The sequence below is a fragment of the Procambarus clarkii genome, chromosome 43, assembly GCF_040958095.1.
Source record: "Procambarus clarkii isolate CNS0578487 chromosome 43, FALCON_Pclarkii_2.0, whole genome shotgun sequence".
Lineage (NCBI taxonomy): Eukaryota > Metazoa > Arthropoda > Malacostraca > Decapoda > Cambaridae > Procambarus > Procambarus clarkii.
This window is the reverse complement of record NC_091192.1, coordinates 13,299,511-13,405,525: the sequence shown is the minus strand read 5'-3', so window position 1 is coordinate 13,405,525 and position 106,015 is coordinate 13,299,511. Positions and strand designations below refer to the sequence as shown.

Sequence of the window (106,015 nt, the reverse complement as noted above, 5' to 3'; positions counted from 1 at the left end):
GTCACTGAAATACCTAAGTATTTTAATTCCTTAGCAGTAATTAGGTACCTGGGAGTTAGACAACTGCTACGGGCTGCTTCCTGGGGGTGTGTAACAAAAAGGAGGCCTGGTCGAGGACCGGGCCGCGGGGACGCTAAGCCCCGAAATCACCTCAAGATAACGTCAATCAGTAGAATGATACCAATGTTAATATACAAAGTGGAGTCAGTTCACCGACCATGAGTCTCAGGAATCTCTACTCACAAGTGAACAAGGCAGAGATGTACACGACATTAACAGTTCGTCATAGTTCAAGGTCAGCTCAGTGGTGCGTGTAATGAACGAGTGCGATCAGACCAAAACAAAATATTCTGTTGTTGAAGCATCTGAACTGTAGGCTCGCGAGGCGTGGGGGACGAGAGAGCATATACAGTCAGGAAAGGTTGTCCAGGGCCACTTACGCATGCCAGTGGATTAATCTTCATCAATCTCTTCATCAATTTGCAGTCTCCGTGGTGTAGTGGTAAGACACTCGCCTGGCGTTCCGCGAACGCTATGTCATGGGTTCGTATCCTGGCCGGGGAGGATTTACTGGGCGCAATTCCTTAACTGTAGCCTCTGTTTAACGCAACAGTAAAATGTGTACTTGGATGAAAAAACGATTCTTCGCGGCAGGGGATCGTATTCCAGGGACCATAGGATTAAGGACTTGCCCGAAACGCTACGCGTACTAGTGGCTGTACAAGAATGTAACAACTCTTGTATATATCTCAAAAATCAGTCTATCAACCCAGGTAGCTAATCTGTCCTTCGATGGAAGTAAAGAGAGGACATGGCCAAGAACTACAAACACGCAGCAATAAGCTTGGTTAAGGCATGGCCCAAATTCAATGGCCATCTCTGTTAGCTCTGCCACACGTAACTGCAAGTCTCACCAACCGGGATGTAATGGATGCGTGGGCCTGCGGGCTCCTTCAAGCAACAGTCATTTAGATTCAGCTATCACAAGACAAGCCTGGCTCCAGGCTAGTGTTGGGGTGTAAACAACTATCAGATCACACCCTTAAATCTGATTTACAAGCGGCAAATGCAGCTTGTAAATCAGAGACAAAAAAAAGTTATATACAATGGAATTAAATCATATGTATACAAATTATATGTTAACTAAAGATATTAATTTGGAAGGGTACGATTTATATAGGGTAGCTCGCTTCTTAGCAACACACGCTACTGCAACATGCAACATTTACTACGACAACATCCCACTTAACTGGCCCACAAGCCATCTCATTCTAAATCACCCAAGGAAGCAATCAGTTTAACCCAAGCTTCACAAAGAAAGAAAGAAAAACAGAGATGAGAGAGGGAGGGGAGAGAGAGAAAAAAAATGTTTCCACCTAACTCAACATGTTTTTTTTTATCTATAATTCGTAAAACGTGTCCGCAGCACTCATGTGTGAAGCCAAACTCAGGTACAATAGAAATATCAATTAAATTTCTTGTGCTAGGTTAGATTATTCTTGCGCGGGCCCTTAGCCTCGTGGTGGCTTGCTGTGTTACTCACTGCCCAAGGAATAATGAGTAAGTGTTTGACTCATAGGATAAAACCTTACTGAAAGCAACCTGTGGTTTTTTTACGACTTCTGCGTTGTTAAATCTTAGTGAAAATATGACGATTTGTAATTTGCACTGTTGGATAGGCTAATGTTCCAGGGGTATGTCTGCCATTCACCACACAATACTAACGTTCAGTACGATGCTTCATTCAAAACGTAGCCCAGCCGTCGTAGCTGAGCTACGACGGCTGGGCTACGTTTGCCACATGTAAGTCTCACCAACCGAGATGTGACTTACAGCTTGCAGTTACATGTGGCAGAGATGGCCGTCGTAGCTCAGCTACGACGGCTTTAATTTTTTAAAATTTTGCCCGGGGGCGAGTTTATTGAGCAGCGCCACTCATCTTGTGAGTGGACACACCGCCATAGCAGCATGTACAACACTCCCCAATAGGAAGAAAACCCGCTGGGTTGTTCATCCTGTCACTTGTACCCAGACACAGCTGGGACTTGCTTAACTATCTCAAGTGAACAGCTCCTCAAACAAGAAGATTAACATCTGTCAACCCTTAAAAGCTTACGTTATCTTGCGAGTGCAAAATGAGGGAATCTTTTAAGAACAGTATCAATATTTGACAAATAATGTTTTCCTAACTCAAACAATGTGGGGTTCATTATTCTACACATATTTCTAATGTCTCTCAGGTGTTCACATTCACGTAAATAGTGGTCAAGGCGGTGTCCGTCACTCTCATCACAAATTCTGCAACTTCACTGATCAACTGTTGTTTCCATTCCGTATCTCCATGGATATTTGTATCCAAGACGGATTCTCGTTATTACTGATTCTCTCCCGCGTCCTCCTCTTCTTCGTCCATAATCATTGGGACTGCCAGTTGCCATATTGTACCAGCGTACAGATTCACTGGTTTGTGCTTCTATCCTCCTTTCCTCAGTTACCTTGTCACGGTGATGTTGCCTGACAATACCTCTAATTTGTAGTCGAGTCTTGGGTATGAAGTATTCAATATGGTCTCCTTCAGCGCCTTCAGCAGCCAGCACATCTGCTCGTTCATTCCCACATATTCCAACATAGGAGGGGATCCACAGAAACTTTACGACTCTTCCCTGATTGGTAAGTACTCTCACAGCTCTCTTAATTTCAGCGACTATTGCAAGATTTTCTGCCCGATTTTTACTTAGGCTTTGCAGTGCTGCTTTTGAATCAGTGCAAATCACTGCACCATTAGTGTTCCGTTCAAGAAACCTTAACGCCATAACAATGGCAGTTAGCTCTGCTTGCGTTGAAGAGGCATAGTTCTCAATACGCGCTTTTTCTTCATTTCTGCGTTGGAAAGAATTATCATTGATTACACTGTATGCTGCACCAGCCCTGCCATTGACAGGATTAGATGACCCGTCAGTGTAGATTTGATCTTGTTCATCTCCGGCTTCTTTATAAATTTCCTTGAGATACTTGTGCCTCATTTCTTGTGGTAACATGTTGGATTTTTTCGTTGCCATTTCATTGATGATGATCTTGCATGAGTCATCCTCCCAGGGAGGTAACCTCTCTACAGGCTCACGGGATTGCTCAAGCAGGTGAAGTTCTTCGAGGTAGCAGACTGATCTGTGATGCCATTTTTTGCTTCACCTGTTTCCCCCTGAAAGTAGCACAGAACTCAGTTTTTTCTTAGCAATATCATTGTAATGGGGATCTTGGCTATCCTAATTGCAAGCTTAGCATTCAGTCCTTAATTCTGCTTTTAACACTGGAGAGGGACAACTCCTCTCATAGATTAGACGTTTTGGCAATTCTTGGAACTCCAAGAATGATTGTCATGGCTTCATTTTGAATGCTTTCAAGCCTTTTCATATCGCTTTGGGAGTAGGTGCACAGAACTGGTGCGGCATAGTCTATGACGGAGCGCACATAGGCTGTGTACATCATTTTAAGCACGGCAATAGAGGCCCCATGCCCATTCCAGGTCATAGCTTTCAGTGCCCTGAGTCGACTTTTGCATGTTCCTACGAGTTGATTGAGCTCCTCTTTCTTCCCCTTGTTAGAGCCGACAGTGACGCCAAGGTACCGATAGTGGTCAACCCATTCAAGTGTTACACCATTAATTTGCAGTTCTTCAATTGCTCCCAGCTTGTGATGGGAGTATGCCTTCGTCTTGTTTGTGGAGAGAGTGAAACCGAGCTCAATACATTTCCTTCCAAGGAGTTCAATGGACTGTTTAATTTTTCCCCAAGGTGGGAGCTTGTATTAGGACATCATCTGCATATCCCACTTGTTGTGTTCCTTCCGGAAAAATCAATGTTTGCAATGGCGTTCATAAGTACATTGAATAGTGTAGGGCGTAAGACCCCTCCTTGGGGGGATCCCGAGTTCCATATTCATTGTTCTGGAGACTGTTCCGTTGAAGCAAACCTTGGCTTTCCTCCCTGTGAGGTAGTCTTCAACCCATTTCATAAGTCTCCCCTTGACACCCATGCATGCAAGCTCGTCCAGGATCGCAATCCCCTGCGCTTTGTCGAAGGCTCCTTTGATGTCAACAAATACAGAGTACCTACCTGTGTCATTAGCCAAGTAATTAACTATACAGTTTGCTGTACTCCGTCCTTTAACAAATCCACTGACTCCCTCCCCTAACCTGCCTATTTTGTGCAGCAGTTGGTTTAGGATGATTCTTTCAAGCATCTTGCAAGTGCATGACACGAGCCTGATAGGCTTCTGATTACTCTTTCATAGGTGAGGGCGGCGGAAGTGAAGGGTTGGAAAGCAAGACATCTGAAAGTTTATTTCGGGCACATGGGTATCCAAGCCGGAAGTGATGCTTGTGCACCTCTGTTCTTTTCATTTCAAACAAAATTAAATATCTGAGAAATGATACGGTGATTCCATATAACTTTGTCTAGTGGATGGTTCCGAACACACAATGAAACTGAGGTGCCACCTAAATCAGCTACAAACCCACTATTGGTACGAAGGGAAAACTTACTGATCCCAGACAACGAGGCTGACACGAGTCAGTCTTTAATAATTTTACTATCATGGTATAATTATAGTATATTACGTCTGTTTGAAGCTTATGGATTCTTAAATTCAACAACTTCAAAGTTACCAGCCCTATAGCCTAGGGCCCTAGACTACCTTGATTTCAATTAGGCGTCAAATATACCTTAACAGACCCCTTCGCTGATGAGGATGTGACCATGTAAAGCCAGCACTGTGAGTGGCCAACTTTTCCATTAGTCCATTACATACTAATTTATACCCCAAAATACTTAAATGTGAAATATTATGAAATTTCGGACAACCCTTTCACAAATACTTATGAAATGTAAAAACATTTCAGCCTTAATGACAGCTAAAATCACGAAGGAAAAACAATGTTTCATATTTGATTTAAGCTAACTTCCGTAGTATAGTCACGTTTTAGCCTCCTTATGTCGTAGACGCCCAACTGTTTCAAATTATCGCGCATATCCCAGCAGGTCTCCAAATATCCTGCTTGTCGTAGACACTCGCTTAACTGTTTCAAATTATCCTGCACACTAAGTGAGCACCTCACCCTTTCTCAGGACCTAACCTAGCTCAAAAAAACTTCGAATCCAGCTCTTAGGCAAGGGAACTACACACAAGAGAATCACATTAATAGCATCAATAGCATACCTCCAAGTACTACCTTTCCCTCAATTGTCTATCCGCGCCCCTTGAAATAATGTGAAATATGATGTCAGTGTAGATATCAGTTTAAATCTTATAGCCAACGGGAAAAAAAAAGAATCAAGAACATAAAAGTGCAGAGAAAATCAAGTCCCAACAACCACGTGCCAAAATTATATATTATATTAATATATATATATATATATATATATATATATGTATATGTATGTTAGCCTTACCACAGCTGGTTGTCCAGCAGAGAGAGAGCCCCGTTACCTAATGCCCCGCAACTCTGATGAGCCTGTCGGTCGCCCAGATGGGATCACAGTGAACCCCTGGAAGAATGGTAGACCGTTGGTGTGGGACTACACTTGCGTTTTAACTTTAGCCAACACCTGTGTTGACTTCAGTGCTACACAAGCAGGAGGAGCTGCCAATCACCGGGAAGCAGCCAAGTCACGTAAATACAGAGACCTTGAGCTCCACTACAATTTTGTCCCCATTGCCTCAGGCACTTGGTGCCTGGGGTAAAAGTGGTGCTAGTTTTTTTAAGGAGTTGGGGTCCAAGCTAACTGAAACAACTAGAGACACTAAAGCTGCCAGTTTTCTCTTTCAGCGCCTTAGTGTGGCGATCCAGAGAGGAAATGCTCACTGCATCCATGGTTCCTGCCCGCCATCTGAGAAACTGGAGGAGCTCTACAACTTGTGACAATTAGTAAGTACCTTGCATGTAACCAATGTTGTATCCCTTTTTGTGTAATGAAATTTTCAAATAAAGTTATATATATATTATTATATATATATATATATATATATATATATATATATATATATATATATATATGCATATTATATATATATATATAACTGAAAACTCGCACCCCAGAAGTGACTCGAACCCATACTGCCAGGAGCAATGCAACTGGTATGTATAGGGACGCCTTAATCCGCTTGACCATCACGACCGGACAAAAGGAAGTGATAGCCGAAGCTATTTGAACCACTTCCCCGCCGGCACTCGGATGGTAATCTTGGGCATAGCATTTTATCAAATCACCTCATTCTTTGGGGCACACGTGAGGAACACAAATGCGAACAAGCCTGAATGGTCCCCAGGACTATATGCAACTGAAAACTCACACCCCAGAAGTGACTCGAACACATACTGCCAGGAGCAACGCAACTGGTATGTACAGGGACGCCTTAATCTGCTTGACCATCACGACCGGACAAAAGAAAGTGATAGCCGAAGCTATTTGAACTACTTCCCCGCCGGCACTCGGATGGTAATCTTGGGCATAGCATTTAATCAAATCACCTCATTCTTTGGGGCACACGTGAGGAACACAAATGCGAACAAGCCTGAATGGTCCCCAGGACTATATGCAACTGAAAACTCACACCCCAGAAGTGACTCGAACCCATACTGCCAGGAGCAACGCGTCATTAATTAAGGCGTCCCTGTACATACCAGTTGCGTTGCTCCTGGCAGTATGGGTTCGAGTCACTTCTGGGGTGTGAGTTTTCAGTTGCGTATAGTCCTGGGGACCATTCAGGCTTGTTCGCATATTATATATATATATATATATATATATATATATATTAGTATATTTTGGTAGCAGTCTTTCCTGTAGACATATATTATTAAATATGACCTCTGAAGAGACAACCAACACAACACCTATACCCCCTATTAGACTATTTTACAGGAACTTCTTTTCCACAGCTCATAAAACGGAGGAAAGGGTCCTGAAAGATATTGTTAATAGAAACGTTATCCCTACAGACAAAAATCAGAGGATACAACTGACGATTTACTATAAAACCAGAAAAACGGCCAGCCTACTCATGAGAAACTCTCCAGACACAAAACTGAACGCTTTAAAAGAGACTAACGTCGTCTATGCCTTCAAATGCCCTCTTGGGGACTGTAAGCTCCAAAAAACCCAGTATATAGGCAAGACAACAACATCTCTTTCTAGGCGTTTAACGATGCATAAGCAACAGGGCTCCATTAAGGAACATATAATCTCTTCCCACAACCAAACCATCGCCAGAGAAATCCTAGTAAACAACACAGAAATCATCGATAGATACAGCGATAGCAGGCGGCTTGACGTTTGCGAGGCATTACACATCAAGAAGTCAACACCAGCAATCAACAGCCAATTAATACACAACTATATTCTACCCACCTCAAGACTCCGCTCCAATATAGAAGCATCAAGAAATATGGACCAATAGGCTTTCTACAATCACTTCTATTCAATACCCACTGTTTCATGTTCTGGCTTGTGTTGATGAAATTAATACCTTATTAAATACCACCTCACCCCATCCACCTCACTCAAATGTAGATATAAACAAAATCGGAGATGTTCTATTCTATTCAGTAAGTTCTATTCAGTTGTGTATGTGTTAACTAAAGTCTTTGAAAATGTAATAAGTTTTACGAAACGCGCTCAAGTGTCGCGTCAGACTAGAAATAAAAATGAATTTTGGAGAATTGATTTTTGAATTACCTCCAACAGTGAAAAGAAATGTACGAAAGATTGAGAAAATTCGTGTTAGAATCATTAATCTTACTTTTCCGGTCATATTTAATAATATATGTCTACAGGAAAGACTGCTACCAAAATATACTAATATATATATATATATATATATATTATATATATATATATATATATATATATATATATATATATATATATATATATATGTCGTACCTAATAGCCAGAACTCACTTCTCAGCCTACTATGCAAGGCCCGATTTGCCTAATAAGCCAAGTTTTCATGAATTAATGTTTTTTCGTCTACCTAACCTACCTAACCTAACCTAACCTAGCTTTTTTTGGCTACCTAACCTAACATTACCTATAAAGATAGGTTAGGTTAGGTTAGGTAGGGTTGGTTAGGTTCGATCGTATATCTACATTAATTTTAAATCCAATAAAAAAAAATTTACCTCATACATAATGAAATGGGTAGCTTTATCATTTCATAAGAAAAAAATTAGAGAAAATATATTAATTCAGGAAAACTTGGCTTATTAGGCAAATCGGGCCTTGCATAGTAGGCTGAGAAGTGAGTTCTGGCTACTAGGTACGACATTATATATATATATATATATATATATATATATATATATATATAATATATATATATATATATATATATATATAATATATATATATATATATATATATATATAATGTACGAAAGATTGAGAAAATTCGTGTTAGAATTATTAATCTTACTTTTTCGGTCATATTTAATAATATAAATATATAATTTATATATATATATATATATATATATATATATATATATATATATATATATTATATATATATATATATGTATATATATAATATATATATAATATATATATATATTAGTATATTTTGGTAGCAGTCTTTCCTGTAGACATATATTATTAAATATGACCGAAAAAGTAAGATTAATAATTCTAACACGAATTTTCTCAATCTTTCGTACATTACGCTTCACTGTTGGAGGTAAATCAAAAATCACTTCTCCAAAATTCATTTTTAGACAAATCACACAGCACATCGATAGATGTGAAACAACAAACATAGAAACAACACAGAAATCATCGATAGATACAGCGATAGCAGGCGGCTTGACGTTTGCGAGGCACTACACATCAAGAAGTCAACACCAGCAATCAACAGCCAATTATTGCACAACTATATTCTACCCACCTCAAGACTCCGCTCCAATATAGAAGCATCAAGAAATATGGACCAATAGGTTTTCTACAAACACTTCTATTCAATACCCATTGTTTCTGTTCTGTCTTGTGTTGATACTTTTAATACCCTATTAATATCCCCTGTTCTGTCTTGTGTTAATGCCACATCATCCTTCCCACCTCACTCAAATGTAGATATAATATCAGAGAGACGTAAGTTCTAATCAGTTGTGTATTTGTGAAGTCTTTGAAAATGTAATAAGTTTTACGAAACGCGCCCGTGTCGCGTCTAAAAATGAATTTTGGAGAAGTGATTTTTTATTTACCTCCAACAGTGAAGCGTAATGTACGAAAGATTGAGAAAATTCGTGTTAGAATTATTAATCTTACTTTTTCGGTCATATTTAATAATATAAATATATATATATATATATATAATATATATATATATATATATATATATATATATATAATATATATATATAATATATATATAATATATAAAGAATGGGGGTGGTAGGAGAAGATAATATTAGTGTTCAGTGAGAGACCACAAGACCTCTGAATACTTTTTATTTTCTTCTCCGAGGCTATGGGTCCCCACATTGGCACCAGAGGTGGTACCCTCACACATTTTATAATATATATATAATATATAATATATATAATATATATATATATACACACACACACACACACAATAGCGCAAAACGTACAACATTTTGGGTAAGAAAGTACATTTTTTGTAGGTTCGAACATCAGTTAGTATAAGTACGATCATTCAACCCGTCCTAGACTCAAGTCCATTCCATCCAGCAGTCGACCCCAATCTCAAATATAAATTTGCTATTATATATTAGCATATTGTGCATATTTAGGCACTGGTTAGATTAGGTTAGGTGTTTAGGTTCTGTTGACGATAATTTGTATTTGAAGTACGTGGGTGAAGCATTTACAGCGTTGTGGTTCGAACAAAATCTGTCAATGAATTACTTGTTCCGGAAGTGTTCGGATATCATTTGTGAGTCATGTGTGTAAACCGTTTTTCATTCATAAACAGGGAGTTTGGTAGGTGCATGAAATGGACTTCTGGTCTTTGTTTGGAGGACGGGCTGTTCTAGGAGCATGAGATGAATTTTCTGGACACGAGAATGCTAAGTAGGTTCGAGCCCCCCGCCCCCTCAGGCCAACCTACTGGGAGCCACACCCCAGCAAGGCTACCACACCGCCTTGCTTACAGCCAAGCTACTTAAAACCTGTATACTTTCATAGAGACCAAACACCGGGCCTGTTTATGCCCGAGACATGATGCGCGGATGCTGCTGTCTGGTGAAGCTTCAGGCATGCGTATCACTGCAACATGCTTGACAATAGTTACAGCTTGGTAATTAGCAGCGCGAGGCAGTGTGTAAAGCGTTGCGGTGAGCAGAGGTGAAGGTGATCATGTGCGACAAGGGCTCGCCACGCACCAGCGGACACGTACTCTTGGCGGTCAAGGGTAAATACAAGTTGTGGCTCGAGTCGTTTACATGCAGACGTTGCTCCAGCTCATAATTGAACCACATCCTTCCTTGCCAATACTGGGCAACGTTTCTATCTCTGCTGCTCTGGAAGGGACGTTCAACAAACTCTAAGATAGGCTATGGGTTCAAATTAAGAGATTATGAACTTACGGTATAAAATATATTTTATATTTTAAAATATAAAATATTCTATAACTTTAGTATTAAATATAAAAATATAATATTTATATATTTAATATATAAAAAACTATTACAGTAGGCTATATAGTTAAGCATCAATATATTCAGATTACAGACAAACTGTCATCCACGGACAGTTCACGTGCATCTTTATGTTTATCAACATTTGCAACACTATGTTGACAAAAACAAAATGTTCATGAAGTAACTAAAAGTAAAACTCAACTTGAGCAGAAAGTGTTGCTAACGTGCCAACACTACACACATGCTGAGGACGGAATATATATGTTACCAAACTCATCACGTGTACATTATATGTGATATGTAACCTATTAGCAACATCCAACTGTACCTGCATCCTCCCACACCGGGGAGGGGGGGGGGCGTCATCCTCCCACACGGGGGGGGGGCGTCATCCTCCCACACGGGGGGGGGGGCGTCATCCTCCCACACGGGGGGGGGGGCGTCATCCTCCCACACGGGGGGGGGGGGCGTCATCCTCCCACACGGGGGGGGGCGTCATCCTCCCACACGGGGGGGGGCGTCATCCTCCCACACGGGGGGGGGGCGTCATCCTCCCACACGGGGGGGGGGGGGGCGTCATCCTCCCACACGGGGGGGGGCGTCATCCTCCCACACGGGGGGGGGGCGTCATCCTCCCACACGGGGGGGGGGCGTCATCCTCCCACACGGGGGGGCGTCATCCTCCCACACGGGGGGGGCGTCATCCTCCCACACGGGGCGGGCGTCATCCTCCCACACCGGGCGGGCGTCATCCTCCCACACGGGGCGGGCGTCATCCTCCCACACCGGGCGGGCGTCATCCTCCCACACGGGGCGGGCGTCATCCTCCCACACGGGGCGGGCGTCATCCTCCCACACGGGGCGGGCGTCATCCTCCCACACGGGGCGGGCGTCATCCTCCCACACGGGGCGGGCGTCATCCTCCCACACGGGGCGGGCGTCATCCTCCCACACGGGGGGGGGGAGTCATCCTCCCACACGGGGGGGGGGGAGTCATCCTCCCACACGGGGGGGGGGAGTCATCCTCCCACACGGGGGGGGGGGCGTCATCCTCCCACACGGGGGGGGGGGCGTCATCCTCCCACACGGGGGGGGGGGCGTCATCCTCCCACACGGGGCGGGCGTCATCCTCCCACACGGGGCGGGCGTCATCCTCCCACACGGGGCGGGCGTCATCCTCCCACACGGGGCGGGCGTCATCCTCCCACACGGGGCGGGCGTCATCCTCCCACACGGGGCGGGCGTCATCCTCCCACACGGGGCGGGCGTCATCCTCCCACACGGGGCGGGCGTCATCCTCCCACACGGGGCGGGCGTCATCCTCCCACACGGGGCGGGCGTCATCCTCCCACACGGGGCGGGCGTCATCCTCCCACACGGGGCGGGCGTCATCCTCCCACACGGGGGGGGGCGTCATCCTCCCACACGGGGGGGGGGCGTCATCCTCCCACACGGGGGGGGACGTCATCCTCCCACACGGGGGGGGGTCATCCTCCTACATAGAGGGCGCCTGGTGGATGAGTGGACAGCACGCTGGATACATAGTCCTGTGGACCGGGGTTCGATTCCCAGCGATGGCGGAAACAAATGGACAGAGTTTCTTTCACCCTGATGCCCCTGTTACCTAGCAGTAAATAGGTACCTGGGAGTTAAACAGCTGGTACGGGCTGCTTCCCGGGGGGTGAGTGTGGGGGAAAACAAAATATATGTTGATTGACAGTTGAGAGGCGGGCCGAAAGAGCCAGACCTCAAACCCCGCAAGCACAACTAGGTGAATACAAATTGCAGAGGCGCACGCGCCCGCATGCGCGCGCGCACACACACACACACACACCCCCCCCCACACACACACACACACACCCACACACACACCCCCACACACACCCCCCCCCCCACACACACACACACCCACACACACACACCCCCCCCCCCACACACACACACACACACACACACGACTTATCTCCCCCCAAAAAGAACTAGGAATCAAAAGGCTGGCATACCGAAAGGGGAATTATGAACAGATGAGAAGTTTCCTAAGTGAAATACCTTGGGACACAGACCTCAGAGACAAGTCTGTACAGGGTATGATGGACTATGTTACCCAAAAGTGTCAGGAGGCAGTAAACAGGTTCATCCCGGCCCAAAGGGAAAAATCCGAGAAGCAACAGAAGAATCCATGGTATAATAGGGCATGTATGGAAGCGAAGAAACTGAACAAAAAGGCGTGGAGGAACTTCCGGAATAACAGAACACCAGAAAGCAGGGAGAGATACCAGAGAACCAGGAATGAGTACGTCAGGGTGAGAAGAGAAGCAGAGAAAAATTTTGAAAATGATATAGCAAACAAAGCCAAGACCGAACCAAAGCTACTCCACAGTCACATCAGAAGGAAAACAACAGTGAAAGAACAGGTATTGAAACTTAGAACAGGCGAGGACAGGTATACAGAGAATGACAGAGAGGTGTGTGAGGAACTCAACAAGAGGTTCCAGGAGGTCTTCACAATAGAACAGGGTGAGGTCACTGTGCTAGGAGAAAGGGAGGTAAACCAGGCGGCCTTGGAGGAGTTCGAAATTACGAGAGAGGAGGTCAAGAGACACCTGCTGGATCTGGATGTTAGAAAGGCGGTTGGTCCAGATGGGATCTCACCATGGGTACTGAAAGAGTGTGCAGAGGCACTTTGCTTGCCACTCTCCATAGTGTATAGTAAATCACTAGAGACGGGAGACCTACCAGAAATATGGAAGACGGCGAATGTGGTCCCAATATACAAAAAGGGCGACAGACAAGAGGCACTGAACTACAGGCCAGTGTCCTTGACTTGTATACCATGCAAGGTGATGGAGAAGATCGTGAGAAAAAATCTGGTAACACATCTGGAGAGAAGGGACTTCGTGACAAATCGCCAACATGGATTCAGGGAGGGTAATTCTTGCCTTACAGGCTTGATAGAATTCTACGATCAGGTGACACAGATTAAGCAAGAAAGAGAGGGCTGGGCGGACTGCATTTTCTTGGATTGTCGGAAAGCCTTTGACACAGTACCGCATAAGAGGCTGGTACATAAGCTGGAGAGACAGGCAGGTGTAGCTGGTAAGGTGCTCCAGTGGATAAGGGAGTATCTAAGCAATAGGAAGCAGAGAGTTACGGTGAGGGGTGAGACCTCCGATTGGCGTGAAGTCACCAGTGGAGTCCCACAGGGCTCTGTACTCGGTCCTATCTTGTTTCTGATATATGTAAATGATCTCCCGGAGGGTATCGATTCATTTCTCTCAATGTTTGCGGACGATGCTAAAATTATGAGAAGGATTAAAACAGAAGAGGACTGTTTGAGGCTTCAAGAAGACCTAGACAAGCTGAAGGAATGGTCGAACAAATGGTTGTTAGAGTTTAACCCAACCAAATGTAATGTAATGAAGATAGGTGTAGGGAGCAGGAGGCCAGATACAAGGTATCATCTGGGAGAGGAAATTCTTCAGGAGTCAGAGAAGGAAAAAGACTTGGGGGTTGATATCACGCCAGACCTGTCTCCTGCAGCACATATCAAGCGGATAACATCAGCGGCATATGCCAGGCTGGCCAACATACGAACGGCATTCAGAAACTTGTGTAAAGAATCATTCAGAACTTTGTATACCACATATGTCAGGCCAATCCTGGAGTATGCAGCCCCAGCATGGAGTCCATATCTAGTCAAGGATAAGACTAAACTGGAAAAGGTTCAAAGGTTTGCCACCAGACTAGTACCCGAGCTGAGAGGTATGAGCTACGAGGAGAGACTACGGGAATTAAACCTCACTTCGCTGGAAGACAGAAGAGTTAGGGGGGACATGATCACCACATTCAAGATTCTGAAGGGGATTGATAGGGTAGATAAAGACAGTCTATTTAACAAGGGGAACACGCACAAGGGGACACAGGTGGAAACTGAGTGCCCAAATGAGCCACAGAGATATTAGAAAGAACTTTTTTAGTGTCAGAGTGGTTGACAAATGGAATGCATTAGGGGGTGATGTGGTGGAGGCTCACTCCATACACAGTTTCAAGTGTAGATATGACAGAGCCCGATAGGCTCAGGATTCTGTACACCTGTTGATTGACGGTTGAGAGGCGGGACCAAAGAGCCAGAGCTCAACCCCCGCAAACACAACTAGGTGAGTACAACTAGGTGAGTACACACAAGAAAACCCGGTGATAATCAAAATAGTAACACTACTGTCATCATATAAACCTCAGGTGGACATCCAGCTCTCACAAGTCAAGCCTGGCCTCGGGCCGGGCTTGGGGAGTAGAAGAACTCCCAGAACCCCATCAACCAGGTATCAAGTTTAATGAACATGATACTGGCGCTGAAGGTTCAACCAGCGCAAGTCAGAGAGGCAGCCACCTCTCACACCACCACCAGTACACAGACAATTATCATTAAAATATACAATTGGCCAAATTCTACAAACTATAGTAATTTTCTACGATTCGAAGACGGCTCTATCAATGATAGAGCCGTCGGAGTGACGAGTATGTTACACTTGCGCTGCCAAACGTGTCTTTACTTCAACTCACTCTCTTAATAATTTATGTCAATGACTTAGCGGAGAAAACAGGAGAGAGACCTGGATGTCTTTCAGATGATCAGGAAGATAATTGTTACTGTTAATCATGAGAAACTAAAAGTAATGAGGATAGGAGACGCGAGACGACTTCGGGCCATTTTAAGTTAAAACGCGGACGCACTTCCGAAACAAAACATAAAAGGCGTGGGAGTAAATATGTAATATCAAACCTGTCGCCAAAGGAACATGTGCAAGACAAAACTAAGTCATTGTTGGTATAGGCTTAATGAGCCTAAACGGAGAGCCTTCAGAACACTGCTCGGCCCTCATGTGTACAGCTTCAGCCCAGACTCTATCCCGCGCGTTAAAACACAACCCAAGCTGGACAAATTCCAGACATGCGACAAGTTTTGTGCCAAAGATGAGGGTAATAAACTAGCCTACAATGAACGACAGAAAAGAAATCACCCTCATCATGTTGGAAGACGAAACAGAGGAGATATGGTAACAACGTACAAAATATTAAGAATAACTGACAGGATTGACAAACTGCAAATGTTCAAAATGAATAAATGGATAGAACCGGCGAGGGAGGGAGGGAATTACCACGGGAAAGCGCCAAGCCATTTGGAATAGATAGCACTTGTAAGGGATGAGGATAAAAATTTTGGATGGGACGGGGACGAGTTTTCGGAATGAACTTCTTTAACGTGTCAGGGGGGAAAAAGGTTAAAGTAAGAAACTGCAGAAAATAATTATGTAAGAAAATTTAGAAGGAAATACAGTTAACACAACAAATGAGTTAGTTGTCTGCAGGCATCAAACACCAGACCAGGCAAGTATTTAATTAAGGTACAGCACACAAATCACCAGACGGGAGACATCTCCCGTCACGCAGGGTGCAGCCACACCTCCACAGATCTCCAGTATCAGCTCTTGATACCGGTAATGGCTCAAAAGGGCCTCCACTTACGGGCTATTCATGTCCGTGCCACCTTTTGGGTGGCTTAATCTTCATCAATCAATCACAAAACACTGTAAAGTCCCCGAACACTGTACCGCTCCTGTGCCAGGTAAGTCCACTACGGGCTCACCATCGCCTGTGCTACTTGCTCAGCTCCGGTGCCAGGTAAGTTACGGGCTCACCATAGCCCGTGCTAATTAGAATTTGTTCAGAGTAACTGAATCTATAACAACAAATCATAGCGCCCCTTAGGCCATTATCACTTTAAAGTTAGCATTTTTAGACCCACTATACCGAGGTTATCAAGACTTAGGATTAACTCAAGGTATCCTTCTCTGTATAATTTGAATTTTATTCGCCATTCACGTGCTGCTCTTTGTGCTTACACCAGTAGGTGTCGGCTCGCATTTTCCTGGGTCTAATACACACTAAGTTAAGCTAGGTAAGGCACGTCTATTTCCATCAGTAGTTTTATTTATTTTTAATATACAGTTGGCGGGTGGCAAGAGGCGTCCCTAAATACTGCAGCCTATGCTCGCTTCCCGCCATATCACTGCGATTTGACGCTGTTTTCCGGCAAAACATAAGGCAAATGTTACTTTATATTCGGTCATTACGTAACGTTATCTTGCATTAGTTTTTTTTCACCCTGATGCCCCTGTTATCTGGCAGTAAATAGGTACCTGGTTGTTAAGACAGCTGCTACTGGCTGGTGTATGTGTGTGTACTCACCTATTTGTGCTTGCGGGGGTTGAGCTCTTTGGTCCCGCCTCTCAACCGTCAATCAACTGGTGTACTGATTCCTGAGCCTATTGGGCTCTGTCATATCTACACTTTAAACACTGTGTGGAGTCAGCCTCCACCACATCACTGCCTAATGCATTCCATCCGTTAACTACTCTGGCACTGAAAAAGTTCTTTCTAACGTCTCTGTGGCTCATGTGGGTACTCAGTTTCCACCTGTGTCCCCTTGTTCGCATACCACCAGTGTTGAATAGTTTATCCTTGTCTACCCGGTCGATTCCCCTGAGGATTTTGTAGATTGTGATCATGTCTCCCCTTACTCTTCTGTCTTCCAGTGTCGTAAGGTGCATTTCCCGCAGCCTTTCCTCGTAACTCATGTCTCTTAGTTCTGGGACTAGGTAAGAGGGGCAACAGGGTGAAACATTTTGCCCATTTGTCTCCGCCTCCACCGGAGATCGAACCCGGAACCTCAGGACTACGAATCCGAAGCGCTATCCACCCAGCTTTGAGGCGCCACGTTCACTATAGTTCACTATATAATCTTAGCCGTAAGAATATGTTACTAATGCTCACCTTAATTTACATGGGAAATATTCTGGCTTGTAGAGGGAAGTCCCACCAATATGGCATTCAATGTGGCGCTGGCCAGCTCGTGTGAGTAAGTATTAATCAATTATTCCTAAGCGCCGCATTTAAACACTCCACACTGTGAGTGCGAAGGGGAGGGGGGAAGTGGGGTGGATGTCTGGGGTAGGGGAGAGGGAAGCCCCATTTCTCCCCCACTCGAGACAAACTTTTCTGATACATTGTTACTCCAGAGATCATGTGAAGTATCTGGTTGATGGGGTATCTGGGAATGTTCGCTCTCCACTATGTCGAGATGGAGGAGCACTCGTAATACGTCAGTAGTTAGTTGAGTGTCCTGGCGTAGAAGATGCAGCCACACCAGACTATCCAACCAGACTTGCTGCAGACTTCAAAACGAAAGGAACCTTCAACTGTCCAGACTACAATAGAAGACTAAAGTCACCCCGACGGAGCAAATTCGGTTCAGTCTCGTCATCCACACAAATCTACCTTCTACTGTCAACTATGTTTGCTACAAGTGGGCGTTCACGTGTATCTAGCTTCAATTGAGATTGCTGATACTCATTTGCTTGGTCGGGTCGACGCATTTTACTCGTGGTTGTTGGCGCCGGAGTCGGCTAGTGCATTGTGCACCTCGTACTCATCCTGTGAGCGGTAGCGCAAAAAGGTTACAGAGGGAACAAAAGGTCTAATGAGACGAATCCTCAAGTGGGAACGAGACACCGTGAAGTTTGTCTCTACACTTCAAGACGTCTAGTGATGATTCTTGCCCAATCACCGGCTGACTCCGTGACGTGTGACCTCAGACGACCTCTTAGTGGTCTGAGGTCACAATTAAGGTTACACGATATGAAGCATCGTTGCTTCTGATCACGAGCCAAGTGCCATCTTGTTTATCTCAAAATATTATATAAAAACATCAATATCACCTAACTACACATTTATCATGTTTATTAAATTCAATTAAATGCTCTTCAGCAGTCCTGTATTAAGACACTGCTTGATACCTGGTTGATGGGGTTCTGGGAGTTCTTCTACTCCCCAAGCCCGGCCCGAGGCCAGGCTTGACTTGTGAGAGTTTGGTCCACCAGGCTGTTGCTTGGAGCGGCCCGCAGGCCCACATACCCACCACAGCCCGGCTGATCCGGAACTTCTCTTAGAAAACAGTCCAGTTTTCTCTTGAAGATGTCCACGGTTGTCCCGGCAATATTTCTTAGTCGCTGGGAGGGTGTTAAACAACCGCGGACCTCTGATGTTTTATACAGTGTTCTCTGATGGTGCCTATGGCACCTCTGCTCTTCACTGGTTCAATCTTGCATTTTCTTCCATATCGTTCACTCCAGTACGTGGCGTGTCTGCCACTCAAACAAGGCAGAATGGTGTTACAATGGGCTGCAGGTTTATAACAGAAAATACTATATATACTAATTATTTAAGTCCGTCGGTGTGAATACCTTATAGTGGGTATCAACATGGAGTCCGCGCTCAGCAGGCGTATACGACTGGTAATTATGCCTATAATGCCATCATCAATCTCTACATATGGCTGTATTACATTACGTAGTTAGTTGCCATTCATTGTAAACAAAAGCTTATTTGCAATATAGTTACGGCATATTCCGTATCAGTCACATTGATTCTATGCACATGTTAAAATTTTTAATATATTTGACGCGGCTGCTCGTAGCCTGACGTATGAATAACAGCCTGGTTGATCAGGTATCCTTTGGAGGTGTTTGTCAAGTTCCCTCTTAAACACTGTAAGAGGGTCTGCCAGTTATGCCCCTTATGTGTAGTGGAAGCGTGTTGAACAGTCTCGGGCCTCTGATGTTGATAGTTCTCTCTTGAACACTGTGAGGGGTCGGCCAGTTATGCCCCTTATGTGTAGTGGAAGCGTGTTGAACAGTCTCGGGCCTCTGATGTTGATAGTTCTCTCTTGAACACTGTGAGGGGTCGGCCAGTTATGCCCCTTATGTGTAGTGGAAGCGTGTTGAACAGTCTCGGGCCTCTGATGTTGATAGTTCTCTCTCAGAGTACCTGTTGCACCTCTGCTCTTCAACGGGGGTATTCTGCACATCCTGCCATGCCTTCGGGTCTCATGTGCTGTTATTTCTGTGCGCAAATTTTTTACCAGAAAAAAAATATTTTCAACGTGTAAATTATTATGTCTCTCCCGCCTGCACTCTTAACATCTTTTCGGCAACTCCGTGCGCCAACATCAAAGGCGTGTGATAATTTCACACTGGAAATGTGGCAGAAATTGAATCTAAGTACGCCACCTGTCGTATCAAACCCAGACGGAATATCAATAGTCTGACATCTGGCTGCTGGCGAGTGTTGTAGTTTGGAGTTTGTCAATAAAAATGGAACTTCGATTCCGTTGCAGAACTGCTCTGTCATAAGCAGTTCCGGATCCGATATTTACCGCCAGACATAAGTAACCATTCCACGGAGCTCATGAAAACACGCTCCACGGCCAAGGATTTCTACACTTTTGGTGTGGAGACCGATGAACAGCAACTGTTGGCGTCGGTAGTCTATGTTGCTGGATTTAACAAAATGAATACAAAAAAATCACTGCAGACAGCTTTAGTTAATATAGGTGGATTCAGAAGGGATGCATCAGACATGTACGCTCGTATGAAGAATAACTTTTCCAATTTTTTTATGACATACACCATAAAATAATCTTGGCCCCATGCCAAGACGCTCACATTTAAACCTAAACCGTACCATATATATATTTGTCTAACAGATGACAAACTTCCCCTCAAGTTTCTTCAACCTAAACTTTCACAAACACAAACATTATTCAGTTCTTAGTATAACATTTTAACATCTCTATATCCCTTCCCTCCCCCCCCCCCACCTTCTTAAACCTTACATCTATTTGTATACTTAAATTATGTCCGCCCAGCTGTACGTCTTCCTTGTAAAAGTAAAATTTGTTTGCACAAAGGGCCACTGTGTGAAACCATGATTCCTGGCTTCAGTGAGTCTCAGAAACCCTAGAGGATTGAGACGAGTTCCAGGTTGCAATGTTTCGTGACCATGTCGTGGTGTAGTGGTCTAAGGCGTGTGCTTAGTAGTACCCTAAGCATAGGTTCAAATCCTCCTCACGACTCTTACTGGATTACATATCAAAATATATTTCTCACTGTCCTTTACATACGAGGTTCTCGATGCCCGGGGCTTTATAATCCTTCATTAACCACCCATTCTCTGGCTATAAAAACCGTACGTGTTTTTTTAATATAAATCACTATTAATGTACATTATAATTTTGTGTAAAGTTGGAACTAGATGTGTTAAGCTTGGTTGTTTTGGTTCTGTTCTCAATTATTTATACAGTACGAGGGTGAAACACTTGTGGAGGTGCGATCTCAGCACAGGAGTAGCAGCCCGTCCTCCTAAGGTTCCCCAACGTCCAGAAACTGTCGTACTAAAGTGCCCTTATCCTAACCTACCAGAGGACCCCCGCCAAACACCGAAACTACGACGTTGGTGCAACGTTCGAACAAGTTTTAACACCTCCTAACCAGTTATAACAACCAATATATCAAGTTGTAACAACGTTCTAATACGTCATAAACACGTTAAGCCAAGATGTAACAACTTATTACAAGTTGTAACAAGCGGAAAATAGAGACAGTTTCGGTTTGTGTTTCCAGGGCCAAACAGAAAACGAGACAATAATAATAATAATAATAATAATAATAATAATAATAATAATAATGTTTATTTAGATAATTGTTCATATATACAAATGAATTACAAACAGAAAGTTGGATTTGTAGATAAAGCTTAGTATATAACTATGCCTAAAGCCACAAATACGCATAGCGTTTCCAGCAGTATGTCAATTTCGCGAACTGCTACCATTTTCTAGTACGACGATTTTTGGCCCTAGGTTTAGTATACGTCAAAAAGCGACGTTCTATTAGGAAGACGGGTTGAAACATGAGGATTGGCTGTTGTTCATTTTAAAGACAATTACCATTGGTTCTATAATACAGATACAATGCTGAAAATACTATGTCGCAAGAGTCATAACTCAACTTGGATTTAAATAAAAAAAAGAGTACAAAGTAAATTAAAATCTTGAAGTTTAACATAAGATTTTTTTTACATTAACTACATATAAATAAATCATAGTAGCCAATCGTATTGCCTTTATTGCAAAGAATTGTGCATCGTTTTCTGATGGTACTTATTTCACTGCCATAATTGTATTTAGCAATGTCTTTATTGTTCAGTCGATATCTTAAGCCTGTTTCATTTTCTTATGGTTATAGAACAATACATTGCTCCTGCAACATTTCAACCCAATTCAACTGTTAAAATGAGTTTGCCCCCCCCCCCTGTGTTCATTACTGTTCCTTTGAACGTGAAGCTGTAAAACACAGGTCATTAAAATTGTTTATACCAGTGGCCAAAAGAGATCTGAAGATCAGCTCAGGCAAGTAATGGGCTCATAATTGCCCATCCCCAGTAATGTTTTATCGCCTAACCTGTCAGGAAACATTATACCAGTCACCCATCATCTTGGCTCATGGCGAAAACGAATTATATAGCTGTTTACAGTACGGAGATAACTTTAGGGGACACCACTAGCTCATGAACGAGGGTGCTCTGAGCTAGGGATGGGAAGAGGAGGGAGAGATGTGAAGAGAGGAGATGAGCTGGGCAGGGGGAGAGAGAGAGAGATGGGCAGGGGGAGAGAGAGATGGGCAGGGAGAGAGAGAGATGGGCAGGGAGAGAGAGAGATGGGCAGGGGGAGAGAGAGAGAGAGAGAGAGAGAGAAGAGGAGGAGAGAGAGAGAGAGAGAGAGAAGGAGAGAGAGAGAGAGAGAGAGAGAGAGGTGGGCAGGGGGAGAGAGAGAGAGAGAGAGATGGGCAGGGGGAGAGAGAGAGAGAGAGAGAGAGAGATGGGCAGGGGGGGAGAGAGAGAGAGAGAGAGAGAGAGAGAGAGAGAGAGAGAGAGAGAGAGAGAGAGAGAGAGGTGGGTAGGGGGAGAGAGAGAGAGAGAGAGAGAGATGGGCAGGGGGAGAGAGAGAGAGAGAGAGAGAGAGGAGAGAGAGAGAGAGGGAGAGAGAGAGAGAGAGAGAGAGAGAGATGGGCAGGGGGAGAGAGAGAGAGAGAGAGAGAGAGAGATGGGCAGGGGAGAGAGAGAGAGAGAGAGAGAGAGAGATGGGCAGGGGGAGAGAGAGAGAGAGAGAGGAGAGAGAGAGAGAGAGAGAGAGAGAGAGAGAGAGAGAGAGAGAGAGAGAGAGAGAGAGAGATGGGCAGGGGGAGAGAGAGAGAGAGAGAGAGATGGGCAGGGGGAGAGAGAGAGAGAGAGAGATGGGCAGGGGGAGAGAGAGAGAGAGAGAGATGGGCAGGGGGGGAGAGAGAGAGAGAGAGATGGGCAGGGGGAGAGAGAGAGAGAGAGAGATGGGCAGGGGGAGAGAGAGAGAGAGAGAGAGAGAGATGGGCAGGGGGAGAGAGAGAGAGAGAGATGGGCAGGGAGAGAGAGAGAGAGAGAGATGGGCAGGGGGAGAGGAGAGAGAGAGAGAGAGAGATGGGCAGGGGGAGAGAGAGAGAGAGAGAGAGAGATGGGCAGGGGGAGAGAGAGAGAGAGAGAGAGATGGGCAGGGGGAGAGAGAGAGAGAGAGAGATGGGCAGGGGGAGAGAGAGAGAGAGAGAGATGGGCAGGGGGAGAGAGAGAGAGAGAGAGATGGGCAGGGGGAGAGAGAGAGAGAGAGAGAGAGATGGGCAGGGGGAGAGAGAGAGAGAGAGAGATGGGCAGGGGGAGAGAGAGAGAGAGAGAGAGAGATGGGCAGGGGGAGAGAGAGAGAGAGAGAGAGATGGGCAGGGGGAGAGAGAGAGAGAGAGAGATGGGGCAGGGGGAGAGAGAGAGAGAGAGAGATGGGCAGGGGGAGAGAGAGAGAGAGAGATGGGCAGGGGGAGAGAGAGAGAGAGAGATGGGCAGGGGGAGAGAGAGAGAGAGAGTATGGGCAGGGGGAGAGAGAGAGAGAGAGATGGGCAGGGGGAGAGAGAGAGAGAGAGATGGGCAGGGGGAGAGAGAGAGAGAGAGATGGGCAGGGGGAGAGAGAGAGAGAGAGATGGGCAGGGGGAGAGAGAGAGATGGGCAGGGGGAGAGAGAGAGATGGGCAGGGGGAGAGAGAGAGATGGGCAGGGGGGAGAGAGAGAGATGGGCAGGGGGAGAGAGAGAGAGAGAGAGAGATGGGCAGGGGGAGAGAGAGAGAGAGAGAGATGGGCAGGGGGAGAGAGAGATGGGCAGGGGGAGAGAGAGAGAGATGGGCAGGGGGAGAGAGAGAGAGATGGGCAGGGGGAGAGAGAGATGGGCAGGGGGAGAGAGAGAGAGATGGGCAGGGGGAGAGAGAGAGAGATGGGCAGGGGGAGAGAGAGAGAGATGGGCAGGGGGAGAGAGAGATGGGCAGGGGGAGAGAGAGATGGGCAGGGGGAGAGTGTGGCTTTGACCTGCTGTCAGAAGAATGAGATAGTAATCTCACGTCAACTGTAATTAGTAAATATTCAGTTCCTGTTGGAATTCATACGCACATTTCCATCACTGCCTTAGATGATGGTCATATAAAGAGCGGTTGTCTTAGCTTTCATTAATAAAGTCATAAGTGCACTTGCATATACTTAAAGAGTATTAATTATTACTTTATTTGGCATACTAGTATGCAAGCTAACCGATTATCATTCCCTAGTCTTATTGCCTTGTTTAAGTATCAAATCAGCCTCCCGGAGTCTTATGCCACTGAGCCTAGATTATTGAGGTAGACACCTGCCATGTGAGTGACCAAGTGTGACTATGATTAAACCAGCGGGTTTTCTTCCTATGGGGGGTGTTGTACATGCTGCTATGGCGGTGAGTCCACTCACAGGATGGGCGACGCTGCCAGTAAACTTGATACCTGGCTGATGGGGTTCTGGGAGTTTCTTCTACTCCCCAAGCCCGTCCCGAGGCCAGGCTTGAGCCCTTCGGGGTAAAATTAAATTACTCTGTCAAGTGTAGGGAAGAGACGGGGGTTAACAGCCCCGGTGTTAACGAGCTTTTTATTTATATATAAAAATTCTTACATTCTTGTAGTACCCATAGCGTTTCTGTAGGTCCTTATTAATCCTAATTTCCCCTGCAATACGACCAATCAATCAACTAATTTTTTTCACACACACACCAGTGATGTGGTGGAAGCTGACTCCATACACAGTTTCAAATGTAGATATGATAGAGCCCAGTAGGCTCAGGAACCTGTACATCAGTTGATTGACAGTTGAGCGGCGGGACCAAAGAGCCAGAGCTCAACCCCCGCAAGCATAATTAGGTGAGTACACATACACACATTCACAGGAAGCAGCCCGTAACAGCTGTAACTCCCAGGTACCTATTTACTGCTAGGTAACAAGGACATCAAGGTGAAAGAAACTCTGAGGTTCAATTTGTTTCTGCCATCACCGGGGATCGAACCCAGATCCTAGTATTACGAGTCCAGAGCGCTGTCCACTCAGCTATCAGGCCCCCATTTTTAAATTAAAAAAATGTGTGTGTGTGTGTGAGATGATAAAGCTTTCTATTGGATTACATATGATTATTTAAATTTTAGTTTAAACTAAAGAGAGCGAGTAAGAGTGTGCGCTGCATTATAAAAAAAATCTTGATACTAATAAAAATAACTAAAGTTCAACACCTATTATCTGATAAGCTTATTATTATATCCGTGGACATTAATGTGTAACTGGAAACTGGTTCTTATGTTGAACAATGGTAAATATATTTAAACGTTTACAGTTTCCGCCAAACTCTATACCCTCCGACCTTGGGGGTGGAACTGACCACACACAACAATAACACTATTTTAAGTCATGTTATTAGCTTATTTAAATTATGATTACTTGTAACAAGTGTAAATGTATGCTGAGCTTATTATAAATGTAAAACAACTTATGAAATGTTGAATTTATCATCATTCGTAAACCAAAATTTTTTTGACACGTACCAATGCGGTAATCTTCAGGCCAAATGTTTCGACCACCAATATCTTACATTTAAATAATAAATCTTACTTTCTGTCGTTAAGGAATTACAAAATGGCGGCAAGGAGACGCCCCCGCGCGCTCAGCCTTGATGTGTGCCGTTGTGTCCCGACTTTTTATAAAGGCATTAATTATACTACATGCTTCTCCATACGTACACAACTTTAACCTAGCCGACTCCATGGTTATCTTGAGATGATTTCGGGGCTTTTTAGTGTCCCCGCGGCCCGTTCCTCGACCAGGCCTCCACCCCCAGGAAGCAGCCCGTGACAGCTGACTAACTCCCAGGTACCTATTTTACTGCTAGGTAACAGGGGCATAGGGTGAAAGAAACTCTACCCATTGTTTCTCGCCGGCGCCTGGGATCGAACCCAGGACCACAGGATCACAAATCCAGTGTGCTGTCCGCTCGGCCGACCGGCTCCCCAAGTATATTGGTATAAGAACCTGAAATAAAACTCGATACCTATTTAGTTCACGGCGCGGCGAGCCTATCCAGTTACATCTATCTTGAGACCAGAGTACCTTGAGGTTACCTTGAGGTGATTCCGGGGCTCAGCGACCCCGCGGCCCGGTCGTTGACCAGGCCTCCTCGTTGCTGGACTGGTCAACCAGGCTGTTGGACGCGGCTGCTCGCAGCCTGACGTGTGAGTCACAGCCTGGTTGATCAGGTATCCTTTGCAGGTGTTTGTCAAGTTCTCTCTTGAACACTGTGAGGGGTCGGGCAGTTATGTCCCTTGTGTGTAGTGGAAGCGTGTTGAACAGTCTCGGGCCTCTGATGTTGATAGTTCTCTCTTGAACACTGAGGGGTCGGCCAGTTATGTCCCTTATGTGTAGTGGAAGCGTGTTGAACAGTCTCGGGCCTCTGATGTTGATAGTTCTCTCTTGAACACTGTGAGGGGTCGGCCAGTTATGTCCCTTATGTGTAGTGGAAGCGTGTTGAACAGTCTCGGGCCTCTGATGTTGATAGTTCTCTCTCAGAGTACCTGTTGCACCTCTGCTCTTCAACGGGGGTATTCTGCACATCCTGCCATGCCTTCTGGTCTCATGTGGTGTTATTTCTGTGTGCAGGTTTGGGACCAGCCCCTCTACTATTGTCTACGTGTAAATTATTGTCTCTCTCCCGCCTGCGCTCAAGAGAATACAGGTTTAGGCTCTAAAGTCGGTCCCAATAGTTTAATGTTTTACTGAGTAGATTCTAGCAGTAAAGGATCTCTACACGCTCTCCAGGTCAGCAATTTCTCCAGCTTTGAAAGGGGCTGTCATTGTGCAGCAGTATTCCACTCTAGAGAGCACTAGCGTCTTGAAGAGTATCATCATCGGTATAGCATCTCTAGTGTGAAAGGTTCTTGTTAACCAACCTGTCATTTTTCTTGCAGTTGTGACGGCTACTTTATTGTGTTCTTTAAAGGTAAGGTCTTCCGACATGAGTACACCCAAATCCTTTACATTGCCTTTCCGTTCTATGTTGTGATTTGGCTGAGTTTTGTACGTGGTTTCCGTTTTTATATTTTCATTTTTTTTCCGTAGCGCATGAGCTGGAACTTATCTTCGTTAAACACAATGTTATTTTCTGTAACCAATAGAATGACCTGATTTACATCTGATTGGAGGTTTGCCGAGTCCTCTATGTTGTCTACTCTCATAAAAATCCTAGTGTCATCTGCAAAAGATGATACAGTACTATAGGTTGTGTTCTTGTCTATGTCCGATATGAGGATGAGAAAAAGTACCGGAGCAAGCACAGTACCCTGGGGGACTGAGCTCTTCACGGTTGATGGTCCGGATTTTATTTGTTGACTATTACACATTGGGTTCTATTAGTCAGGAAATTGTAGATCCATCTGCTATTTTTCCGGTAATTCCTTTTGAACGCATTTTATGTGCAATAACACCATGGTCACATTTGTCGAAGGCTTTTGCCAAAATCTGTGTAAGTTACATCAGCGTTTTGTTTGTCTTCCATAGCATCTAATGCCATATCATAGTGGTCCAGCAACTGTGATAAGCAAGAGCGCCCTGTCCTGAAACCATGTTGTCCGGGGTTATGGAGATGCTGTGATTCCATGTATTTGTGATCTTACTTCTTAGCACTCTCTCAAAGATTTTTATGATGTGCGATGTTAGTGCTATCGGTCTGTAATTTTTTGCCTCTGCCTTATTTCCTCCTATATGAAGTGGTGCTATCTCTGCTGTTTTTAATGTCAGGGATAATGCCAGTATCTAGGCTTTGTCTCCAAAGAATGTGAAGGGCCTGTGAGAGCGTTTTTTTTTACAGGTCTTGATGAATATAGAGTTCCATGAGTCAGGGCCTGGTGCAGAGTGCATAGGCATACTGTCTATGGCTTCTTCAAAATCCAGTGGGGATAGGGTGACATCTGATATATGATTTGATGTTGTATCATATCCATGAAAAATTCCTTTGGGTTATCAATCTTCAGTGTGTTTAGTGGCTCGCTGAAACAGTCGTACTGCTTCCTCAGTATTTCGCTCATTTCTTTGTTGTCATCGGTGAAAGTTCCATCTCCCTTTCGCAGGGGCCCGATACTAGATGTGGTTTTTGATCTTGATTTTGCATAGGAGAAGAAAGGGTAATCCTAGGATTACACTCTGAAATTTACTATACACATGCTAGTTATTAACTAAAATTGCACTAGTTGCTACTATTCTCATCGTTAATATTATAATTGTTTGTTCTTATCCTTTGCGTCATTATATAATGTGACAAAATCGCGGAATTCAGAGATAACACTATCAACGGTGTCCAAGAAATGTGTAAGCACTTCATTCATAATGATGTGCTGCCGGGAATCTTAGCCAAGTACAGGTATTCAAAATTTGCTTAATGTAGGTGCAGCCAAGGTGCAGGTGTGGAGCACACGACTGTAAAGCTGCCGCCCAGTTCGGTGGGTGTGGAGCACATGACTGTAAAGCTGCCGCCCAGTTGGGTGGGTGTGGAGCACACGACTGTAAAGCTGCCGCCCAGTTGGGTGGGTGGTGGAGCACATGACTGTAAAGCTGCCGCCCAGTTGGGTGGGTGTGGAGCACACGAATGTAAAGCTGCCGCCCAGTTGGGTGGGTGTGGAAGAAGACTAATAACTGACTCACCAAAGATGTAAAGTGTCTTGTATAGTGACTTGTGAGCCTCTTGTTGAATCACTTGTGATATAAAAGGATTATTGATATGTATATGTATGTGTGTTCATGGATGTGTATATTTTATATATATATATATATATATATATGTCGTACCTAATAGCCAGAACGCACTTCTCAGCCTACTATTCAAGGCCCGATTTGCCTAATAAGCCAAGTTTTCATGAATTAATGTTTTTTCGTCTACCTAACCTACCTAACCTAACCTAACCTAGCTTTTTTTGGCTACCTAACCTAACCTTACCTATAAATATAGGTTAGGTTAGGTTAGGTAGGGTTGGTTAGGTTCGGTCATATATCTACGTTACATTTTAACTCCAATAAAATAAAATTGACCTCATACATAGAGAAAAGGGTTGCTTTATCATTTCATAAGAAAAAAATTATAGTAAATATATTAATTCAGGAAAACTTGGCTTACTAGGCAAATCGGGCCTTGAATAGTAGGCTGAGAAGTGAGTTCTGGCTACTAGGTACGACATATATATATATATATATATATATATATATATATATATATATATATGTCGTACCTAGTAGCCAGAACGCTCTTCTCAGCCTACTATGCAAGGCCCGATTTGCCAAATAAGCCAAGTTTTCCTGAATTAATATATTTTCTCTATTTTTTTTCTTATGGAATGATAAAGCTGCCCATTTCATTATGTATGAGGTCAATTTTTTTTATTGGAGTTAAAATTAATGTAGATATATGACCTAACCTAACCAATCCTACCTAACCTAACCTAACCTATCTTTATAAGTTAGGTTAGGTTATGTAGCCGAAAAAGTTAGGTTAGGTTAGGTTAGGTAGGTTAGGTAGTCGAAAAACCATTAATTCATGAAAACTTGGCTTAATAGGCAAATCGGGCCTTGCATAGTAGGCTGAGAAGTGCGTTCTGGCTACTAGGTACGACATATATATATATATATATATATATATAATAATGTCGTACCTAGTAGCCAGAACGCACTTCTCAGCCTACTATGCAAGGCCCGATTTGCCTAATAAGCCAAGTTTTCATGAATTAATGTTTTTTTGACTACCTAACCTAACCTAACTTTTTCGGCTACCTAACCTAACCTAACCTATAAAGATAGGTTAGGTTAGGTTAGGTAGGGTTGGTTAGGTTCGGTCATATATCTACGTTAATTGTAACTCAAATACAAAAAAATTGACCTCATACATAATGAAATGGGTAGCTTTATCATTTCATAAGAAAAAAATTTGAGAAAATATATTAATTCATGAAAACTTGGCTTATTAGGCAAATCGGGCCTTGCATAGTAGGCAGAGAAGTGCGTTCTGGCTACTAGGTACGACATTATATATATATATATATATATATATATATATATATATATATATATATATATATATATATATATATATATATATATATATATATATATATAATGTGCACGTGTAAAATTAACAATTGGGTAACTAGCGTCACAAGATTGTCACTTGCTCAACTAAACGAACTCTGGGGTTCAGTTCCTGAACCCATTATGTGCCACTGTAACCCTTTCCACACCGCCCACGAGACGAGTATTGGGGGTGTATAATAAATTACTCTGACAATCTTGGACTGCATCTACTTAACATTTTATTATATAGGTAAATCTAAATGTATATTCGTTTATTATTTTTCTAATTAGCATTATCGTAATAACGGTCATTTATATACCGGCAAACTATGTTTGGTATTGTTTCTGTAGATTTAATAATGACAAGTTTAATCTTTGTTCATCTAAATGCCCCTGTTACCTAGCAGTAAATAGGTACCTGGGAGTTAGTCAGCTGTCACGGGCTGCTTCCTGGGGGTGGAGGCCTGGTCGAGGACCGGGCCCGCGGGGACACTAAAGCCCGAAATCATCTCAAGATAACCTCAAGAGATAGATCTATTATACATGAATATATATCTTGTATATCTATAATCATTTCTATCTCTCTGCTTTAGCTTTATCATGTTAACATTTTTCCTTCCAGCATGTGTTAGGTCACTCAAGGCCGTTGGACATTTTGCCTCCTGTATGTCAATGTTCCCCGTCTCACCCTGACCTTCTGTCCGTCTCTCCCTGACCTTCTGTCCGTCTCTCCCTGACCGACTCTCCGTCTCTCCCTGACCGACTCTCCGTCTCTCCCTGACCGACTCTCCGTCTCTCCCTGACCGACTCTCCGTCTCTCCCTGACCGACTCTCCGTCTCTCCCTGACCGACTCTCCGTCTCTCCCTGACCGACTCTCCGTCTCTCCCTGACCTTCTGTCCGTCTCTCCCTGACCTTTCTGTCCGTCTCTCCCTGACCTTCTGTCCGTCTCTCCCTGACCTTCTGTCCGTCTCTCCCTGACCTTCTGTCCGTCTCTCCCTGACCTTCTGTCCGTCTCTCCCTGACCTTCTGTCCGTCTCTCCCTGACCTTCTGTCCGTCTCTCCCTGACCTTCTGTCCGTCTCTCCCTGACCGACTCTCCGTCTCTCCCTGACCGACTCTCCGTCTCTCCCTGACCGACTCTCCGTCTCTCCCTGACCGACTCTCCGTCTCTCCCTGACCGACTCTCCGTCTCTCCCTGACCGACTCTCCGTCTCTCCCTGACCGACTCTCCGTCTCTCCCTGACCGACTCTCCGTCTCTCCCTGACCGACTCTCCGTCTCTCCCCTGACCGACTCTCCGTCTCTCCCTGACCGACTCTCCGTCTCTCCCTGACCGACTCTCCGTCTCTCCCTGACCGACTCTCCGTCTCTCCCTGACCGACTCTCCGTCTCTCCCCTGACAGACTCTCCGTCTCTCCCTGACCGACCTCTCCGTCTCTCCCTGACCGACTCTCCGTCTCTCCCTGACCGACTCTCCGTCTCTCCCTGACCGACTCTCCGTCTCTCCCTGACCGACTCTCCGTCTCTCCCTGACCGACTCTCCGTCTCTCCCTGACCGACTCTCCGTCTCTCCCTGACCGACTCTCCGTCTCTCCCTGACCTTCTGTCCGTCTCTCCCTGACACACTGTCTTGTCCCCGACTCTGGCTGTCTCTGAGCGAGAGTCAACCACCCACCACCACAACACTTGTTAGCCTAAACAGTGTACGCCTACATTATTAATACGGGATACGTACACAGGTGTACCCAGCTGCTCGGTGTACATTACGTTTTCTTGCCCGTTGATCAGTAAGCCATTGTGGTGGCCTTAATAGCCACATCCGCAACTGATAGGTTTTATGGCTAGCAACAAACCAATTGGTAATTGAACAAAAATGATTGAATCCATTCTAAATCACTCCTCTATATGCTGCCAGCTAAACATTCCAACTCTGTTTATTGGTTTTATAATCTGAAATTCACAGCTGTTATTACGATGACAAATTTGCGTATTTCTAAAGTACAAACTTCTCACACACAGACTTAAGTGACAAAGAAGTTCCTATAAATAAAACAAATAATCATTAACACGGTAAAACAGGATGCAAGAGAAGGTTAAGAAGCGGAAGTATAGGCCGTGCAGCAGTAGGCCTACACCAGGATACTCACCACAAGGATGAGAGTGCTCGCTGTCCACCACAGGAGACTCCCATAGCGAACCGGCTCATAATTCCTCCCGCACAAGACTCCTCGACTCGCCACTCACACCGAACATGAACACTCCACACACTGGCTTTTAAAACCTCCTCAGTGAAACCAAACTTTAAACAAAAATAAAAAAATGGCACAGCTGTTTTATAGAGCCGGTGGTACTATTGATGAGGGTAGTAGAGCACTAGAGCACAGCCAGGGCGCGCACCAGCTGCCTTGTACACGATCCTCACACCTATGTAACGGATTAATTTTATCATAGCTGTAAGAATTTCAAGATTAATCCAATGTGGGAGGAGGTCATGGGCACGTGAAGAGGCAGCCACAGGGAAAACTGCCAGATGCCCTCTCTGATGCCCCGCGATACCTAGTTGAAGTTTATTTCTGTCATCAACTTTCACTAAATGCGAATTTGAGAAGTAAGAATAGAGAGAATTTAATCTCTAGTATAAGTGGTGTATTTGGAAGTGCTTACATGGGCGGTAAAGAGAGAGGGTGAGTGGAGGAGAGCGTTCGCAGAGTAGCGTTCAACAAACGAGGGTCGGTGGTAGCGGAGTAGCACACCCTCCCCATACACTTGCTCAGAGCACACTGACTGACTGGCTCGCGCGCGCACCAGTCAGTCAGCAACACCCCCCCCCCCCCCCCCCCCCCCCCCCCCCCCCCCCCCCCCCCCCCCGCCAGTCTCATCCTACACTTCAAGTTCAAGAAAGTTTACTGAGATTGTCAAATACATCCTAAAAGGATAGAGTGGTTTAGGTTATTTCTACCCTCCTGGAGATGTTGAGTCTACACGTTCCTCATTTGAGTTTGGCCTATCAACTTCTGCAGGTTTAATAAGTCAAAAAGTAGAATAGGTTATTAACTAATTTAAATGACAATCGTTTATTCAGGCAAGTTAATGAACTAATTAGGGTATAACCCGGGCCAACTTTGAATACACCTTTAATACAACTTTGAATACTTTTGAAACAGTTACAGCAACCGCAGTTGGTCGTTCGTCAAAAATGGACAAGCTAAATGACTCTTAAAAAGTGAAACAGAAACTATGCAACCTAACCTGTACTAACCTAAATAAGCTATCCTAGGCCTATTATACGCCATTTTAGGCCCATTATACGCCTTTTTAGGCATCATGTAATATATACTTGTGCTATACTAGGTCTAGGAAAGCTTAAATGCTACTCTAGGCCTTATGAAAGCCTTCTCTCTCGGGTCCTAGTTCAAAACTAGTTGTGTTTTGTTCGAAAGTAGTTCTGTTTAATAGTGCAAAACATGAACTTTTTCTGTGTGCAACAGTCCATTTGTTCCCTCCGACCAGTAGTTGCTGAAGGAACTATCAGTGTTGGATGACAAGTTGAGCAGTTCGCACTTCGTACGAAACACCAAACTGCAGATTTGAAGCAGTTCCTCCACGATTTTGAAGAATTAGTATTTAAAACAATATAGAAATAATGTCAAGATATACGCAAGCGTGAGCATTAGAGTATTTACTACTTCGTTTAGGGTTATAAATGATTAAACATAAACGCAGATAATCTTATAAGTATATAATCTGTGAAGGGTATAAGCCACACATAGAATAGCATGCTAATGAAGTGGGGAACTTGCATTTCGCGCTGAAGAACAACAACACACAACACCGAGACTTAAAACCGGTTAGAGAGACCCTCAGAAAAGTTGAGAATCTGCACAAAAACTTAGTCCACCCAACCTTTCTCTCTTCATGCTAAATAAATTTAGTAAAGTTCCTTGCTCCAAGTACGGGCTCGAGGTAGTGTGTAGATTTTCTTTATGATGGTGTGTGCTGGCGTTTGTTTGTGCGGTACTAGGAGCCCCTAGTACCAGGTACCTGGGAGCCCCTGTGTCTCCGTCCACCCCCCCCCCACACCCCACCCCCACAACCCCCCACACACCCTCTTCCCATTCTTTACACCTCTACACCTCATCCACCTCCCCCCCCACCCCTCGTCCCCTCCCTCTTTCACGCCTCAGAAAATTTATTATTACGTAGCGCTGCAAATGCCTAAACAACTTATGGGTAACACATACTAATATGTCAGACTTGACGCCATGAAAATCGACGTGGAGAGGGTTTTATAAATACCAATGTTTCTTAAAGCATTTCACTTGGGCCAATTCTCGACTGGCCTATGACACTCCCCAACCCCACGTGCTTCATGTGTGGAAGTTGAAAAGGACTCAATCCTCCTTATTTTGAGTATACTTTGAGTTGGTTTCCGGGTTCAGAGTCCTTGCGACCCGGTCCTCGATCAGGCCTCCCTCGCTGCTAGGAGTGGTCAACCAGACTGTTGGACGCGGCAGCTCGTAGCGTGATTAGAATCACAGCCTAGTTGATCAGGTATCCTTTTGGAGGCGTTTACAAGTTCTCTTTTGAACACTGTGAGGGGTCGGCCAGTTATGCCCCTTATGTGTAGTGGAAGCGTGTTGAACAGTCTCGGGCCTCTGATGTTGATAGTTCTCTCTCAAAGTACCTGTTGCACCTCTGCTTTTCAACGGGGGTATTCTGCACATCCTGCCATGCCTCCTGGTCTCATGTGGTGTTATCTCTGTGTTCAGGTTTGGGACCGGTCCCTCTACTGTTTTCTACTTGTAAATTATTATGTATCTCTCCCGCCTGCGCTCAAAAGAATACAGATTTAGGCCTTTTAGTCGGTCCCAAAAGTTTAGATGTTTTACTGAGTGGATTCTAGCAGTAAAGGATCTCTGCACGCTCTCCAGGTCAGCAACTTCTCCAGCTTTGAAAGAGGCTGTCATTGTGCAGCAGTACTCCACTCTAGAGAGCACAAGCGTCTTGAAAAGTATCATCATCGGTATAGCATCTCTAGTATGAAAGGTTCTTGTTATCCAACCTGTCATTTTTCTTGCAGTTGTGACGGCTACTTTATTGTGTTCTTTAAAGGTAAGGTCTTCCGACATGAGTACACCCAGGTCCTTTACATTGCCTTTTGTTCTATGTTATGATTTGACTGAGTTTTGTACGTGGTTTCCCTTTTTATATATTAATTTTTTCCGTAGCGTAGGAACTGGAACTTATCTTCATTAAATACCATATTATTTTCTGTAGCCGACTGAAAGACAGGTCTTTCAGATAGTCTATAAGGAGGAAGGAACTATAAGGAAGACAGTCTTCCTTATAAATATACATATGACGAGTTGTACAAACTTATATTCAGTTCTGTATTCCACTCTATGTGAAAGTGTTTAGAGATTCTGTATAAGGGGCCTGACAGCTGAGTGGACAGCGCTTCGGATTCGTAGTCCTGAGGTTCTGGGTTCGATCCCCGGTAGAGGCGAAAACAAATGGGCAGAGTTTCTTTCGCCGTGACGCCCGTGTTACTTAGCAGTACCTAAGTACTGCTAAGTAACAGGGGCATATGTAACAATATATGTACCTGGGAGTTCCAAAACTTCCTCTGAGCGCGTTCCACTTGTTGACCACCCATACACAGTACCAGCATTTCCTTACATTTCTTCGACTCATATGTATTTTCATCTTCCACTTGAATCTTCTCACTCTGCTTTATCTAAATTTAAAGAGGCTGTCTTTGTCCACCTTGTCTATTCCTCTCAGTATCTTGTATGTTGCGATTATGTCTCTCTTGTTCTCCATTCTTGAAAGGCCCAGTTCCCTCAGCCTATCATTATAGCTTATTAACTTTCCTAGCTCTGATACTAATCTTGTTGCAACTCTCTGTACTTGTTTTATTTTAGTTATTAATTTATTAATTTATTAATTACCGTGAACCGCTTTAAGCAAGCTCCAATTATTATGAATGTATTAACGCTCATTATGGGGTGAATAATTTGTTGACACCCCTGTTACTTCCTCAGTGGATATTAAATACAAGTATTTCTATAATCGGCATAATAACTCCAATTTCTCAATATGTTGTGGCGTTTATAGGTTTTAAACAACTCTCCCGTAAGGCGGGGATAATGGCTACTGATGTTTGAGACCTATCAGTGACGCGCCTCTCTAAATCTACTTAGAAACTTCCACTTTAAAAAAGTGAGTTTCCATATATACTATTGTTGGATTATGAGTTTTGAAAGCTTATATCTTCAACAATTTTTAAAACGTTAAATGGAATTTACATTTACAAGTGCAGATTCTGGCTCTGCACTTCTTGAGACTGTTGTTCAACATGTATGTGTATGAGGTCAATTTTTTTATATTGGAGTTAAAATTAACGTTAGGTTAGGTTAGGTTAGGTTGTCGAAAAACAAGTAATTCATGAAAACTTGGCTTATTAGGCAAATCGGGCCTTGCATAGTTGGCCGAGAAGTGCGTTCTGGCTACTAGGTACGACATATATATTATATATATATATATATATATATATATATATATATATATATATATATATATATATATATATATATATATATATGTCGTACCTAGTAGCCAGAACTCACTTCTCAGCCTACTATTCAAGGCCCGATTTGCCTAATAAGCCAAGTTTTCCTGAATTAATATATTTACTATAATATTTTTCTTATGAAATGATAAAGCAACCCTTTTCTCTATGTATGAGGTCAATTTTTTTTTATTGGAGTTAAAATTAACGTAGATATATGACCGAACCTAACCAACCCTACCTAACCTAACCTAACCTATATTTATAGGTAAGGTTAGGTTAGGTAGCCAAAAAAAGCTAGGTTAGGTTAGGTTAGGTAGGTTAGGTAGACGAAAAAAACATTAATTCATGAAAACTTGGCTTATTAGGCAAATCGGGCCTTGAATAGTAGGCTGAGAAGTGCGTTCTGGCTATTAGGTACGACATATATATATATATATATATATATATATATATATATATATACTATATATATATATATGCGAACAAGCCAGAATGGTCCCCTGGACAATATGCAACTGAAAACTCACACCCCAGAAGTGACTCGAACCCATACTCCCAGAAGCAACGCAACTGGTATGTACAAGACGCCTTAATCCACTTGACCATCACGACCGGACATAATGAGGTGATAGCCGAGGCTATTTGAACCACCCCACCGCCGGCACTCGGATAGTAATCTTGGGCATAGCATTTTACCAAATCACCTCATTCTTAGGGGCACACGTGAGGAACACAAATGCGAACAAGCCAGAATGGTCCCCTGGACAATATGCAACTGAAAACTCACACCCCAGAAGTGACTCGAACCCATACTCCCAGAAGCAACGCAACTGGTATGTACAAGACGCCTTAATCCACTTGACCATCACGACCGGACATAATGAGGTGATAGCCGAGGCTATTTGAACCACCCCACCGCCGGCACTCGGATAGTAATCTTGGGCATAGCATTTTACCAAATCACCTCATTCTTAGGGGCACACGTGAGGAACACAAATGCGAACAAGCCAGAATGGTCCCCTGGACAATATGCAACTGAAAACTCACACCCCAGAAGTGACTCGAACCATACTCCCAGAAGCAACGCAACTGGTATGTACAAGACGCCTTAATCCACTTGACCATCACGACCGGACATAATGTCCGGTCGTGATGGTCGGTCGTGATGGTCAAGTGGATTAAGGCGTCTTGTACATACCAGTTGCGTTGCTTCTGGGAGTATGGGTTCGAGTCACTTCTGGGGTGTGAGTTTTCAGTTGCATATTGTCCAGGGGACCATTCTGGCTTGTTCGCATTTGTGTTCCTCACGTGTGCCCCTAAGAATGAGGTGATTTGGTAAAATGCTATGCCCAAGATTACTATCCGAGTGCCGGCGGTGGGGTGGTTCAAATAGCCTCGGCTATCACCTCATTATGTCCGGTCGTGATGGTCAAGTGGATTAAGGCGTCTTGTACATACCAGTTGCGTTGCTTCTGGGAGTATGGGTTCGAGTCACTTCTGGGGTGTGAGTTTTCAGTTGCATATTGTCCAGGGGACCATTCTGGCTTGTTCGCATTTGTGTTCCTCACGTGTGCCCCTAAGAATGAGGTGATTTGGTAAAATGCTATGCCCAAGATTACTATCCGAGTGCCGGCGGTGGGGTGGTTCAAATAGCCTCGGCTATCACCTCATTATGTCCGGTCGTGATGGTCAAGTGGATTAAGGCGTCTTGTACATACCAGTTGCGTTGCTTCTGGGAGTATGGGTTCGAGTCACTTCTGGGGTGTGAGTTTTCAGTTATATATATAATATATATATATCGTACCTAGTAGCCAGAACGTACTTCTGAGCATACTATGCAAGGCCCGATTTGCCTAATAAGCCAAGTTTTCATGAATTAATTGTTTTTCGACTACCTAACCTACCTAACCTAACCTAACCTAACTTTTTCGGCTACCTAACCTAACCTAACCTATAAAGATAGGTTAGGTTAGGTTAGGTAGGGTTGGTTAGGTTCGGTCATATATCTACGTTAATTTTAACTCCAATAAAAAAAATTGACCTCTTACATAATGAAATGGGTAGCTTTATCATTTCATAAGAAAACAAATAGAGAAAATATATTAATTCAGGAAAACTTGGCTTATTAGGCAAATCGGGCCTTGCATAGTAGGCTGAGAAGTGAGTTCTGGCTACTAGGTACGACATATATATATATATATATATATATATATATATATATATATATATATATATATATATATATATGCAACAATGATCACAAAAACACTGATCCAAGTATGCAGAATAACCACATATGAAAAATAGAAGTTCCTGCAAAAAGTTCTATTTTTCATATGTGGTTATTCTGCATATATATATATATATATATATATATATATATATATATATATATATATAATAGAAGGGAGTACCACCTCTAGCTGGAAGAAGGGGGACCCATAGCCTCGGAGGAAACCACGCATAACGTATATATATAATATATATATAATATATATATATATATATATATTATATATATATTATTATATATATATATATTATATATATTATAAATATATAATATATACATATATATTATACATATATATATTATATATATACATATATATATATATATATATATATATATATATATATATATATATATATATATATATATATATATATTATATATATATATGTCTGTATATGTATATCGACCGTGCTCTCAGCCACAGCTCAGGATGGAAGCAAGTCGATGAAGAACTCTGTAGGGGTAAGGCAGGTCCTAGTCAACAACGGCTTCTCCAATGGTTTCGTTGAAGACATCATAAGAAGGAAGGTGAAATGCCATGCAACCTCTGAAGAGACAACTAACACAACACCTGTACCCCCCTATTAGACTATTTTGCAGGAACTTCTTTTTCACAGCTCATAATACGGAGGAAAGGGTCCTGAAAGATATTGTTAATAGGAACGTTATCCCTACAGACTAAAATCAGAAGATACAATTGACGATTTACTATAAAACCAAGAAAACTGCCAACCTACCCATGAGAAACTCTCCAGACACAAAGCAGAACGCTTTGAAAGAGACCAATGTCGTCTGTGCCTTCAAATGCCCACTTGGGGACTGTATGCATCAAAGAACACAGTATATAGGCAAGACAACAACATCTCTTTCCAGGCGATTAACGATGCATAAGCAACACAGCTCCATTAAGGAACATATAATCTCTTCCCACAACCAGACCATCACCAGAGAAGTCTTAACAAAAACCACAGAAATCATCGATAGATACAGCGATAGCAGGCGGCTTGATATCTGCGAGGCACTACACACCAAGATGTCAACACCAGCAATCAACAGCCAATTAATGCACAACTATATTCTACCCACTTCAAGACTCCGCTCCAATATAGAAGCATCAAGAAATATGGGCCAATAGGCCCTTTGCAGTTACTTATATTCTTCCCTTTAAACTTACCCAATATTATACCCATTGTTTCGTGTTCTGTCTTGTGTTTTCACCTCATTCAAAACTGTTGTAACATATCACCTCACCCAAATACAGGTATATAAAATGAAAGCCGTTTAAATTATAGCATAGTAGGACTCTGTTTAGTCTTTGCAGGTTATAGTTGTGTGTGTGTAAACTAAAGTCTTTGAAAATGTAATACGTTATTACGAAACGCGTTCAAGTGTCGCGTCAGACTAGAAATAAAAATGAATTTTGGAGAATTGATTTTTCAATTACCATCGACAGTGAAAAGAAACATAAGAAATATTGAGAAAATTCGTGTTAGAATTATTAATCTTACTTTTTCGGTCATGTTTAATATATATATATATATATATATATATATATATATATATATATATATATATATATATAAATATATATATATATATATATATATATATATATATATATATATATATATATAAATATATATATATATATATATATATATATATATATATATATATATATATATATATATATATATATATATATATATATATATATATATATATATGCATTCTTTCTTTGCCCGAAACGCTATGCGTGCTAGTGGCTTTACAAGAATGTAAAATCAACATCATTTCTATGTTCTCTCTTATCCCCCCCCAATGTACCTTCATGTATATAAATAAATAAAATAAAATAAATATTACAGAACATTCTGAGTGCTAAACATATACATTTCTTACCTGGGTCATGACCTCACACACCACATCACTGAATGTCTGTACAAGACCCGCTCACCCTTCACACTTGCCGGCGTCAGGTTCCTGCAACTTTGCAATTGCTTTATCCACTCGCACGTTCTCGTGGATATCCTCATAATGGTTCCAATGTATGTATAAATGATCTAAATATGCAACCCGTTCTCGCAAATATAATAAGTCAATATTGACTTATTAAATATGTGCATAGGTGACATACTTAACATAATAGATACCCTTAAAAAGATTCATAGAAAATACCGACCTTACCTAACCTTGTTAGAATCTTAAGATAAGCATCTTATTGCTTCGTAATTACAATTATTACCTAACCTATAATAGGTATAGGTTAAGTAATAATTGTAATTACGAAGCAATAAGATGCTTATCTTAAGATACTAACAAGGTTAGGTAAGATCGGTGTTTTCTATGAATCTTTTTAAGGGTATCTATTATGTTTAGTATATCACCTATGCACGTAGTTAATAAGTCAATATTGACTTTACGAATTTGCGAGAACGGGTTGCAATATGTTAATAATACTATATAAAAAAGCCTTCAGCTATTTAAACAAAAAAATCTGAAATATATGAGCTATAGAGTTTGTAGAGTGCATTAATGAACGAGGAGCTCCACACTGGAGAGTCGCTTGATATTCTGATCTGATCATAAAAGGTAGAACAAAGAGCAAAGATATAACACAGTTTTGTAATGGACTTCATCGCCTTGTTTTTATTATCCAAACTTGCCACACAAGTTATGGTCTCGAAAATGTCAATGTATGTTAAGTAATCTATCGGGTGCAGGTCGCGTGCCTGTGTTGTGCAGTAGTTAACACTGTTAAGACAATGGTCGAGGTTAGTCCCCATAATACTACAAGACAACGGGCGAGGTTTATCCCCACAGGACTATGAGAACACAAAACAATTACGTCAAATCTGCCAAGTGGATTATCTGACGTGTGACGGAAGACTGTGAGACAATAACGGGGAAGAGTGTGACCACACGTTTCACCCCAACCTGTCCTCTTAAAAATAACGTCGCCTTTCGCTCGTATGCGCGCTATGGCCAAAAATGGAGGTAATTTTAAATGAAATCGGCTCACGAAAGTGATGTATTGTTCCGTTTTCTGTTTGAATCCTCTGGCTTACTCGGAAAGGTAAGGAGAGGAAACTTTCAATTAACATTTTTCATGACGTTGGAAACTAATGAGAATTTCCTGCCCGCCTAACCTACCAGAGGACCCATAACTTACTGTTTTGGGAAAAAAAATCAAATTTTTTTTTTCAATTATTTTTCATTTCAAATTACGTCCATTTTCGGCCATACAGGTAAACGGCCAATTCAGCCGTAATTTGTAAGAGGACAGGTCCCAGGTTGATTGGCAGTTGAGAGGCGAGACCAAGGAGTCAAAACTCAACCCCCGCAAGCACAACAAGGTGAGTATAGGGTGACCGAGTTGGCCAATGACTGGTCCAACATATTTAACAATCTTGCCCCTTCAGTCTCACAATTATAATCAACATCTAGTAACATCACCAGAGGGAAGGTCCTTGACTCTGGGCTCATGGAGGGGGAAGAGGACGAGGCTACTCGCTCCTCACTGAATTTAAACTAAACTCGGCTCGGAATGAAGGTATTATCACAGTTCCGATGAGGATTACAATTGTAATATTGCGTTAGCTTTTTGGATTCCTATTGTCGGGGATAGGAAGCCTATTGGGCAATCCACAACAGTCGGTTAACATCCGGGTTGTTAGTTACTGCAAGGTAAATAGAGGCACCAGGTGTAAGCAAACGTTCACAAAAGTCTCGTCCTGTTCAGAATTCGAGCCAGGTATCATTTGGTTATGAGCCTTAAATCTTAAATTTATAACAACCTTCGTAAATGATAAACTCCTTTACTCTCAGCATTACATTTTCCCCGCCTCACCAACAAAATGCCTTCCGACACATTTCCTTCTTTAATTTATATTTCAAAACATTCGAGAGGATGACTCCAAACCGTCTTCTCCATGTGATCAGAGCTTTGCTCTCCTTCCAGATATGGCATCAATATTTCTTGTAATGTGCAGCATTGCATTACCAACTCCTCATCTTGCACACTGACAAGTCATATACCCCTCTCTTAGTTCCTAAGTCTGCACGGGACATTCAACCCATCCGCCTGCTTAGGTAGTACCTTTTGTAACCATGTAGACCATTGAACATATACTTACGTAATATATAATCAGTAGAATTTGGTACTATTCATTTAATAGTCCGGCAAAAATAAAGCTAAAAACCAATATTTTAATATTCCTAGACCTAGGAAAGCACATATGTGAACTATATTAGGCTCAGACAGCATATATTAGGCCTATGGTGGTCATATTTGGTTAGGTTTTAAGAACAACATAAATACAAAACCTTTTCCGGTTTGACCAAATTCAATAGTACAGTACTTTCTAAGTGTCCATTACGTCAATATATGAACAATGGGCCATACCGTTACCCTAAGTACCATCTAAACAGGAGTATGGGCTCTGACATTGCAAACCGACACTCACTGAGTGTATTCGTCAGAATGAATGATGAAAACCGACTTCACTGAATCAGAGTATATTTATCCAGTAGGAAGTCATCTATGATAACTATAAAGTCACAAGAACCCCACCGTTGTACATAATGGTAAATATTAAGCCCTGGAGAGTCCAGGAATGCGAGTTCCGTCACATTATACAGCCTCACTATTTTCTCATCTGTGAGAGGGCATAAGAGTTTAACGCGAGACTTTGAATTAGGCACCCCACAGGGTGTATTGATGAACTGATGTTATATTAAATCACACTGAGCACATTATAAGCTTGTTGATGGTCTCATGATTCATATCACACGACATATCAGCTCTCACAATATTCCCAGTGGTGTATTAGAAGCACTCAGAACCAAGGTTTATTAATTTCACCTGAGAAAACAAAGATACTAAATTTGCGCCCACCCAGACGAGGCTAAATGATGGACCTCAGCAGCTTGAATGTGTAATCACTCAAATGCCTTGGTCTGATGAACCCACTTTATGGTCGTGACGCAACCAGACTTCTTCGTCAACATAAAGAGAGACTTAAAAATTCTCAAGGCTGAGGCAGGGTACAATCCTAGAGATGTCTCAAACATCAGACTTATTATGCTGCGCCCCCTGCTCTCACTGTATATAGTGTCTGGATGAATTTTTGGAAGGCTTGATAAAACACAAAAATAAGCGATAAGGATCGTGCTCTGCTGTCCCATTACCACTAAGATGCTATATATGATTTAGAAATTTAATAACCCAAGGCTCAGAGATAGTGTCAATGAAATTATTGTTTTGTTTTAAAATGTTTAGGCAACCCACCACAACCTTTGCACATTACCCCTCCAGACTTATCGTAGGCCAACATCCTTCCAAATTGATTGCTCTGAACTAATACTGATCTCAGATTCACAACGTTTGCCAAGAGAAAGAGGCAGAACAACTCTTCCCCGCACACTGCGAGATCAGGTCTTTCCATATTGCTATCCTCGCTCCCCACCTAGAATGCTAGGACCAAGACAAGCCTCGTCCTGAAGCAATGTAGTCATGTGTGAATTCGCCTTGGATATAGTCACACCTGGCAGGTTAGTGAGGCTGAGGCACTACCAGAATATTCAGATTGTAAACTCAGTGATGAACCTTTAATGCATTCACTAGAACACTATATTGTTGAATGTGAAACCGTAAAGGACTTTAGACCTCCTGGCCTCTTGTACCACCAACTGTGTAACTGTTTCATTGACGCAGGTGTTCTGGACGACATCCTAACAATTTACCCAAAATTTGCTTGTCCATTTTAAAGAATGAAGAACAAATTTTTATTTATATTACTTCTAAGCTGCATCACTTATGAACCCATCCCTGCCCTTGTGTGGCAGTGCACAATAGAAAGTTGTTTTCACATATCCATACATTAAAACATTGATTGTAACCGTGATATATATGTGCTTCAGCCTACAGTTTAGACTTAATGTCTTATGTATGACCCTCTGTCCTGCGTGACAGTGAATACCAGCATTATCCTCACTTTAATAAGACTTAATTGAAATCCTTAGATTTGGCAAAATTGTAATTAATTTGGTCAATAAAGATGTTAATAATAATAATATTTAATAATAATAATAATATCTGTAATATACCTACTAATCTCTCTCATCTCAATTTTTCTTGTAATGTACCTGTTATCACTTTATAAATTTTGCTAGAATTTTTCACCTACTTAAAATTATATGTTAGATTAAGGACCTGCCCGAAACGCTGCGCGTACTAGTGACTTTACAAGAATGTTAACACCATGCTATGTATTCTCACAAACCCAATGTACCTTCTTGCATATATATAAATAAATACATAAATAAAATAAGGGTATTGTTTAACATTGTCAACTGCTCGTTTGTGGCACCGAGCAACTTTCGTTTTCTGTTAATAGCGACATTTCAGAAAACTTAAAATATATTTGGGTAGGGAATACTAAAGTAATATAATCTGCTTTGGAAAAAGTTACGTGTCAGTTTGCTTGTAGATTCAAATAATAATAATTATAACAATAATGATAAATATTATCATTAATATAATATTTATTTAAAAAAAAAACATGATACATGAATAGCATGTATATGTACAGTGGCTGCCTGTCCCCCCCCCAACGCAATGAATTAATATTTAATAAAGCCTAGAACTAACATGCAAAGGCGTTTCGGAAGGTAAGGCAATTATCAGGAGAAAGCGCTGTTGTTGTTGTTTTAGATTTAGCTACTCTGAACGAAATGTCCATGTAGCACGGGCTATGGCGAGCCCGTAGCTGAGTTCGTTTATTCGTGATAACCTTGTTACTCTGATATTTGGGTCAAAGTTTTAAATGGAGGTGGGGGTTCCTCCTTTTTCCCTGTTTCTTTTTCGCTTCTATTTTAGTTGTGTTTTAATAACATTATCTTGGTGGCGGATGTAGGTGCAGAATATTCACTAATGAGTCCCATTCCTCAATGGCTGTTCTAATCATTGTAGTCGCGGTGGAATGTGCATCTAATGCAGCTGCTGTTGTTGGATTAATGTAGAGTTTGATGCGCAGGGCTTCAGTAGCTTCACATTCCAGTAAGTAGTGCAATAGTGGCGCCTCTGCTTCTGTTCCACAGATGTGACACTCTTTAACTATTGGGTTTATTACCTCCCAGCAGCACTTGTAACCAAGTCTGAGTCTGTGTATGGCTACTGTAATGTCTCTGGATATCTTTTTGTCAGACTTGAAAGAGTAGTAACCAGTGGCTTGTTCGTACCATATCTCAGTGGATCTTCCTTCCGCTACTTTGGCTCTGTGGCGACTTTTGATAGTTGGGAGTATTTTGTTCTTGATTTACTCTTTAATCAGTGAAAAACTTGGAGGTATGTGAACCTGTACAACAGGTAGAGCAGCGGCAGTTTTTGCTAGTGAGTCTGCCTTTTCATTACCATCTATGCCAATGTGACTTGGTATCCAATTTAGGGTGATTGACAGCCCTAGATTGTGGGCTTCTTTTCCTATATGTTGGATTTCTGTGAGTTGTATATTATCTCTGTACTGACTGGATAGCAATGTCTGGAGCGTAGATTTAGAGTCGGTATGAATGATGACATCATGTAAATTATTCTCAATTGTATAATGGAGAGAGCGCCAAGGTATTATGTCTATACAGCACTAGGAAAGGATATTGTATCCATCTCCTTCACCTCTCTCACGCTCATGATTCCCTTTCTCCTTGTATGCTGTTCTTCACTCTTCCTCTCAATTTCTTTTCCATTTCTCCCATTTTTTCATTGTCCTCGTCGTTACAAAATCAGTGAAACACACGGGAGTTCAAGTTCAACACGTGAAGCTGAAGTTAATGAAACACGTGGGAGCTGAAGTTAATGAAACACGTGGGAGCTGAAGTTAATGAAACACGTGGGAGCTGAAGTTAATGACACACGTGGGAGCTGAAGTTTATGAAACACGTGGGAGCTGAAGTTTATGAAACACGTGGGAGCTGAAGTTAATGAAACACGTGGGAGCTGAAGTTAATGAAACACGTGGGAGCTGAAGTTAATGACACACGTGGGAGCTGAAGTTTATGAAACACGTGGGAGCTGAAGTTTATGAAACACGAGGGAGCTGAAGTTTATGAAACACGTGGGAGCTGAAGTTTATGAAACACGTGGGAGCTGAAGTTTATGAAACACGTGGGAGCTGAAGTTTATGAAACACGTGGGAGCTGAAGTTAATGACACACGAGGGAGCTGAAGTTAATGAAACACGTGGGAGCTGAAGTTTATGAAACACGTGGGAGCTGAAGTTTATGAAACACGTGGGAGCTGAAGTTAATGACACACGTGGGAGCTGAAGTTAATGACACACGTGGGAGCTGAAGTTTATGAAACACGTGGGAGCTGAAGTTAATGAAACACGTGGGAGCTGAAGTTTATGAAACACGTGGGAGCTGAAGTTTATGAAACACGTGGGAGCTGAAGTTTATGAAACACGTGGGAGCTGAACTTAATGACACACGAGGGAGCTGAAGTTAATGAAACACGTGGGAGCTGAAGTTTATGAAACACGTGGGAGCTGAAGTTAATGACACACGTGGGAGCTGAAGTTAATGACACACGTGGGAGCTGAAGTTAATGAAACACGTGGGAGCTGAAGTTAATGACACACGTGGGAGCTGAAGTTAATGACACACGAGGGAGCTGAAGTTAATGAAACACGTGGGAGCTGAAGTTTATGAAACACGTGGGAGCTGAAGTTTATGAAACACATGGGAGCTGAAGTTTATGAAACACGTGGGAGCTGAAGTTAATGACACACGTGGGAGCTGAAGTTTATGAAACACGTGGGAGCTGAAGTTAATGACACACGTGGGAGCTGAAGTTTATGAAACACGTGGGAGCTGAAGTTTATGAAACACGTGGGAGCTGAAGTTTATGACACACGTGGGAGCTGAAGTTTATGAAACACGTGGGAGCTGAAGTTTATGAAACACGTGGGAGCTGACGTTAATGAAACACGTGGGAGCTGAAGTTTATGAAACACGAAGGAGCTGAAGTTTATGAAACACGTGGGAGCTGAAGTTTATGAAACACGTGGGAGCTGAAGTCAACGGAACACGTTATAGATGCTGATATATATTAAAGTGTGGCATTTGGGACAATCCTGACTGGCCTATGACTCTCCCACACACCCTCATGTGTCATGTCGACAAGTGGGGTGAAGCCCCCCCCCCCACCCACCATCTGACCTCATCCCTCGGAAGGACAGGAAGGTGATCACTCTCCTTTATATAGATTAGCAGGGACTTTAAGTGTTTATACAGTGGAATATAAACCTCAATTTATGATTGATATCCAATTAGAATATTAATAATAAATTAATATCCGAAAATTTTAGGAAGATACATGAAAATACTGTAATCGTTATGTTATTACACAGTGGCACGTCCAAAATCTGGAGCTTGTCATTCCGAACCCGATCCGAATTTGGATGGAATCTGGATTCCACGAAAATCCAGATTTTCAGGAAAATCTGGATTTTTGTGAAAATGATAAATGCGTCTTTGGGCTATTCTTACTATATTTTCCAGAATTTCTGATCGTTAAACTTCAATGCGACTGACATTGAAGTCATCAATTCATATGGTTAATGGGTTTCTAAGAAACAGACTATACCTGTTCATTAACAACATCCAGGCCTGTTATAACCAGAGTAGTCTGGGAAGTGAACCAGAACATTTGGCAAGCAGATAAAGTGAATACATCGACTTGGGAAGCAGTTGCTCCTGCATCTGAGAGGGGGGGGGGGGCATTTTCATCTGTACTTCCTTCAGAGGTTTTGAGGCTGCCTGGGTATCTTGTTTGTGAACTGGTATCTCTGCCCAAGGGGGGGGTACTGAGCCCCTTTACCTGAGCAAAACCCCTGGCACTGCCAGGGGTAAAGTTATGGGTAAAGGAGGCTACCGTTTAGAATAAATTGTAAATAATCAATACGGAGTATTTCTTGTGTCTATCTTGAGATTATCTTGAGATGATTTCGGGGCTTTAGTGTCCCCGCGGCCCGGTCCTCGACCAGGCCTCCACCCCCAGGAAGCAGCCCCTGACAGCTGACTAACTCCCAGGTACCTATTTACTGCTAGGTAACAGGGGCATTCAGGGTGAAAGAAACTTTGCCCATTTGTTTCTGCCTCGTGCGGGAATCGAACCCGCGCCACAGAATTACGAGTCCTGCGCGCTATCCACCAGGCTACGAGGCCCCTAGACGAGGTCTAGTGAGGAGGAGCTGACATTCTTCGAACATTCAGGTTAATTTTTGGAATTACTTTCCCAGAATGCCGGACCTTGATCCACCCGACCTGGGCGTGCTATATAGCATGTTTGTAAGTAATCAGGCGGCCCTGGAACACAGCCTCGTGGTAGGTTTACTCCCAGTATACCACGACAAGTATCGCAGTATCACTCCACACCACTCAAAATAAACCTCCAGGTTACAGTGGGAGGTAAATCACATTACCTTACATTAGTGTTTAGCGTTGTCAGGGGAAAACACATTCCATACCTCAAGTTTAAACGAAAGTATATCAAGTTTCCCGGATACACCGAGATGGAAAGACCTGATGCTTTTTGTTAAATGCAATAGTCTGTGTTAATTACAATTATAATATACATTCTATTGGCAAAACTTTATTTCTCATATTTGTACACAGATAAGAAACAAACATTTCATGAACTAAAGGAGAAATGAGGAACAAACACACCGTTACAGAGTTGTATAGTGGTGGACACAAGCGTCCCGAGTGCATTCACACATCATATATTGTAAATATATTGTTCAGTAAAACACTGAACAGCTTTAATTTTTAAGCTTCAGTTACCTTTGTGCTGCAACATCTTCACTAAACAAGTTTGTTATCTATTCTCTCAGATTTATACAATTGTTGAAGTAAATTTTATATTTTCTTGTTTTCCGTTAGAATATTTGTTATAAACAGTAGTGTTGTTGAATATTGATATCTTCTTGGTATGAACATATGAACGTTCTCATATATTATTATTTTTACAGTTCCACTGTTACGTATTAAATGTCCAGCGTCGCTAAATGCATGACCAGTTCTTTATCCACGTTAAATATAATGTGATGCATATTTCATCAGGTCTTCATACGAATATGGTTTTATTATACAAATCATTTCTTGAGGAAGCTGTCATGGCCAACATAAAATCTAATAGTTGTGTAGCTGTTAATTCTGAAACTGTAAAACATTTTTAAACAAACTAGTTTTTTTGTTATAATTTACGGTTATCACCGAGATGATTACATTGCTGTGTACTGTTTAAATTACACATTTCTGTACATAAACCTCTTAGTGACTGTGTATTAATTGTCACCAACAACGGCTAAATCATTACCAGGGGATTTTCGACAAAAATATATATGAACCAAGGGTATTTCCAGTCAATGTACTGTACATCAACTTTTACAGGGCATTTGAAAAGTTACCAGACATGGCCTTGTACTAGCAAATGCAATCAGTCGTAAAATACTCGAATGGTTAAAACAAAATAATACAAAAGAATCAGGCTGGAAACGTTTAAGAGTTGAGTACTACAAGAATCCATTTTTGGGCATTTTTGTAATATACACCAATAACATGGATGACAACAACACAAACCACAAAAATAAACAAATACAAAGGCTTATGGGATAATGGGAAGTGCAAATTATATTGCAGCCTCGTAAATCGATCCAAGCAAACTTTACAAATGGTCAGAAGATTGTAAAGTGCTTACAATTGACAAATGTTAGACCTTAAATGTAGGGCATAACAATCGACACCAAAGGTGCTATGTTAACAACATGACCCATGATCCTTGAGCAGATTTAAAAAGAAAAGGGTTTTACAATAATGGGCTTTGGGCTGTGCACTTGCCCGTCACTAGGCTGTGTTTGGGTCTTTTGGAGTTCTTGCTGGAGTTTTCTTGGGTCCCTGTGCCTGCATTTTAACTTACCTGTTGGTTTCCTGGAGACTCTCCAAGTCTTTTGAACTCAGCTGGCCATTTCTTGGAGCCATCTTCTTTGTTCTACATTTTTTTGGTGGCTGGAATCTTGACATGTTGAGGGCGGCTCAACCGAAGGACGAGCCGCCCTCTACTTTTGCTCTGCCGGCGGTGTCCCCCTGTTTTGGCTTATGCTGCGATGCTGGTGCTTCTCCCATGGGGAAGCCTTCGTTAAATTTGTTAATTCTGTTTTCGAAATGGAGTCTAATATCGCACCATTGTGGGGCAGCTTCAGCGAGCTATCAAGATCTTCTCTCTCAGAAATAAAGCACTGAATGAAATGAAACATTTTCTCTGGCGGAGACCTCAGTAGCTTCCCATTCTGGTTAGTTCTTTCCTTACTCTCGAGAGATATCGCCTCGTTATCTATCAGTACTTGCTTTTCATCTTGCATTAGTTTTGTTGAAACTTCTTTCTGATGGGGTATCTCTGTTTTGCAGGTGATACCCTGGCCTCATTGGGGAAAACCAGAGTCTGGTCGTAGCTACCAGTGGGATAAAGTTTGTCTCAAGAGACCTTGTGAAATTTGTGAAAATCTTGAAAATCTTTTTACTGAGGGTTTCATTAAAAAAAAATAATAAATATATCCCACTTGTTATTTTCAAATAATTAGCAAACTATTTTATTATTTTGTTATTGATATTTATTCACTGTACAAAAAATTACACACTTTGTGTGAAGTTGGGAACATTTTGTCAAATCTGTTAGTTGAGGTCACCAAAATATCTTGTGGTTTTGCTGTTGTACCTGACGTCTCCAGCACTTTACAACGGAAGAACAAACTTCGTGTCTACCTGGCATTGTCAAGGAATGAACTCTATTCAAGTGATAGTACAGATTATGTTTAACATAACTATATTAATATAACTATATAGATTGTCATCCACACTTCCGTGGAAATGAACATTCCATTCACCCGGGTTCTAGGAGACTCGAACCCCACGCGTGTGAGGCCGAAGCTCTATCCTCTCAGCTTTGAGGAGATTTAATATGGAAAAGTTTCCAGATGCATCATCCTTCTGCCAAAAACTGTAATCATCGACTTTCCCCGACTACTGCTACTGAAGCTGGGAGGAATTACTGATCCACGCTCACGTCATATAAACTGACGTTTGACAGTTTGAAAATGACAGTTTGGTAGCAGGATGTTGCTTCTGGAATCTTTCCTTGTTTAGACTACTCAATAGCTCGGTCGATATAGCTTCTGCCTCACACGTGTGGGGTCCGTGGTTCGAGTCTCCTAGAGTCCAGGTGAATGGAATAACGATATAATTTTAATATAACAATATAGATTTAATATAACTAATTGTTGTGCTTACAACAATTTAAAGTCTTGTAATTGGGTAATTATACACCATTTTCCAGCCACATATCCAAGTATTAAGTTCACGTCAATACTTTTGTATGAAAGTAAGTTTCATATTTGTTGTCAACCTACTAGTAAATGTTTGTATGATCCCCAGTCTTGATGACGTGCGTGAAAACCTTTGTTAATATCTCATTTCAACATTACGAGAGCAGACCCCATATTGTATCCATGAGGTATTTCACTTCAAATGTCATTCCGTCTGAAAAAAGTGTTTCTTGTCCTCCACACAGTCTTCCGTATTTGCTGAGAATTCTGTACAACATAACTTCATGTGCTGACATTTTAAGGGTCCTGTTGAGAGTCATTTCACAACCAGAAGGTTCTGGGATAGATGCCTGCAGCAAAATCGAGACCTTTGGGTACGTGTCCTTTCACCTGATGCCTTTCGTCACCTAACGGTAAATAGGTAAATGGGAGTTGAGCAACTTGCATCCTTGTAGTATTCACAGGCCTATAGGAACTTCGATACGTCTAACAAACCTCCTGTCATTGGACCAAGGAGGACCTCTATAAACCTAACATGCTTTCTGTCCTCGACACGAGGGAGAGAGAGAATTATTTTTCGTGTCATATATATACATCCCTCCACAGTAAAGTGATTGGTCAGGGTTTGATGTATTGCGCGCTAAGTGGTAACACTGTACAGTATTTGCGTGTGGTCTGGTCTGAAGAGCAGCAGCAACACCCTAGCATGGTATAAGGCATCTATATACAATGAGCAGTGATTCATCTCGTATAAAAAACTAAATATAAAGTATGAAATAATACTTCGTATTTAATACTAGTTCTCTATCCTGTGTAGTGTTATGAGGCAGGTCGCTCCCTCTCTTGCTCTTCATGCATGTATTGCTGAAAGAAAGAGATAATCCTGTCAGACATCTTCCACAAATGTTGAATGTTAGCAGTATGTATCAGCAGTAAGAGTGTTCATAACTCCACAGGACTTCTCTCAATAACGTCTAGGTTGTCCTCCAAGTTCATACAAGATAATTGCAACATTACGATCTAACCTGCGCTCTCCACTAATCGTCCCAAATGTGATCTACACAACTATATTACACCCGTGTATGTGTTGATAGTGAGGTACTAACACTACAGTCACGCTGCACCAGTGTAGCCCTCCAGCCACACTGCACCGGTGTAATGCTGTAATCTACAATGAAGATGACGAACACCTTAGTTGTTCTACTAACCAAGTTGAGGGCACAGCAGAGGAGGAGCGTCCTGGTGGGAACGTCGAGGACAGAGGGGAAGGTGATGAGGAGGCCGTCGCTGGCCACAGCGATGCTCCCCGTGTCGTGGGGAAACCCGGACGGTATAACCTGAGGGGAATAATTAAGCTCTGTATTGTACCTGTACAGCTTTATATTATAACTGTACAACAGTGTAGAATTTATAAAGAACATGTAAATGACTAAGGGAATATGGTGATTTATGGGACAATAATACTAGAGCTCAGTGGTCGTCGGTTACAGCAAGAATGAAACTGTTACGGAGAAGGATACAAATAGAAGCGGAACTGGAGAGAGAGAGTGATAAAGATGAGGAGAGCGAATGAAATAAAGGAGTAATAGCCAAGATGCTAAGCATGACAGCCTCTGATATGTCTACTCAAAGAATAAACCACATTCCATAAATATGTTTTTAATATAGAGTTCAGGGATCATTACAGTGTGGTGATGATACATCTTGAGGTTATCTCGAGATGATTTCGGGGCTTAGTGTCCCCGCGGCCAGGTCCTCGACCAGGCCTCCACCCCCAGGAAGCAGCCCGTGACAGCTGACTAACTCCCAGGTACCTATTTACTGCTAGGTAACAGGGGCATCAGGGTAAAGAAACTCTGCCCATTGTTTCTCGCCGGCGCTTGCAATCGAACCCGGGACCACAGGATCACGCGTCCAGTGTTCTGTCCGCTCAGCCGCCGGCTCCCTTACTTGTGTCCAGTTAGAATTTGCAGAGTTCAGAGAGACTAAGAATGGTAAGCGTTCTGGGAAAATCTTATGAGTGAGACAATGAGAGGCAGGGCAGGTAAAGTGATGACATGTGCCGCTACTCTCTAGTTACTCTCTAATTACTGTCCAATTACTGTCTAACTATAGTACACAACTTAATTTTTGGTTACGTTTGCATGCTGTACTAGTAAGGGATTGTAGACCTAATTACTTTATTATATTTTACTACTTTATATTAGTGTTTATTTGCTGGTATTATGTAATAACAAAATTACTATTCTCATGGAAATCACACTCATGTGATTCATCAATAAGAATATCAAATCGAGCAATGAGGGGGGTTCGAACTGGCGACCAGCCAACTACCAGCCGCACACCTTACCCCTGGACCACGTCATGGCATAACTTATGCAACTTGGGATTACGCTGAATCCACAGGAAGTCTGGAGACCCCTAGTTGAAGGTAGTGCATATTATAGTCCAGGGGTAAGATGAGCGGCTGGGAGTACCCCACGTCGTGGGTTCGAATCTCTGCTTTGCTATAATTGATTTTAACAATACTATTATTATCATAATTATAAAACTACATGAATAGCAGCAGTTATGATAGCGTAAAATTACTCTGCCAGTAAAGTATTAGTATAAGTATAATATTGATTTTTTTTTTTTTTAGAGTTTGACAAGACATCCCCTTTGTGTAATGTTTCAAAGTTTGTGCTTCAATGTCAGCGTTAAGGAGACTGAGCATGGATTAAGATGGATTACTTCAGGTAACCTGGTAATCCCCGGCTCTGCCGCCAGCCACGGCTGGTAGAGGGCAGGGTCCCCACACCCGTCACTCTTCTCGTTTACTGACTCTTGTGGTTATATTTCTGAATCATATAATATGAATTATCATAGCACATCCTAATAATTCTAGACTCAATTACCGGTTAAATTTATGTTGGGGGGGGGTAGAGAGAGAGAGAGAGAGAGAGAGAGAGAGAGAGAGAGAGAGAGAGAGAGAGAGAGAGAGAGAGAGAGAGAGAGAGAGAGAGAGAGAGAGAGAGAGAGAGAGAGAAGTGGAAAGGGTTACAGAGGCACATAATGGGCTCAGGGACTGAACCCCACAATTCATTTAGCTAAGCAAGTTACAATCTTGATGAGCTAGTTACAAAATTCAATATAAGTTGTCACATCAACAATGGGTTCGAGATCGACCTCAAGTACAGGTTCTAAATTAAGCAACTGACATATGTGGAGAGCTAGTGTCAAAATTTATATGTTTGTCCTGCACACCGCCCACCCCCATCCAGTGGGCAGCAGTGGATAGGTTACAATCACTCAGTTACTACCTACAGTTAACAAACTGGGGATATTTGGCTAAAATTTCTGGTAGCAGATCATTTTGAATGAAATATTGACACATCGCTGGAACATTGGTTATAGAATTGTCTCTAAATTCACGTATCTTTTCGCACTCCATTACATAGTGACGGAGGGTGTGCGAATAATTTTGTTGACACAGTTTACATTTGGTCAGATCTACATCGGCAGATAATGAGAATTCCCAGAGATACTTGTAACCGAGTCTAAGCCGAGCAGTAGTCACATCTAGAAGTCTGCTGATTTTATTGGATGATCCATAGATGTGTGGCTCCTCTTGCATGATAGTATGATGATAGATGGAATTACTGGTGTCAATTTAACTTTGCCTCAGATCTACAAGATCTTGTTGAAGTTCTCGGTGTACTGCTGCTCTCAGATTGCTCATTGACAATCCAAGGTTACACAGATGTTACACTGTATTTTTAGTTTTCTTTGTAGCGCTTCTGAGTTCTTTCAGATTGAAAGGTTGGTCTAGTTCATCAGGTGAGGCTAAAGCATCATCTATTTTTTTCCATCTTGCTGCTTGAAGTCTTTGTTGGTGAGTCAGAGTTGCTTGAGGAAGTTGAGTGGAACTGGCTATTGAAGCAAATAGATTTGCTAACCTTTCTGCTTCTTGCTCTGGATGAACATGATGTGGCGGAGTAGGAGGCGATTTTCCTTTGGTCTTGTTGATCTGCCTCCAGATGTCGCCCAAGGATGTATACTGATTTAGCTTGGCACACCACACGAGTCATTTTCCTTTACTGATTTTTGCTATTTCTTCCTGCACATGATCTCGGACAGCTCTAAGAAGTCCTAGATTAGCTTCGGTTCTGTCTCTTCTCAAAACTCTTTCGTGCACAATTTAGTCTAGTATGTAGCTCTTTGATCCTATCACAGTAATACCAATGGTCCTTATGTTGTTGGGTAATTGTTTTCCTCTTGGGGATGGCGTGATTTGCTGCTCTATGTATTGCATTTACTAAATCTTTTTCCATTTCTTGGTGTTGTCAGGAGGAGTGTAGTTTTGGTGCCAAGTTTCGAGAGATTCCTGAAACTTCGTCCAATCTGCTTTGATAAAGTCCCATCCGGGCTCGGGAGCTGGAGGTCTGGGAGGTAGTGCTATATTAATAACTGTTTTTGTCCAAAGTGGTCACTGGTCAGAACATGGTCAACTGACCAATGACACAACTCATAAATACTGGTGGAAACAAATGTGAAATCCAACTTTCCCCCACCAGTGTGGGTTGGTTCCGTCAAATTAAGCAGACTGATTTCAGGCACTTCATCCAAAAGGTGTTCAATATGTCTTCCATTGGCTTCGGTTCTTGGTGAATCAAGTAGTAATTCACTATGAGCGTTGAAGTCGCCAGAGATGATAGGTGTAGTGACTGCTATTTCAAAGATTGCTGAGAAGTCCATGTCGTGTTCTCTATGGCTCTTGTAAACTTTGAAGGTAGACAGCATTGAGTTCCTCATAGTGAGATTAACTCCCATAATTTCGACGTTCTTACCACACTTAGGCAAGTCTGTGATTACCGTGGCATTGATATGATTTCTTACCAGAATTGAAATGCCTCTGGTGCCACCTTGTGCAATAGGACAGTGGAAACCTTGATATCCTGGGATATTGATATTTCTTTCAGTCCTGGTGAGTGTTTCTTGAAGTAGAACAATATCAATGTTGTCCTTGAGAAGCACTGCTCTGAGTGTTTGTGCTTTGTTTTTTAATCCTTGAATATTCCATTGTATAATTTTGAGATTGTCCATTATTCCGTTATAAAAGAATCACTGAGTCCATGGTAGTTTTTAAAGTGCTGATTTTCCCGACGGCTTGTGTCTTCTTGGCTGGAGTGGAGACTTTTTTCTTGGTGGGTGAGGAGACTCTTGGCTGGGTTGAAGCATCTTTGCTACATCCAGCTACTGGGGTATTTGATGATGTAGGGATCATCATTTCTGCTTGGGACGTCTTGGAGGCAATAGCAGGTATATTCGTTTTGCTGCCCTGATCTATTCTGTTGCTGTTGCCTTGTGGAGTAGTGCTTCTTTGTTTCCTCCAGTTACTGGAGGCCCTGTTCTTGCTTAGACTAGAAGGAATTGATGCATTAGACTGTTGCTGGTCTTCATTTATTCGAACTTGCCGAGGAGTGTACCACTGGCTTTTTACCGAGGGTCTGGTCGATAGTGGTCTAGAAGTTGTGACTTTGGGTTGCTGGGTTGATCCGAAAGCCAGTATTCTTTTTACCCTTTCCGGACATCGTTTTTTCCAGGCGTGATATGTATCCTCGCAGTTTGGACATTTTGCTTTCGTTTGCCTTCTTTATACAGATTCTTGCATATGTCGGTGTTGTGGAGCTCGCTGCATACTCCACATCATTCCGGGGCCTCTGCAGCCATCTTTATGGTGGCCGAAGCGCTGACATCTGTAATAACGCATGGGTTCTGGATTATACAGCCTTAGACTGAATTGACCATAGATCCTAACACTCAAGAGTGTTGATGTGAGGTCCTGTTATTGTTAGGAGGACCTGTCTTGTTTCTACATTGTAGTGCTTACATCTTTCCTCCGTTGTGACATTTGGGCATTCTAAGAGTCTGTTTGCATGAACTTCCATCAGGAAATGTTGTACTATCATTTTGGTGATTTTTTCTTCTGGTTTCAGGTCAACTAGGTCTTCTGTATTCCTGAGGTTTGTAATTATATCCGGATTAGCTGTGGATATGTTATATCTGCCTCTAAGGTCAGGTTTGGCTCTAAGCTCTGATCCTGTATGATCCTTTCTCAGTGCGGCAATGTAAGCATAAGTGGAACCATCTAGTGTTTCTTTGGTTTTGAAGATGGTCCTTGGCATTTGTTTGGGGGCTGCTCTTGAGTTCTGGTTGGCTTCTAAATTGGTTTCTTTGGGCGTTTCTTCGGTACTTCGTTTGTTTGCTTTTCCATTTCCTACAATTTGCCACGGTGGTTCGTTGAGGGTTGGGTCATTTTCAGCAATTTTCCTTGCTCTTGCTACGAGATCACTGTGTCCTTCTGACGTTAATAATTTCAGAAGGATGGTTAGGAAAGTCATATCCTGAGGGGACATGGTTGCACTGTTTTAAAAGAGTAACTGAGGGAGTAACTGTCGTGGTATATGTATATATTGCGCGAAAGAAGCACCTGTCTTGTTTCGACGTTGTTATGCTTGCACTGTTATGACATTGGGACCTTCTAAGAGCCTGTTTTACATTGACTTCAATCGGGAAATGTACTATCATCTTGGTGACAATTTCTTTGGTTTTATTTCAACTAAGTTTTCCATATTCCTGAGTTTGGCAATTATGTCTGGGTTAGCTGTGGATATGCTATATCTGCCTCTAATATCAGGTTTGTCTCAGATCTGACCCTGGCTGATCTTTTTCCAGTGCGGAAATGTAGGCATAAGTGGGACCATCTACTGTCCTTTTTATTTTGAGGATGGTCCTTGGGTTCTGACTGGATTCTAAACTGATTTATTCGGTTCACTTTCGTTTATTTACCTTTCCATTTCCTGCTATTTGCCAAAGGGGCTCATTGAGAATGGGATTATTCTCTGGTTCACTATTCCCGTCATCGTCAGCCATTTGCCTTGCTCTTTCCACAAGAATACTGTGTCTTTCTGATCTTAATAATTTCAGAAGGGTGGTCAGGAGAGTCAGGTCCTGGGGGGACATGGTGGGCCCACGTGTAGTGCTTTTCATATAGATTCCGATTTTGTAAAGTCATAATTGCTAAATACTTTTCATTTTAATTAAATTCGCTTTATACTGCATACTGAAAAAACTTTGTTTCAGGCACTAAACTATATAACTAGGTAAGTAAGTAATTATCAAAAGAAGGCACAAAGCTGGGAATGCTGTGTAGCACCATCAAATGTGCAGAATAATCAGAGGGCGCTAAATATCACCAAGGATGCCAATACGAGAACAGAAACCCATAGGCAAACGATATCAAAAGTATCCGATTAACAAAGAATTCTATCGAGGGACAAGCAACCGCGGGGGATGGTCGGAAAAAGAAGACACGCTCGTCCCGGATGTCAGGACATTGAACAAAGATATGCACGACTGTAAGAGGAACAATGCAATTTGGACAATAAGGAGCAGAGTGGTGCTCCATTAAGTGTCCGTGAGTTAAGCGTGTATGGCCAATATGCAACCTTGCTAGAGCCGTTTCCCATCGTCAGTTACGGTGGTAGGAGGAAGGCCACGGGGACACATTATGCTTAAGAGTACGCAATTTGTTATCAACAACAGAAGACCAACAATCCAGCCAACGGGCAAGGATGGAGGAATGAATAACCGGGTAAAAGTTGGAATAAGGAATACCTCTATGGGAGATGGGACAAGAGCGGATAGCTTCCCTAGCGGCAACGTCCGCACACTCATTTAAGTAAACACCAATATGGCTGGGAACCCAGCAAAACTTGACTAACTTAAATTTACTGGAGATAAACAGCCAATATTGAATCTCGACGACCACCGGATGGACTGAATTAAAGAACCGTAGAGCCATGAAGGCACTACGAGAGTCAACTACAACCACAAAGGAGGATTGACAGTGGGAAAGCAGGACACGAAGAGCATATAGAATAGCATAAAGTTTTGCTGTGAAGATACTAGTCTCCGGAGGCAGACAGCACATACAAGTGTGGTCAGGAAAAACAACAGAGTAGCCTACACCGTCTGCAGAGTTAGACCCATCGGTGAAGAGGGAAGTAAGTTATTATCAAATGAAGGCACCAAACCAGGAAGGCTATGTAGCACCATCAAAATGCGAAATAATCAGAAGGCGCTAAATATCACCAAGAATGCCAATACAAGACAGAAACGCATAAGGCGAACGATATCAAAAGTATCCGATTCACCAAGAGTTCTATCGAGGAACACATGACCACGAGAGATGGTCGGAAAGCAAGACACACGCACGTCCTGGAAGTCAGGACATTCAACAAGGATATGCACAACTGTAAGAGGGACAACGTAATTTGGACAATAAGGAGCAGGGCGGTGTTCCATTAAGTGACCGTGAGTTAAGCGAGTATGACCAATTCGTTCCCTTGCTGATTCCACCGGCGGTTACGGTGGCAGGAGGAAGGCCACAGGGACAAACTACGTTTGAGAGTGCGCAGCTTGTTACCAACAACAAAAGACCAACAACCCTGCCAATGGGCAAGGACAGAGGAATGAATAACAGGATAAAAGTCGGAATAAGGAAGACCTTTACGGGAGATGGGACAAAAACGGATAGCTACCCTAGCGGCAGCATCCGCACGCTCATTTAAAGAGACACCAATATGGATGAGCAGGATTAAAGGACCCTAGAGCCATGAGGGCACTACGGGAGTCAACTACAACCACAAAGGAGGATCGACAATGAGAAAGCAAGAGACGGAGAGCATATAGAATAGCATTAAGTTCTGCTGTGAAGACGCTAGCCTCCGAAGGGAGGCGACACATACAAGTACCATCAGGAAAAAAAACAGAGTAGCCCACACCGTTCGCAGACTTAGATCCATCGGTGAAGATGGAAACAGAGTGGAAGTGCGAAGAAAAGTGCTCAAGGAAAAGGCATTTCAGAACCGTAGGAAGGGTAAAAGATTTAGTAATGCGGGTCAAGGATTTAAAAAATTTCGGAAGAGGGACCCTTCACGGCGACAAGGATGGAATGACACGAGGAGAAATATTGGTAATATGAATCGAAAGAGAATTTTGCAGGCGAAACAACCGGACAGAAAGAGGGAGGTGGTGAAAGGGAACAAGAACTACAGGAGGGGTAAAAGTCAAAGCACGACAGAGGCGAGAGTGAGGTTGTAAGGACTGCGCAATATAGATAAGACAGTAGCGATCTCGGTGGTCCTGGAGAGACAGGAAGCCAATGTCAACATAGAAGCTGAGGGTAGGAGTCAAACGAAAGGCACCAGAGCTGAGGCGCAACCCAGTATGGTGCAAAGGATCAAGACGGCAAAGAGAAGAAGGAGAAGCAGATGAGTTAGCAGGACAACTATAATCGAGTTTAGACAGTACGAGAGAGGAATGTAAAGAGGAGCGTGCACCTATCTGCTCCCCAAGAAATATGGGACAAAACCTTAGGGTGGTTAAGGGCCTTAGAGTATTCAGTGCGAAGGTAAGAGATATTGGGAGACCAAGACAAACGAGCGTCAACGATTAACCCCAAAAGCTTAGCGGAATCCTTGTACACAGGGGGGGATGACCTCAAAATGACAAAGAGGGACGAAGAACGACATGCTTCCGAGTATAATTCATAGAACAAGTCTTAGTTATACAGAACTTGAAGCCATGATCAGTGGCCCAAGACGACACGGCATCAATCGCAAGTTGAAGCCACCGTTAAAAGAGAGACGAATCATCACCTCGACAGCAAAGGGTAAGATCGTCAACATAGAGAGCGGAGAAGATGCTAGAAGGAAGGGAGGAAAGAAGACCATTGAGGGCAACCAGCGTATCTGTAAAGTAGTGTATCTGAGCTCAGATACACTACTTTAGGGTATACCTTCAGATTGCCTATAAGGGGCAGAAAAAGTGGCGCCAGGCCTCACTCTAAAGGAACGACGAGAGAGGAAGCTTCGGAGGAAGAGAGGGAGATTACCACGAAGGCCAAAAGAATGGGACAGAATATGATATCTCCAGGCGGTGTCGTAAGCCTTTTCCAGGTCAAAAAGGACGGCCACAACGGAGGTCTTCGCAGCAAAAGCAGTACGAATATAGACCTCCAAGTTCACCAGGACATCGGTTATACTGCAGCACTTGTGAAAACCAAATTGAGAAGGGAAGAGGTGGTGATAGTGTTCCAAGAACCACATCAGACGAACGTTAACCATACGCTCAAAGAGTTTGCAGACACAACGCTTAAGGGCAATAGGGCAGAAGTCCTTAGGGGACGTCCCGAGAGACCCTGGTTTCAGAAAAGGGATGACAACGGCATCGAGCCAATCCTCAGGGACCGACGACGACTCCCAGACCCGATTGTACACTCTCAGTAAATATTGAGACGTGCATGGAGGGAGATGGCGAAGTATCTCATAATGAATGTCATCAAAGCCAACTGCCATAGAACCGCAGAGGGCCAGGGCAGACTGAAGTTCAGAGAGAGAGAGAAGGGATCATTATAGGGAAGTCTGAGATGGGTGCGGAAATTTGGAGGATGAGACTCGAGAATATGCTTACAAAGAAGGAAAGATTGAGGAAGATGAGAACCAGAGCTAATAGACGAAAAGTGGGAACCCAGTTCGGACGCAACTTGCACCGAGTCCGCCACAAGAGGTGAAGGACTGGCAAGACATCAGGAACAAACGTACCCGCTATCTTGCAGATGGGCTTCCAGATCTGCGGCAGAGGAGTATCTTGTGTAATGGTGGAAACATAAGATTTCAACACTCACGTTTAGCTGTACGTATGGTTCTATGGGCTACTGCACTTGCCTTCCGAAACAAAAGAAACGAATCAGCTGTCTACCTGCGTCGGAATTTCTTTCAGGAAGCACGCTTACAGCGGACAGCCCGAGCACAGTCCACATTCCACCAGGGAACGCACTTCCGAGTGCTCTGAGAGGTAGAGCGAGGAATAGAGCGGAGGGCAGCGTCGAAGATGCTGTCATGAAAAAGGAGGAGGAGGGCACGAGGGAGAGGCAGAATGGAGAGGTCAGAGAGAGTAGCACGGAGGGTGAATAGGTGCCAGTCAGCCTTGGCAAACCGCCACCTAGGGAAAGAGACGGGAGGTTGAAAAGAGACAAAGGTAACAAGGATGGGGAAATGGTCACTGTTATGGAGGTCATCAAGAACCCGCCACGTGAAATCTAAGTAAAGAGACGACGAGCAGAGAGAAAGATCAATACAGGAGAGGGTGCGAGTTCGAGAGTTCATGTGAGTGGGTTCACCAGAATTCAGAAGAGACAGGGAAGAGGAGAGAACGAATGGTTCGAGAAGGCGGCCTCGGGTGTTTGTCAGAACATCATCTGAAGGTATGTCGACAGTTGAAATCAACTAAAAGGAACACATGCTCTAGCAAGGAGTTCAGTAGGTGCTTAAGATCAGGAAGAGAAAGCAGGACATTTGGGGAGAGATAAATGGAACAAACTGTATACCATTTACTCACAAAGACACTGGCAGCAAAACATTGGATAGGCAATGGAAAAAGTAGGGAGATGAAGGGAACATCAGAACGAATCAAGAGAGCAGGTGAGTTATGGGCCCCAGCAAATGCTTGGGGCGGGGGGGGGGGGGGGAGAATAGCCACGGAAGCGACCAGGACGAGCACGAAGCATCGGCTCCTGGAGACAGACACAAAGGGGCGAAATCTGTGTAATCAGAAGTTGGAGTTCATGGAAATTAACATAATATCCTCGAATATTCCATTGAAGAATAGACATCGAGAACAGCAAGAAAGAAAGAAAGAAGAACAGCAAGAGAGAACAATGAAGAAACAATGGTAAAAAGGAACACAGCATGTTAAATAAAGTCAGGATCAGGATCAGGGTCAGCGAAGTCAGGGTTGGGGGCATGGGTAAACTGTGTAAGGATGGAGGGAAGGGAGTGGGACGACAGACCAGAGACAGACTGATAGGATCCGGAGGAGGAAGAGACAACCGAGAGGGGCGGTCAAGGACAGCAGCAGCAGGAGGAGGAGAGGGGGAGGGGCAGAAACCGGGGAGCGCATATATAACTCGGTAGTATCACAGTTCTAGTACATCTGAGTTAATCCTGAGTAAGCTAGAGAGACGTTAACTGGGCAGAAAAGTTCACTGGGGTCTGTGTATGTAACTTAACGCACACACCGACTCACCTCTCACACGCACTGCACTCTGACCTTTGACAAGAAAAACTTAGAGGCATGACATATAATAGCTTTGAATATTATATATTCAAAGCTTGTTCACATTTGTGTTACTCTCGTCGCCCCAACATGTGAGGGGATTCGATGAAATATCTGTCCCCATAACTGACCACCGAGTGTTGTCAAAAGTGTTGTCACGTCATTAAAAGAAAGGTGAAACGCCATGCAACATCTGAAGAATCAACACAACACAACACCTGTACCTCTTATTAGACTGTTTTACAAGAACTTATTTCCCACGGCTCATAAAACGGAGGAGAGTCCTGAAAGACATTATTGATAGGAACGTTATCCCCCACAAACACAAACCAGAAGATACAATTAACAATTTACCACAAAAACAAGAAGACCACCAACCTACTCATGAAGAACTCTCCAGACACCACAATAAATATCTCAGTAAATCTCAGTAATCTCAGTATCTCAAGATCTCAGTAAATAGGCAAGACAACAACGTCTCTCTCTCTCTAGGCGATTAACAATGCACAAGCAACAGGGCTCCATCAAGGAGCATATAATCTCCTCACACAACCAGACCTTCACGAGAGAAATATTAACAAGCAACACTGAAATAATCGACAGGTAAAACGACAACAGGAGACTGGACATCAGTGAGGCCCTACACATCAAAAAAGTCAAGACTAGCAATCAAGAATCAGTTAACACATAATTACATTCTATCCACTTCAAGACCCTAAACCAACACAGACAGAAGAAGCAAGAACATGGCCTATTAATATCCATTATGCCATTCATCCACTTATTCATCTTAATCACGTCCTGTACCATCTCATCAAGCAAATATAAGCCTTGATAAAGCATGGAAAATGTCTTTGAAAATGTAAGGAGAGCCTTGCGAAATGCATCGCAAGGCATCAAATCATAATAAATTGTAAAAATGAACGTTGGAGAGTTAATTTTTCAACTTCCCTCGACAGTGAAGAAAAACATAAGAAATATTGAGATGATTCGTGTTAGAATCATTAATCTTACTATTTCGGTCAACAATAACAATTATTATTATAATAATTATAATAATAATAATAATAATAATAATAATAATAATAATAATAATAATAATAAAATGAATTAATAGTTATCACTCTTCCTTTTGCTTGGTCATGAAGGAAGCCGGCCTCGGGTGAAAGGGGGCTGTGACGATCTGTCTGGATCGCACTGGATCGTTTCAGCACGGGAACGTCCCGTTCCCGTGCGGGACCGGGACGTCCACCTCCTGGGGCTCGTGCGGCCCAGGCTCTGCTTCAGGAGGCTGGGGTCGTTCTTGCCCTGGATGGGGTGGTTCTTCTCCGGCCCCGACCCCGGCGGTCTCCGAGTTTGGAGTCCCTGTGTCTTTTTTCACCAACTTCGAGGTCAACTCCGGAGCTCACAGTTCCTGCGACGGCGCTGGAACCAATTGTAATGGCGTTTGCCTTTAAATTGGAGACTTTCGGCGCCGTGGAGAGGGGGTGGGGAGGACCCTGCTGCATGGGTAACAGGTTCTCCTCCGTATCAACCTACCCTGGCTTTGCCCTCTGGAGAGGCCACTCCAAAGCGCAACTCCATAGTCTCCCGAGACTAATGGATGCCTGCTACTATTACCATTTGTCATACACGACAACTATTATATATATATATATATATATATATATATATATATATATATATATATATATATATATATATATATATATATATATATATATATATATATATATATATACATTATATATATATATATATATATATATATATATATATATATATATATATATATATATATATATATATGTCGTACCTAGTAGCCAGAACTCACTTCTCAGCCTACTATTCAAGGCCCGGTTTGCCTAATAAGCCAAGTTTTCCTGAATTAATATATTTACTATAATTTTTTTCTTATGAAATGATAAAGCAACCCTTTTCTCTATGTATGAGGTCAATTTTTTTTTATTGGAGTTAAAATTAACGTAGATATATGACCAAACCTAACCAACCCTACCTAACCTAACCTAACCTATATTTATAGGTAAGGTTAGGTTAGGTAGCCAAAAAAAGCTAGGTTAGGTTAGGTAGGTTAGGTAGACGAAAAAACATTAATTCATGAAAACTTGGCTTATTAGGCAAATCGGGCCTTGAATAGTAGGCTGAGAAGTGCGTTCTGGCTATTAGGTACGACATATATACATATATACATATCTACATTTGAGTGAGGTGGGAGGGGTGATGTGGCATTAACACAAGACAGAACAAGAGGGGATATTAATAGGGCATTAAAAGTATCAACACAAACAATGGGTATTGAATAGAGGTGTTTGTAGAAAGCCTATTGGTCCATATTTCTTGATGCTTCTATATTGGAGCGGAGTCTTGAGGTGGGTAGAATATAGTTGTGTAATAATTGGCTGTTGATTGCTGGTGTTGACTTCTTGATGTGTAGTGCCTCGCAAACGTCAAGCCGCCTGCTATCGCTGTATCTATCGATGATTTCTGATACAGCGATAGCAGGCGGCTTGACGTTTGCGAGGCACTACACATCAAGAAGTCAACACCAGCAATCAACAGCCAATTATTACACAACTATATTCTACCCACCTCAAGACTCCGCTCCAATATAGAAGCATCAAGAAATATGGACCAATAGGCTTTCTACAAACACCTCTATTCAATACCCATTGTTTGTGTTCTGTCTTGTGTTGATACTTTTAATACCCTATTAATATCCCCTCTTGTTCTGTCTTGTGTTAATGCCACATCACCCCTCCCACCTCACTCAAATGTAGATATAAAATCGGAGATACGTAAGTTCTAATATATACATTATATATATATATATATATATATATATATATATATATATATATATATATATATATATACACATACATACGTCTACACACATCTATACATATGTACATACCTGGTAAGGCAGAGTTTTGCACGAGCAACAGACCTCCTCTTGCTCAACATCGCACACAATGTCTCCGGAAGCATTGCAGAGGATGCAGTGTGCGTCCCTGCCCTCCACGGTGCCCAGGAGCACATCTGGTGGGATGCACACACTCAGTCTCTGTGGGAAGTGCGGGTCAAGTCAGGTTCTGTCACAGCTGTTGCTCAACACGCGCCCACAGCAACCCGTTCTCGCACTTCTTTAAGTCAATATTGACTTATTAAATACGTGCATATGTGACATACTAATTTATTGTGAATATTTTAGTTTACCTTGAAAAGCTTCATAGAAAACACCGACCTTACCTAGCCTTCTTAGTATGTTAAGATAAGCATCTTATTGCTTCGTAATTACAATTATTACTTAACCTATTATAGGTATAGGTTAAGTAATAATTGTAATTACGAAGCAATAAGATGCTTATCTTAACATACTAAGAAGGTTAGGTAAGGTCGGTGTTTTCTATGAAGCTTTTCAAGGTAAACTAAAATATTCACAATAAATTAGTATGTCACATATGCACGTATTTAATAAGTCAATATTGACTATAAGAAAGTGCGAGAACGGGTTGCCCACAGACAGGCTCGGTGGGAATAATGTGCCGAGTTAAGTATTTGTTGCTGCTTGGGTCCCTCTCAATGTTACAACCTCACATGGAACACCTCGGGCAAAAATGATCAAATGTAAAACTGTAAATGAAAGAAAGAACATTTTAATAATAAGAAAATACTGTACTAACAACGTTCGAGGATTGTGGGAGGTATTCCACTCTGATAATGCTGAAGGATAAATCGCTCAAGGCCCTATTGAACACGATCATGGTAGTTAGGGTAGGGCAACAGTCTTTAACAGCTCAATCATAGATACTTTCAAACACCTCCATCCTGGCTATAATGGTTCTAGGGAGGGAATCATCAGGGGGAAAGCGCCAAGCCATTACGACTATATAGCACTTGGAAGGGGGGTCAGGATAAGGATTTGGGATGGGACGGGGGGAAGGAATAGTGCCCAAATACTTGGACTGTCCGCCGATCTGCATGAAGCGAGACCGTCCAGTCCTAGTGGTCTCCCAACACCAGGTCCCTGGCCTAAGAGTCCCAACAACAGGTCCCTGGCCTAAGAGTCCCAACACCAGGTCCCTGGCCTAAGAGTACCAACACCAGGTCCCTGGCCTAAGAGTCCCAACACCAGGTCCCTGGCCTAAGAGTCCCAACACCAGGTCCCTGGCCTAAGAGTACCAACACCAGGTCCCTGGTCTAAGAGTCCCAACAACAGGTCCCTGGCCTAAGAGTCCCAACACCAGGTCCCTGGCCTAAGAGTCCCAACACCAGGGCCCTGGCCTAAGAGTCCCAACACCAGGTCCCTGGCCTAAGAGTCCCAACACCACGTCCCTGGCCTAAGAGTCCCAACACCAGGTCCCTGGCCTAAGAGTCCCAACAACAGGTCCCTGGCCTAAGAGTCCCAACACCAGGTCCCTGGCCTAAGAGTCCCAACACCAGGGCCCTGGCCTAAGAGTCCCAACACCAGGTCCCTGGCCTAAGAGTCCCAACACCAGGTCCCTGGCCTAAGAGTACCAACACCACGTCCCTGGCCTAAGAGTACCAACAACAGCTCCCTGGCCTAAGAGTCCCAACACCTGGTCCCTGGCCTAAGAGTACCAACACCAGGTCCCTGGCCTAAGAGTACCAACACCAGGTCCCTGGCCTAAGAGTCCCAACACCTGGTCCCTGGCCTAAGAGTACCAACACCAGGTCCCTGGCCTAAGAGTCCCAACACCAGGTCCCTGGCTGGTCTCTTATGGTTGGCCAAGTCCGAGATTAGATTCAGTTAAGCATCTCCTTTTTTTTCATCCTTGGAATTTTAGGCTTCACTGTATGTTACGACCCTGGGTTCCTCAGTGGAAACCAGAGGTCAAAATTGAGCTAAATAAACTGCCTTATAGTATGGGAAACGCATCACGAGGTGCAGTTGTTTGTATTTTCCCTGCCAGACGTAAGACTATTCTTGTTTCTCAAAGAGCATTTAAAGACTGAGCTTGGGGTTCATTATTAAATAATAAAATAGGCACCATGTTTACTAATACTTTCTAATCATTTGTAAAGTAAACCTGAGTAAACTTGGGATAGGAATGCTGTACGATTAGTTGAGTAGTCTGCTGGCAGCGAGGGAACTGAGGGAGAAGAGTGGAGATGCGCTCTCTTCTCTGGCTGTCGTTGTGGTGAAAGGAAACCTCCTCCCCTTCCTCTGTTTCTTTATTTCTGTGTCGTTGTTATCCAGTTAAGTAGACTGTGTTGTATCCTCATTGTCTGGCATAAACGTGTTCTATGTGTAGAGTATTGATGTGTAGCAATTAGGTGTTCACTAGTGTTTATTATTACAAGTTACTCTAGGGGGTTCCAGGGGAACCACGTGGGCTCCAGTGTTACCAGTAAGCTCCTTAGAGTCATTGCTAGTGTCCCTTGCCTAGTAGAACTTTACCCTAGCTTGTTCTCAGTGTAAACCTTGTATCCTGCTTATGTGGACCAAGGCTTTTAACGTAAGATAGTGTGGTAAAGTAATTATTATTATTGTTATTGGTGTGAATGTATATGAGGGGTTGTTAAGGGGTTAATAAATAAGTAAGTTTGTTAAAGGAGTATCCATTCTTCCTGTGTAGGAGATCTATGATCAACCTCTAGACTGACATGAACTAGTAGCAAGTTAATATTCACTGTGGATAGTTTATTTTGGGGGCCGGGCCTTTTAGATCTCCCATATTTGATAACTCCTGATGCTAACTACTGCCCCTGCTTCCATGTTATACTATATCCCCCATAGTACAGACTCCCATTTATAACACTGTACCTGTGCTCTGATCATACCAGTGATCCAAGCAGAGAAGTCCACCGAGGTGACCCAACAGTAATTAAGTAATTATCAAAAGAAGGCACCAAACCGGGAAGGCTATGTAGCACCATGAAAGTGCGGAATAATCAGAGGGCGCTAAATATCACCAAGGATGCCAATACGAGAACAAAAACGCATAAGGCGAACGATATCAAAAGTATCCGAGTCACCAAGAATTCTATCGAGGGACAAGTGACCGCGAGGGACAAGTGACCGCGAGGGGCGGTCGGAAAACAAGACACACGCTCGTCCTGGAAGTCAGGACATTCAAGAAGGACATGCACGACCGTAAGAGGGACAATGCAAGACCCAACAGTAACTCTTAATAATGTATTGTAAAGTGAAAGTTGAAGCTGTTGTCATTGTATAGGCCTAGGAATGTATACATTTTTTTATTTTAACTCTTAAACATGTATATTGGTTATTTTAAGGGCTATTTGTTTAAATAAATACCAGAGCAAAACAGTAGGGTATGCATCAGACTGCGTGCACTGAAGCAGTTGCTATGGGCTTTGTGTCTGACACTAACCATTTCCATGAAAGGGAAGCAGGATGCCTTAGCAGCACGGTGGACCACCATGACGTGCTGGCCGTGCCTGCTGGTGAGGTTGAAGGTGACGCCAGGGCCCCGGGGAACACTGCAGCACATACACTCATTACCCATGTCAAGAGTGGCACTGTACAGCAAGCTCTTGGTAGTGTCCGTGAAGATGTAAGAGTCACCTGGGAAAACCATGACAATATATCAGTATATTATTATCGTCATTTCCAGTGTTTGCAAATATATTTCTAAAGTACTCCAGCCAGTAGAACATTAAGGTTTGTTTATTTTACCACTAGAGATTAAAAATATTCCTATATAATTTCATATATTTCTCAAATCGTGCTTAAAGTGGTAGATTTATGAACAGTAATTACAGCATAATAATGAAGAGAGACAAGTTATTGAGGCAGAGTGATGTGATTAACAGCAAGCAGTCTACTTGGTAAGGGTGTACTTCAGGCGGGCTTGGGCGGGGGTCTCGCCTGTGTGACTACAGTATTACTCTTCTGCCTCCCACAGTCACCCGTGTCTGCTTCTGGAATTGTTCTCATGCCTTATCATCTCCTTCCCCCCTCCCCTACCACTCCTCTGTGTTCCATGTGCCCCCACGTCCGCCTGCGCCCCCGCCTGGTGCCACCACGCCCGCCCCCGCCTGGTGCCACCACGCCCGCCCCCGCCTGGTGCCACCACGCCCGCCCCCGCCTGGTGCCACCACGCCCGCCCCCGCCTGGTGCCACCACGCCCGCCCCCGCCTGGTGCCACCACGCCCGCCCCCGTCTGGTGCCACCACGCCCGCCCCCGCCTGGTGCCACCACGCCCGCCCCCGTCTGGTGCCACCACGCCCGCCCCCGCCTGGTGCCACCACGCCCGCCCCCGCCTGGTGCCACCACGCCCGCCCCCGCCTGGTGCCACCACGCCCGCCCCCGCCTGGTGCCACCACGCCCGCCCCCGTCTGGTGCCACCACGCCCGCCCCCGCCTGGTGCCACCACGCCCGCCCTCGCCTGGTGCCACCACGCCCGCCCTCGCCTGGTGCCACCACGCCCGCCCCCGCCTGGTGCCACCACGCCCGCCCCCGCCTGGTGCCACCACGCCCGCCCCCGTCTGGTGCCACCACGCCCGCCCCCGCCTGGTGCCACCACGCCCGCCCCCGCCTGGTGCCACCACGCCCGCCCCCGCCTGGTGCCACCACGCCCGCCCCCGCCTGGTGCCACCACGCCCGCCCCCGTCTGGTGCCACCACGCCCGCCCCCGCCTGGTGCCACCACGCCCGCCCCCGCCTGGTGCCACCACGCCCGCCCCCACCTGGTGCCACCACGCCCGCCCCCGTCTGGTGCCACCACGCCCGCCCCCGCCTGGTGCCACCACGCCCGCCCCCGCCTGGTGCCACCACGCCCGCCCCCGCCTGGTGCCACCACGCCCGCCCCCGCCTGATGCCACCACGCCCGCCCCCGCCTGGTGCCACCACGCCCGCCCCCGCCTGGTGTTCCTTGCTGCCCTCATTCCCCTGCTGGCCATGAGGGCAGCAGGGAACATGCCCATGGTCCCGTGTGCTTCCCTATCCCCCGGCGCCTCTCCAGCATGCTCTTGCACCCTCATCTTCCTTCCCGTTCTCTGCACGCCCATAACCGGGCTTCCTTGTGCTTCATTCCACGCCCCGTGTGGCGCTTCTGTTCATCCCGGCTTTCCTTGCACGTATCCTGCGCTCCCCCCCCCCCTCCATATGCTTCCTCCGGCACGACCATGTTAACAATGGTCGTGTTAACGGGACGTTAACTATGGTTCTTCCTGGAAGGGCGAGGTTCTTTGGATTCCACCTTACACTTCCTCGTGGTCCTTGTGCTATTCTGCACGCCACGTGCCCCACGGACACCCATCCCTCCCCCACACCTCCTAATCACCAGCATCAAGATAACTAACCATCAGGAAGGGAGATCACTTCAAAACTAACAACTGCATGGAAATGTTTGTAATACTGACACTGTAAGCAATATTACTTGGCTACATGAGCCAAGGGAAATGCCTGGCAAGGGAATGGTTGGGCAAGCAGGACCCACCATGAAGGGGGCTGACATTAAGGCCTACTAGAATAAAGAAACAAACAGCATCAGAAACTTGCTGAAACAAGACATCAGAGTCTAATAAAGAGAGACTAAGGAAAGGCAGTCTAGGCAGACACCCCTGACGAGAGCAGAGTGAGGCTAGGTCAGGGGATAGGGTACAAGACTAGCCCACTAACCCAGGCGGCAACTGATGTGAACTTGATGCAGATTTGTGATAAGGTCGAGGCCGCAACGTTGCCACTCATACAGGGTGCTGGGCAGCGGCGGGAGGACGGCGGCTGGCGACTCTGGCAACGATGACACCTGAGGTGGCGTTGACGGAGCTGGAGACTCCTGCTGGCACCAGGAAAAACTACCTCTGTTATATATGGCGACTTTGTGAGTGAAGGCCTATTCAGTTACGTTATAATTTTGATTTGGTTGTATAGAGAACAGTAGTGACAACAGTGTAGAGAAGATGGAGATGTTTGTAAACACTGGAGATGATCTATTATAGCTCTATGACACGGGCGAGACACCATCTATAAGTATAGCAGCTGTACTCTGTTTACCGAGTCTATACATAAACACTGCTCTATGACACGGGCGAGACACCATCTATAAGTATAGCAGCTGTTCTCTGTTTACCGAGTCTATACATAAACACTGCTCTATGACACGGGCGAGACACCATCTATAAGTATAGCAGCTGTTCTCTGTTTACCGAGTCTATACATAAACACTGCTCTATGACACGGGCGAGACACCATCTATAAGTATAGCAGCTGTTCTCTGTTTACCGAGTCTATACATAAACACTGCTCTATGACACGGGCGAGACACCATCTATAAGTATAGCAGCTGTACTCTGTTTACCGAGTCTATACATAAACACTGCTCTATGACACGGGCGAGACACCATCTATAAGTATAGCAGCTGTTCTCTGTTTACCGAGTCTATACATAAACACTGCTCTATGACACGGGCGAGACACCATCTATAAGTATAGCAGCTGTTCTCTGTTTACCGAGTCTATACATAAACACTGCTCTATGACACGGGCGAGACACCATCTATAAGTATAGCAGCTGTTCTCTGTTTACCGAGTCTATACATAAACACTGCTCTATGACACGGGCGAGACACCATCTATAAGTATAGCAGCTGTACTCTGTTTACCGAGTCTATACATAAACACTGCTCTATGACACGGGCGAGACACCATCTATAAGTATAGCAGCTGTTCTCTGTTTACCGAGTCTATACATAAACACTGCTCTATGACACGGGCGAGACACCATCTATAAGTATAGCAGCTGTTCTCTGTTTACCGAGTCTATACATAAACACTGCTCTATGACACGGGCGAGACACCATCTATAAGTATAGCAGCTGTACTCTGTTTACCGAGTCTATACATAAACACTGCTCTATGACACGGGCGAGACACCATCTATAAGTATAGCAGCTGTTCTCTGTTTACCGAGTCTATACATAAACACTGCTCTATGACACGGGCGAGACACCATCTATAAGTATAGCAGCTGTTCTCTGTTTACCGAGTCTATACATAAACACTGCTCTATGACACGGGCGAGACACCATCTATAAGTATAGCAGCTGTTCTCTGTTTACCGAGTCTATACATAAACACTGCTCTATGACACGGGCGAGACACCATCTATAAGTATAGCAGCTGTTCTCTGTTTACCGAGTCTATACATAAACACTTTTAAGTGAAATGCTAAATTTATTAATATGTTGTAATGATTAAGTTGACTGATTAAAGTACATCAGGTAATTAAATGTTTGAAATAATCTAATATAGTAGTCTAAGCGTCTCATCATTGTCGCTTCAAATTTGAATTATATAATTTTGCTAAATATGTATATTAATTCATACAGGTTAGCTTGCTTATTGCTTAGATTTACTTTATTATCTCCTTAAACTTGCAAAATAAATTAACTAAAATTAATTGTAAGTTATGGGCGCAACGGTTTACGATATAGTGGCTTTACATAGTGTTCCTGACACTAAGTGCAGGAAACACGAGTATAAAGAGCCATGCTTAGAACCGAGAACTCTATCTGAATTTACCAGAGGTAAATCCCTAGTTTAGAGAGCAATTAGCGAGAACATGTGCCTTAGACGTAAGAGAAAGATATTCAGTGAGAATGAAAGGCAAAATATTTCCTAGCTAATAAAGAAAAAGTTATTCCATTTACACCGCTAAAATACAAGGCGTTTGTGTTAGAGAGAGTGAGAGAGAGAGAGAGAGAGAGAGAGAGAGAGAGAGAGAGAGAGAGAGAGAGAGAGAGATAAATGAAGGAATAACTTGAGATACTGACAAAGACATAGCAGTGGAGGCAGGTGGCGGCAGGGTAAGGGTGGATCACCACGGGAGCGATGGTGAAGGGCCGCCCCAAGATGGCCTCATCGTAGGACGGTGGTGGTGGCTCGCTCATGGTGCCCCTGCCCCTCCTCCCCCGTCCTCCTAGGTGGCACTATAATGGTGACCCTGTGTTTTGCGGGGTACCGTTGGTATGGTGACTTCTGCCGGGTGCCGTTGGTAAGGTGACTTCTGCCGGGTGCCGTTGGTATGGTGACTTCTGCACGGTGGTGCTGTGATGGTCACGTCTGCCCTGCAAGATGGAATTAACTTATTAATCTCTCTACCAAAAACATGGTAATAGCACTCTAATTATTTTTGGAAGATAGGGTTTTCAGAACACAGCTTTACAGATGTGAGAAAACTAATTAATATGGGTTGTCTCAGTCCTTTATGAAGGTTATGGAGTTAATTAATGTAGATTATAATGCGTAGTTATTAGTGTTGTTTGTTTAGTAATATTCTTGTATTGTTAATGGATTAAAAGCTTCTAGCACATCAGCCTCTCCAGTCCACACGTCTGTTCTTATAAACACAGCCTGACGCGTCCATGACGTGTCCGATCTTCCCTTGTAATTCACCAAGAACTTCAACAAAACCATGTAGGCAAAGTGAAACCTACACTAGCAGTTCTATTGATCATACTATCAAAGCTGTAGAAAAAATATCCACTGGAATAAATAACCTTTAAATGAAAAACACTCTTTCCCTCTCTCATAATAGATTTAAACTATAAACTCTGTTATAAATAATTAGGATTATAAATATAACTATATTCAAAACTGTGTAGGAGGCGGCTCAGTGAGGGACACCGCGTGCCTCTAAGCCACAAACTATAGTGGCCAAAAGATTCCCATTGGATAGTGTTTTAAAAGCATTTAATAAAAGAAACCTGACATTCATTAAGAATCAATTAGTTAATATAGACTATACAAAGCGAGAGAGCGTCACTCTTCAAGAAGCAGCCATTCTATGAATAAGCATCCATTGTTGAGGCCGTCTGAGTATTCACTGAGATTCGCTTGGGATTCAAAACCAGATTGAGAGGCGACGACGTTTCGTTCCATCCTGGACCCATTATCACGCGACTTGATAATAGTCCAGGACGGAATGAAACTTCGTCGTTTCTCAATTTTCTGATGTGTGGTTTGGTCAACATAGCCATAGTGAAGAGCAGCTGTCACCTGAAAGCAATTGAAGGTACGTGGCAAAGACATGGGCATAGAATAAGGTAAGATCAGGGAAATGAGAGTTGGGGGGCATAGGTGAAGTCAACAGAGATGGTCGAGCCGAGAGGGCTCACAAGGGTGAGAGTAAAAAGAGGGCAAGATGCACAGGTAAGTCAACATAGTCTTGTGAGGAAGGTGGTGCCGGGGGAACGGGTGGTCAATGGATTCGTGCTGAGTGTGATATTTTTTTCTACGCCAACCTCCCTTAGGAGGTGGACTACAAGTTTAAAGGCTGCTCACGGCAGTTAAGCATGAGACCAATAGAAAAAGGAAAAGCGGGAGCAAACCGCCAGGCCTCCACCACCAGGGGTGAAAACCTGTCCACAATAGGCCGCTGGCTCCTCCTAGTTAAACAGGACGTTAAAATTAATAAAGGGTAACCGACGGGTTCTCACAATCAAATATATATATTTGATGTGGCGCTATGAATTGGAATTCGAATTCCCAAGAACAGCCGTCATATCAAAAGATCACATCAACATTCAATCGTATAAAGCAGAACATGGGTGGAAAAGAATGGTTGAAGGGTTGACATCAAAAACCGTTTTCTATAAATAACAATTTATTAATAACAAGAGACTAAACTACTACATTACCGAGTTTACATTACGTTAATGTCCATCCAGTGGCACGATAACAACCAGCTAAATAGCAACCCTTGCTGTGAGGCTGCATACTGAACTAACCTGAACACAGGTGTGCCCACTGACGACGCAATAATGCAAATCAAAAAAATATCACAAACTAAGTTACACTACAGAGTTACACTTGTTACTTTATCGTCTATCAAGTGGCATTTGCAACACAGCTATTCAACAGCCCATCGAGAAGTGACAGCAGGCTCCACCTTGCTGACACTTCGGGCTGACAAGTGAACTAACTGAACAAATGAAGGATGCCCACTGATGACACAAGCTTGCAATTAATATTGTCACGGCTTCACGGTAACAGATACTATAATCACAGCTTAAGGGTCCTCCTTCCATAACAGGAGTGACCCCCGTAACTAGGCGGGTAGTCCAACAGTGACTCCCCCTATCACAACCCAGTGTGAACACTCTTTGCAACTCCCTGCAAGGAGTTGCACTGTAACCAGTAAACGAAGCCAGGCAAGGTGGGGTTCTGAGACACAGCTCCAGTAATCCCTAAGTTACTTTACTCTCGTCACCAGACGATAAACAAAAGAAATTGCCTTAATCAATTACAAAATTGATTATGTTATTAATTACGTTAATTGACTGATCACAGCAGTCAGTAACAAAGTACTACGTTAATCACAACAATTGTCTCTCATAGACAACAACATGATGGTATTCTATGTAAATCATCAACACTGGTTTCCTTTAACACAAGTCATCTTGTTAACAATAACTCAAAACTCTCTTATATTACATCACACTTGACTCCGTGCAAGTATTCAGTGAGTAATTCTTTAGTAAGATCAAACGGACCACTAATTACATCCCAATTGAGTTACGTTAACTAAGCCTGCCCTAACTTGGTAGCTTCTCAACAGTCTATGTCACAATTTACTTTAATGAGTGTTAATTACCCTAATTAACCTTGAGCAATTAATTAACTGTCACCAGGACCGATAATTAATCATACATAAATACGTCTCACTCCGCACTGTCTAAGCATGTCTCATCAAACACTGTGAATTCACGGGAGAGGAGTTAATTACTCCCCTAATTAACATGAGTGCATCTTAATCCACTGTCATCAGACAGGATATGATTAATATAACGATTTATGCTAGCTCCATGACCTCGCTTTACCGAGTCATCTGAGTCCTCAAGACTCCAGATGTTAATTACTCCACTAATTATCATGAGCCACTAATTGCTATACCCCAGAAAGGTAATTAGTCCCGAGCAAATTACGTTAACACAAATACTAACAGATCCTCTCCCACTACGTGAATTCATGATGAGAATGCTAATTACATAATTAGCCAGAGTGGTCAATTAGCTGTCACACGGACAATTAATTGCACCCGAAACGTATCTCAAGCTCAACACTGTTCTCCTATAACAGCTCTCATTCACTCAACAATAAATGTGCACCCCTTATCCAGTTAATTACCCTTTAATTAACTCACTGAATCCTTAAGTCCTCAACACAACTTAAAGAAACAAAGTAACCCCAGTGTTACATAGGTCACACTTACAATGGCATGCATAACAACATAAATGCACTGCCCACATATGGTTGCGGCTACTGCAACTCGTTAATTACTGTGCCCACACAGTAATGACACACGGTTATGCAACAACAAGGGTATACCAATATTACTGCCCCCCTCTAATCTTGCAACCGTTGCAAGGGACTACTGTGATCACTCATGACTACTTCAGCAAGACAATTTATGTTAATATAAAGCACCGTCGCTATGCGGACAGCTGGCACTAATTCTCTTAATTAGGCAATTAACAAATCAATTGCTTGCTCTCATTAAGTACTGTGAATTCACCTGAATAATCAAAGAGGCCCCTTAAAGCCTCAACACAGTTCCTAGGGCAGTAATATTGTATACCTGATAATAACACTGCACAAACCTACAGTATAATGATGCCGTCAGCATACCCCACATGCTAATGACATCATTAGGCAATCAGTCAGCAATCTCATCTACTGACTCACCACACAACACAGTACATACAAAACATGCAAATGAAACACATAGAAATGGCATTCACATAATCAATGAAAATTATATCACCAGATAAATGTATCCCTAACCACACAGACCTCAGGTTGTCCACTGACATCCCTGCAACACTGGCCTGCTTACCTCTGCAATGATATAATTAACATGCGGTACTATGGCATTAATCAAGTCTGAACGATTATATATAATCAACAGACTGGATCACTTATATGGTAAATCTCTACACTGACCGGTTACACACTCGAGTCAGTCTACACACACATACACACACACACACATATATATATATATATATATATATATATATATATATATATATATATATATATATATATATATATATATATATATATTGTGACAATAATCTCCTTCAAGAGATTGAGCCTGCTCTTCCCTCCACAAACACGTCGTTGAAATTATATAAAACGACTATGGAAGACATGTCCAACAACAACAACAACAACACCAGCAAGGCTTGCCAGGGTGAGCAAAACGTATGCAGCCAGCCACCTGTTCGGACTCAAACCACCAAACTACATGTTGATCGCTGCCGGCTCCGCTGATTGGTCGCCGGTCTGGCTGCACCTGTACTCGCCCCCCCATACTACTTGATGTCTGGGGTCGCCCCAACCTCAGACCTCAGAATGTTCAGTGCTCTCGTTGTCACCACTCCTCCCAGCTAGACGCTAGCGTGTACTGAGAGAAGTGGTGGCTTAAAGCCAATATTCCAACACCTCCCATTTACTTTTGTATTGCACTTCTTGTTATTTTGCCTTAACGTAACTTTTCATTGTGTCATCTAATTATTCTTATTATTTTGATTGATTTTATTATAAGAATTTGTTTGTCCATTTTTTCATGTTTTGATTTATTTAACGTAATTAAAATTTCATTGTTAAAATTTACTTGTGTTTTGTGTGTCTTCTCCTTACCTTACCTTACCACAGACGAAGTTCCAGTTTTCTATTTTTTTTTATAACTATGTGACGAGGCCATACCCCTAGCCTTAACAGCCGAACACCAACGCGTTACCGTCACAATATATATATATATATACACACACAGTGTGGTACCGTGTACAACATCCATCTCCAGGTACCGCCCAACCAGTCACCTGGACGTCAGCACAGACAGCTGTCTCTCAGCTGCTTCCCTAGCCTGGCAGGGCTATGGGACAACACAGCTTTTACCGGAATTTCCACTAGTCCTGAGACAATGTTACACTAACAACTATTATTGTACTCATGGCTCTAAATCCTCAACAATCATTTCATTTTCCCTGTTACTACCTCTCTGGCTGTAGAACACCTAGTTCGCTCCTCGTGCGTCGACTAGGTGTAGCCCTAGAATGTCCAGGGAAGGTGACCAAGTGGCCCAAGGGTGGCCAAGGCATGTGGCCACCGCGTGGCCCTAAGGGGAAGGGGGGGGGGGGTGGCCACGGGTAGCGCGGGACGTCACAGTGCCCCACCCGGGCTGAGGGGGGGGGGGGGGGGATGGCCGGGGTGGCCAGCGCGCGGGTGGCCTGGGGGGTGGCCCCCGGGCGGCTGGCCAAAATGGGCGGCGCGGGGTGGTCCGCACATGGGATGCCTCAGGCTGGCTGGCTGGCGCCCTCATGCATACACACGTGGATGGGGGATCACCTACAACCCATCATACCAGAGCATGCCTCGCTCTTACACTGGGGTGACAATGGCCAGCGGGGTCACCACATGGCGGACCCATCAAGGTGGAATTCAAAGTCCAACAGGGGCCTGTAATATCACCACAATTTCACTGCCCATATTCTACCAATTGTCCATTGTCCATTAACACTAGACAGGATACTCGGACCCGATGTGAGGGATCAATGTGATACACCATGAGGCCTGCCAGCTGCCTCATGGGTGAACACTGTAACTGTCTCTTAGTTTGTTACTGTTCCTACCATACTCATCGGCCCCAATTTCACGCAAATTGGGCCTTGACACAACCCAGGATGGGAGGAGTGCCATGCACGATGAGTAATCAGGATGCCACAGCGATTAACGGGGGTGGGGGTGGCAGGCTGCCACCCCCACCCAAATTCACCTTCCCAGCTTTGCCGCCCAGCTCACACTCTCTTTGGCGGCTAGGGAAACTCACATGCCCATCTCTCCCCTACCTTGTCTTGACCAATCAGCACTAAGCCGGCACTGCTCTCTCGTGCCGCTACCAACCACAGCTGTTCGCGCCAAAATTCGGCTATGGGCGAGATGCCACTACCAATCACAGACGCCCTCACCCAGAGGCGTCCTGTGACATCACAAGGAGGGGGGAGGCCTAAGGACAGTGGCGCAATGTCTCACATGGTGGGGGTGGGGGGCGACGTTCACCCCACTGTCCCCACCACCTCTAAAAAACCGTTGAGTCAAGTACCTTCTCACACCACTTCACTCAACTCTCATCCTATTTCACAGAAACAGGAAAAAGTCTGTAACTCCCTTTACAGAGCAATCACAGACTTCCAGCTAGTCTTACATGATAGTCCATAACATGAGCTTTCATCCAACACCCCACAAGTGTATGTTCGTTTGAAAACTTCATGTCTAGAGTCCCTAGAGCGACTAGCCTAATCTAGAAAACTAGGAAAACTAGCTGAGGGAATCTTCATTCCCTCACACTGAGTAAGGACCCTTGAATGTGAAGACATTACAAAACCTCCCAAAAGGAGTGGGGCACAAGGTGGTGTAGTAACCATCAGAGATTGAGTCACCCTCGGTGATGTAGTAGTAGTACCACTGGAGACTCCGAGGTCGACCCTGCCAAGGAAGAGGCTTGGGAAGGGAGAGGATCAGTAGGGGTAGCCAAAAACGAAGCCTGGTTTGCGCCCCATATAGTTGGTACTATGGAGCCCGATCTTCTATCACAGTCAGACTCGGCCCTGGTCGTCTATCACACGAGTCTAAGAAGGAGAGATACAGTCAGGAGACAATATAAAAGAAATCTGAATTGAACTTCGCTGTCCTGCAGCTCATACCCACACCGGAATCCAAACACTGGGAGGCACAGACACAAGAACAACCTCAAGGGTATCGGAGAGTATACCTGCAGTCACTCCTGAAGGGTTTGAATAGTATTCCAGGGACCGATATGGATACCAACTCCAAATCATTCCCTTAACCTGGTGTCTAATTTGGCGAGCTAACTATACGAGACAGTTGATTTAGGTGGGCCACACTGAACCTCCCAATTTATCTATCTCCCCATCAAAAAAGTGTATAGCCCTCCCCACCAGGCAGGCTGCAGCTGCTGGGTAGGCTCAACAACCAGATGAATGATCAATAGGGAATGCATGAGTCTTTATGCATGAGGGTGAATTTCACTTGTGCACTATCACAGCAGGCAGAAAAGGGGAGCAGGAGCCACCTCAGTCTCCGTGGTGTAGTGGTAAGACACGCCTGGCGTTCCGCGAGCGCTTTGTCATGGGTCCGTATCCTGGCCGGGGAGGATTTACTGGGCGCAAATCCTTAACTGTAGCCTCTGTTTAACGCAACAGTAAAATGGGTACTTCATTGTAAAAACGATTCTTCGCGATGGGGATCGTATTCCAGGGACCTGCCCGAAACGCTACGCGTACTAGTGGCTGTACAAGAATGTAACAACTCTTGTATATATCTTAAAAAAAAAAAAAAATATTGGAGAGGGTGTATATGTAACACACACTCTCTCTCACCCTTCCATAATTCTCCTCTCTTCCGCCATTTCTTGGTATGAATAAGGGGTCAGGAGATTGACCTCGCCAGCTATTAGTTAAGAGAGAGAGTGGTACAAACTCATGTCAAACAGCTATAATTGAAATTCCTATAGAATGCTGTGTGATGTTTTGCCTCAAGTTAATGAGACAGATAAGTGAGCTTGGGTGAGCTGTCTATTCTTTTGAAATGTATTTCATTTTCTCAGTAAACGTGAACTTGGGTGAGTTGACACTACAAGTCGCTCACAGTACAAGTCACTAAACTACAAGGCATCAACTTGTGTGAACAAGGCCTTAATCTACAAGCTTGCGTGGATTAAAGGAGTTTTGGCGAATATCACAATTTTGATTAAATAAAATCTTGCTAATTTCCATCTTTTTGTGTGTCTGGTTTCCCCCCATTGTCATCTGTGGTATATGTCATCAAGGACGTTGAACCTCCTTGTTAGAACCTCCCAAAATTCTCCAGCATTAAATTGTCTAATCTTGCAAACATTAAAAGAAGTTAACTCTTTTAGTCTCGGTAGTAATTATCAAGACTTTCGATTGAATAGATAAATCAAGTCAACATCAATCCTAAAGGTTTATAAAAAAAGGTGCAGTGGTTTCCTCTATAAACCACTAGTGATCCACTAATTAGTAATTATCAATATTCTTGTAGTAACGAATGTAATCAGGTGATGGCGGCCGATTTTCGTTACAACCGAGATTAAGCATTTCCTTGAAAGTACCAATGGTTTTGTGCAAGGTCACAAAATTTTTATTACCAGGTCACAGTCGACGGTAAATAAAGTTTATATTAAAAGTAAATATATTTAAGAGCACCAGTGTATAAACCTACAGTGGTACAGTGGCATCAGGTAGGTGGTGTTATAATGGTAGTGGGTGTTACAGCTGCTATATATGGCAAACAATTTCTTTGGTTTACAAACACAAAAGGACACTGCATATGGCCCATTGACCAATACATGCAAGTTCCAGGAAAAAACAATACTAATGAGATAATATTGATAACTTTATTAATGATCTTACACATGGTTTTTTATCAATTATTAATGATCGTGTTTTAATTGATAAATTAAAAAATGGATCCGAATTGTATAAATCCTTACTAATGTTCACACTGTACGGCTTAGGGATTTGTATTAGAGCAGATTCAATTATGTTTCTATTGAAAATGCTTTTACAGTTGAGTTATTGAAGAAAACTTCTCCCAAACAGTTTGATGAGAATTTTCTGACAAATGAATAAATAGAGCATTAGATAATTTGCCCTCTCTCTCTCACTCTCTCTTTTACAGAATATTTGTGGCAAAATTCTAAATTTTAAATCTTTAAATGTTTGACATGAAATTTATTACAATTTTTACAAGGTATTTTGTAAATGACACTGTTATCACTACAAGGACTGTTTCTAACACAACTTTTCAACTGTACTGTATAAGCTCGCTTATCTAAAGCCCGCTTTTCCGAATGTTTGAGCTATTCGGCAGTTTTTCTAAATTTTCACCAGCATTTCTGAAAGACAGGATGTGGTTGAATAGCTAGAAAGAGATGCCAACGACCCAGGATATGGTGCGATGAGTGAAGACGAGATTCTCCAGTCTGTTACTGGTGGGGGTGATGAAAAGGACGAGGACAAAGATGGCACGGTTCACGGTTCGAGTCTCCTAAGAGCCCAGGTGAATGTAACAATAACATACAGTTTACTCGTGTCTTCTCTAAACATGCTAATTAATTTTTCTTCCAACTGAGCTAATCCAGAAGTTGGAAACATGTATCAGTATTTGAAGTAAACCAAAGAGCTGATCATAAAAGAGGTCAGTGAACACTGGCTAAACTTGACTCATATATTTTAAGAACAGCAACCAAAGGGTCCTCAACCAGTGAAGCCTCACAAGCAAGCCGAGAGCCATCAACCAGTGAGGCTTCAGCAGCTAGCAGTCAAAACTGACCTTGCCAAGCTCATATACTCTAGAATAATTTTAAGTGTTAATTTGAGTATTGTGTTAGGTTAAATAAATTTTCAAGAATTCATAACTTCAAGATGTGTAGCGACAATCAAGAAGACTTTATTATTATTATTAACATCTTTATTGACAAAATTAATTACAATTTTGCCTAATCTGAGGATTTCGATTAAGTCTTATTAAAGTGAGGATAATGCTGGTATTCACTGTCACGCTGGACAGAGGGTCATATATAAGACAATAGGTCTAAACTGTAGGCTGAAGCACATATATATCATGGTTACAATCAATGTTTTAATGCATGGATATGTGAAAACAACTTTCTATCTTGCACTGCCACACAAGGGCAGGGATGGGTTCATAAGTAATGCAGTTTAGAAGTAATATAAATAAAAATTGTTCTTCATTCTTTAAAATGGACAAGCAAATTTTGGATAAATTGTTAGGATGTCGTCCAGAACACCCGAGTCAATGAAATAGTTACACAGTTGGTGGTACAATAGGCCAGGAGGTCTAAAGTCCTTTACGGTTTCACATTCAACAATATAGTGTTCTAGTGAATGCATTAAAGGTTTATCACAGAGTTTACAATCTGAGTATTCTGGTAGTGGCTCAGCCTCACTAACCTGCCAAATGTGTCTATAGCCAAGGCGAATTCGCGCAATGACTACATCACATTGCCTGGTCCGGTTACTGTGCTGACCATACAAATATCTATTATTACAAAACTTGTCATAACTTTTAATACTGCAGCTTTCAGGTCTCTGGGCATTTCTTAGTTCTTCTAAATCTGAATTAATTTCTTTAATTTGTATGTTTCTAATAATTGCATTAGATAGTCCAAAGTCATAATCAATGTTTTCTTTCCTGCAAGCTTCATTGGCCAATTGATCTACAAAATCATGTTTTCCAACTCCAACATGGGATGGGATCCACACAAATTTTATACAAGAGTTATTATCATTGGCAAAAATTACATTCCAGTTAATATTACAAGCTACTTCAGACATACATTGTGATGGGTTATTTAAGGACTACAGAGCACTTTTAGAGTCACAGAAAATAACTCCACCACCATTGAGCTTAAGGTATTCAGTGGGTAGACAAATGCCCAATAGCTCGGTCTGTGTCGTGCTTGCCCAGTTGTTCAATCTCTGTGTACTAGACATGATCATTTCCTTCCCTTTATATACTGCACATGCACAACCTGTTCTACCAGTGCCTAACTGCACAGAGCCATCAGTAAAGGCATAGGATTCAGTCGGTTTGAGAATTTGAAGATGACTGTCAATAGCTTCTAATGTTATACATCTCAAAATTTCAGTGTTATACATTTTTTTACACTGATGGGGGTATAATGCAGAGAGACCTCCACATCTTTCCAAGGGGGAATATAGTGAACAGTTTTATCAGGATTAAGAGACACATTCAGTTTCAGAAGATTATAGGCACAACTGAGCCACACACTGTAGGGAGCTTTTTGCGGCGGATTGAGGGAACAGTCAGAATTGTTTAAAATGGATCTCAATTCAGTTTGGATAGAGCTGGGGGAACCATTATTTTTCAAAGTTTTGGCGCAAAACATAGTACTAAGTAGAACTATTCTTTCGTAAATGGAAGGTAATTTTAGCTCCTTTCTCATGTTAACAATTCTGACAGTTCTAGGACAACCCAGGATGATGCGCATGGCATCATTCTGTACTACATCTAGGCCTTGTAATTGTTTAGGAGAAAAATTAAGAAGATGCAAGGCATAATAATCAACAACAGATTATATAAAGGCAATATAAAAACTACGAGCATATTTTATGTTAATGCCAAATCCTTTGCCAACAAGAGTTTTGAGAGGTTTAAGACGCTCAACTAGTTTTTTGCGCAGGTTGCTGATGAGATTTGTATCATTAACCTCGACTCCAAGATATTTATAAGACTCACAGGTCTCCACGGGCACTCCATTAATAGTATAGTTAACATGAAGAGAATGGGGAATAAGAACCCTTGTTTTATCAACAGAGATTATGAGGCCACATTCTACTACTTTCTTGGAGAATGCATCAAGTAACACTTGTAGCCTTGGTTTACTGTGTGCCATAATACAAATATCATCAGCATAACATATAACAGTTTCCGTAGGTTGTACAGGTATGTCATGGATAAGTTTGTGCATAAGTATATTGAAGAGCATAGGGCTTAGGACACCACCTTGAGGTGTGCCTAGTTCGAATGCATCTGATCTTGTACTTTTAACGCCTTTAAATAGGACACTAGCACGCCTGTTGGATAGGTAGTTCTTTATCCAATTCAGAAGATTACCTTTGATTCCAAATTCAGCAAGTTGCTCTAATATTATTTCGCCATTTGCTACATCGAAAGCTGACTTTAGGTCAATAAAGGCTGCCTGTGTCCCATCCTGGGTGTGTACAAAATATTCAGCAAAGCATGTGTGTGTGCTACACTTGGGCATGAACCCATATCAGTTAGGAGTCAGTTTTGCTTTGACCTGAAACATGACACTATTGAGAACAATTCTCTCCAAGACTTTACACATGTCGGAAAACCCGACACCATTTAATAATATTCAATACAATAGGCAGATAATATTGCGGCTGCCGTTGTATACACAAGTTAACCCATAGAAAATGTAGCTTTAGTGGAATTTTCTGTCAATAAAAAACGGGATATCATTGTCACATAAAAATTCACCAGCTATTCTGTTGGGAATTATTCTTAAATACATTAGTCTTTGAACTTTTACCATCATAAAAACATCTCATTTGAGTTAACTTAATTATCAGTATCAAAATAAAGTAAATATGACCCTTCTATCACTTATTGACATCTGGACAAAGAGAGCCAGGAGCGTCAGTGGTGAGGGAGGTCAGCCAGTGTTAAGACCATAGTGGCAGGAGCAAATTCAGTTCCTATAATTCTCTTGAACGAAATGTTATGGAGATCAAATTAGTGCTTCTACCATCATCAACACGCTGTCAACATCTAAACAAGGGAAGTGTCTTACTGAAACCCGTTTATCTAATCATTTGTGGCCAGTTAATGTTAAGTAGATATAGGGCGAACCGGTTAGGACGCGAACGAGCCACTAAATACAGGTAATTAAGCCTTGGTCCTTATCTAATAATATATAAATGTTTTCTCTGATATAGCTGTCATGTATTAGGATTCCGGCTTTACAGCTAGTGCCCTTTGACAGGAACAAGAAGAAGAAGCAAGAATTAATCTTGGTACATCAGTTACTTGGGTGATGGAAGCTCGCCTTTCACGAGGATAATTTGGTGTCTACATCCTAGTTATACCTGGTGGACTAAGCCTACCATACAATAAGATAAGGCACCTACAATTTTATTAACTAATATATGTAGTTTAATACTCTAGTTTGATTGGCTGCATATATATATATATATAAATTTAATATAAAACCCTCCTAATATGTAAGGATCGATTTGTGAGATTATTGCAGAAATACAGTCCACTAAACATCATGCAAATTGCTATCGAAATATATAAATTAACGTAAGTATAAATTCTATATAAATTCATATAAATCAAATATATATAAAACTCAGAGGTTGGTTCCCACAAGGGAAATGGATCTGAATTTTTGAGAGTTAGGTTCAGGAATTGGTATTATGAGACTTTGTGTCCATTTCTTTGGCAAGATACCTTGTGAGAGGCTGGTATGATAGAGGTCAAGCAGAGGGTGGCTAGGGACATCATTCAGTAAGCTCAAGGTGTTATAAGTTATACTATCCTCACCAGGGGCAGTTTATTTAGGTTTCCCTAATGCTGACGTTAATTTAAAGGGGGTTCGAACTACAGCAAGTTGAAGTTTCTGTTTAAAATTAATTACAGAACAGTACTTGAATATTTTATAATTATAGTCTGAGTATGGCAATTCAAATTATGTTGGCTGTGCTACAAAAATAATTGTGAATATGTTAACTTTTGGATTTTCCCGGTAATCATTCTGTTTATCCGCATGTCTGGCTTATCCGGCAGGGGTTTCTTACCATATAATTCGGATAATCAAGCCGATACAATATTTTCATAATTAAGCAACACGTGTATATAAAAAGAGTTTCAAAGCCTTGACAATATTTTCGAACCCAGAAAAATATGGTATACATGTCACATTCTTTGGGCGAATTTTCTCAGTGCTTATTGTGTTATAATATATACGTTGTGCTTTACTCTGGTACAGTTCCAAAAAACATATTTTTTCTTCCAAAAAAACCTCTTGAGCTTCGGGTATTCAAAGCTCAAACAATGCTTGACACCAATACTATCATTATTCTTAAATTCTTCATCCAAGAATTCCGAGCTAACAACCCAAAGTTCGCGTATCTAACAACTTAGATACATTGAGGAAAAATTGAATGTTTCACAATGTGTGTATATATATATATATATATATATATATATATATATATATATATATATATATATATATATATATATATATATGCGAACAAGCCTGAATGGTCCCCAGGACAATATGAGTTTTCAGTTATATATATATATATATATATATATATATATATATATATATATATATATATATATATATATATATATATATATATATATATATATATATATATATATATATATATATATATATGCCCTGAGAAATTGTGAACATAAGATGAATTGTTCATAAATTACCACTGGAATCATTCAATGGTTTAAGTATGTTAATATTTTATGTATTTCCCCATCAAATGTAAAATTAGGTGAATTTTTAGCTAAACTTAATGATCAAGTTAAAGTCCCCTCTAACCAATTTTCTGGAGAGACTGAAATTGATAAATATTTGCCATTTTTAGATATTATTATTCATAAAGAAGAATTTTCACTTAAGTTCATGCACCAGTACTCTTCACCACCACCCTCCCCCCCCCTGCCTCATGCTCCAGTACTCTTCACCACCACCCTCCCCCCCCCCTGCCTCATGCTCCAGTACTCTTCGCCACCACCCTCCCCCCACTCATGCTCCAGTACTCTTCACCACCACCCTCCCCCCCCTGCCTCATGCTCCAGTACTCTTCACCACCACCCTCCCCCCCCCTGCCTCATGCTCCAGTACTCTTCACCACCACCCTCCCCCCCTGCCTCATGCTCCAGTACTCTTCACCACCACCCTCCCCCCCCCTGCCTCATACTCCAGTACTCTTCACCACCACCCTCCCCCCCCCTGCCTCATGCTCCAGTACTCTTCACCACCACCCTCCCCCCCTGCCTCATGCTCCAGTACTCTTCACCACCACCCTCCCCCCCCTGCCTCATGCTCCAGTACTCTTCACCACCACCCTCCCCCCCCTTGCCTCATGCACCAGTACTCTTCACCACCACCCTCCCCCCCTGCCTCATGCTCCAGTACTCTTCACCACCACCCTCCCCCCCCTGCCTCATACTCCAGTACTCTTCACCACCACCCTCCCCCCCCTTGCCTCATGCACCAGTACTCTTCACCACCACCCCCCCCCCCTGCCTCATGCTCCAGTACTCTTCACCCCCCCCTGCCTCATGCTCCAGTACTCTTCACCACCACCCTCACCCCCCCTGCCTCATGCTCAAGTACTCTTCACCAGCACCCTCCCCCCCTGACTCATGCTCCAGTACTCTTCACCACCACCCTCCCCCCCCTGCCTCATGCTCCAGTACTCTTCACCACCACCCTCCTCCCCCCCCCCTGCCTCATGCACCAGTACTGTTCAAAACCCCCCTCCCCCCTGCCTCATGCTCCAGTACTCTTCACCACCACCCTCCCTCCCCCTGCCTCATGCACCAGTACTCTTCACCACCACCCTCCCCCCCCCTGCCTCATGCTCCAGTACTCTTCACCACCACCCTCCCCCCCCCCTGCCTCATGCTCCAGTACTCTTCACCACCACCCTCCCCCCCCCCCTGCCTCATGCACCAGTACACAGCTGCAGGTGACTACTCAGTTTCTGGCAGCTACCTTAACCAATGGCAACATTGATCATTGCCGGGGTCCCCGCCCCTCCCCCCCCCCAACCCGTCCTCCTAACACACCGTCACATACTGACGTATGCTCCACCTAAGGCCGAAAACTGTCGTACTAGAAAATGATAGCGGCTCACGAAATTTACATACATACCCGTTTTCTGTTTTGGGTCCTCTGGTAGGTTAGGATAAGGGCACTTTAGTACGACAATTTCTGGACGTTGGGAAACGTTATGATAACGGGCTGGTCTCAACGACTGCGTCCTATTTCTCCTCACAACTCGTCCATTCGCCTGGTCCAACCACTTTGGCCCGACGGTAGAGCGACGGTCTGGCTTCATGCAGGTCTACGTTCAATCCCCGACCGTCCAAGTGGTTGGGCACCACTCCTGCCCCCCCCCCCACCGTCTTATACCAAATCCTTATCTTGACCCCTTCCAAGTGCTATATAGTCGTAAATGCTTGGCACTTTCTCCTGGTAGTTCCCTTCCCCTCTCCCGCTCACGCCCTCACAACGGGTCCGTTTGGTTCACCTCACAACGGGTCCGTTTGGTTCACCCCCTCACAACGGGTCTATTTGGTTCACCCCCTCACAACGGGGGTGAACCAAAATGAACGAAAACACACTAGACTTGTTATTCACAAACAAAGATGAACTAATCAGAGACATCACAATCTCAGATACTACATACAAAGACCATAAGCTCATTGAAGTGCGAACTAGCATAAATAACGGTAGTAGGTCTAAGAGACCCAACAAGCGAGAAGGAGTATTCAATCAATTCAATTTCAACAATAGGAGGATTGACTGGGAAAAAATAAATGTAGAGCTTGCAACCATTCACTGGGAGACGGTCTTAAGCGACACAACTCCCACACAGGGAATAGCTCAACTGACAGCTGAAGCTTACAAGGTCTGCTTGAAGCACGTGCCTGTGAGGAGGGGCAGAAAGAGGACCACTCTAGAAAAAGAACGGAGACGACTGTACAGGAGAAGGAAAAAAATAACGGAAATGTTTCGGCAGACACAACTATCACAAGCAAGGAAAACAAGCCTAAGCAGGGAGATCGAAGAAATAGAACAAACGTTGAAGCGATCATATGAGTCTGAGGAAATGGAATTGGAACAGACAGCTATACAAGAGATAAGGAAAAATCCAAAATATTTTTTCACATACGCAAAATCAAAATCCAAAACCTCGACCAGTATTGGACCGTTAATTACAAATGAAGGTACGTACACAGAGGACAACAAAGAGATTAGTGAAATTCTAAGAGGCCAGTATGAGGCTATGTTTAGCACACCAATAAACAACATGAAAGTTGATGACCCAGACAGCTTCTTTATGAATGACATTCAAGCTGCAGATAATATAACGGATATTACCACAAACTCGGAAGACTTTGAAAGAGAAATTGACAATATGCCTATGCACTCAGCTCCTGGGCCTGACTCATGAAATTCAATATTCATAAAGAAATGTAAAGTACCAGTAGCGACAGCACTCAGCGTAATATGGAGAAAGAGCCTGGATACAGGGGAGATACCAGCAGCACTTAAATCTGCAGATATAGCTCCGTTGCACAAGGAGGGGGGGAGTAAAGTCTTAGCAAAAAATTATCGGACAAAGCACTAACATTACACATAATAAAAGTGTTTGAAAGAGTGATTAGAAATCAAATTTCTAGTTTTATGGAAAACAATGAATTGCACAATCCAGGACAACATGGATTTAGAGCGGGAAGATCCTGTCTGTCACAGTTACTCAACCACCATGACAAAATCACAGAAGCCCTAGAAGAAAAGCAAAATGCAGATGTTGTATACACAGACTTTGCAAAGGCGTTCGACAAATGTGACCATGGGGTGATAGCTCACAAAATGAGGTCAATGGGAATAACTGGAAAAGTAGGACGCTGGATACTCAATTTCCTGTCGAACAGAACACAAAGAGTAACAGTCAATCGGATAAAATCGAGTCCAAGCGATGTTAAAAGCTCTGTACCTCAAGGTACAGTCCTTGCACCGCTACTGTTCCTCATTCTTATATCTGATATAGACAAAAATACACGTCACAGCTTCGTGTCGTCCTTTGCAGATGACACAAAAATCAGCATGAAAATTACCTCTGCTGAAGACATTGAAAAACTACAAGCAGATGTCAACAAAGTTTTTGATTGGGCAGCAGAAAATAACATGATGTTTAACAGTGATAAATTTCAGGTACTCAGGTACGGCAAAAATGAGGATCTGAAACACAATACAGGGTACAAAACACAATCGAATCTTCCCATAGTAGAAAAACAGCATGTCAAGGATTTGTGAATAATGATGTCCGACGATCTAACGTTTAGGGAGCATAACCAAACAAATATCGCGTCAGCTAGAAATATGATCAGATGAATTACGAGAACTTTCAAATCTAAGGATCCCATCACAATGGTTGTACTCTTCAAGTCACTTGTGTTGTCCCGTCTCGAGTACTGCTCAGTACTCACTTCCCCCTTCAGAGCAGGAGAGATTGCTGAAATAGAGGGAACACAGAGAACATATACGGCACGCATAGACGAGATAAAACACCTAAATTATTGGGATCGTCTCAAAGCTCTCCAAATGTACTCTCTAGAAAGGAGACGAGAGAGATACCAAATAATATACACATGGAAAATACTGGAGGGCCAGGTCCCAAATCTACACAGTAAAATAACAACGTACTGGAGTGAACGATATGGAAGAAAATGCAAGATTGAACCAGTGAAGAGCAGAGGTGCCATAGGCACAATCAGAGAGCACTGTATAAACATCAGAGGTCCGCGGTTGTTCAACGTCCTCCCAGCGACTATAGGAAATATTGCCGGAACAACCGTGGACATCTTCAAGAGAAAACTGGACGGTTTTCTAAGAGAAGTTCCGGATCAGCCGGGCTGTGGTGGGTATGTGGGCCTGCGGGCCGCTCCAAGCAACAGCCTGGTGGACCAGACTCTCACAAGTCGAGCCTGGCCTCGGGCCGGGCTTGGGGAGTAGAAGAATTCCCAGAACCCCATCAACCAGGTATCAACCAGATCACACGATTGCAATAAATAAAAATAAATATTATTACAAATGAACACATTGCAATAAGATAACCCGTACGGAAGTTCTGTACGCTTTTATCCCTGATAGAGCCATGAAGTGAACCAATTACCGAGAAAAGGTCCGAAACCAATCAGATTCTTCTTTTAAGGGATTTCATCTAAAATCCCTGAATAGAGGGATTTCTTCATCATAGAGGTTTAGATGTATGAATACTTGATCTGGTCCAAAATGTCACTGGCGCCGCCTTGTTTATCTTTTTGGGTCACGTGTCCTACACAATTGACTCGTAAACAAATTGTTCCGGGTTCGATTCCCGGTTATGCCGAGATGTGTGGGAACGTCTGCTTGCACCTGATGCCTCTGTTCATTAAGTAGTAATTAGGAACAAGGTGCAACTGCTGTTGATTCCTTCCAGCGGATGATTAACTGTTATGCCAAAGGAGACCTCAAGCCTAAAGGCGCTATCAGGCTTCCTGGCCCGACACAGGTAAGCCATACTGGCTGGACTCCGAGACTCACGACCATCAAGTGTTCACAGCCTGGGTGCGCTCCGTCATTGACTATGGAGCACCAGTCTTGTGCAATTGTTCCCAAAGTGATATGAAAAGGCTTGAAAGCATACAAAATGAAGCCATGACAATCATTATTGGAGTTCCATGAACTGCCAAAACATCTAATCTACGAGAGGAGTTGTCCCTCTCCAGTGTCAAAAGCAGAGTGAAGGAACGGAATGCTGAGCTTACAATTAAGATAGCCAGAGACCCCATTACAATATTGCCAAGAAAAAAATGAGTTTTATGCTACCTACAGGAGGCAAAGGAAAATAAAAAATGCCATTACGGATCAGTCTGCTACCTCGAAGAACTTCACCTGCTTGAGCAAGTCCGTGAGCTCATGCCTGTAGAGAGGTTATCTCCCTGGGTGGATGACTCATGCAGGATTATTATCAGCAAGATGACAAGGAAGAAGTCCAACATGATACCACAAGAAATGAGGCACAAGTATCTTGAGGAAGTTTATAAAGAAGCTGAAAATGAATTAGATCAAATCTACAATGACGGGTCATCCAATCTTGTCAATGGCAGGGCTGGTGCAGCACACACTGTAATTAGGAATTAGTGTATTGCCTTTCAACACGGAAATAAGGAAAAGCACGTATTAAGAACTATGCCTCTTCAACGCAAGCAGAGCTAACTGCCATTGTTATGGCGTTAAGATTCCTTGAAACACTAATGGTGCAGTGATCTGCACCGACTCAAAAGCAGCACTACTAAGCCTTAGTAAAAATCGGGCACAAAATCTTGCGATTGTCGCTGAAATCAAGAGAGTTGTGAGAGTACTAACCAATCAGAGAAGAGTCGTCAAGTTTCTGTGGATCCCCTCCCATGTTGGAATATGTGGGAATGAACGAGCAGATGTGCTGGCTGCTGAAGGAGACCATATTGAATACTTCATACCTAAGACTCTGCTTCAAATTAGAGGTATTATCAGGCAATATCACCGTGACAAGGTAACTGAGGAAAGGAGGATAGAAGAACTAATCAGTAAATCTGTACGATGGTACAACATGGTTGCTGCTGGCAATCCCAATCATTATGAACGAAGAGGAGGTGGACGAGGGAGAGAATCAGTAATAGAGAGAATCCGTCTTGGATACAAATACCCATGGAGATATGGAATGGTAACAGCAGTTGATCAGCGGAATTGCAGAATCTGTGGTGACAGTAACGGACACCGCCTTGACCACTATCTACGTGAATGTGAACACCTGAGAGACATTACAAATATACGTAGTATAATAAACCCCACATTGAGTTAGGAAAAATATTATTTATCAAATATACATTTTGTTCTTAAAAAATTTCCCCATTTTGTATCCGCAAGATAGCGTAAGAATTTAAAGGTTGATAAATGATAATCGTCTCGTTTGAGGAGCTGTTCACTTGAGACAGTTAAGCAAGTCCCAGCTGTGTCTGGGTACAAGTGACAGGATGAACAACCCAGCGGGTTTTCTTCCTATTAGGGAGTGTTGTACATGCTGCTATGGCGGTGTGTCCACTCACAGGATGAGTGGCGCTGCCCAATACTGTCACTATGGCGGTGTGTCCACTCACAGGATGAGTGGCGCTGCCCAATACTGTCACTATGGCGGTGTGTCCACTCACAGGATGAGTGGCGCTGCCCAATACTGTCACTATGGCGGTGTGTCCACTCACAGGATGAGTGACGCTGCCCAATACTGTCACTATGGCGGTGTGTCCACTCACAGGATGAGTGACGCTGCCCAATACTGTCACTATGGCGGTGTGTTCACTCACAGGATGAGTGGCGCTGCCCAATACTGTCACTATGGCGGTGTGTCCACTCACAGGATGAGTGGCGCTGCCCAATACTGTCACTATGGCAGTGTGTCCACTCACAGGATGAGTGACGCTGCCCAATACTGTCACTATGGCGGTGTGTCCACTCACAGGATGAGTGACGCTGCCCAATACTGTCACTATGGCGGTGTGTTCACTCACAGGATGAGTGGCGCTGCCCAATACTGTCACTATGGCGGTGTGTCCACTCACAGGATGAGTGACGCTGCCCAATACTGTCACTATGGCGGTGTGTTCACTCACAGGATGAGTGGCGCTGCCCAATACTGTCACTATGGCGGTGTGTCCACTCACAGGATGAGTGACGCTGCCCAATACTGTCACAATGGCGGTGTGTTCACTCACAGGATGAGTGGCGCTGCCCAATACTGTCACTATGGCGGTGTGTTCACTCACAGGATGAGTGGCGCTGCCCAATACTGTCACTATGGCGGTGTGTTCACTCACAGGATGAGTGGCGCTGCCCAATACTGTCACTATGGCGGTGTGTCCACTCACAGGATGGGTGGCGCTGCCCAATACTGTCACTATGGCGGTGTGTTCACTCACAGGATGAGTGACGCTGCCCAATACTGTCACTATGGCGGTGTGTTCACTCACAGGATGAGTGGCGCTGCCCAATACTGTCACTATGGCGGTGTGTCCACTCACAGGATGAGTGGCGCTGCCCAATACTGTCACTATGGCGGTGTGTCCACTCACAGGATGAGTGACGCTGCCCAATACTGTCACTATGGCGGTATGTTCATTCACAGGATGAGTGACGCTGCCCAATACTGTCACTATGGCGGTGTGTTCACTCACAGGATGAGTGGCGCTGCCCAATACTGTCACTATGGCGGTGTGTCCACTCACAGGATGAGTGACGCTGCCCAATACTGTCACTATGGCGGTGTGTCCACTCACAGGATGAGTGGCGCTGCCCAATACTGTCACTATGGCAGTGTGTCCACTCACAGGATGAGTGGCGCTGCCCAATAAACTCGACCCTCCTTACCTTGCGATGATTTCGGGCTCTACGTCCCCGCGGCCCGGTCCCCGACCTGAGGCTTCCTGGTCCTTTTGCCTCCTCGAGGCAAAATAATTTATGTTTAAGGGGAACAAGACCCTTGTCCATACAGGAGCACACGGCCTACCCAGAGAGGCTCAGTCTGTCTGATCCTGATGTTTGGGTAGGTAGACTTTTGGCTGTAAACCAAACACACTGGAACTGCTTATGTGGGTAACTTGATGGGGGGGGGGGGTACCTGGCTCTCTCTCTCAACCTTCCTCCCCTCTCTCATCTCTTTACCTAGTCTAAAATATAAAAGTTTTAGAGGTATATCTGTATTTTTTATTATTTTCCACCACAGACGTGGCCATACATTTTCTGTGCTACTCAACACATATAGAGTTTTTCTATCCTCCGTGGACAAGGCTAGAGACAGAGTACTTACATGTATGTTGTCCTACATGATCAGGGTTCGAGATATGCTCTCTTACATATAGTATTGAGCGCTCAACCACATAACGTGATTAATGTATGTTTACATTGGAGAAATGCAACTCTAACCAGCTTACACATATATAAATATATATGTATGTGTGTTTATATATATGTGAAAAAGACTGCAGGAACGCGCAAGCCATAGATCACTAAGAACTCTAAATGACCCGACTAGGATTCGAACCCATGACGTCGAGGATCACCCCTAAATGTACACATTACCGTGACCACCGCACCATTGACCGTGCTATGGTCACGGCACTGTGTACGTTTAGTGGTAATTCTGCACGTCGTGGGTTCGAATCCTGGTCGGGTCATTTAGAGTTCTTAGTGATATTTACATATATTTACGTCTCTCCTACTTTGACATGTTAACATAACTGCTATAGAAACTACTGTGTTATTAACCACTTGATCATAGAAGGTGATTAAGGTGTTTTTAGAAGCTCAGGTTATAGTTACATCACAAACATTGTGTAACTGATCTTGGGTACAGTCCAGTATATCAAGTGTTATTCAGTTAATATTTGAAGAGTTCAGCGTATTTTAACCCAGGGAAGCCAAAGTCAGTCAATATGGGATATTCTTCAATATAATGTTCATGGGAGTGCATGTCTTCTCTTTCACAAAGTTGACACATGGTGTATTCAACATTAAAGTGTTGAATAAGTTGCCAGATACGTCTTTATCGCAGGCGTGTTCTGGCCACTATAATATCACATTCCCAAGTTCTTGCTCTATTAGTTCCATTTATACATTTACATTGCTTGAATGAAGGACGTACTTTTTTTATAACTTTAGGTACATGTGCATTAGTGCAGCTACCCCTAGACTATATGAAGGGAGAGTACAGTGTGTCAAAAAGCTAGCGACGTGGTACTAAAAAAACTCCTCATCACTCAGGATCGTTAGTCATACAGAGGCATGTGATAAACAGTCTGCACTGGCAGACTCTGGCTGCATTATGAGGATGTCATGAACACAAGAGTGAATAAGGTAGGACGTAATTGACCAGGAACAGGTGTCAAAACGCTACGAGAAACACACGGTCGATTTGATTTCAGACCATAAAAATCTCAGGGGTTGCAATATATGCCAAAGTTTCTAAAAGCATGGCACTTGGGCAGACTCCGACTGCAATGTGACACTCACGTAACCCTTCTTCCCCCTCACCCTGGGCAAGGCTAGCCCCAGACCGTAATTAAAGCAGAGAACAATATAGGTCACACCCCCATCACCCGCCACAATGTCGCAGGAAGAACTTCGGGGGGGAAGGGGGGGGGGGGGGTGAACACGAAGCTCTAAAAACGCTCACAAGACGAACAGAATTACACACTTGTCCACTGGATCGAACCAGCAGGATCGAGCCAGTTCCCCGGGTCGCCGGCAACTCTCTGCGCCCCCTTCCCCCCGCCCCGCTACAATCGCCGCCCCCTTCCCCCCAAGAAGGTCTTGACTGAATTGATCGAGAACTCGCTTAACTCTCCACGGTGACCAGACGCTGATAACTACCACTCTACACGCCAACAGTACCAGGGATCAACCGCTGCTCAGGCTGGTACAATGTGTTTCATCATAACGAGGCCTCATTATCACCGCCAGTTATACGCTCTCAAGTAATTATAAATATTTTAACAAGATTAATGTCACATTAACTCATAATTCTCATAAATTAGCGCTAGTTTCAGTATTTATTGTTAATTCTGGTGCAGCCTCGGTAATAGATTTGCAGCTACCATGACTGTCTAAGGTAACTGGCTACACCTACCCTCACTGTCTAAGGTGACTGGCTACACCTACCCTCACTGTCTAAGGTGACTGGTTACACCTACCCTCACTGTCTAAGGTGACTGGCTACACCTACCCTCACTGTCTAAGGTAACTGGCTACACCTACCCTCACTGTCTAAGGTGACTGGCTACACCTACCCTCACTGTCTAAGGTAACTGGCTACACCTACCCTCACTGTCTAAGGTAACTGGCTACACCTACCCTCACTGTCTAAGGTGACTGGCTACACCTACCCTCACTGTCTAAGGTAACTGGCTACACCTACCCTCACTGTCTAAGGTGACTGGCTACACCTACCCTCACTGTCTAAGGTAACTGGCTACACCTACCCTCACTGTCTAAGGTGACTGGCTACACCTACCCTCACTGTCTAAGGTAACTGGCTACACCTACCCTCACTGTCTAAGGTGACTGGCTACACCTACCCTCACTGTCTAAGGTGACTGGCTACACCTACCCTCACTGTCTAAGGTGACTGGCTACACCTACCCTCACTGTCTAAGGTAACTGGCTACACCTACCCTCACTGTCTAAGGTGACTGGCTACACCTACCCTCACTGTCTAAGGTAACTGGCTACACCTACCCTCACTGTCTAAGGTAACTGGCTACACCTACCCTCACTGTCTAAGGTAACTGGCTACACCTACCCTCACTGTCTAAGGTGACTGGTTACACCTACCCTCACTGTCTAAGGTAACTGGCTACACCTACCCTCACTGTCTAAGGTAACTGGCTACACCAACCCTCACTGTCTAAGGTGACTGGCTACACCTAAACCTCACTGTCTAAGGTGACTGGCTACACCTACCCTCACTGTCTAAGGTGACTGGCTACACCTAAACCTCACTGTCTAAGGTGACTGGCTACACCTACCCTCACTGTCTAAGGTGACTGGCTACACCTACCCTCACTGTCTAAGGTAACTGGCTACACCTACCCTCACTGTCTAAGGTGACTGGCTACACCTACCCTCACTGTCTAAGGTGACTGGCTACACCTACCCTCACTGTCTAAGGTAACTGGCTACACCTACCCTCACTGTCTAAGGTGACTGGCTACACCTACCCTCACTGTCTAAGGTAACTGGCTACACCTACCCTCACTGTCTAAGGTAACTGCCTACACCTACCCTCACTGTCTAAGGTAACTGGCTACACCTACCCTCACTGTCTAAGGTGACTGGCTACACCTACCCTCACTGTCTAAGGTGACTGGCTACACCTACCCTCACTGTCTAAGGTGACTGGCTACACCTACCCCCCCCCCCCCAAGGCTCCTGTTCCATGGAGACCTTTGTAAAGTATTCGTCAGAGTGTAGACAGCATCGCAATTTGTGTCTTATTAAAGTTTAATTCAAAGTGTCAGAAGCGTCGTGATGGAGAGTATTTTCTGGAGTATTTTGAAAGTTAAACATTAGTGCTCTGCCCGGCTGTAGGGCTCGTGTGTGTGTGTGTGTGTGTGCAAAGACGGAGATTCACTAGTCCGCCCGTGGTACTATTTACCTGCGCAGGTGTTTGTTAATAATAAACATGGCTCGATACACACACACACACACACACACACACACACACACACACACACACACACACACACACACACACACGTATGCAGAGGATGGCTAATCATATACCTGGCTCTACACCTGTGGAGAGTTGAGGCAGTTTGTTGAAAGGTGAGTTTTGCATCAAGAAGTTCGAAGGGTATTAGTGGGAATTTTTAATTCAGACATGAAGTGAAGGCAGAGCCCAGTGGTACCAGTATTGGAAACGGGTTTGGGATGAACGAAATTTATGTTAGCTGGAAAATAGGCACAGATGATAAAATCTAAGGGGCATCCAAGGCCAGAGAAAGATTTATAAATAAAATAAATTTCAGAATCAAGACACACTGAATGTAAACAGAGCAGAAAAAATATATCGAGAATGAATAACTTTCTTCGTGTAAATGGTAAAGGATGATGGGATATGGGAACAGACAAGCAACACGACTGGTGGAACAAGTTGCAGGAACAAACTGGGATAATTTGGAAGACGCTCATCTGAATAAGGGAGTCCCTGAAGGATATAACACAAAGATTTAGTGAGACGTGAAACTGGAGGAATGTGACAAGTTGGGTCCCTCGAGGCTCGGACCTCAGAACACGACCGTTACTAATTTATGTGAATAACTGATTCGATGTGTGAGCTCTTGTGTGTCAATGGTTGTTAGATGTGTGAGCTCGTGTGTGTGTATGGTTGTTAGATGTGTGAGCTCTTGTGTGTCAATGGTTGTTAGATGTGTGAGCTCTTGTGTGTCAATGGTTGTTAGATGTGTGAGCTCTTGTGTGTGTATGGTTGTTAGATGTGTGAGCTCTTGTGTGTCAATGGTTGTTAGATGTGTGAGCTCTTGTGTGTCAATGGTTGTTAGATGTGTGAGCTCTTGTGTGTGTATGGTTGTTAGATGTGTGAGCTCTTGTGTGTCAATGGTTGTTAGATGTGTGAGCTCTTGTGTGTCAATGGTTGTTAGATGTGTGAGCTCTTGTGTGTGTCAATGGTTGTTAGATGTGTGAGCTCTTGTGTGTCAATGGTTGTTAGATGTGTGAGCTCTTGTGTGTCAATGGTTGTTAGATGTGTGAGCTCTTGTGTGTCAATGGTTGTTAGATGTGTGAGCTGTTGTGTGTGTATGGTTGTTAGATGTGTGAGCTCTTGTGTGTCAATGGTTGTTAGATGTGTGAGCTCTTGTGTGTCAATGGTTGTTAGATGTGTGAGCTCTTGTGTGTCAATGGTTGTTAGATGTGTGAGCTCTTGTGTGTCTATGGTTGTTAGATGTGTGAGCTCTTGTGTGTCTATGGTTGCAAATGAGTGAGCTCTTGTGTGTCTATGGTTGTTAGATGAGTGAGCTCTTGTGTGTGTATGGTTGTTAGATGTGTGAGCTCTTGTGTGTGTATGGTTGTTAGATGTGTGAGCTCTTGTGTGTCAATGGTTGTTAGATGTGTGGGCTCTTGTGTGTCAATGGTTGTTAGATGTGTGAGCTCTTGTGTGTCAATGGTTGTTAGATGAGTGAGCTCTTGTGTGTGTATGGTTGTTAGATGTGTGAGCTCTTGTGTGTGTATGGTTGTTAGATGTGTGAGCTCTTGTGTGTCAATGGTTGTTAGATGTGTGGGCTCTTGTGTGTCAATGGTTGTTAGATGTGTGAGCTCTTGTGTGTCAATGGTTGTTAGATGTGTGAGCTCTTGTGTGTGTATGGTTGTTAGATGTGTGAGCTCTTGTGTGTCAATGGTTGTAAAAAGAATCTAAGAAAGAAAGAAAGTAATACTGATAATAGACCATTACAAACATACAGTAAATTTAAAATGGGTTGTATTTTGTTTGTTTTGTACTAAAGAACGTATTGTCCCGTAACAATAAATACCCCTATTATGTGTTACCCACATACGTAATACATAATATATTTAATATCTGTCCCACCCACTCCCACCCCCCCCCCTCCTCTTTGTCTGTCCAACACACTTCCCATTAGACAATCGACTTGAGAATGGTCCAGGACGGACTGAAACGTCGTCGTCCCTTCGCCTTCTAGTGTGTCGTTAACACACTTGCCATTACATTAAACGAAAATAAACTAGAAGTGCGGGCGCCTTATGGTTGATAATGTTCCATCAGGCAGGTAAGGAACATTGCTCAGCTCGCGATGTTAGAGCTGCGTATCGCTAATTCTGGAGGTGAATCGATTGTCAGTGTCACCAAGGTCGCTGTGTTTACCTTAGTGTCTGCTCTTCATGTATACTTTTATTCCAGAGTTCTAAATATTCCAGTCAACTCTCAGTATACATCATATACACTGAGGAGATACACTTTTGCAGTGTGTATACCACCATGTTGAAGAAGGAAAGAAGAACACACTGACACCATATGAGGACGACTCGTCATCTACAGATGAGCAAGAATCATCAACACGAGGGAAGGTTTACAACTTTCAGCCCTATGAGTAAGACAGCTTTACACCTCAACACGACGTTTATTGGCATAAGAGGCTCGGCCTCTGACACTATGTTTAGACACACACTGTCTGATACTTGTCGGCAGCTGCCCGCAAGTGTCGGCAGTAGCCGGTCCGCAAGTGTCGGCAGCAGCTGCCCGCAAGTGTCGGCAGTAGCTGCCCGCAAGTGTCGGCAGCAGCTGCCCGCAAGTGTCGGCAGCAGCTGCCCGCAAGTGTCGGCAGTAGCTGCCCGCAAGTGTCGGCAGCAGCCGGGCCCGCAAGTGTCGGCAGCAGCCGGTCCGCAAGTGTCGGCAGCAGCTGCCCGCAAGTGTCGGCAGCAGCTGCCCGCAAGTGTCGGCAGCAGCCGGGCCCGCAAGTGTCGGCAGCAGCCGGTCCGCAAGTGTCGGCAGCAGCCGGGCCCGCAAGTGTCGGCAGTAGCCGGCACGCAAGTGTCGGCAGCAGCCGGGCCCGCAAGTGTCGGCAGCAGCCGGGCCCGCAAGTGTCGGCAGCAGCCGGGCCCGCAAGTGTCGGCAGCAGCCGGCCCGCAAGTGTCGGCAGATAAGTGCTGTTAACTTCGTTAAATTGAATATCTATATTTATATGAATTTACCCGAGGGGCCACCATCACCATCTGCCATCTGAGGACACAAAGCCGGCGGCTTGTCAAAAGATACAAGGCACTGAGGGGAATAGACAAGGTGGACAAGGACAGCCTCGAAGTTGAGAGAACGTAGGACACAAATGGAAGCTGGAAACCTAACCAAGCCGAAGGACCTTAAGGAAATACTCGCACCTTGTACGGGTGGTCAGGGAGTGGAGTGCACTAAGAGAAGAAGTTGTGGAAGCCACCTCCATCCACAACTTCTAGGTCAGATTCAACGGAGATTTCGAACGCTAGAATAATTAAGATTCATCGCAACAGGTGCAACATGGCTAGTAGGTGGGGCATGAAGAGCTAGAGCTCGCTCTCCCGGAGTACAATAGGTAAGCACACCTCTCAATGTGAACTATCCCTTGTACTCACCTAGTTGAGCTTGCGGGGGTTGAGCTCTGGCTCTTTCGGTTCGCCTCTCAACTATTAATCAACACTCCCCCCCCCCCACACACACAGAAAGCAGCCCGTAACAGCTGTGTAACTCCCAGGTACCTATTTACTGCTAGGTAACAGGGGCATCAGGGTGAAAGAAACTGCCCACTTGTTTCTTCCATCGCGGGGGACCCCCGGGCCATAGGATTACAAGTCCCGAGCGCTCACCACTCAGCCTCCCCCCCCCCCCCGCCGTGAACTATAGTTCACAAGGGATAGTTGTAACTCCTGACCTACAACTGGAACTAACAAAGTAACACATGAACAAGCAGTCCGTGCTACTGCTACCTATACAAGGTAGAAGCAGAGGCCAGGTTGTGCAGGTGACGCATCAGCTGTGTTTACATTAAGTATGGAAACGAAGGAACTGCGTGTGAAAGAGCGCGTCACTTACCATCAATTACTTAAGGAGTGAGAACTTGAGGATGTGGGCGGGTGAGCCCGGTGAGGACACCCAACAACCCAGCAGCCCCCGAGGCCCTCATTACGTGCTTGCTGGCGTACTGTAGCCGAGACACACTGTAGCGATGCTATACAACAGTCACACGTGGCACAACTTCAGCACCTAGCTCGGTACTGTCCTAGTTCACACATCACCAGTAGTCATTCCTTCTGTTAAACATGACTCGAGTTTGACAATTATCTTTGTACCCTAATTTTCTTACCATTAGGTTTTCTCCTCTTTGTGCAGTTCACAACACATGACCGCTCTACACATTCCTTTTGGAAATGTAATTTTCCCTTTTACGCGATACGTTACAGCTGAAATCAACCGTTCCCGTTGGCTGGTGGCGGCGCTGGAGCGGTTCCTTGGTTAGTATTAGCAGACGCAGCGCCACACACCCGCTCCTCCAGGTTCCCGGCGGTAAGCCACACTGTCGCTCGATCCAGCGGCCACCCAACCTAGTAGATCCAACACCACCACTCACCCACCCGCTAAGGTAACTATGGTCGAAAATTCTAACTTCTAGCTAAGGAATATCGCTCCCCCCACCTTGCTTATCGTGGCGTAGCACTTCCTTGCTCCATATTGGTGACGTAGGCTCGTGTTTACGTCGCTTAGTGACAAACAAAATACTGGTAACTAGAGTTCATTCTTATTTTTATCAATAAACACGTATCAGAGAAAAGTGGCTTTTATTATAATAATTTGATCATGCGTCTACCATTCAATCGCCAAATAACTACTTGCACAACCCACTGCACATTCTTATGCATAAATATACAAAAAATATATATTATATGCTTAAAATAACTGCTATTACTGTATTCTTCCGTATAATAACAATATTCATTATTTATTGAAAACAAAATATTATATTGGGTCTTATTACAGTATTTCCATAGAAGGTAATTATATACTTT

At 43.5% G+C, this 106,015-nt stretch overlaps 1 protein-coding gene across 3 annotated transcripts; it reads right to left on the bottom strand.

The window, feature by feature from the left end:
- Positions 1-49,572: 49,572 nt before the first annotated feature.
- LOC123755769 (uncharacterized) lies at positions 49,573-105,538 on the bottom strand. Of its 3 annotated transcripts, none has more exons than XM_045738545.2 (7): positions 105,045-105,538; positions 75,267-75,560; positions 73,114-73,273; positions 70,863-71,056; positions 67,418-67,567; positions 53,529-53,657; positions 49,573-53,184 (listed from the first exon to the last, which is right to left on the bottom strand). In XM_045738545.2, the coding sequence occupies exons 2-7, from the start codon at positions 75,381-75,383 to the stop codon at positions 53,140-53,142; spliced, it is 795 nt and encodes a 264-aa protein (XP_045594501.2). In that variant the 5' UTR covers positions 75,384-75,560; positions 105,045-105,538; the 3' UTR covers positions 49,573-53,139. The 3 variants fall into 3 exon arrangements, with proteins under 3 accessions (XP_045594501.2, XP_045594502.2, XP_069156154.1); XM_045738546.2 differs by having other exon boundaries at positions 73,114-73,270; XM_069300053.1 differs by having other exon boundaries at positions 105,316-105,538.
- Positions 105,539-106,015: the final 477 nt, after the last annotated feature.

What these genes read in the sequence shown, in the direction of transcription:
- LOC123755769 (XM_045738545.2), bottom strand. Translation starts at nt 75,383, where the DNA reads ATGAGCGAGCCACCACCACCGTCCTACGATGAGGCCATCTTGGGGCGG. An exon ending in GCAAAACTCTGCCTTACCAG is followed by an intron (nt 53,658 to 67,417) that starts GTATGTACATAT and finishes TATTCCCCTCAG; the next exon opens with GTTATACCGTCCGGGTTTCC. An exon ending in TCTGCTGTGCCCTCAACTTG is followed by an intron (nt 53,185 to 53,528) that starts GTTAGTAGAACA and finishes TCTTTCTTTCAG; the next exon opens with CAATACATGCATGAAGAGCA.